Source organism: Nuphar pumila, chromosome 2 (assembly GCF_984573655.1).
Source record: "Nuphar pumila chromosome 2, dmNupPumi1.hap1.1, whole genome shotgun sequence".
Lineage (NCBI taxonomy): Eukaryota > Viridiplantae > Streptophyta > Magnoliopsida > Nymphaeales > Nymphaeaceae > Nuphar > Nuphar pumila.
Window position 1 is genome coordinate 74,268,237 of NC_143250.1, and position 144,179 is coordinate 74,412,415.

At 35.8% G+C, this 144,179-nt stretch overlaps 1 protein-coding gene across 1 annotated transcript; it reads left to right on the top strand.

The window, feature by feature from the left end:
- The first annotated feature begins 28,243 nt into the window (after window positions 1-28,243).
- LOC149845773 (Haloacid dehalogenase-like hydrolase (HAD) superfamily protein) lies at window positions 28,244-115,794 on the top strand. Its single transcript, XM_089995989.1, has 11 exons — window positions 28,244-28,501; window positions 28,609-28,734; window positions 29,083-29,151; window positions 29,239-29,343; window positions 43,115-43,169; window positions 87,391-87,464; window positions 87,914-87,997; window positions 88,100-88,240; window positions 88,335-88,400; window positions 114,898-115,007; window positions 115,172-115,794. The coding sequence occupies exons 1-11, from the start codon at window positions 28,403-28,405 to the stop codon at window positions 115,338-115,340; spliced, it is 1,098 nt and encodes a 365-aa protein (XP_089852115.1). The 5' UTR covers window positions 28,244-28,402; the 3' UTR covers window positions 115,341-115,794.
- Window positions 115,795-144,179: the final 28,385 nt, after the last annotated feature.

The following is a 144,179-nucleotide window of genomic DNA, read 5'->3' on the forward strand; positions in this document are numbered from 1 at the left end:
AGTATAGTAAATTTGTTGCGCTTGCGATGTTAATATGAATGGTTCATATGTTCCAAACCTTGATTTATGATTCACCTCCACAATGCTTGCGACTTTTTCGACTCTTGTTGTTGTGGGATCAAACCAATGACACTTGAATAAAGTTACCCTGTTATTTAAGCCAATGTAAGTCAACTCCATTATTTCTTCAATAACACCGTAGTAGTCAAGTTCATTTTCACCGTAACTGCTACCCTTGACACACATGCCACTATTCATCATTAACTTGTATACATTGTAGTCTTCTGTATGGAATCAATAACCATTTACGATGTATCAGTTGTAACATTGCACAACTTCGGTCAGACCATTTTATAAATCATATATTCCTTGGTCATTAACATTACCATGGTCGACCTACAAGCGTAAATAATGACTGTAAACATGACCAATTAAGTAATATATTATTGTTTACACGAAAAGAATATATGTCATCATTCTTACCAACTCTTTCAACCATGTCACAAACGTATTTTCACGTTCTTTTTGTAATTCTGAATTAGTGAGATAAGAAAGTTCTCTTCGCAATTCCAGATCAAATCATTTGCACTTAACAAATAATTATATTACCAAACCATGTACGTAGAAAACTTAGTGTAATATATTATGTATACTTACTCGATGTAAGGGTCGATCTCTGAGCAATTAAAAAGAATATAGATTTGTGTTACGTCTTGCTCTCGATCTTCCAAGAGTCTTGACCGGAACTGCCAAAGGCATTACCAAGTGGTTTAAATATTGATAGTTTGTCAGCCACAATAACTTGTTCTCCATCATCATTACAAGGTAGGCAAGTGTAACGTGTTGGAATGTGAGGCTTAAAGTACATAGATGAGAAAGTTGAAATCTCTTCTAAAGTGTACGTCTCACAAATTGAACCCTCCACTCTTGCTTTATTCCAAACCTTTTTTTGAGGTCAAACATGCATTTGTCAACAATATACATCTCGTAATATAATAAATTTTTAATAGCATTAGAGAGAAAAATATAAAAAAAAATTACCTTTCAAATGGGTACATCCACCGATATTGCTCAGGACCACCAACCCTAAGTTCATATGGCAAGTATATGGTCACATGTTCCATAACATCAAAAAATGTTGAAGGAAATATCTTCTCTAGCTGAAAAATGGTAGTGATGACAGAATCCTCTAGATTCTTTACCTCAGTTACTATAACTTCCCATGCACACAATGTTCTAAAAATTTGACTCAACTCGGATAATACCCCTCACATAGGTTTGTCTAACATATTATGGTATGCTAGTGGAATCAACCGTTGTATGATAACATGACAATCATGGCTCTTCAACCCATATAATTATCCCTCGTCTATCTTCACAGCCCGAGCATTGTTATAGACGTATCCATCTGGAAATCTCAATTGTCTCAACAACTGACATACCTACTTTACTTGATTTGGTCCAAGCACGTACCTTGCCTTTAGTTTCAGTAGTTTGCCATTATACTCTTTGAGTTTCAATTCTGGTCTTTTACATATTACTTTTAAATCCATACGGGCTTTTGGATTATTCTTTGTTTTCTCTTTGACATTCATTACCGTATTGAACACATTATCAAACACATTTTTCTCTACATACATCACATCCAAATTATGTTGTAGCAATAAGGTCGGCCAATATGGTAGTTCCCAAAATATAGATTTCTTTGTCCAATTGTGATCCTTCCCAAATCCAAGGAAGGGCCTCGCACTACGGGCATTTGTTAGTTTATATGAAAAGTATCGCAATCATCTTAAAATCATTATGCTAGACAACCGTGTAGATGGACCTTCTATTTCAGTTGTGTCTGCTTTGAACGGATTCTTTTATCGTCGGAACGGATGGTCGCTCGATAGAAATCGACGGTGACAATCAAACCAACACGACTTCTTTCCATGCGTCAATCTAAAAGATTTTATATCCTTTATGCAGTACAGACATCTCAACCTTCCATGTATACTCTAACCAGATAACATACCATATGCAGAGAAGTCACTAATTGTTCATAGAACAACAACCTTCATATTAAAGTTTTATTTTTTTGGGGCATCGTACGTGAGAACACCGTCATCCCACAGTATTTTCAGTTCATCAATTAATGACCTTAAATATACATCAAGATTTTGGCTTAAAGACGTCAGGTCAGGCATCAATAGAGACAAAAAAAGATTTTGACGCTTCATACACAAGCTTGGAGGAAGGTTGTATGAAGTGACAAATACTGGCCAACACGAGTATGGGGTTGATCTACCCCCAAATGGATTAAATCCATTTGTACATAAACCGAGCCTAACATTTCTCGCTTCCATTGCAAAGGTCTGATGAGTACAATCAAAGTACTTCCAAGCTTCCGCGTCAATAGGATGTGTGATCTTGTCTTCATCACGTCGAACTTTATTTGCATGTCATCTCATGTGTGTAGCTGTCTTCGAAGACATATACAATCGTTGCAATCTAGGGGTGAGAAGAAAGTAGCGGAGCGACTTGTATGCCACTTCTTTTGACCTCTTGTTCCATTGCCCATTGTCATTGGATTGAACCAAGGACGCCCACATGACGGACATGATCTGCTATTTCTTGATCTTTGAAATACAGCATGCAGTGATTTGGACTAGCATCTATCTTTTGATACCCTATACCTAAAGTGTTGACTATAACCTTCGCAAGATAGAAATTTTGTGGCAATTTCTCATCTTTGAAACATACTCTTCACAATAGAGCACAAACGGTTAAAACATGATTTGCTCAAATTATACTCAGACTTTAAAATCATTAGTTGAAGAACTGCAGACAAGATAGTGTGACTCTCGCAACTATTCCAAAGTGGCTCATCAACATCTATAAGTAAATCATAAAATCTACTAGCTACATCATTTGTTGCTTCTTCCTCTAACCCAATTGGTACATCACTAGGACCTATAGCAGAACCCAGTTCTGATCCTGCAACATCAAATATCAAATCCACATATGGATTATCGTGCACTATATCCACCCGTGCGTCAAAATTATTCAAAAAATTCTTCACCATGAAGCATCCAATTCTGATAATCACTCACAAAACCCTTCTTGTATAGGTGATGTCTAACGCCATGAGGTTCTGCAAATCGATTATTCTTAGGGGCACCTGATCTGACTTGTGGGATTCACTGTACTGACACTTGCCATTGCAAATTCAATAAAACTGTCAACATCATCCATATATTCAAGTGATACCTCATTATCAACTATCCTATGGTACATCCATTCATGATTTGTTGTCATTTTGTCCTATGAGGTTACGAATATTATCCTAACCAGTTAAAAGAGAATCATAAGAATGCTATGATGAAGAAAATATCTAATTTATCATGCATTCATGGTGGATGTAATAATTTGATATATATCACACACACACACACACACACACACACACACACACATATATATATATATATATATATATATGATGTCATTCAATCACAAGAACTATGATGCATGCATTAATAACTTAATATTTTTATGTGCAAAACCATTCATTTGAAGCACGTTTGAAGCATTGATAACTTATCATTCATTTTCATGTACAAACCCATTCATAACATGATACATTCATTTGAAGCATGTTTTCATGATACAATTTTACATGGAAGGGATAATCAAATTGAAAATAACTTCATAAAAGCATGGATACAGTCACATCAAACATTGCAATACATTCAAATCATTCATATCAAAACAATGTCAAATATGTTCCTGCAGCAAACACACTCCAATATCTCGCTAACTGTTACCATGACTATTATGAAATCTGAACTCTAAAAATAATAACACTTCTATTTTCATACATTAAAATCATGCTCAACATGATCTCCGAACTCCATCAAAGCAGTCCTAGATATCCACAACTAAGTTACTGTGTGAACAGAAAAGTGTTACATCCAAGAAATTAAATAACCTGTGATGCACTTGCATCACTTATTCACCACGGGTATTTACCGATTTGCATTGCTTTTGCCTTTGCATTTTTTTCTTATTTTTTTTACATTGCATTTTTAACTGTATGCAATGCTTAGCACTAAGCATCGCACAATTAGCTCAGCTACGTACCTGCAAAACACAAATATAAAAAAACAATATAATACAAAACAATATACTGGCGAGAGGGAGACCGTAAGACAAACAGACAGGGAGGGAGCTCGGCCCCTCTCTGCCGAAAAAGAATAGGGAGGGAGTTGAGCCCGTCCCTCACATCCCGTAAGATAGGGAGGGGGCTCGACCCCTCCCTGGCGAAAAAAGAACAGGGAGGGGGTCGAGCCCCTCCCTCGCATCTCATAAGACAGAGAGACAGGGAGGGGGCTCGGCCCCTCCTTGGCAAAAAAAGAACAGGGAGGGGGCCAAGACCCTCCCTCACATCCCCTAAGACAGAGAGACAGGGAGGGAGCTCGGCCCCTCCCTGGCAAAAATAGAACAGGGAGGGGGCCGAGCCCCTCCCTCGCATCTCGTAAGACAGAGAGACAGTGAGGGGGCTCAACCCCTCTCTGGCAAAAAAAGAACAGGGAGGGAGCCGAGCCCCTCTCTAGCATCCTGTAAGACCGAGAGACAGTGAGGGGGCTCAGCCCCTCTCTGGCAAAAAAGAAACAGTGGGAAAGAATGGGGCTCGTCGGTCAGCGAAAAAAGAAAGAAAGAGGGGAGTCAGGGGTTACTTGAAAGGAGCTGACGTTGTGTCGACAAATGAGAGAGACCGAAGTCAGGAGAGAGAGACAGGGTGAGGTCGAAAGGGGGTTGCCAGATGGAGCTCATCGGCCAGAAAATGATGAAAGCGAAAGAGAGGGGAGCAGAGGTGAGAGGGGGACTCAGTCGAAGGGGGAGGTTGACTGGCGGTGGGCGACGAACGACGGGTGATCAACGATGAGCCGCGGGCGACGGGCGAGGGATGAAACATAAAGAAAAAGAAAGGGGCTTATTAGGGTTTTACGAGAGAAATTAGTGACGAAAAAAATTCCATCGTGAATCCGTCGCCAAGTAGCGACAAAATTTTTTTGTTGCTGATCTGTTGCTAAGTTGCGACAAAGTTTGAGACAGAATTTTTTTGTTGTGAATCCATCGCTAATTAGCGACGAATTTACGATAAAAAAATTCCCATTGCTAATTTCACAAACAATTCATGTGTTAGCGACAAATAGTTTTCTCTAGCTAATCCATAACAAATTTACGATGAAAAAAATCTATCGCAAATTTTTGTAGCTAATTAGAGTTTTTCTTGTAGTGGGTCGAAGCCATGACCAAGTTAGGTTTGAGTTGTAAGACTCATCCTCATTCATATCAGATGTCTTGGCTTCAAAAGAGCATCGATGTTCATGTCGATCGACAATGCTTGGTCAAGTTTTCTATTGGAAATACCTACTTCGATCAAGTCTAGTGCGATGTGTTCCCTATGGATGCGAGCCATCTTATTCTGGGAAGACCTTGGCAATATGATCAAAATGTCATACATCATGGTAAATCCAATGTCTATTCCTTCACTTTTGAGAGTAGAAAGATCAAGTTGCTTCCTTCAAAAGATTTGCCTCATTTGTCTTCCACTTCATCATCTGTGGTCCAATCCACCATTTCTGTTATGGTTCCTCCATTTTCTTATGTCATCTTCATTTCTCCTCATGAGTCTCTTAAGATCGGTGCATCTCAAATCAAGGGACCCAGTGTGTTTATTGTCAATTATGAACCTCAAGATTTATTAAAATCTCATGCTGTCGCAAAGGATTCCCTAGCGGATCCTTCTCCCGAAGTCGGTAGTGATCCTATCATTGAAGTTATTGAGGAAATCATGAAAGAGTCCTCACCTGTATTTGAGGATATTCCTATTAGTGCAGTTATTTCTGATCCAATTTTTGAACAGATGAATGAAGAACCCATCCTTATTAGAGAGTCCAAAGAATTGTTCGACCTTTCTTCACTTTCTGACATAGAAGATCATGAAGAACGATCTCACATCATTTTTGACAACCCTTTATTCATGGAGAACCCCGAAGGTTGTCTAAGCTTGGTCGATGATAACTTCATCTTTGTAAATCCTTTCTTCGGAGAAGTTAGTGAAAGCATCAAAGATGAAGAGACACTTGCATGTGAAGATGTTGATGACTTCACGCATGTCAATTATACCCCTATTTTTTAAGCTGGTGTCGAAATTGAAAAGCTCAATCCAAGCCTTAGTGAGTCTGTGGACATCCTTGTCAATGAACCCAGCATTTTTGAAAACTCTCATAGAGAACCCATGGATGTTACAGTTTACTCCCGCGTTGCATCTGACATGATTGTCGACATTGTTCCTACTAGTCTCATTAGTATATCCATTATTGAGTCAACTATCAAAAAGGTAGATTTTAGTGATAAGAATCAGCAAGACATGTGTGTCAATGAGCGCTTAGATGTTGAAACTCCTTCTGTGATGTTGAATTTAGAGTCTCATTTTAGTCATGATGCAATAGGTCTAGTTAGCATTAAAGCCCCAAATCTTGTTTATGACCATCAGGGTTTAGTAGATAATGTTGATTTTGTCTCTTTATCAAATCCCGATAGTAAATTTGGTCTATTGTTATATTATATTTCTTGTGACTTATCTTGTAATTATCAAAATCTTAGTGTAAAATTTGACATTTTCAATTTCATGATAAATAGTCAATTGTTATCCATTGTTGACCCAAATTTTGTTATTATCTGCAGCGTGTTGATGCAAGGTAAGATGATTAAATATAATGTCTTAGATGCTTTTGAGATTCAATTCCATTGTTTTGCTTTGAATTTATCTGAATTGCATTTTATAGAGCATATTGCATTACATTACGTCATATATTCTTGTTATTCTTATATAAAATTTTATGCCTTGTTTAGTTCTCTTTTATTTGCCTTAAACAGATTCTGCGCTGATTACATTTTGAATGTGTGAAGGGATTATGGAGTGGCATTTGATCAGAAACAGGTTTCGAGGATGAAGTCTTTCGACCCAAGAGGGAATGATGTAGAACATCTTGAAGATCCAAGCTTTGAAGATGAATTGGATCCAAATCCAATTCTCAAGATCCAATCCAGGATGCGATCCAGGGCAGATCCAATCATGCAGAACTATCAGGGTCCAATTGGATCTCTGCCAACCCAGACCCATTTTGATTATCATGCTACAATATCTGAGATATTTTGCAGCTTTCTCAGAGATTGTATTTTTATTATTCGATTCCATTTTGGCATGTGAGGAATCACGTTAAAAAGATTTTTATTTTTTTTAAGAGCCGGATTCTACGAATTCAGATAGTTCTAGTACCCTGCAGAATTCTTTTGTGGTACTAGAGGGTGTATGAGGAACACATATAGTTTTTATTTTTTTCGCATTTTGCATTTTCCAATGAATTTTTGTGCAGGATCCAGTTTACTGCATATTTGGATCTAGATCAAGATCTGTTTCCAAGGGGAGCCCTAGTTGGCGCCATTTGGGAATGGACCATTTTAGTTCTTATTCAAATCACAACCTTGACTGGTCCAAGTCAAATATAGATGTTGATCATTTTAATGCCTATGGAAAAAAATAGCCCAAGTCAATATCTTTTTTTGGAGCATGGCTTGGGAAGGCCATTTGGCTCTTTAATGTGGGTCTTGCCCATGCTCCAGAGCATTTATAATGAGGGAGTCAACCAAAGGAGAGGGGCTGCTTCTCTTTGACAAAAAAATTTCTGGTTTGGTGTGGCTGGTTTTGAGGAAAAACTTCTTTGGTGATTGTGGAACCGAAAGTCATTTTTGGTGTGGAAGGTGATCTTTGAGAAAATCGACCTAGAGGTTGTTGTGTAAACATCGTGGTTCATGATTGTTGATCTTCAAAGAGGTTGTTTGATCTGATGTTCATAAAGCTCATGGTGGTGTCGGTTGCTTCCCAACGCCATCCATTGCTATTGTCATTCGCACCACAAATTCGTTGGTTCACTTGTTCCTTCATTCTCATTTACTTTTTTTTATATGTGTTTTCTTATTGAAATTTGCTTGTGAGTTGAAGTGATTGTTTTTTTGTGTTCGAATGAATGATTAGAAATAGTTTATGTTACGAATTGGTTTTGTTGCTCACAAGAAATTCCCTTTCGCCTTGTTTTTGTATAACTCGGTTTTCTGTCAAAACTTGGATTCCTGAATCCCGAGTTATAAAAAATGACTCCAATGAAACGATTGTATCGACCTCAATACTGGTTGGTTTCTAGCGTTCTTTAGCTTACCAAAAAACTAAAACAATTTTCTACAACTTTATAGTTGAGTCCATTTTGTGAATCAGACGTTTGAGTCTTTGAAAAGGACTGTCACAGTCTCAGACTGATAGGAATCCACTATCACCAGTTTGGTTCAGAACACTCCTAGTGGTGTTCAGAATTTTTTTGTTATCTGGTAATTCTCTGCATGAGAATTCATTTTGTTTGATTCTGTGAAAAGCTAGAACCTAGATCTAAAACTTTCATGTTCAGAGTTCTGGCTGAATCTTCGTTTAAGTGTTTCAAAAATATCAATCTTTGTTGCTCTTGTCGAATAGTGAAAATTTAGTTCATTCAACAATAACTCAAACCATTTCCAGAATTCAAAAAATTATAAAGCCTCATAAAAAACTTAGAAAAATTCAAATTTTAGTTTGTTGGAAAGGTCTCAATCTGACCTTCGATTTCAGTTGGGAGTTTTCACAAAGTCTACTGTTTGTAGGGTCAAAAACCTCCTCAAACAGACTGTCTGCAGAATCTGAAAGTCCGTCATAGCCTTGTTCATCCATTCTAGTCCTGAGTGTGTGGAACAAACCTCGCTGAGCCGAATCTAGTGATTTCAGATTTGTTGGAAAGTAGTGTGAGTTGCGCACAATTTTTATTCGAGCTGCATCTGTCGAAGCTGAGTGTTTGGGTCCCGAAATTCCATTTTCCCATAGTCCTATTCAGACTCATTGTCGTATAGGCTTTCAGGCGTGTTAAGATCTGTTTGGATCCTGGATCAGTGCATATCGAGTCCACATCGTGTTATTGCATCAATCACCCTTGTATTTTTCTATTTTATTTTTTTATTTATTTTTCTATGTGGCGGATTCTATGAATCCAAATAGTTCTAGTGTTCGTTAAGATTTATTTTGGGCAATAGAGGGTGTACGGGGTATTTGGATAGTTTTTATTTTTTTATTTCAGTTTTGGTTTTGGATCTTGGGCCATTCATTGATAAGATCCAATTTGGGTCTTGCAAGAGATCCAATACTTTAAGTATTGGATCCACATTGGCACCCTTGGGTTGAGCCAATGTGGACCCAATACTCCAACCATTTAACCCTTCAAGAAAATTTGTGTATGCCTCTTAATAACTTTTTTTATTGTTAGCAAGGTGAGTAAAAGCCAAGTTCAAATCTATTTCAAACCTTAAGCATTCGTTGGCCATGTTGGGAGGTGGCATTGGAACCTCACTCAGCCTTTGTTGACTCCTATAAGCCCCTTTGAGAAGTCATGCTTTTTATGAAAAAGAAAAATTGTGAAGTGAAAAATTGAGAGAACTACCTAGTCGTCCTCTTCCTGGTTGGATTTATGAAGGGCACCTCAGCTGAACGAGTTTGTTGGCTGCTGCAACTTCTGTGTTTTGTGAATATTTTGATCCTGTGAAGCTATATCTTGGTTGTGTGAACCATTTGTTGTTATGACAGAGTGTTGTTGTTTTGGTGTGATAGTGTGCCACTTTTTTTGCTGCCATTGGAACCATTGAGATTCAAGGCAAGTGTTGTTCGAGCTGCTGGCCTCCATTGCAGTTGTTGAAGAGGTGATTTGGCGGACTCAAAGCCGTGAGTTGCTGCTGCCATGAGCCACCATCCTTCCCCGATGTTGTGCCAGTTCGTGTTGCTCTTGTCCATTTCCTTTAGTCGATTTGAGTCAAATCCTGTCATTGTTGAACACGATGTTGAACATGATTTTTCTGTGTTATCATCAACCTCCAATCTATTGATGGAACTATCGTACTATTGTCTTTATTATCGGTTTGACTTGAACTTGCTTTAATAGATTCAAGTTTGCTGCATTTTTTGTTTGTTTGAAAGAAAATGATCTCTCAAAGTGATTTAAGAGATTACTTGTTTTGATAGATTGGCTTTTGTGATATTTACTTTGTTTATACTAACCAAAGTTGGGTTAAGGTGGATGCAAAATTTCATTGTAGAAGCTATCATTTGAAGTGGCTTTCTATGCAAGTTGAACTTTAAACACTAAAAACTAAAACTGGTCTAATGTAATTTTTGGTGTTTGAAAGATTGTATGAATGATTTGGTGAATTTTGGAACTCTATTAAAGAAAACTATTTATCAATATTTTAAGCATAACTCCCTCGTTTAAAGTTGAAAGTCTACGTGGTTTAGCTTTTTGGAAAGCTATTAAGCATGCCTACTAACTTTGTGTTTTGCTTGTATTATGATTCTGGCATTAACTCTGTCAAAAATACTCTAGAACAGAGAGGATAACCACTCAGGTGACTGTCCAGACCTATACGAGTCTGGCTTAGTGTTTGAGCCATATCTTAGTGGTTCGAACACCGATTTCTCTAATTTTTGTTTTATTGGAATGATAATAATTTATTCTAGAACTTTCATGTTTGTCTTTCAACAGAAACCATGATAATATCCTTCATTATGGACTATCGTAGGTGTGACAGTTTTCAAATCCAATCACCTATCCCCTTGTCTGAGAGCTATATCTCAACAACTTGTTAAAAAAATACAAATTTAGGTTTGTTGGTAAGACAAAAACATGATCTTTACTTTTTGTGCTTCCATAACTTATAGATTAGGCAAGTAGGTGAGTCTAAATGACTCCGAACTGAACCCTGCCAAAATTTAGACTATCGAATTAGTGCTTCCGTGTGTTGGATTCATTTGGATCTTGGATGGACCCGTAGTCAGTACCACATGATTGTTGGTATCAAAGCCCATTGGAAGACTCTGTTTCTATAGTCTAAAAACAAACAAACCCCAATAGTGAGCACTATATGTCATGAGACTATGTTTGTGTGTATCAGTTTGCCTTGATGTTTAAGTAATATCTCTACATCTTTGTGTTAGTTTTCAGTGTTCTTAGAGTTGTTGGAAAAGTATCGAAAATACCTCCAACTTTTGTGTTCTAACCGTTTGCAGATTTTGTTTATATAGTCTCTAAAAATGGACATGAACAAAGAGTCTGTCCAGAGTGTGATTGTGTCGCAAGTGTACCAGTTTGACTTGTTCATTAGATCTTATCTCTGTGCTTCGATATCAGAAAATTCTGGTTTGTGTTGCGCTGAAAAGATAATTTTATTGGCTATATTTTCTTAGTTTACCATTTTTATAAATTATGTGATTTACTAGACCGAATTCCAGTGTTATCATAGTTTGTCCTGTTTTTGCATTTTCATTTACTCGCTTCCGCAATAGAACTAATAGGACCAAAGTTTTGGCTGCAAATTGACTTGTAGTTAGTACATCAAATATTTAACTAACTGGAGTTAGGTTTAGTAGACACGATGTATAATTGAAGAACTGGGTTATCTGAAACATTTTGAAGTGCGTTGTTTTGCAAGTTGAACTCTAAAGCATAAATAGATAAAATCGGTTTGTTTTTTTAATTGATTGCAGATAACGGTGGGTCCTAAGTGTATGTTGTATGACTGTATGCCAATGGGGCATACACATTGAATGCTTTGGATGTGTGATAATACATATGCAAATATGACATACATATGTGATTGCTTGGTTATACACATGTGCCCAAGGTGTAGATCCCCATTGCACTCAAATTTTGAGGACAAACACTTGTTTCAGCTCATCCTCTTCACAAATAATGCTGTAGTGAGCCATGACACCTTTGCGCGTACACTCAGATGGGCCTTGTAGTGCTTAATTTGGTTGGTGCATCACCATGGATAAGACTTGTATCGTAAAAAAAAATTGAGTAAATGGGGGTATTCATGAGGTACATGTGTTTTTGGTGGTTTGCTTTTATTGATTATTGTTGTGATATGATACTTACGTATGTAGTTGTAGGATATGTATGGATGTTATTATATTATGATTCATACATGTGCATTTGAGGCATATATACAAATATTATTGTATTGCAATTCGTACATGTGCAATTGAGGCATACATACAAATGTTATTGTGTTGTGATTGTGTGTATGTAGATGATGAATACATACAAATGCTCATGTAAATTGATATATATATATATATATATATATATTTGCAACCGACATATGTATGAATGAATGTGATGTATGTCTATTATTATACACAAATTGTGGGATGATGTATGAAATAAGACAGAATATAAGAATGCATGCATTAGAAATTAATTACGTAGGGTTGTTTGCATGCACTAGAATATATTTGTTTAGAGTTTATCAAATAATTGTAGGTGGATGACATATCTCTAATGGTTTGACATGATTCATGATTGACATTTATGAATGTGGCAAATAATGGGTTGCAAAGGCGATGCATGTTCGAAAGTCATGTTTCGTATTTGGTATTGACTCCAATAATTGTATCATATACCAAAATTGTGTTTATACATCTAATCTTGCAAGTGTATTAAGCTCGATTTATGCACACAATGCGTCATCAAATAGTATGAATTTATGGATGTTGACTTAAGTTAATTCTTGATGTATTAAATTTCTATTATTCATGATTTAATCTACTTTCTAGTATATGTGATGCATGATATGTATGATTGAATAACGTGAAATTTATGGGAATTGACCTGATTGCAACTGTTGTCGGATAATTGCTTAGCATGTTCATTTACTTGTGAAGACATGCATTGAGAAAAAGTTCTTGAAAATTAAGAAAGTTGCACATATGTGTGTTACTCTGCAAGATTGTGTGACATTGACTCATACTATTAAGGTTGAGCAAGTGGGTCAAATATGAATCTATGTTTGCACCAACCCTGTGAGAATTATGGTCCCGTCAGACATGAACTATTGCAGTCTCATTGGGTGAAATGTGAACCCTACCCCTACCATGGTGGTTTCAGGGGACTGTGCTCTGATACACGTGACAAATTTTGAGATATAGCTATATGCCTATACTAGTGCGCCTATGATATTTCAGACCCAAAATTTTATCAAATTTTATGAAGAATATGGTTTTTCAGACACAATAAAATAGTATAATTGAAAACTGATGCATCTTTGGGCGAGTTACAATAACACAACTACACACACCATTAGATTTAGAAAACTTAATAAAAAAATTAATACAATCAATACACAATTAAATTCAGACTTTACATGTCTTAACAAAATCCAACTTAATTAAAAAATCCCCAAAAATAAGCTGAATTCTTAGGGAAAATAAAATATGATGATTTGTCCGACGTCGTTGAGCAACTCACCATCACATCAGCTCATGCATTATCTGAAAAATGTTAAAGTAAGGGGCATTAATCCACAACCTCAGTAGGATACACTAAAACACATAAATATAGATATAATCCAAATACAAGAGATAAGCATTGATATATTTTCAGATAAGCAACTAAATCATGCAACACAGTGTATAAGGATAAGCATAGTTTATACTTTTACAATCAATCATGTTTCTAGTTAAATTTCATAACAATTATTCCAACATAAAGTTAAAGTAAACAAAAAAAAACTCATCTTAAACTCAAGAATCATACACAGGTTGTAGTAATGCCAGTGATTTAATACTTAATATTTTGTTTCTCTTTTTTAGCTCTAAAGGGTACATACTAAGGGTTCCTAACTCTGATTTATTCAATCTAATAAGGTGTTTGTTATACTATATAATTTATTAGCTATATTGATTGGAAGAATTTACCAACTTTCTTCAGAGTTTCTCACTGGAGCAGTCCGTGATAGAGAAAACTTCTAGTAGTTCATACAAAATCAATTCCTACTCTGCAGAGATTTAGGACATACCACCTAGGCCACACGGTAATCCAGCCCCCTACGACTGACGACTGGAGACCAATGGATACACCTAACTCTCCAAAGCAATAATGGTCGACACATTGAATATAACACCACCTTCTCTAAGGTGGTCCTGGGTTTGAATGAGTCATCAGGTGTTATTTAAAATTAAACAGATAAATTAATTTCAAGTGCTCTTAGCACAAGGGCTCACCAATCCAAGATCTACTCGAGGAGTTTTCATAACACAAGGTTATTTTAACTCATTCAAATTGCTCATAATTCAAACCCCATCTCTGGGTGACCTTGAGCACGGCCTCTTTGAAGCTACTATATGATTATGTGCATGTATGCCTAGTCTTTTCATTCTTTGGTGCTCCATAAGAACCCGTGGGTCCCATCAAACACAGTCTTACTCACGAGTCATGTTCATACTCATACCACACATTAATTATCATCAAGCATACCCCATATCATATGCTCACATGCTTACATAAATGTTGCATACATAATTCAGTTATGTCTATGCTTCATTCACAAAATAACATGTGCATTCATTTTTTTTTCACTGATCATGATGCATAATGCACATTATCGTATGTGACATATAAATGTTTAACATTCATGATTCAATATGAAGAGCATTCAGTTAAAATGTATATCAAATCACAAATAAAGCTTTAAGAATCATTCATCATATTGAATAATTTAGGAAACAATTAGGCACCAACACATGTTAATTATGTAATTCAGATCCTTGTTTACCTGATTTTGAAAAAGCCATAAAAAATCACAGATACTAGTTTTAACACTCAAAATTTAAATGGGGTTGTCCCAACATGTTAGGTACATAACCCAAAAGATAGAACTTCAAAATCGATTAAAACAAATTTCTGTAACTGAACCTTGTTTTGAAAAACTATAAGATAGATTCTATCAACTACAGAAATTTGTCTAGACTTGAGGAATTTCTTAGGATTTACTGCGAACTCTTTTGACACAATTTTTTATTCAGGAACTTCTTATATATATTGGCTTCTATTCAAATTTTTCATAATTTGTTTTGAATAGTTTTGATTAGGTTTCTAAATATTTTAAATCATCAGGTCTAGACAGTTCTGCGAATAGGGTAAAAAACTTATGCTCAGTTACAAAGTGATCATTGATTATGCATGCCTCTGTAAAACACTATACATGCATGTTTCATGAGAACCGTTGTGTCAAAGTTGGTTATCCACCAGCAAGGGATGAAGCGCTTGTGAAGGTTGTAGATGCTAAGAGCGATGTTTGCATGCATATAGACAAAACATAAAAGTAGTGTTGAGAAACTCTGTTTTGATGTCACATAATATGATACACTGTCGTATTTGATTTTATATGATATGATAATATGTCCTCTTGAAAAATGTTATATTATGACTGAATATGTTTTGCCATAAATCTAACGAGTATTTGATGCAAGGATATCTCACCCAAAAAGGATGGAGACTTCTTGTTCAAGTACAACTAGTGCAATCATACTCCTTGAAGAAAAAGCTTGATGAGCCATGCATTCCTAAAGATCAACTGAAGAGATCAGCTACCTCAAGATGAAGACTTTTTTCTTCTTTAGAGTCATATGTAACAGAACCTTCAGGAACATGCATATTGCATATTACATACTCATTCATAAAAACTATATCATAAAAGTATACGATAGTTTCAAAAAGCTCCTTTTTGAAAACTAATAATTGTACCTTCTTACAACCCATTATGAAAAAGGTATTTTGACATGATTTCAAAATGTAATAATTGTACCTTACATCATATACAAGACAACATGAAAAGAAATGTAGGAAAAATACAAAACATGAAATCGGCTACATAAAGAAAAACAAATATAATATGTTTTTGAAAAGACTCTAGTTACGTTCTTTAAAGAAATGATTTCAAATATGGGTAAAAGACAAAACATGAAAATCGGCTACATAAAGAAAAACAAATATAATATGGTTTTGAAAAGACTCTAGTTACCTTTTTACAAACCCATAGAATGTCGACTTACTTGAAGTCATCATTCTCTTTGTATAGCATTAAATACCTCCTGTAAGAAATCCTTGTTAAAATATCCTTCTCAAGAATGTCGACTTTCTTGTAGTCCTCATTCTCTCTGAAGACTTTGAAAACCACAACATAAAGAAAACACTTGACATGACTATGTACAAATAAATATCTCAAAGCACTAATTGTACTTACACTCATTTAAAGTAAAGAAGTACTTATGTACCTCAAATCATTAATTAGAATAAAGACAAAACCACTATCCAACGTTCAATGTACTATTGTAAGAAATAGACTTTTTACATAAAATATGTATTACCTAAAATATTACAACGACTAGTGTACCCTATATTTTTCTTTTATGGAAAAAGACTTTTTCGAATTTCTCTAAAGATGTTTTTGAAATGACATATCATTTCACATCTCAAGAAAGCTATGATTTCAAAATGTAATGACTATTTTTTTGAAAGCTATACAAACACACTCAAATAAACTATTCACAATGGAATGGACATGTGAGCTTACAACGAGAAAAATTCCTATTCGATATTTGAAAAGAGAGCCTTGAAAAAGAAAGAGAAAAAGAAAAGAAAGAAAGAAAAAAGAAAAAGTCAAGTATAGCTCTTTGACAAAGAGTATCCTCTGAGTGACAAACAGAACATTCTGAGAATCCTTCATTCGTGCATTCATATCATTCTGAAGGTTCTATAGAAAGTATTGTAACTCTGTTATTCACTGTTTTCCTTCTTTGTTGAAAGAAGTAGACCTCTGTGAAAGAGGGTGTTGCCCTTCTCTGTTGAGAGAAGAAGACCTCTGTGGAAGAGGGTGTGCCCCTTCTCTATTGAGAGAAGAAGACCTCTGAGGAAGAGGGTGTTGTACTATTTATCCGGTGACTCGGATGTTATAGTGGAAAGCTCAAGTGGTTTGCTTGGGGACTGGATGTAGGTCTGGGTATTGACCGAACCAGTATAAATTCTGTGTTTTATGTGTTGTGCCTTATTGCCTGATTATTTTATTTTATCGATCTTTATCGAATTTCACTATTCACCCCCCCTCTAGTGGAATTTCATTTGGTATCAAAGCAGGTTTACTGGTTTCGACGTAACAAGTCTTCCAGCACAAATGACATCTACCTCCTATGCTCGTGATATTGAAGGTCAACACGCATCTCGTCTTCCTTTCTTCAACGGCTCCAACTATGAATACTGGAAGTGCAGAATAGCTATATTTCTCAAGTCTATAGATTTTGCTATATGGAAAATTGTTGAGCATCCATACACATCTCCATCCGCAGACTATAACTTATGGTCTGATGAAGAAAAGAAAATGACAAACCTAAATGCAAAGGCTATGAATGCCTTATATTGTGCCATTGATCAGAACAAATTTAATAGAATATCTATATGTGAATCTGCATATGATATTTGGCATTCTTTAGAGGTTATTCATGAAGGAACCAACAAAGTGAAAGAAGCCAAGATCTCATCTTTTGTCATAAAATATGAGTTGTTCAAAATAAACAAAGATGAACCCATCACAGAGATGTTTACCAGATTCACCAACATCACCAACGATCTGAAATCTCTGGGTGTAACATATTCCCAGACAGAAAAGGTGAAGAAAATCTTGAGATCTCTCACAACTGATTGGGAGAAAAAGACTACAGCCATTGAAGAAGCTCAAGATTTATCTAAGCTTACTCTGGACGACTTAATAGGCAATCTTATGGCCTATGAAGTCCACATGAAAGAAAGAAGGGAAGAAGAACAATCGATAAAGAAAACTCTAGCTTTCCCAGCTCTATCTGAGAATGAAGACTCAGATAAAGAATCCGAAATTGCGCTACTAACCAGAAAATTTCAGCGCTTCATGAGAAGGAACCGACTTCCAAACAAGCACAAGGAAAGAAAAGATCCTAAGGAAGATCCCATGTGCTATCAGTGTAATAAGCCAGGTCACTTGAGGCATGACTGTCCCCTTCTCAAAAGAAAGTCCAAGACCGAGGAACCAAAGAAGAGGTTCTTCAAGAAAAAGGCTCTGCATGCTCAATGGGATGACTCAGAACCATCCACCAGTGAAGAGTCAAGTGATGATGAAGCCGAAACTGCAAACATGTGTTTCATGGCAAACGAAAGCTCTGTAAGTGAAATTTCTGATTTTTCCTTTGAAGAACTTCTAGATGCTTTTCAAGAACTATTTGAAGAATCTAGAAAATTAAGCTTCAAAAATAAAACTTTAAAATCTGAAAATTTAGAGCTTTTCCAGAAAAATAAAAAACTCAACAGTGAAAACTCTGAGTTGAACAAGAAAAATCTTCTTATTACTTCTGAAATCTTATCTACTAGCTTCAAGACTAAAAATCTGCAAGTAGAAATTTCAGAATTAAAAAGTAAAACTGAAAACCTTATGAAAACGGTTTTCAAGTTTACTAAAGGAAAAGAGAACTTGGATAAACTCCTATCTTCTCAAAAAGTCTCTTTCTACAAGAATGGTATTGGCTACTCTCATTTTAACAAGCCTTCTTGTATGAATCAAAAGACCACTTTTGTGAAAAGTTCATCTGAACCAAATAAGGAGTATTATAATGTTAATTTTTTTAACTCCTCTATGGTTGTAGACAAACCCAAATCCAAATGGATATGGGTTTGAAGGTCTAACAAAAAGGGACCCGATTGGGTACCAAAAAGAATTTTTTCTTAATGATTTGCAGGCTCCAAAGAAGAAGAACAGATGGATACTAGATAGTGGATGTTCAAAGCACATGACAGGACATCCACACCTTTTTGCTGTTCTTCATCATAAAGAAGGAGGAACCGTCACCTTTGGAGATAACAACAAAGGTTTGATAATTGGTATTGGAAATATTGGTAACATAGACAAACCTCTTATCAAAGACGTTCTCCTGGTTAAAGGCTTAAAACATAACCTTCTAAGTATTAGTCAAATGTGTGATACAGGTTATAAAATTAGCTTTAATCATAATGCTTGTCTTATAGCAGACACCAACGAAAATATTATCTTAAAAGGTATAAGAAAAAATAATATATATGAACTATACCTAGAAAACATCACATAACATTGCCTCATAGCTAATAATGACTCTCAACATCTATGGCACATGAGAATGGGTCATGTCAATTCTAAATACATGTCTAAATTAGCTAAAGATAAGTTAGTACGTGGGTTACCCAAAATATCTTTTAAAAAGGATTATTTTTGTGATTCATGTCAATTAGGAAAACTGTCAAAATCTTCTTTCAAATCAAAAAATATCATTTCAAGCAAAAGACCTTTAGAGCTTCTCCACCAGGATCTTTTTGGTCCTTCTAGGGTAGCTAGTCATGATCACAATAAATACGTTTTTGTCATTGTAGATGACTACTCAAGATTTACTTGGGTAATATTTTTGAAAAACAAAAGTGATACGTTTTGCCAATTTGAAATTTTACAAAATGAAAAATCTTGTTCTATTGTTAAAATCCGTAGTGACCATAGAGGAGAATTTGAAAATGAACTTTTTGAAATTTTTTGTAACTTGCATGGTATTTCTCATAACTTTGCCTTTCCTAGAGCTGCACCTCAAAATGGTGTAGTAGAAAGAAAGAATAGAACCCTTCAGGAATCTGCTAGAACTATGCTCAAACACAATAATCTTGCTAAATCTTTTTGGGCAGAAGCTGTTAATACTGCATGCTACATAACAAATAGAGTTTTCATTAGACCCTTATTAATAAAACTCCATATGAACTATTCTATGACAGAACTCCAAGAATAGACTATTTCAAAGTCTTTGGTTGTAAATGCTTTATTCTAAACACAAAAGATAGCCTAGATAAATTTGATGCTAAATCTATTGAAGGCATATTTTTAAGATATTCAAGTCATAGTAAAGCATACAGGGTTTTCAATAAGTGTTCTAACTCTATTGAAGAATCTATGCATGTTAGTTTCTGTGAATCTATTGATCAATCTGTTCATAAGCAAACTAACGATGATGATGTTGAAAGTACAGATTTATTTTTAGATAACACAGCTAAGTCTAATGAAGATGATCATCAAAGAACATTTGTCGATATCAAAGATCATCCTCAAAAGCAGATTTTGGGAGAACTGACAAAGGGGGTTCAGACTAGAGCTCAGCTAGAACGGATTGCAAATATGGCATTCATTTCTCAACTTGAACCAAAGAAGATTGATGAAGCCATCATCGATGAGTTCTGGATGCTAGCTATGACTGAAGAACTGAATCAATTCCAAAGGAATGAAGTTTGGGATCTTGTACCAAGACCAAAGGATCATCCAATCATTGGGACAAGATGGATCTTCAGAAACAAGCTAGATGAAACATGTAATGTTATAAGAAACAAGGCAAGACTAGTAGCTCATGGATATAACCAGGAGGAAGGTACTGATTTTGATGAAACAATTGCTCCTGTTGCTAGACTTGAATCTATTAGAATGTTTTTAGCATATGCAAGCTATATGGATTTCAAATTATATCAAATGGATGTTAAAAGTGCTTTTCTAAATGGTTTTATAAATAAAGAAGTTTATGTAAAACAACCTCCAGGATTTGAAAATGAACAATATCCAGATCATGTTTTCAAACTCAAACGTGCTTTGTATGGTTTAAAACAAGCACCTCATGCTTGGTATGATAGACTTAAAACCTTTTTGTTAAAAACTGGTTTTCTGTAGGCAAAGCAGACTCTACATTATTTGTAAAAATAAAGAATAATCATACCCTAATTATTCAAATATATGTAGACGATATCATCTTTGGATCTTCTAACAGCACTCTTTGTGAAGAATTTTCTAAGTCCATGCAGAAAGAATTTGAAATGAGTATGATGGGAGAACTCACCTACCTTCTTGGACTGCATATTAAGCAAACCAAGGATGGAGTTTTCATCAATCAATCTAAGTATGCTCGTGAACTTCTGAAGAGGTTCAACATGAACTCAACTGCTTCAAAAACTACTCCTATGAGCACTACTACTGTTTTGGACAAAGATGAAGATGGTAAGTCTGTTGATACAAAGGTATACCGAGGTATGATAGGATCACTCCTCTATTTAACTGCTAGCCGTCCAGATATTATGTTCAGTGTTTGCTTGTGTGCTAGATTTCAGTCAAATCCAAAAGAATCACATCTTAAGGCTGTAAAAAGAATCATGAGATATTTAAAAGACACAGTTGATTTTGGATTATTCTATTCAAAATCCTCTACATTTGATTTAATCTCATACAGCGATGCTGACTTTGCTGGAAGTAAATCTGACAGAAAAAGCACAAGTGGAACATGTCATATGCTAGGGCACTCTCTTGTATCATGGTTCAGTAATAAACAAAATTGTGTATCCTTATCAACTACCGAGGCCGAATACATTGTTGCTAGCCTAGCCTGTACACAAGTTATCTGGATGAAACAAACCTTAAAAGATTTTGGTTTAAATTTTGAAAATACAACTATTTTCTGTGATAATACTAGTGCTATAAACTTATCTAAGAATCCTATTTTACACTCACGAACTAAACACATTCAAATAAGACACCACTTCTTAAGAGAACAAGTCTTAAACAATATAATTAAACTGGAATTCATACCCACTAATCAACAGTTAGCAGACATTTTCACTAAACCATTGAAACATGAAGACTTTACACGAATTAGAAGAGAACTAGGAATATGCAAACTAAGTGACTTATAAATTAATCACACTTATTATAATACTTCTTATAAGTTTTGTTAAAATCTTATTTTAAAAGTTTTTTCTTCTTATCGATTTTTGTTAGTCAAACTAGATTTCCCTGTTCACGTACACTTTAAAACTCTTATAAGACACATTCTTTATGTCTTTCAACTTGTCATCTTTTCAAGTACACATCCATTATGACTTCTTGTCCTATCTCCTTTCACTCATATCCATAAAAACTAATTATATTAAAAGTTATCATAACATTGTTCCCATCACTCATCTCATAACTCCTTTATTATTTTTGTCCTTGTGTGAAAACTTCTCTTACGATAAATTGATTCATCTTCTACATGATAAATATATTAGTTTAAGAGAACTCTTGCTTTTCAAATTATGAGTTAAAATCGAATGATTATTTTTTTTGGTTCTTTTACCTTTTTCAAAAAAAAATCTAGTTGCTATGTTCTCACATAAATTTTTACTATATCATTTGATATATCATAGATTACGTACACTCTATTATATCTCACGTAAAATTTTACTATATCATCTGTTATATCATAGCCTAAAGAACTATCTATCATCATCTCTTCATGCTTTACATCTTTTACAAAAAGTATTTGTACTCCACCCATTAGTACGTTTTGTATCACCTTTTTTTTTTTCTCTCTCTCTATATATATATTATACGAAGCTCCTTTTTCATCCATGACCATCACTCTCTCATACATTTTATATCTCTCTCCATTCTTGTCAAACCGAGTTTGTGACTCCTTTACTTGTTTAAAACTTAACTTTATTCTCTATGAACTTCCTCAAATCGAGTTTCTTTTAAAATATGTTTATCAAATAAACAATAATTCATATCAATCATAACTTTATGTCTTTTATCAATCATGATTTTTTATTACTTCTTATCCTACTCGAAAATTCATACATGTCATCTCACTTTTTCTCTATGACTACTCTCACTCCTTCCACGCATATCCATAAAAATATTTCTTATACAAGCAATTATTACTCTTCATTCATAAATATCTTTTTGTCTCATCACTATTCATAGTCAAAGTGTGTCCCTCTCATCTTTACGTATACTCATAAAACAATACAAATGTGAAGACACATTAATCATGACACATTTTTTTAAGGCATTCTTTTCCTTCAAAAATGTAATATCTTTCAAACCAAATATCCGTATCACCATTCTTTATGTCTAGTCATTCTTTTTCCACACATATCAAAATATATACTTATTAAATAACAAATTATTGCCTCTCACTCCCTTATCTTTATTTGTCTTATTCCAAAATCACTCTTCACGAATTTGGAATGCTTCCACATCAAGTAATATCATGTAGAAAAAGTTGTTTGTTTTATTAGGCCATTATTTTCTTCACTCTCTTCAATATGTCACTCCATACTCCATTCATATCATTTCTCACTACTCGATACACTCTCCCATAGTATATTTGTTCAAATCTATGTCCTTCTTAACTTACATACCAATATGATACACTATCTTCCACCATTGATTTGATTTGTCATTCACAAGCCCCTTAACTTACAACTCACAAATTTCCTTATTCAAACTACAATCCAAAAATCATTCACTTCTATTGTCATTCAATTATTGTCACAATTATTTTCTCTCTTCTATTTAATCGTTTGGTTCATTCCTCACCAATACCACTCGTAGCTCACTATCTTCATACATACCATTCCAATTTCCTTATTTTCTCAATCAACTTCCTTTTGCAATGGCTTCCTCTTCAACCTCTACAATCACTGCTGCAGATCTTAGGTATCTAAGTCTTTTTCATGACTACAACTTACTTTATTCTCGACCCATTCATGAAGGAAAATTAGTTCACTATGAAGACTTCATGCTATTTGACCTAGACAACTATCTCCCCGAACTCAAACATCTACTAGGATCTTCATCCCAAGCTGCCTACTATCCTGAACTAGTTCGACTATTCTATACAAACTTTTCTACTGATCATGAACAAACTACAATCACCAGTAAAGTGCGAGGAAAGCTGATGTTTTTCGATGCTTCCGACCTAGGTAGAATTCTAAACCTACCTTTCACCGCCATCGACCTCAACAACATAGTACCAATCGAACGATCGGTACTTCAAAAAATTCTTCTCTGCACCAACTGCTACCCACTTCCCTGGCACATGAGGAATCTCCAACCTCATGCTCAATTACTTGCCCAGATTCTTCTCCACAACATCTATCCCAAGCTTCCCCGCAAGGGATTAGTTCCACGAAAAATCTCTCTCCTTATCTACGCCATTTTCTCCTCTACTCCGATAAACTGGTCCTCCATTCTTTTCGACCTTTTTATTCGTTATCAAAAATTCAAGCCTCTTCTTTTCAGGTGTTTTATAACTCCCATTCTCAAATACTTCAAAGTACCCCTTCACAACGAAGTTATCCTCCATCCATCTCAGGTCCTCGATGCTACTACCTTCAATCTCAGGTCCCTGCACCTTCCCGGCTCTGATGAAGACGATCCAACATCCAACTTTGATTACTTCTCTGCAATGATGGATGTCCAACGCTCTCAGGATCATATCCTTCGCAATCAAGCCTTGTTGCAGCAGACTCGTCAAGCTCAACAACAGGATCTAGACGCCCCTACACATCAACCTACTCCACCTTCGGAATAAACTTATTTTTTTACTGTAATATTTATTATTGGTCTGTAATAACTCTCTTACTCTGATCCCTTCCTTTTTGTCTATGACAAAGGGGGCCTGATTATTTTATTTTATCGATCTTTATCGAATTTCACTATTCACCCCCCCTCTAGTGGAATTTCAAGTAGTCCTTATCCACACAAGAACCAATCCATGCTTCAGAAAATTGATTGAACTTGGGTTTATATTCTCTTCATTGCCTATGTGGCACTCGCCGTTTTAATAAGAAAGATTATGACATTGAACCCCTTCAAGACTTTATGCTTATCGAAGCAGATGATGATGGTACCACCTTGAGTGACATATCTATCTGAAACGACCTAGTGGGGTTCATCCCAACATGAAAATTGTTGACCCACTACGAATAGGGTCACTCATGCCTCTGGGCATACAAAAAAACATGACATAATAAACACCCAGACTGTTTTGTTTGACGCCAAAATTAAGTTCTCTCGCGTATCAGAGGTGAGCTGATAATTATCGAAACAATGCATCAGTTATAGGTACATCGATGCATGAATGTATGTTAGTGCTACTCATGCATCACCTTATGTAAGGTATTGATCTCGATACACTATTGGACCGATCAAACAAATGACTCAAATTGTATCTGCATGACTAAGCAAGGCTCGAGGAGCTTTTGCTTTGATTCACGGGATACTAATACACTAAGTCATGGAGACTTGAGCTATGATGTTTCCAACTGCAGCTCTGAAGTGACTTTTTATGTCTTCAAAGTATTATACTTGTTAGAATTAGAAAGCTTTTCTACTATACCAGAAATGGTTCTGACCCTGTTTTATGTAGAATACAAGTACTAAACCTACAATGTGATATGTGGAGTAGGGCGACATCAAGATCCAGAGTTTCTTCATACTGTGTTGAATATTTTGTTTACAAACCCAGTTTTATCTAGTACTATTTTACCAAGCAATATTGTTTATAATAAATAACTTATTTTGGTTTGCTTAAATAAAATATTTTGATGAACAATGAGTGATTGATCACATACCTGTGACTTGCCTGACATCTTCTAAAATCGATGGCTAACTATCGTTTATTTACGCTGCTAAAGTCTTCTCTAAATTTTGTTGCAAAGAAAAAAAAAGAAATCCATAAAATTTAGATAGTTTTTTTTTTTGAAAATTTGGGGCATTACAAGTGGACCAAGTAAAAAAAAAAAAGAGATTTGAAAAAGGTAGGCGCCTTTTTGAAATCCCAAGGAGCCTTGCTTCTTCCTAAAGATTTTTAAAAAAATGGGCTCTATAAAGCCTATCTTCATAAATAGACTTTTCCATTTTAGTGAAACTTGGAAAAGCTCTTTGGAATTTGGAAAAGGGGATGGAGGTTGACCCATCTCCACCCACAATCTCCCCTCATCCACTTTTCACCACCCCTTGCCTCCTTGAAATTCAAATTTTGGAGAGGGTCAAGCCCCCTCACCATTTTTTTGATTTTAGCTCTCCCTCTCCCTCCAAAACCGTTTTTCTTGAGAGGGTCATTAAAGCTCCTCAAGGTAGCAAAAGGCTCTAGTGTAGAGTGCAATACATCTTCTCATTCTTGTGTAGAGTGGGGTGCTTTTGAACTTCCCTCTACACTATTTTGAATGAGGTTCTCTATTCCTCAAGATGCTCATTTTGTATTTGTGTTCTTTTTCATTGGTGCAAGTTAGGGTCTAAACACTTTCCTCATAGGTTTTTATATGGTAAAATATTTTATGTTTGATATTTATGATTGAAATACCTTTGTGTGGTTCAAAAATGTTCTTGAGTAGGATTTGTACCAATGTTAATAGTTGAAACACATTTGTTTGGTTCAAAAATGTTTTTATGAATGAATCTGACCAATGTTTATGTTGAAATGCATTTATATGATTCGAAATGTTTTTATGATTGAAATGCATTTGTATGGTTCAAAAATGTTTTTATGAATGAATTTTACCAATGTTTATGGTTAAAATGCATTTGTATGGTTCAAAATATTTTCTATTTTTTGCTAAATTTTTGGGTTAATATTTTGGGGCAGTACAATTATTGCTTTTGAACATGAAATGAAGTAAGAGTGAAACAACAAGATTATCAAGTGAAGTTGATTGATTTGTAAGTGGAAGAGGTACCAAAGTTGAAGATATTAATTTATTGGGATCTAAATGTCTATTGGCATTAAATTATACTAATTATTACATGATTTCGCTACCTTATTGATTCATTTAATTATAATTTTTCTCTTCAATTCACATTGTGTACCATTTTGAGTTCAGCCCATTTGTTTTGTTCACAATCAACTCTAGATGACTATGTTTATTATTATCAAATTTTTTTATAAAACTATATGTCGTTGTGTTATTGTGGCATAAGATATTGATTATGAGGTTGCTCTCACATGATGCTGGTTTATATTGATTAGAATTCAAAATGAGTTGTTACATGTTGTAAGGTTGTGTTTTGTAACATTTGATGCAAGACTGTCTAACTATACCGATGGCTTTACTACATAGTATGTTGGCTATGAAATTACCTTGACAAGCTGTTGATTATGAAAATTTCATTATGTTATGCTTTGTTGATTTGTATTTATGGTATTGCAATCTATAGTTTTATGAAATTCTCAATATTGATGGCATAATTTTATCAAATACATGTTGACAAGGATACATACTATCTCATGAAGATTTTAAGCATTTTATGAATTTGGACTGCCCTTGTCAATTGTGTTCAACAAAATAAAACTCAGGACTATCTTTAGGTATCAAAGTAATGCCCAAACATATCACACCATTTTGTCGGCTGTTTTAATGAAACTAAATCAGATATTTTTTTGGCAACCAAATCAAGAGTTTTGGCCACTTTTTCTACACATTAAAATGACACCAATAGGTTTTTTTCTTTGAAAGGCAAGCTAGGGTTAGGCAGTCCCCACCAGTTATTATTCAATCGTACCATTGGGGTTTTGAACCTGCAACGTCCCACCACAGGGAGACGTGCACTGACACCAATAAGTTCTATAACATGGTTTGTGAATATATCACACTACAACAAACAGACTTTTTGAGTTGCAATATACATATTTCAAACATCTAAATACATAATTTCTCAATTTACCCTCTACCAAGGATAATTTGTTGTGGATGTGCTTGTCAAAACTATTTTGAAGCTAGGACTGGTTTGAAGCATGTTAATGATTTAGATCACTAAAGAGGTCGACGTGAGAATGCTAATTTCATGACAACCAAGTAAGCTATTCGAGAATCTTATCATGTACTAGCAAGGAAACACATTTATATCCACAAATTTGACTAGCCTTTGGGCGTCACATTCTAGTAGTATCTATAGATCTTGAATTCTATAATGTTTACACAGATTGACACAACTATATATATACAGTATTTTATACATCCCAGTTTGGCAAGACAACTTAAAAAACAAGTTTATCTGTTACAATTTGCATGCCATACAACATCGAATGCCAAGTGTTGTTCATATTGAAAAAGCTTGAAGTTTAAACTTTGCATCCCCATCTTGATATACACGACAATTTGTATCATGTATTCACTTGTTTCCAATTAAATTTTTAGATTAAACAAACGCCGACTTGGATAAGTCAACATAACCCATTGGGACTCAATTTGATAGTTCCAACCACAACTAGTTTCCAACATGATAGCACTATTAAGCATTTTCATTTGGTTTTTCACATGGGGCTATACTTGTTTGATAGGAGCTATTAGTGCAGGTCACTTTGTATTGGGACGTTGCAAGTTCAAAACCCAATGGTACCTTGTCAGGGGTCTTCCAGCTTGCCTATAAAAAAAAAAAACTTAGTTAAAAGCAGATCGGGGTCACAGATCACGACTGATCACGTCAACGACTCTCGTGGGGAAGGACTAAGGAGAGGGGAAGAGAAGGCTGGCTTCCCAACAGCAAACTAGTAACATAGACTGCATGATACAACATTCACCTCTCTCTCTCTCTCCTCGCTGTCTCGTCGATGGATTGCCCCCTCAGGTGTTCTTCGTTCCTCACCCTCAGACCGGCCCGGCTTCTCTGCCGGCTCTCACCGCCGCCCCCCACTGGATTGGTATTACCCGTGAGTTTTTCCCCCTCCTGAAATCACCCGTTCGTCCTTTTCTTCTGTTAGGTTCACTGCCCCTCTTCCCCAAAAGTAATCCCGGTTTACGGTGGTTGGTGCTGCAGAGATTGAAGAGAAGAACATTGGAGAGATGTGTGGTGGTGTGCAAGGCTTATGGTTTCGACGAACAAGATGGCGGCGGCAGCCGCGGATTCTCGAAGACGACGGCTCTCAAGGTCTTCATGGAGGAGGTGCCGCAATTTTCCTGATTCAGAAAAAAAAAATTTAAGGGTTCAATCAGGGTTATAAAACTTATTGTTTTTGGGCTATTAGGTGCTTTCATTGTGGTAATTAAGTTTAATTGTGTGCTTCATATCGAAATGGATGTTCAAAGTCTTATAAGCAAATGACAGTGTTTTCATTCTTTTCATCTTTTTGTTACCTTAAGAGGTGCTTGTAGCCTTCTGCGATATTCCACCTTATCCAACTCCCTACATATGTGCCAAATCACCTCATTACTGCATAAAGTGTACCTTGTGAGAATTTTGCACGTCCGGCATGAGAGCCTAGATAAAGATTTTATGTATGCGATGTTTCAGGCAATTGGTGCTGAATATGGAGAGGGTTTTGAGACATTTAGACCAGAGGGACCTCTAAAGGTTGATGTGGTAAGTGTTAATTGGCATGTAGGCACAATTCTTGTGGGGATGATTGCCTTTATTTTTTAATTGGCCTTTTTTCTTTTATTGTTTCAGGACTTCTTAAATGATAGGATGCAAGAAAGTGGTCTTCAAAGAATAAGATATGCTATGAAGCCTGACGAAGCTTTTGGTCTTATTTTTTCATGGGACAACGTTGTGGTAAATATTTTCTTCGACCATCTTTCTTCAAAGATGCGGTCTTCAAAGAAAGGATTCATATATATGTGCAAAACCACACACATATTCACATATGCGTATATATGTGCAAGAAACCACACGCATATCTTGCAAGTGTTGATTAATCTTTGCGCACCAAGGATTCTTAGTTTGTGTTGAAAAAGAGCAAAATCATTAAAGCTTAAAAAGATTTCACAGAAGTTTCAGTGTTTAACTTGAAATAATTGTTATCCTACTCACCATTTCCACAAATATCTCTTTTTTTTTTCCATGAAAATGAAAGTTGTTGTTTTGAATTTATCTTATTTGATGTCTTTTAGGTAATTTCCTATCCTTTAATGGTTTTTAGGAACCCCCTTTGCCTCCATTTATTTTTTTCCTTGTTCCTTTTCATGTTCACCATTTCCTTGTTTCTCATTATTTTTGCGTTTTCATGCAACTCCTTTAATTACATAGAGCTCAGCTGTAATCTTTATTTAAAATTTACTTTTATCTAAAATCTGAAAAGCCTAATCACCTTCCTTATTTGATATGGAACCTTCTGTTAGGAGGGAAAATTTCTTGGAGCGTGCATAAACACACACATATTGACCAAGCATCACGTGAGTCTATTCCTAGTCATATTCATTCTGAAAAACATATGATCAGTTAAAAAGTTGTCATACTTTGGGGAAAGCTTGCTATTATGATTAAGCAACATAAGAATTTGTATGCACTTCTTTTAGTCCCAGCTGCTCCACCCCATGCATGTTGTGCACTCACTCCCTATCACTTATGCTGACATGCACATAATGCATGAATTAAGGGAAGACTGATATCATGTTGAGGAGAACATTTCTTTGAGTGAAACATGAGGTTGAGAGGCTTTAGCTGGAGTTGGTTTAAAGATCTCATTTCTTCCTGTTTGCTCATGGTTGTTTTTAGGAAATTTTAACAACATACTTTATTGTGAACACCCTCCTGCATTGGATGCTAATCCAGTTGACAGAAATTGGTAGTGCGTATAATAATCAGGTACTTTATGTGTGGAAACTATTGCGGATAAAAAAGGCCGAATTTGTTGGGACAGAGAACCAAATCTCATATGTATTTTTTAGTGCAGATTATTGTGGGATCAACTTCATTTCTTCAGGGACAAGTTGTATACGGGAAGTGTTAGAACAACATTCTGTAATTTATGTACTTACGAGCAATCACTGTCATCTTAGATTTCCCGAAAGTCCATAAAAGAAAACTATTATTTTTAAAGAAATGGTGGTGACGTGGGGTTGACAAAGCATCACCCTCTAAAACATACAAGGGAGATGAAGGAAGAGAAAATATGGCATGTAACTTATTGAAAAATCTGTTCTCTAAGAAGAGTCAATCTAAGTTGTGTCCCGCGGCTACGATCTTTGGCCAATTGCATGGTTCCCATTGAATGGAATGATAAGAATAACGAAAAGATGGGTTTGTTTCTTAATGCAATCTTAGCACTAAGTTGTGAATAACCATAAAATCCATACGAAGCACCACTACTTACCCTTTGCACACATCTATGTGCCTAAAATAAGAAGCCTGCAGTTGGATACTCTTTCGCCAAGCCATGACTACTAGTTTATGAAAAAGGTGGAATGGGTGAACACTTGGGTAACCAATTTGGTACCCATTCATGAAAACATTCAACAACCAGTGAAATGCTACTGTCCTGGTTTCCGGATTGTCAATTTTAAGGGGATTGTGGTAGGGGTTTGGCCAAGATAGAATGTGGCCCACTATGGCCCTCCAATCTAGAGGTAATTCCTTTAGCATCAAGATCAAGCATGCATGAGGTGAGACAATTTTAGATCTCCTTAAGAGGTACTCCACATGCCTAGTAGTATGTTAGAAGTTATTATGCCTCCTTTCCTTGCATTCACCTTCATTGGTGCCAAGCGAGCAAGGTTCACCAGCCACATTTTCACATGCTAGATCCTTAAGCATGGTGTTCTTTCAAATATGAGGTGTCTTGATAGGCCATGTTCAGCCTTAAACAATGTGGTTTTCCGTGCCTTATTCTCTTACAGTAAACAATTCTTGTAACGCCCCGAAATTTTAACCCAAACTTTTTGATGATTTTTTTTTCTGTAACAGCGGAAACAATCATTTCATTGGGTTAAACATTCAAGCGCATTATAGGAGTGATCAAGCAACAACATTAAATTTATTCCAAATAGATTTATGACTTCAGAGTTTCAAATAACATGAATAATAATAAATTAAAATTTAATCTGAGATATCCCGAGAACACAATAAATCAAACATCTCGATCAACACCCCATCCCGCGGTCACTCATGATGTTTTATTCTTCACTTGAAAAATGATAAATTAATTGGAATTAGACTACAACTGTCTAAGTAGGTAAATACTGTGAATTTGACAAATATACCAAGTAACAAGTATGCAAAGGATTTGTTTAATTACAGGCAATAAAGCATGACACTAAGCGTAGCATGAGAATATGAACATGACTAAACTGATGCACATTGCCATATTAAGTTTCTAATTAGTATGTACGAATACTAACATGATCAATCAACAATCACAAGAATAAAGAATTTATTTCATGCAAAGTTAACTTATGACAGGTGAAAACGCAAGGTAAATAACATAAACTTAAGAATCTAACTAACATATGTGAACAATAACAGGCTCAAATCGAACTCACAGATATACTGAATTTATTTTATGCTAATTTAAACAATCACATGCTAAAAGTAACTATTAACATGTTAAAGTGCAAACCTGTCAACTCGCTGCTCAACTGATGTACACAAGATGTTTTTAGTTAGTATTTTTCTTTAATTATCCTGCGGGTACACGCGGGGTAAGGCAACCAATTCAGAAGAGAACATTCAGGGGTTCATTATTCATTGATGTTTTATTAACCCAAACATTTTAACTGAAACTGTAAATCCTAAGGGAGCGGTCAATGACCGAGAGAACCTCCCAAAAGCCCAAAACCAAAACAGGATACATCCCTAAGTTCTGCAGAAGAACAAAACGCTACCACCTAGGACACATTGGTAGTTCGGGTTCCCCACCTCCGAGGACTGGAGATCAACGAGCTATTGTCGCTCGAAACAATAAACACATGTCCCCGGAGTTTTGTACCACCTACCCTCTCCAAGGTAAGCCCGAAAACTAAGTGGGTTGATCTTTTCATTTATTTAAATTTCCTGAAGTACAAGGGCATTTCCCCAAAATTAATTTTCTACTACCATAGTAGTAGATCTCTAACCTTTATTATCTTACAAAGGTATACAATCCATTTTTTTTCTATTTGATTGCACAGACCCACTCAGAGTGCTCCGGTACCTTTAAACCAGTCAAACACGGATGCCCCGGTACCTTTAAACCAGTCAGACTCACAAATTTAAATCTAAGTTTCTTTCCAGTGTTATTGACATTGAGTGCAAGCTCATCAACCCAAGTACCCTCATCAGGTACTCGACTCATATTGCCCATTAGGCAAGATTTCCCAAACACCCCACTCAAAGTGCTCCGGTGCCTTTAAACCAGTCAAGCACGGATGCCCCGATACCTTTAAACCAGTCAGACAATAATTACTATACTTCAATTTACTTGTGTATTCTCTTTGTAAATTCGAGGGCCCCCGTGGAACCCTCTAATCCCTGGCTTGACAATTCTTGTGCCAACACCAAACCGACCTGCATTCTCGGATATGAGTTCTTTCTTTGAGAATTGTAGGTACGTTACCCTTCCAAGTTAATTACATAAAAGTAAGTGTAACGCTACATACCAACATTCATTTCATCAAGCATAATTCTATTTCCACTCGATCTTGAACTTAACACTTTATATGAGTAGGGCACAAACAATCACTCCTTTGTATTAAGGTGTTTATAAGAAGTTGAATAAATTCAGTGATCACTCTGTGCATAGTCTAGATATGCAGTTTCAGAATTTTTCATAACAAACCTATATTCAAAATACTTTTCCAAAGCAGATTGCACTATATAATGAAAACAAAGTATGAAACGTACATAAAGCAACAATGGAATTGGCTTGCATGTGGACTTGAATAAGCCAAGAATATGGCCAAGATAAACATGTTCACCTTTGTATATGTCTCACAAATGAAGTAGGAGCACAATTTCATAACAAAGATGATTTATGCAAATCATATGATATACTCGCAACTTTTCTATAGTAAGCAGTTAAATCTCAGACCAATTTCATCTTGTGCAATAACTCATTCCCGCAACTACCAACACCCTATCATTCATTTTGAATTCACAGTGGACAAAGGAAAGCAATTCACATAATTTGATTGCATGTAACAAACAATTTCAATAAATGACATTTCTTTAACATGTCTCACAGCTCTTCTACAAAAAACAGTCAAAACTCAGATAGTTTTCATTGCCAAAATACAAAGATAATGGTGCACATAATTTCAGATATAAACAAATTGCACATACGCTCATTTCTATATCAAGTTACAATTCATTCTATCACTAAAGCGTAAAACATAGTGTTTCACAAATATGTAGCATCACATATTTCCAACTCAGATAAAGTGTAAAACCCGTATTTCCAGACATAAAAAGGAAAGTACTATAACTAGATGCATGGATCACCGAACTATAAACATAGCCCTGCATTTTTTTTCTTTGCATATTAAGAATGCAGCTATATTAGAAATGCCACACCCGTTCAGGTGTACACTGAAAATGTCATGAATATGAGTATTTCCCTGCTGCCCATTGACATTGCAGAAATTGCAAGGCACTATCGTAAGGTTGTTAAAAATGCAAACATTCAAATTAGATGAACATCATAAGAAAGCTTGGCAAGGTGCATCTTGCCATTGTCTATCACTACACAAAAATTCATTCCGATGTACGTCAAAGGAGGATATGCACATAGGCATATTCAGACGTCTATTAATAATGCAGAAATTTTCATTCAGATGCATCTTCATCATAACACATGCAGTCACCTTTGGGGTAACATACAAAGCTAGATGTGCAGTTTTATAAGATACAAGCTCATTCATTGCTGTAACAAATTTCTAAAACAACTTAAGTAAGATGCATACCGAAACATGTCAAACCCACTAAAATCCCTATGCTGCGAATATTTCAATAACCCATGAGGTGAAGTTCCAGAACTTACATCCAATTTTTTTTTCAACACACATAATTCATTAGCTCTAGTTCTCACGCATGCTTTGTTAAACAAATAGTACCATATACGACTTTCTCAAGCATAAACTCTTTCCCATAAATACCTTTTCCTCAAAATCACCACATTCATATCATGATTAATGTGCTGAAATCCCAAAATTAATAATTTCAATCATAGTTTAACATATTTAATTTCCCAACATCACGTAATAGGACGTAAATTACACAACATGCTAGACATGAAACACTGAAAACTAAATTGTACAAATTAATCTCCACTGTAACTACCTAGTGGCTGATTGAAACCATTAACATAAGCCAAATAGCAAAAAGAATTTTAACATAAAGACAATACATGCCAAAAGACAATACATGCCAAAACCCATCCACAAGTGGTATCATGCTAAGCAAATATTTAAAACTACATATTCGGTCCACAGACCTCACACCCACGTACGCGACAATCTAGCATTTGGGAAACAAAAAAAAACTAACCCTAACGTTTGAATTGCATAGCATGCCAAGACAAATTTTCGCAGGTTACCAGATTTTCTTTTTTTTTTTTTTTCTTGTTTTCGATGAGTATCAAAAACTCAAAGTAACCCACCCCTGCCATTAAACCCATCGTAGGACAGAGATCCTACTATCAGGAATCCGAAATCCTCCAAATCGAAGATCTGGGATTTTTGGCAGACCTAACCCCAAATTTCCCTTTTTTTTTATATGGGACTCACGACAAGCCCACTGCATGCCCGAAATTTAGGGCTGTAGAAGGTTAGATGAGATGCGCAGAACCCTAAGTAGAGAGAGAGAGAGAGAGAGAGAGAGAGAGAGAGAGAGAGAGAGAGAGAGAGAGAGAGAGAGAGAGAGAGAGAGAGAGAGAGCTGCAAAATAAGAGAACTCGTTAAACATGATTAGGGCTAATCTCTATGTTAAATAAAGAGAGGCCAAAAAGAGAAATTACACATAAGTCCCTCATTAAACTAAAAATTCAAATAACCTCTAGTCTAGGAAAACTTAAACATAAAACCTCTTAATCTCAACACTCCCCCTCAAGCTGGAGCATAGATATCAATCATGCTCAGCTTGTCACAACATTTTGAGAAATTTGGTCTAGCAAAAGGTTTTGTAAACATATCTGCAACTTGGTCCTCCAACTTTAGATATTTGGTAGCGATATGACCAACTTAAACCATATCTCTTACATAGTGGCAATCAACCTCAATGTGCTTTGTTCTCTCATGAAAGACAGGATTGTTCGCTATATATGTCGCAGCCTTGTTATCACACATCATGGCCATAGGAGAGGAAACCTTCACTTGAAGATCATGAAGAACAGTACGAACCCACATCAATTCAGCAGTTGTTTGGGCCATAGCCCTATATTCTGATTCTGCACTTGATCTAGAGACCATATTTTGCTTCTTACTTCTCCATGAAATCAGGTTGTCTCCCAGAAACACACAGAATCCTGTGGTAGATTTTCTATCTACTACAGATCCTGCATAGTCAGTATCAGAATAGGCCACTATCTCCAGAGTTTCACCTTTCCTGAACAATAACCCTTTTCCAGGAGAAGATTTTAAATACCTGAGAATCATTATAGCTGCATTCCAGTGTACCTTAGTTGGTTTGTCCATAAACTGGCTAACTTTGCTTACTGCTAAAGCAATATCCGGCTTGGTCACATTTACATATAGTAGCTTTCCTACTAGTGAGCGATAGCTATTGCTATCAACCGGTTTTGACCCTTCTTCAAACAACTGAACTTTATGGTCCATGGGAATATTGGCTGGTTTAGCTCCCAACATTCCCGTTTCCTTTAATAAGTCAAGAACATACTTCCGTTGAGACAAAACCATCCCTTCACGGCTCCTGGCAACTTCTATACCCAGAAAATATCTAAGTGAACGAAGGTCTTTTGTAACAAAGTGTTTTTGAAGATGAGCCTTTGTGGCTTCAATATCTTTCACATCGTCTCCTGTAAGAATGATGTCATCCACATATACCACCATGACAACTATGCCTGAGTTAGTTTTCTTGATAAATAGTGTATGATCTGCCGCTGACCTGTTGAAGCCAAAGCGTGACATCACTTCAAACAACTTTTGAAACTATGCACGCAGACTTTGTTTCAAGCCATAAATCGCCTTTCTCAATCTACACACCTTCTGACACTCCCCCTCAACCTCGAATCCTGGAGGTTGTTGCATGTAAACTGTCTCAGATAGATCCCCATATAGAAATGCATTTTTCACATCTAATTGACATAAGCTCCAACCATGATGAACAACTATTGAGAGAACAAGATGAATGATGCCCATCCGTGCAACAGGAGAAAAGGTTTCAAAGAAATCAATACCATATGTCTGAGTATATCCTTTTGCTACTAATCTGGCCTTGTACCTTTCAATCGAACCATCTGATTTGTACTTTATTGTATATACCCATTTGCATCCAACAATGTCAGCATCTACTGGGGAATCAATGAGATCCCATGTATCCTGAGACACTAAAGCATTCATTTCTTCTTGCATAGCCAGCTTCCAGCGGTTATCTAGCTCTGCCTGTTGATAGTTTAGAGGAATCGTTTCAGCAGATAAGGCTGAAATAAAAGTTTTCATCTGATTTCCAATTCTAACATCGGAGACAAAATGAGATATGGGATATAAGGTACATTGTCGTGTCCCCTTGCGTAGAGCGATAGGCCTGTTATCATCATCATGAAGATCACTATTATCAGTAGTACTTACCTCAGGAGAAGAAGTGGATGGAGGCACTGGCGGAGGTGTAGGTGGAGCTCTACGCATATATACCAATGGAGGATTATTAAATCGTGAAGAGGATGAAGTTTGGTTCGGTAATGAGGGCACAAATTCCAAAGGAAAAGGAGATATAGGTAATGGAAAAGAGTCAGCTGGATCAACCTGCAGCGGGAAACTGATACTAGAGAAATATGAAGTGGATTTCAAGAAAGATACATCCGCACTGACATACTCTCGGCGAGAAATAAGATCATAACATCGATATCCCTTTTGATTTTTTGGATAACCTATAAATATGCATTTTGTAGCTTGAGCAAATAATTTATCACAGTCAGGGCCAAGTTTGTGTACAAAACAAACACATCCAAATATTTTTGGTGAGTAAGAGAAGAGTGGGGCATTAGGTTTTAGGATATGTAATGAAATTTGATCACCCACAGAAGATGAAGGCATGCGGTTGATCAGATACCAAGCAGTGGTAATCGCATCACTCCAGTATAACGCAGGAACATTGGATTGAATCATAATGGTCCGGGCAACATCAAGCAGGTGCCGATGTTTTCGCTCAGCCACCTCATTTTGTTGAGATGAATAGGCACAGGAAGTTTGGGGTTGAATGCCATGATCTTGGTAAAATTGTAACAAATTTTTTTATTTAAACTCAAGTGCATTATCAATGCGAACAATCTTGACAATAGATTCAAACTGAGTTTTTATTTCAAGAATTAAGGATTTGATAATACTTGGAACTTCAGATCGTTCTTTTATTAAAAACACCCATGACAACTTAGAGAAATCATCAACAATAACAAGATAATATCGACACTGAGTCCTAGTAGGAATCTTACTAGGACCCCATACATCTGCATGAAGAAGTTCAAAAACTTTATTACTAGTTTGACTCTGGCTCGAAGGGAACGAACTTCGATGATGCTTGCCCAACTGACATGCTTCACACTGAAATGATGTAGTGGAAGGAATTTGAGGAAAGACAGAACGAAGCTTTGACAATGAAGGATGACCAAGACGACGATGCCACTGAACAGGACTAGATGAGTGTTTCATTGCAACATAGACATTACCCACTGGATGATGTAGGTAGTAGACTCCATTTTCTTCATAGCCTCCACCAATCTTCTTCCCCGTCAGCAAATCCTGAAAATGGATCAAATATTACTCTACAGTTTTGTTCTTTTGTAAGGCAACTAACATAGAGTAAACTTTGAGGAAAGTTGGGAGCATGAAGAACATTTTTCAACTGTAATGAGGAGGATATAAAAATATTTCCCTGACCAACAACCGGGAAGAAACTCCCATCGACTAATGAGACTCCTCGATGAACATGAATATCCTTTAGATCTGAAAAAACAAGCGAATTTCCACACAAGTGTCTGGATGCACCAGAGTCAATAATCCACTTACTGTCAGTCGGATGAAGATGATTCCCTGTTGAGTAGGCAACACCTGCTACAGGAGGGGTGGAACTCAAAGGGCGAAGAGCTTTCAGCTTATCATATTCAGCACGACTGAAGGTGATACTGTCACTTGCAGAGATATTATCATGTACATTTGTTGCCTCGAGAGTAGTAACATTTGTTTTAGGAGTATATGACTTTGATGAAGAAGAGGTTGGCCGACCATGCTTATCCCAACAACGATCTTCTAAATGTCCAGATTTTCCACAAAATGTACATTGAAGCTTTCCTCTGCCTCCCATACCTCGTCCACGACCTCGTCTTTTGATATTCTGAATATTTTCACGCCCATAACTAGATGAGACTACAAGAGCAGACGACTGAGTCACAGGCTGAGATTGTGGCAGAGAGATCGCAAGTCTACTCAGACGATTGTAAGCATCAGCAAGAGTGGGAACATCTGATCCAATCAACATTTGAACTTTTGCAACAGAAAAATCTGAAGAAAGACCTGTAAGAAAACGAGCAACCATGGTTTGTTCTTGACGATCCTTTTGCTTCGAACAACAAAGAGGCCTGTGAGCATTGAGTCTTTCAAACGCAGCTTTGACAGATGCATAGTACTGGGCCAAGGTCTGATCTCCCTGCTGTAAATTATATATCTCCTGTTCGACTTGCAGGATACGACTCACATTAGTCTCTTGTGAGTACGTATCTCGAAGATTGTCCCACATCTGTTTGGCTGTATTATAGTAAATTAAACCATCTGCAATATGGGGTTCGACACTATTCATGATCCATGACATAACTATGTCATTATCTTCATCCTAAGTAACGTATTTTCCCACCTTTTCGTTGGGTTCGTCTTCCAACAAAATATGTTTTCTACGATGTCCAGATACCGACATCATAAAAGTTCTGGACCACCTGGCATAGTTAGTTTCATTCAACCTTACAGAAGAGCCGTACGAGAAGGGATTGGCAAAAGCCTTATACTTCCCAATATGTTCAATTTTGGAATCACATTTTGAAGTTTCACCCATACTGAATATTTAATTCTATTTCAGTTGCAAAAAAATCAGATTCACTCACTTGAAAAAAAAATTTTATAGTCACACGTCAGGCAAGTCCTCGACTACACAGTTTGCCACACCAAAAATAAAATCTTGACATGCTTCAAGCGACACAGAAAATAGCGTGTATTACAATCGCGCGTCAGCCAGAAACGACGACCAACAACTATACTCAACACAGAATCCCACGACAGTCATTAAAAACTTCCACACAAACAGGATATTTTTCAACACAGCAGAGAATCACGCCTGCTGCTTCCACGACAGAAACACAACTGATACTAACATGCTTCTTTCACCCCACGCATGTTAAAAAAAATCACGACACAAAAGGGAATCACGACTACTAATATCATATTCTGGAATAGAACAACCAAAATAAGATTTGAGAAGAACTTGACACTTAGATTCACGACCAACGATAATATGCAGACGCAGGACAATAAAAAATCACGACAGTTGCTGTAAATCACGACAACTGCTGCTCCCAGACATATAAAGCACGACAACCAACAAGAATTTCATTTCTTCAGGGCACGATAAAAAAAAACCAGTCATATCTCGATCACAAACAACAACACAGGAAATGAGATTGCCGTTGCTCCCAAACACAAAAATCACGACAGCTGTTTCCAGGAAAAATTCCACAACTCAAAGGCTCAAGGGTTACGACTGCCAGACCTGAAGACATACATCCACCGTGTCCCTTAGATCTGATGACAGATCTGGGTCATGACCTTAGTCAGACACCAGATCTGTTATCAGATCTTACGCAAAAAAAAATACACACCTGGTTCCAGCCTTTTTTTTTCCGTTGGTGTAGATCAATCACGGTCGATCACGCTCCCGAGATCAGTGGCTCTGATACCATGTAGAAGGTTAGATGAGATGTGCAGAACCCTAAGTAGAGAGAGAGAGAGAGAGAGAGAGAGAGAGAGAGAGAGAGAGACGGCTGCAAAATAAGAGAACTCGTCAAACATGATTAGGGCTAATCTCTATGTTAAATAGAGAGAGGCCAAAAAGAGAAATTACACATAAGTCCCTCATTAAACTAAAAATTCAAATAACCTCTAGTCTAGGAAAACTTAAACATAAAACCTCTTAATCTCAACAAGGGCATCCACTAAAATCACCGTGAAAACCCACATTGCATGCTTGAAACATAATACACTTGAAAAAATGCAGTAAAATCCTACCTTTCCTGGAGCTTTTCCCTCTCCGAGTTGCTGAACCTCTGCCGCCTCGTCTTCACACTGTGCGGGAGAACGAAGGGATGAGGGGAAGGAAGGGAGAGTGAGAAAGAGAGAGAACAGGGAGCATGGTAGGGTCGGCTGTTGTGCGAGGTCGCCGACGGCGTCGGCCGATATCGGGCGATCGTCGAGGTTGCCGCACGCAAGGAGCGAGAGAGGAGAGGAGGAGGCGCGGACGATGTGAGGGAGAGGGAGTGCGATCAAGAGAGGGAGGAAGAGAGGAACGAGAGGGCCTTTGTAGAAGAAGGGTGCCCGAAAAGGGAGGGCCGTTACCCTCACCTCCGGCGGCTGCACACACAACTCCCCCCCCCCCCCCCCCTTTTTCTTTCCCCTATCGGTTGCGTTAGGGTTCTCTCAGAACCCTAATGCCCCTTTTATCGGGTAGGGCCTCTTTTTTTTTGTTTATGTATTTGTCGCACCAGGGGGGTTCGGGCTCGGTTCGACCGGGTCCGTGACCCGCGATCCTTTCGTGGTTTGGGTCTGCGGTTTGGACCCATATGGATCCAACTGCGGATCCATATGTATTTATTTATAATTATCATTATTATTATATTTTTATTATTATTAATATATATATATATTTATTTATTTTATTTACACCCCAATTGAGGTTTGGCCACCACTGGGACCCGCGATCGAAATCTTTAATGAATCCACCCAATTGGGCAAATTGGATCCGTCTGAGGATTCAAATTATTACAAGCTCTAAAATACTATATTCTTAATACATTTGGGTTATTCTTCGATAGGATCTTGCGGGTCTTTCATAGGTTAACATGGATCCATTTACGTTATCCAAAAATTGACATAACTTATTATGGATCCAGGATCCATTGTGCTTCGTAAATCCCTTTAATAAATCCAGATCCAGGAATCTGAAGTTTTGATCATACTCTAATTTGGAACTATGGATCCAAATGAATTATTATGGATCCAACTAAATGTACATTGATCCTTACGGTTTCGATACAAGGATCCAGATTAATATTGAAGTTCCGATGTCGAAGATCTAAATGCAATATTGTGGATCCGAACATCGCCTAAGCTATACCAATTCCCACTAAAGTGTTGTAGGCCCAATATACAAATTTTCTCATTAAAAATTAGATTTAAACTTCGAGGATCCAATCTATTTGACTAAAATCTATTATTAAATATTCAATTTAAGGTTTGCAATCCGATATCTAAGATCTGAATGGAATATCGGAGTTCTGAACAAGATATTAGGGATCCAACATTGAAGATCCAAATAGGATATCCGAGATTCAATTACGAATAAACAATTAAAACAATAAAAATAACCTCGTACCAGCTTAACGACCTAAATTTCAAGTTTATTTATGATAAAATTCATGGGTATTACAATTCTACATCCAACTGATTACACTTATGATAGTCATGCAAAGCACACTTTCAATTACACTGTAAGGCCAATAGTCTAGGCCGTGAGCCTGCACATTAATGTTATAATGTGCTCCAAAGAACAAAACACTTACTTCCATTCAAGGTTTTGATTTTCCTGTAGTTTTAAAATTGAAATTTAACAGCCTTGTATATATAAAACAACATATAGACTGGCATGTTCTTCTTGGTTCTTGAATTTTGCTAGAGTAGTCAAGCTTAGCAAATAAATTTTATGCATGTCAGATGGGACGTAAAAGCAAGAGTTGGTAAAGTTTGCTTTTGCTACTGTTTTGCTCTTATGTTTTTACAATTTCTGACTTTCTAATTCTTTGCTGGCTTGTTGTCGAAATGGGTTCTGAAAGCAACTTTATTGACCAAATTGGATTTAATTAGTTGGTCTTTTCCTTCAAGTTTTTGAGGCTTTCCAACTGTTGATTCTTTTATGGTCAGTTAAACTCTGGATTTTGTCCCTTCCAAGTTTTTTAATCATTGGAATATACTTTTGTTATTTTTTGTTCCCAAGATTAATTTCTTAAGGAATGGGCTTAGGGCATGTTTGAGTTTTGATTCCTAACTAGTTTATATCCTTTAGTACTTTTTAACTGTTAGCAGCTTTACATTTCATTTCTTTGTTATTCCCTAATTGTTATGAGAATTTATTCTGTCCCCCTCAGGCTGATACTCGGTCTCTAAAGCTTGATGCATGGTACCAGTTAGCACTTGAAGAAGGTGTGGGTTATTGCATTATTATGGACCTCTCTTATTCTGATTTGGTGGAAGATTGTGTCTTTTGTCTCATTTTCAATGTCCTTTTCACGTGAGTCGATAATATTTGGATTTCATTTATAGCCAGTATTACATCCTTGTGTCTCATTTCAGCCTGTTATGTTTTCAATAAGTATTGTTTAGATGGAGGGATTTTCTTGGCTAACATCTACATCTTGAAGGTGCAGCGGCAGCCATGTAGGTTAGGTTATATGAAAAAGAAGAAGACATAAAGAAGAAACACAAAGAAGATGAGAGTAAAGTAGAGAGAATAGAAGAACCGGAATTTATTTAGTGTTACTGTTCATGCTACCCAAAATACAATATACTAATTGCAATAAGTAGCTTAAGTCCTTAAGAATAAAGTTGTTCTAGTAAAAAAATATAAAAACAACAATGTGCACTTGAATACAAGACACAAAAGTCCCTAGAAAATTACAAAAAATCCCAATATCAACAGTATATCAATTTTATTAACTCTCAATATTCTCCCTTATGTTGGGGAAAAGATTGTTAAAATATATGCATTTACGTATTCCTGTATGCTATTATATACATATATATTTTGATATACATATATATATATTGTATATAGTTGTATATTAACATAACCCTCAGGGATATTTTTGTCTTTTTATCATATGTACTTAGTATTAAGTGTCGTGTAATGCTGGACCAGTTTGGGTCTGATCCAGACCCAAACTGGGATTGCGTTATTGACGTGCTTACTGGGGCACGACTGTAATATTGTGTTTTGTTGTAGGGCAGTCATGTCCATAGCCGAATTATGTCGTAACCTAATACATAAATATAATGAATCAGGTCACGTACGTTTAAAAAAAAAGAAACAACGTGAACCTGTGCAGCAAAACTGACTCAGCGTCTCCTCTTTCTTTTACCTTTTTCTTCTCACTTTTTCTCCTTTTGCAAATTAGACATGGTGAAAACCCAAGTTCTAACATGGTATCAAAGCATGGTTGGATCTAGGGCTCAATATTGCTTCCAAAAGGTATAACCATAGAGTATCTATTTTCGGTCAGTAAAATATTCTTTTCCCTTCTGTGTTATCGTATTTACTCTCAAAGGTACGATCTCTTCTTCTCATCCAGATTCTTTCTTGAAACCCCTTTCTTGAAACTCGTGATTTTTTTTTCTTCCTCTAGAATCTGTTTTCTCATTCCTTTATCTGAAAATTGATCGTTGATTAATCGGAAAACACGATTAATCAACATCTCTTGGATCGCTGCTATATTTCAAGCAAAAAAAAAACTTGTGATTTCTTTTTCTTCTTTCTCTCGAATATGTTTTCTTATTCCTTTATCTAAATGTTGATCGTTGATTAATCTGAAAACACGATTAATCAATGTGATCTGACATCTGTTCACGTGATCTGATATCTGTTAAAAAAAAAGGACAATAGATCCGAATTTTGTTATAACCAGTTCCCTTTTGGACTGAATTTAAACAGTCATATTATCTTGAAGTTTAAGTAGTCATTCAATTGCTTCCTTCTTAGAGTGTTTTCCATTTTATATTCTCGTATCTCATAATCATGGATTCTTCTTCTTCAACCCAGTCCGGTTTGTCATCAAACTTCCTTAGCCAACTTGTCTCTGAAAAATTAAATAATTTCAATTTTCTGACTTGGAAGAGACATATAGTTCCTTTTATCAGGAACCAAGATCTCTTTGGTCATTTGGATGGATCAATTCCAGTCCCACCAGAGTTCATTGCAAAGGAGGAAACAGACGCTCATGGGACTGCATCTACCAAGCTTGTTCGCAACCCGGATTATGTCTCTTGGATGAGAAAAGATCATGCATTAATTGCCTACATCATGCCTACCTTATCTTAGGAAGTACTAGTTGCTATTCTCGACGACTGCACAACGATGGAAATGTGGGACAGGTTGACACAAACATACTCTCAAATATCTGAAGCCAAGGTTTTGTTCCTCAAGCGTGAATTCCAACTTCTCAGAAATGGCAGTCTATCTATCATGGATTATTTGAATAAGATGAAGACTATTACAGATCAACTAGCCATTATTGGATGTGAGGTGCCGGACAAGGATAAAGTGCAACAAACATTGAATGGTTTGGGCCCAGATTATCATGTATTGGTAACATCATTGTTATGTTTGCCCATGCTTTCCACATTTGAGGACCTTCGGGAAAAACTTCTACAATACAAAATGTCGTTGAAAGGCATTGCTGAAGATTCTGGTGCTCAATCTGATTCTCAAGATGTTCTAGCTACTGGGTTCTCATTCGGTCGTGGTCGTGGAGGAAATAGCTTCATAGGAGGAAGAGGTCGTGATAGATTTGCAGGTACAGGTTTGCTTCCCACACGCAATATGCCGTTCAACTCCAATGCGAAGAACCAAAATCTAAGAGCTGTCCCGACATGTTACTTGTGCAATAACAAGGGGTATATTAAGGAAAATTGCTGGTTTAATCCTCAAAATAAAGAAAAGTTGCAAAACACTGAGAGCAAGAAGGTAGATAATGTTACAAAACTGATGGGGAGGCGACACAACTTTTGCTGGCAGTATTGTTTGAGTTGCACTTGAAGCAGAATGATAAAGGATTATGGTATGTTGATTCAGAAGTAGCGACCCATGTTACGGGGATGTTGGTAAGCTCTCAAACTCGGTTCCTTACTTTGACAAAAATAGTATTGTTACTAGAGATGGATCTCACCATCATATTTTTCACATTGGTAATGCAATCATCCCTTTGTCAAAATCATCTCTCAATTTGTCAACTGTCATTCATGCTCCTAACATAAAAAATAACATTGTTTCTGTGTCCAAAACTTGTTGATGATACACATTCTTATGTTGAATTCACTCCCTCTTCTGTGTATATCAAGGATCTTCAAACGAGGGAGACATTCGCTGAAGGGGAGCGAAAAGAAAATATGTACATCTTCAAGGAAAATCCATTTGTGCATACTAGTTTCGTCTTGAAGCCCTTATTGAAGTCTAAGTCTTTTCAGTCCGAGTCATCTATGTCAGGTCCTGAGTCTTTTTTTAGTCTTTCTAAATGTAATAAGCTAAGTCTTTGGCATGATCGTCTTGGTCATTGCAGTTATTATTTTCTTGAGAAACTTGTATCAAGCAAATTAATTTCTAAATCAAGCTTGACTCTTGAGGAAAATAATAAAAAGTGCTCCAGTTGTCAAATGCGTAAGTGTCATGTACTTCCTTTTGATTCTATAAATAAAAGAGCTTCAAGACCTTTTGAAATTGTTTATTCAGATGTTTGGGCCTTGCGCCTGTTTGTTCTTCTTTTGGCAGCAGATATCACCTCATCTTTATTGATAGTTATTCTCGTTATACTTGGATATTCTTTATGAAACATAAGTCTAATACTTTTCACATATTTCGCAACTTTCATGCCTTTGTTCGAAACTATTTCTCTACCAATATTCTGCATTTTCATTGTGATGGAGGTGGTGAGTATACATCAAAGGATTTTACTGATATTCTCCAAAGTAATGGAATAAAGCATAGAGTGTCTTGTTCACATACGCCACAACAAAATGAGATTGCTGAGAAAAAGCATCGACATATTGTTGAAACGGTCATGAGCATGATGCATGATAGTAATCTTCCCATTAGTCTGTGGACAAAAGCATTCCATTCAGCGGTCTATATTATAAATCATCTGCCTATGACAGTTTTACAAAATAGTTCATCATACTTTTCTCTTTTCAGCATTCAACTTGATTATGATGCTCTGCGTGTGTTTGGATGCACTTGCTACGTTCATATTGATGATTCTCTCAGGAATAAGTTCCAACCAAAGGCTTCCAAGTGCAGATTTGTGGGATATGCTGATGATTACAAAGGTTATCGGTGTTATGACCCTATGACTAAACGTGCTAAAATTTTCAGGAATGTTGTGTTCGATGAGAATAATCTTGGAGATGTATCGTTTAATACTTGTCAAAGAATTCCCAGAGAAGAGGTTTATCATCCATGGATGAGTGCAAAATTATTTGCAGATGTTTATGGTGATTGCTCACCTCAGTGTACTCAGGAAACACAGTCGGCTGACGAAGATGACATTGACTCAGGGCAAACATGCTTACCTCAATCTGGTGATCAGATTGGAGGAGCTTCATATGCTGAAGAAGGGGCAGGCTCACAACGTCGATAAATTTAAAGGGTATGTGTATGTGCGAAGAGAAAAAGGCGCCCCTCCTGCTCCTCACATTGAACCAGATAATTATGTGCCTGTTGGAAACCTGAGGAGTTCAAATAGAATCAAACACCCTATTGATAGGTATGCAGACTAAAAAGAGCCATATATGGTTTGAAGCAGGCCTCACGCTCGTGGTTTGAAAGTTTCTCCCTAGAAATACAAAAACATGGGTTATGTCGATCTCTCTTGGACCACTCATTGTTTATATTCAAGGGTAAAGGCATTACCACCATGTTGTTGATACATGTTGATGATATTATTGTTACAGGAAACTCGATGAGCCACATTGAAGAAATAAAGAGACTCTTAAGTCAAAGGTTTAAGATGAAAGACTTGGGAGATTTGCGTTATTTCCTTGGAGTCGAGGTAGACAGGAAGGATGGTTACCTGATATTGATACAACATAAATACACACTAGATGTATTGAAGAAATTTGGTATACAAGATTGCAAGCCTTTGTCTACACCGATTGTCTTACATCAAAAGCTTAGTTCACAGGATGGAGATTTGTATCCTGATCCTACAAGATATCGAAGTGTAGTCAGTATGCTTCAATATCTTACCTTTACTCGTCCTGACATTGTTTATTTTGTCAATCAAGTGTCGCAGTTCATGCATGAGCCAAGAACATGACACATGGATACTGTCAAGAGAGTGTTGAGATATTTAAAATGTACCATCGGAGATGGATTGGTATATAAGAAAAGCTGGAAAGGAGGGGACATGCATGATGTCACGATCTACAGTGATGTGGACTGGGCAGGCGATCCTGATGAAAGGAGGCCGGTTTCTGGATATTGCATCTTTCTTGGGGAAAACCTAATATCCTGGAGCACTAGAAAACAAAAGGCAGTAGTTAGATCAAGTAATGAGGCTGAGTACCGATCAATGGCTGCTGCAACTGCTGAAGCTACTTGGACAAGGCATTTGTTGAATGAGTTGGAGGAACAGATCTCGAAATCTATCTTATTGTGTGATAATCAAAGTGCCATTAAAATATCTTTTAATCTTATTTTCCACAGTAAGACAAAACATATTGAGATAGATCAGCACTTCATTCGACAGAAGGTCGAAGACAAAGAGATTGAGCCTCATTTCATGCCTACGGAAGACCAGGTGGAAAATTTATTTACAAAGGGTTTGACGAAAAACAAATTTTCGTTCTTAAAGAACAAGTTGTCTATGGTTTAAGACCATGGTTTGGGTCTGTTCCAGACCCAAACTGGGATTGCGTTATTGACGTGCTTACTGGGGCATGATTGTAATATTGTAATAACCGTAATTTTGTTATTTGTTTGATTTTTTTTTATTATAATGCGTAAATTATTTGATTTGGGCCTGGGATCCAAGTTTCGGATCCAGGACCCATAAAAGAATCAATAGATAGAAATACATATAATATCATGTAAACCTATTAGAAAAGAAAGAAATATTTAAATAAATGATATATATATATATATAATATATAATAAACACTTGGATCCATTCAGATCCAACTTGTGGATCCTCATCGTATGGGTGAGGCGCGAACCCAACTATATATTGGTTTCTGGGTCTCGGGTCAGGACCCGGACCGCACCCTGCTTAAAAAATAATAAAAAATAAAAGAAGGTAGGTAAAGGTAATCCGATACGGGTTGCCCAATAAAAAGAGAGGGTTAGGGTTCATAGTGAACCCTAATCCCGCAAGAAAGAAATTGCAATGGGGAGGGGGGTCGGAGCTCAGCCGCCGGGAGGTAGGTCGTCTCCTCCCTTTCCGGGCTTTCTCCTTTCAAAAGGGGGATCCCGAGTTGGTTCTCCTCGCTCTACTCTCTTCCTCCCTCTCTCTCTCTCTCTCTGCCGACCTCGCCTCTTGCTGTCCCTCTATCTCTTGACTTCTCTCTCTCTTCCTCTCGGAATCCCCTTCACGGCGCCGGAGCAGTCGAGGCCGGTGGAAGCACTCTCCTTGCAACAGCCGCAGCCCCCAAGCGTTGGATTTTTGAGGTACGGGTTTTTCTTTTGGCTTGAATAGGAAAAAAAGAACCTAAATTTGATTTAGGTACTGTTTTAAGGAATCCCTAAAAAAAATCTGAATATTTGTTTCCTATGCTTGAGTTATGAGAAAACAATATCTTCTATAGTGTGGGTGTAGTGGGTTCTTCCTGTTGTTTTTCAGTTATAACTTTTTCTCTGAATTTGCGGGAAGGTTCGGTTTATTAATGCATGTGCATGCCGTGTCTTGATCGACGGTGGTATTGCTGTATGTTGGGGTGCCACATTTGTTGTTCACTGAATTTCATTTGTATGATCCTCAATTTCCCATAATGATCCCCTCTTCTGCTTGGATTTCAATTTTCTGTGCCTACCAAGAATGCGTGATGAGATTGGCAGAAGTTGGTGCGAGGGTTGTTCATTTTCTGATAAACATTAACATGCCCGGTGTGTCCCATTCGTTGCCAAGTCAGAGTTGGGTGCTGCGAACTTCCACATTCCCTTCTTTTTCTCTATTTGTACATGAGCTATCTGTTATTTTCTATTGTAATTTTTAGTTTTTGAATATTGTGTATGAATATTCCATGACATAAGGATGCCGGGGGGTAGTGTTCTGATTTGCACCCGTACAATGTGGTCTCGCCATCATCTTACCTTATCAATTATTAATTTGCATGTTGCTTTGGTCTCTTCCTTTGGATATTGGGTACACTATTTAATCAATACTAAAGTTTATCTAAATCTTGTTTTTCATGAATCACTAACACTAAGGTCCTCTTATTGAGGATTAGGTTATAGCAGTCTTAACCTTTGTTCCCATGGATTTGGTGATTAACTGTATCATGCACTTTCAACTCTGATTAAGTTACTGGAGTCCTAAACCATGGGTTTGATGGTTAACAATATCACACATTTTCACTTTTCCGGGGTATACAGATAAGAACTGTGAGATCCAGAAATACTTGTATGATTTGGTGTTATCTTGCACATAGAAATATTCCTTGGCAGATTATGCACTGGCATTAGTAATAAATTCTGGTGGCAGTTTTGATAACTAAATGAGGAAATTTTACAATATGCAACTGTAACCACAGTTTAAATTTCTCTGTGGTCCTATGAAACTAACCTTTCTAATTAATTACTTTTCTTCATCCTTTTTATGATATTGCAGTTATTCAGTAACTGTGTTTACTGCTACTTGCCTTAACAGGGGCCCCATATCTGAGTGTTCATGCTGATCAGCCTTTTGTTCCCTTTCCCACTTACACTGTTCTTCTAGAGTGTTTTGAAGGGATTGTAACCAAACTTCTAATAACTGCATTTTGAAACTGTTCTATGAGTAGAATCATGCATTTGCAATCCTTGAATCATCTAGTTATTGGTTTGCACTTCAAAGCCTCAAAGTTAATTCTTTCTGGTTAGAGTTGATTGAAAATGATAGCGGTGGACGTGGCTACTACATTTTTAAATCCCATCTGCAAGGTGCAAAATCAAACATTACTTAAAAGATGAAACTGTATAGAAGTCGGAGGAGACAAGCTAGAATGCATAAGAGTGAATAAATTGTAAGAGTAAGCTTTAATCACCACACGTGAAAAAAAAAACCATTCCAATATCGCAAAAACTAATCTAAGAGTTTGAGACACTCTCGTGTTGATAAATTAGATCATTCTACTAGGTTTTAGAAAATTATTCCATGTATTATTCCTACCTCTCTCATATATCAGAGAATTTACTGATAACTTCTAAGCTCAAGCTGATATTTGAAACACAATGATGATATGCTTGGTATGATACAAAAAAAAAAAATAGGACATGGGGACACAACTTTACGTGTGTGTGTGTGTGTAAAACATTAACTCTAAAGCACTATAGTTATGTACATCAAATAATAAAACTAAGTTGAAATCAAAACTTAATGTAATTGATGACAAATTAAAAAAAAATGAACTCAAGTGAATACAAAATGAGCAAATAAGATCATAAAGAAAATAGATAAAGTTGATGACATAATGTTGACTGGGTTATGTGTAAGTTTCTAAGCTTGTGAATGTTTATGTCCTAATTTTTGCAGTTTATTTTATCCCACTTGTAGATTGCGTGGATGGGAACTCATGCATGTGCATATGTGTAGTAATATTTCATGCATATTTTTAAATTTTTATACCTGAATGTGCATTGAAAAGCATGTGGAAAGAATGCATATTGGCATGTTATTCATGATTTTTGCAGACGGATGCATCAATGATCAAACGGATCATCCTGGGTTATATGAGCCTCGAGCATGCGTTGCTCTTTGTTTTAGTTGTTATATGCATTGCAGAAAAATCAAATGTGATATTATTGTCTTTATTGTACTATTTCATGATGTCACGGGCTGTGGTCCCGTGAAGAGCTTGGCATGCTGATTTGCAAGCTTGTGTTATTAATTTCGCATGTTGATTTGCAAATGTAAAAGAGATGAATGAATAACAAGATAAAAGAAATTGAATAACACTGTAAGTGATGTTTTCTTGATGTCCCTTCTTTAGTGTGGGAATCTTGGATATTGCGGTTTTGGGAAAACCATGAGGATACAAAAACTCCGTGTGCACTATTGTTACTCATGAACCCAATGTTGAGAATAGGTGGTTTCTAGTTTAAGTTCTTTCATATTAGAGGTTTTTTGAAATTTTGTTCTCATAAGGACTTAGATGTAATTTCTCCTTTTAGCCTCTCTCTATTTAATATAGAAAGAAGCCCTAATCAAAGAGTTAACGAGTTTTCTATTCTCCAGCCGTCTCTCTCTCTCTCTCTCTACACACACACAGGTGGCTGTGCATCACATCCTCTTCTACATGGTATCAAAGCCCTCGATCTCGGGAGTGTGATCAACATGGACTGATCTTCATCAACGAATACGACTTCTTAAAATCAGGTTTGGTCTTGTTTGATTGTGGAAGATCTGATAACAGATCTGGGATGTTACCCAGATCTGTCGTCAGATCTAAGGAGAAGATGTGGAGCCGTAACTCTTGAGCTTCTCATCTGGATCTCCAGCCGTGACCTGTTGTTGCCGAGTCCTGTTCCTGCCATGACGTGAGATCTTTCCTGTGTTCGTGAGTTGTCGAGTTGTGTTCCTGCTGTTTGGGAGCAGCAAAAATCTTCATTTCCTGTGTTGCCGTGATTGCTGAGTTCTTTCCTGTGCTGATTGCGTGTGATCAGAATTTTGCTGAGTTCTTTCCTGTGCTAATTACATGTGATCAGAATTCTGCCGTGATTACAGATTTCTTTTCTATGCTGATTGCTTGTGATCGAAATATAATTAATCAGTCTAACTGTGCCCTGAAGACTTATTGGAGATGTCGTGCCTTATATGCTTGGAGAACAGCAGGTGTAGTGAATATTTGTTTTGCGACTGCATACTATCATTGGTCGTGATGTGTTTGGGCTCAACAATGTTCGTGATTCCTGAACTTTAGTTGGTTGGTTTATTTCAGAATGTGGATTTCAACAGTCGTGACTCCCTGCTATGTCGAGTTTTTTTTTGGAAAGAAGCATGGTAGTTTAAGTTATTCTTCTGTCGTGGAAAACAACAGGTGTGATTTCCTGCTGAGTTGAAAATTCCTCTTGAACACTTGCTGTTCAAGTGAGGTAATCTGATTTTTATTTGAATCACATCTTCAGTATGGCTGAAACTTCGAAATGTGATTCCAAAATGGAACATATTGGGGAGTATAAGGCTTTTGCCAAACCCTTCTCGTATGGCTCTTCCGTAAGGTTGAATGAAACCAATTATGCCAGGTGGTCCAAAACTTTTATGATGTCGGTATCTGGACATCGTCGAAAACATATTTTGTTGGAAGGCGAACCCACTGAGAAATTGGGAAAATATGTTACTTGGGATGAAGATAATGACATAGTTATGTCATGGATCATGAATAGTGTCGAACCCCATATTGCAGATGGATTGATCTACTATAATACAGCCAAACTGATGTGGGACAATCTTCGTGATACATACTCACAAGAAACGAATGTGAGTCGTATCCTGCAAGTCGAACAGGAAATATATAATTTGCAACAGGGAGATCAGACCTTGGCCCAATACTATGCCTCTGTCAAAGCTGCATTTGAAAGACTTAATGCTCACATGCCTCTTTGTTGCTCGAAGCAAAAGGATCATCAAGAACAAACCATGGTTGCTCGTTTTCTTACAGGTCTTTCTTCAGATTTTTCTGTTGCAAAAGTTCAAATGTTGATTGGATCAGATGTTCCCACTCTTGCTGATGCTTACAATCGTCTGAGTAGACTTGCGATCTCTCTGCCACAATCTCAGCCTGTGACTCAGTCATCTGCTCTTGTAGTCTCATCTGGTTATGGCGTGGAAATATTCAAAATATCAGAGGACGAGGACATGGACGTGGTATGGGAGGCAGAGGAAAGCTTCAATGTACATTCTGTGGAAAATCTGGACATTTAGAAGATTGTTGCTGGGATAAGCATGGTCGGCCAACCTTTTCTTCATCAAAGTCATATACTCCTAAAGCAAATGTTACTACTATCGAGGCAACAAATGTACAAGAGAATATCTCTGCAAATGAAAGTAGTATCATCCTTAGTCGTGCGGAATATGATGAGCTGATAGCTCTTCGACCTTTGAGTTCCACTCTTCCTGTAGCTGGTGTTGCCTATTCAACCGAAAATCATCTTCATTCGACTGATAGTAAGTGGCTTATTGACTCTGGTGCATCCAGACATTTGTGTGGAAATTCACGTGTTTTTTCAGATCTAAAGGATATTAAGGCTCAGCTTGTAGTCTCATTAGCCGATGGGAGTTTCTCTCCGGTTGTTGGTCAGGGAAATATTTCTATATCCTCCTCATTACAGTTGAAAAATGTTTTTTATGCTCCCAACTTTCCTCAAAGTTTACTCTCTGTTAGTTGCCTTACAAAAGAACAAAATTGTAGAGTAATATTTGATCCGATGGGTTGTCATTTTCAGGATTTGCTGACGAGGAAGAAGATTGGTGGAGGCTATGAAGAAAATGGAGTCTACTACCTACATCATCCAGTGGGTAATGTCTATGCTGCAGTGGAACACTCATCTAGTCCTGTTCAGTGGCATCGTCGTCTTGGTCATCCTTCATTGTCAAAGCTTCGTTTTGTCTTTCCTCAAATTCCTTCCACTACATCATTTCAGTGTGAAGCATGTCAGTTGGGCAAGCATCATCGAAGTTCGTTCCCTTCGAGTCAGAGTCAGCCTAGTAATAAAGTTTTTGAACTTCTTCATGCAAATGTATGGGGTCCTAGTAAGATTCCTACTGGGACTCAGTGTCGTTATTATCTTGTTATTGTTGATGATTTCTCTAAGTTGTCATGGGTTTTTTTAATAAAAGAACGATCTGAAGTTCCAAGTATTATCAAATCCCTAATTCTTGAAATAAAAACTCAGTTTGAATCTATTGTCAAGATTGTTCGCACTGATAATGCTCTTGAGTTTAAATCAAAAGGTCTGTTACAATTTTACCAAGATCATGGCATCCAACCCCAAACTTCTTGTGCCTATTCATCTCAATAAAATGGGGTGGCTGAGCGAAAACATCGACACCTGCTTGATGTTGCCAGAATTATTATGATTCAATCCAATGTTCCTGCGTTATACTGGGGTGATGCGATTACCACTGCTTGCTATCTGATCAACCGCATGCCTTCGTCTTCTGTGGGTGATCAAATTCCATTACATATCCTAAAACCTAATGCCCCACTTTTTTCTTTCTCACCAAAAATATTTGGATGTGTTTGTTTTGTACACAAACTTGGCCCTGACCGTGATAAATTAGCTGCTCAAGCTACAAAATGCATATTTATAGGTTATCCAAAAAATCAAAAGGGCTATCGATGTTATGATCCTATTTCTCGCCGAGAGTATGTCAGTGCAGATGTATCTTTCTTGGAATCCTCTCCATATTACTCTATTTTCGGTTTCCCGCTGCAGGTTGATCCAGCTGAGTCTTTTCCATTACCTATACCTCCTTTTCCTTTGGAATCTGTGCCCTCATTATCGAACCAAACTTCATCCTCTTCCAGATTTAATAATCCTTCATTGGTATATGTGCGTAGAGCTCCACTTCCGCAAGAGCCTTCATCTTCTTCTTCTCCTGAGGTAAGTTCTACTGACAATAGTGATCTTCAGGATGATGATAACAGGCCTATTGCTCTACGAAAGGGGACACGACAATGTACCTTATATCCCATATCTCATTTTGTCTCCCATGCCAGAATTGGACATTAGATGAAGTCTTTTATTTCAGCCTTATCTGCTGAAACTATTCCTCTGAACTATCAACAGGCAGAACTTGATAATCGCTGGAAGCTGGCTATGCAAGAAGAAATGAATGCTTTAGTATCTCAGCATACCTGGGATTTATTTGATTTCCCAACAGATGCTGACATTGTTGGATGTAAATGAGTATATACAATAAAGTACAAATCTGATGGTTCTATTGAAAGGTACAAGGCCAAATTAGTAGCGAAAGGGTATACTCAGACATATGGTATTGACTTCTTTGAAACTTTTTCTCCTGTTGCACGGATGGGTACCATCCGTCTTGTTCTCTCAGTAGTTGTTCAACATGGTTGGAGCTTGTGCCAATTAGATATGAAAAATGCATTTCTATATGGGGATCTATCTGAGACCGTTTACATGCAACAACCTTCAGGATTCGAGGTTGAGGGGGAGTGTCAGAAGGTGTGTAGATTGAGAAAGACGATTTATGACTTGAAACAAAGTCCTCGTGCATGGTTTCAAAAGTTGTTTGAAGTGATGTCAAGCTTTGACTTTAATAGATCAGCAGCAGATCATACACTTTTTATAAAGAAAACTAGCTTTGGCATAGTTGTTATGGTGGTATATGTGGATGACATCATTATTACAGGAGATGATGTGAAAGCTATTGAAGCCACAAAGGCTCATATTCAAAAACACTTTGTTACAAAAGACCTTGGTTCACTCAGGTATTTCTGGGTATAGAAGTTGCTAGGAGCCTTGAAGGGATGGTTTTGTCTCAACGGAAGTATGTTCTTGACTTATTAAAGGAAACGGGCATGTTGGGAGCTAAACCAACAAATATTCCCATGGACCATAAAGTTCAGTTGTTTGAAGAAGGGTCAAAAGCTATCGCTCCCTAGTAGGGAAGTTATTATTTGTAACTGTGACCAGGCCGGATATTGCTTTAGCAGTAAGCAAAGTTAGCCAGTTTATGGACAAACCAACTGAGGTACACTGGAATGCAGCCATAATGATTCTCAAATATCTAAAATCCTCTCTTGGAAAAGGGTTATTGTTCAGGAAAGGTGGAACTCTGGAGATAGTAGCCTATTCTGATGCTGACTATGCTGGATCTGTAGTAGATAGAAAATCTACCACAGGATTCTGTGTGTTTTTAGGAGACAACTTGATTTCATGGAGAAGTAAGAAACAAAATGTGGTTTCCAGGTCGAGTGCTGAATCAGAATATCGGGCTATGGCCCAAACAACTGCTGAATTGATGTGGGTTCGCACTGTTCTTCATGATCTCCAGGTGAAGGTTTCCTCTCCAATGACCATGATGTGCGATAACAAAGCGGCAACATATATAGCAAACAATCCTGTCTTTTATGAGAGAACAAAGCACATTGAGGTTGATTGCCACTATGTAAGAGATATGATTCAAGCTGGTCATATCTCTACCAAATACCTAAAGTCAGAAGACCAAGTTGCAGATATGTTTACAAAGCCTCTTGCTAGGCCAAATTTCTCAAAATGTTGTGACAAGCTGAGCATGATTGATATCTATGCTCCAGCTTGAGGGGGAGTGTTGAGAATAGGTGGTTTTTAGTTTAAGTTCTTTCATATTAGAGGTTTTTTGAAATCTTGTTCTCATAAGGACTTAGATGTAATTTCTCCTTTTAGCCTCTCTCTATTTAATATAGAGAGAAGCCCTAATCAAAGAGTTAACGAGTTTTCTATTCTCCAGCCGTCTCTCTCTCTCCCTCTCTCTCTACACACACAGGTGGCTGTGCATCGCATCCTCTTCTACACCCAATATTGAGGTTCTTTCTCTTGTCCACGGTTTTAGGGAGAATCCAGCACTTTGCTTAGGGGTGGTGTGTAGGCACAACTGTTGTTTTGGTATACCAAGAAAGTGATACTTGTGGATGCTATTTTTTCTTGTGTCCCCGACATTAGATACTGATTTCTAATGTTCCGATGGATGGTGCTGTTTTTTGATATCAGTCAAGGGCTAAGTTTGGAACCCAGTAATAAAATACAAATTGTGTGATAAGTTACCATGAAAACCTAACTTGACCTCGGAGAATTTTTTCCGTTTGGTGTGTTCGCGGGCAACGGTAATTAAAAAGAGGAACTTAAATTGTGTGCATTTAATGGGGACATGCATGCGAAAAGAAAATTTTAATAAAAGGTAATAATTTACTCATGCATCACATTGAAATCATGTATATTCCTGCTATGCATTAGATCATGCATGTTTTACTTGTTTCTTTAATTGTGATATATTGATGAATGCATGATGTTGTTCTTTAATGCATGTTAAATGTCTTTAATGCCTAGATTGTAATCTCTGTTATATTTAAATGTTCGCTCATGCCTAATAATTGTTCCCTATTGAATGAATGATTAATTGAATTATGAACGTGTTATATTTATGTCCCTCTAAAATATTGCATGAATCTTATTTATGTTCTTTTTACGTATTTGATTCATTAGAGAGACCTGTACGCAAGATTCTTTGGATTCTAACACCCTACTTTTTGTATTTTTCGCAGCCTCAGATGCCTACTGGGGTGACTTGCTTCTGAAAAGGGTCACGAGGGGACTACACGACTGCAGGGCAGATTCTTTGGACGGCGTGGCTTTTTCCCTTTTGTCTTTCTTTTGCTTTACTTTCATTTAATTATGTCTCAGACTCTTTGCATTTTAATAAATAAAGTTTGGGTTGGTTTAGTATGAAAGATGAGTATAAGATCCCTTGTGGTGGTGGTTGTGTTTAACTGTAAGTCTCCGGGTTGCTGGGATTGTTTTCACACTTGTAAAAAAAAAAAATTCGCACTTTCAAGGGTATGAATCTGGGTCGTTACAAATATTGTGTTTTATTGTAGGACAGTCATGTCCATACCCGAATTATCGTGTAACCTAATACATAAATATAATGAATCAGGTCACGTATGTTTAAAAAAAAAAGAACGTGAACCTGTGCAGCAAAACCGACTCAACGTCTCCTCTTTCTTCTACCTTTTTCTTCTCACTTTTTTCTCCTTTTGCAGATCAGACTTGGTGAAAACCCAAGTTCTAACACTTAGCACAATCAATTAGGGATTTTTCTCCTTTTTATTTTTTTTACTTTTTCTATTTTTCACTTTTGACCATGTACCAAACTGTCCACCTTTTAGGACTGTTGGGACTCTCCCCAACAGTCACATTTGTGACGGTTGGGGAGCTCCCAACGGCTGTATTGAGCTCTTTGTGTATAAATAAGGGACCTTGTCCCCTCTTGTATCTATGGCTCTTTAGAGCTTTTTCTCAATAACTACACTATTTTTGTTATGTTCTTTTGTGCTCTCTTGTGCTATTATGCCTAGACACCTTGTGACTTTATGTATCTTGCCCATTAGTGTCTTGTTATTGCGTGTTTAGGGATATCCCTTGTGATCCCTCGTTTCATTAAAAAGATATCCATCATTATCAACCTGCAAATAATTTCCTTTAGTCTTGCTCTTTTATGTGGATGTGTGCAAGTTGAAGATGAGTGTACAGGTGAAAGACTAGAAATATTTTACTTTCAACCTTTCCCTTATAAAATGGCAATCAGTATCTATATACTTGGATCTTTTGTGATAGACAGGATCCAGTGTTATTTGAATGGCTGTCTTGAAATCATAATATAGGTCAACGAGAATCTTTACATATACTCCAAACTGTATAAGCACTAATTTAATACATAGACCTTCAGAGATTTCAAGTGCCATTGTTCTACATTTGGCCTCTGCACTTGATCTTGAAACCACTATTTGTTTTTTATTGTTCCATGATTGCTATGTTTCCTTCGACGAAGATACAATACCCTGATGTGGACCTTCTATCCTTTAATGAGTCAACAAAATTTTCATCGACACACATTACAATGTTAAAGTACCTATAGCATACAATGTACCTTTTCTTAGAGATTGTTTTATGTATCTTAAGATATCATATATAACTGACATGTTCAATGGTAGGTGCATGCATAAGCCGGTTCATCACACATTGTATATGCTATATTTAGCCTTGTAATGGTTAGGTAATGAGCTTATCAACCAATCTCTGATATCTTCCTGTCTTCACACCTCTCTCCATCACACAACCTCAACTTGTGATGTTACTCCACGTGGTATATAGATCCTACACTTTTACAACCTAAATACATACTTTCTTTGTGATAGGTAAATGCCTTGTTGAGACCTTGGTACTTTGATGCCCTGGAAACAACAAATTGGCCTTTGGTCTTTTACAACAGACCTTATAAAGATATGCCTTAAGCTTTGATATCTCCTCCTCTTATCTTCTATAATCAAGATATAATTATAGGTATATATCTGTGTGTGTCTATTTATTCCGGGTTCCATGGAGAACAACATTCTTGACATCTAGTTGATGAGGTATCCCCCATTTATATGCTAACAAACTATTAAGTGTTGTTATAGGATTCAACTTTGCATAGGAGCAAATGTCTCATGGTTTGCCATAAGTTTGATTGCAACCTTTAGCTGCTAAATTTTTTTTATACCTTCAATTTATCCATTTGGTCTGAACTTATAGGTGTTAATCCATTTGCATTCAAATGGCTTCCTTCCGTTAGGTAATGTTTTTCTTGAGTGCTTCCATCTGAGCCTCTTCCACATTCGTAGGTATAGGATTTGACTTCAGAATTAGCTATAAAGATATTGAACAGATCAAATGGCTTTGATAGGACATGAAATATCAGGCAAGGATAAAGGTCAACAAACTCTTAATGGTCTATGACCTAAATATCATGTCCTTTTCAGGACTTCACAATGCCTCCCAATGCTTCCTACATTTTAAGAATTAAGACCCAAATTATTACGATATGAAATAACACTCAATTACCCATGCAAAGTATTAGGTGATTCACACGCAGTATTAGTTGCCATCATAGCTCGTGATGAAGGTCTAGCTAACCCTTTTCGTGGAGGTAGAGGACGTGGATGAACTAGCTATAGTATTCTTCCACTTCCGATGTACAAACATTTGGAAATAATAATTCTGGATGTACCGCTCCAACTTGCTATATATGTAAAAAGAAAGGACATGTGAATGAAAAATGCTCGTATAAGGATTATCTGACATATAATCTTGAGGTTAACTTGGTCCAAAATAAGATTTTGGCTTCAAATCAAGGGCAAAATCTGCAAAACACAGCACAAACCAGTAGGAGTTCATTGACAGGAGATAAAAACTCGTGGCTAGCAGCATTAGCAGGTTGACTTTGTAGCAAAATGAGCAATGGTTTGGTATATTGATTTCAGAGAAACACTGGTGACGTAGGTAAAATCTCAAAGTTAATTCTTTATCATGATAGGATTAATGTAATTGTTGGAGATGAGACTCATCATTCCATCACTTATACTAGAAATGGTTTAATTCTTTTGTTGAATTCCATTTCTGCTCCATTGCTTAATGTATTTTGTATTCCTAATATCAAGAAAGATCTTGTTTTTATCTCTAAATTTGTGGATTGCAAATTCCTGCATTATATTCGTTCCCTCTTCTGTGCATGTGAAGGAACTTCACGCAAGTAACACATTCCTTGAAGGGGAGGAATGTGAAAATATGTACATCAAGAAAGATCCTACACTTAAGTTCTCATAGTCAAATTCAAAGCCAGTATTGGAGTCATCTACATCATCACCTTCATAAGTTCCAGTATATAAGCCTTAAATATGGCAAGGTCATCTTTCTGACTGCACTCAGTCGTTTATTGAAAGACTTATTTTAAGTGGTTTGATACCTGAGTCAAGTTTGAGTCATTTGTCTGAAACAATCATTTGTCCAAGTTGTCAAGTGTGTGAGTCATCTTTTGTCTTTTTCTTCATTAAATAAAAGAGCTTCGAGGCCATTTGAGATCATACATTCTGATGTTTGGGGTCCTACACCCAAGGATTCCTTTTCTGGTAGTAGATGCTATATTCTTTTGTTGATGATTATTCTCATTATTTATGGATATTTTTCATGAAACATAAATCAGAAGTGATTGATATATTCCAAAATTTTCATACTCACAAAAAATCAATGTTCTGTCTAAAATTTACAAAGTGATGGAGGCGGAGAGTATTTGTCAAAGGAATTAAAAAAAATTCTACAAGATAATGAAATTAACCAAAGGGTGCCTTTGCACACATTCACCTCAACAAAATGGGGTTGCTGAAAAAGAGCATCTCCATATTTTGGAGAGTGGATTAGCAACTTGTTCATGCTTGCGGTATTTCCATTAATCTCTAGATAGAAGCCTTTTATTCTGCAGTATATGTATAAATCAACTGTTCATGAGAATATTGGTTAATAAATCTTCATATTTAAATGAACTGTCCATGAGGATATTGGTTAATAAATCTTCATATTTTGTTTTATATCATGATTATAGCATGCTTAAGGCATATAGATATACTTGTTCCATGAGGAAAAGCTTTTGATGATTAGATTTGAAAATAAGGCTTATGTATGTAGATTTGTTGTTTATGATGATAAGCTATAAGGATTTTCAATGTTATGATCCAATAAGCAAATGCATCTGTGTTAAGGATTGTAGTCTTTGATGAATGCTTATTTAAAGATATCTCTTGAAATAGTTTGATGCATGCAATCCTTCAAATGATGTGGTGACTGAATTCCATCTGCTTTGGGTGAGTGCATAACTCTTCTCTATTGTTAGCAATGATGACTATCAGCAAAAGGAATCTATTGACAATCACAAACATGCAGAAAGTCTACAGCAAGGAGATGAGTTACAACTTACAACAGAAAAGAGAAATTATCATCTGGTTGGTGAAAATATGTAGGTCTAAGAAAATATAAGGTACAATGATGAATATGTTTACATTAGAAGAGGAAAAAATTTACCAGATTCAAATCAGCAAGTGGTTGGACAACCAGTTGAGAAGGTCAGGTAAGATTTCTCATCCTGTAGAAATATGTGAGTTATAAAATTTTTAATGTGGACCATTAGACTTTTCTCGCTTAGGAAGGTAGAAAAACAGGATGAACCTAAAACCTTTTCTCAAGCAATGTGTAAAATATCAATAGAGGCAATGAATGAGGAGATGAAAGCTTTGCATAAGTGTCAGACAAAGGATATAGTTAAAAGGCCTAAGGACAAGAATGTAGTTGGATCAAAGTGGGTTTTTTAAATAAGATATACCCGATGGTAGCATAAATCTGTCAAAACCAGATTATAGCATAGAAAGATACAAGGTCAGATTGGTTGTAGGAGACTTCATTCAAGGGTACATTCTTGATTATGACAAAACTCTCAGGTTACTAGCTAAAACAGCTTCCAACAGAATTATTTTATCCTTGACTATTGATTTAGAGGGGTCCTTAAATCAACTAGATGCAACAAATGTTTTTCTGCATGGGGACCCCAAATAAAAAGTTTATATGGAACAACCTTCGCAATACAATGAAATGTACTGAGCTCATATGTTTGTAAGCTAAAAATGATAATATATGGTTTGAAATAAACATCTAGATCTTTGGTTTGAGAATTTCTCTTTAGAGATTCATAAACATGATTTTTATCAATCTTCTCTTGACCACTCTCATTTTTTATACAAAGATAAGGCTCTAGCCTATGTTACATAGGTGCGGGTGCGGCGATGAGGCACTTTAAAAAAACTTGGGTGCGGGAGGGTATATATATATATATATTATTTTTAATACCACCCCTTTACCCCTTTTCGAGGCGCCCCATTCTCGAGGCGCCCCATTCTCGAGCCCCATCCCTCTTTACTCCTTGAGGTACTCATTCTTTTTTTAATGTGTGGAACTTGAGGTACCCCCTTATTTTTTTAATTAGAGTGGGGTGGGGGGCTCAAGGTACCCCTTTTTTTAATGGGGAGGGGGGAGGGCTCGAGGTACACCATTCTCGAGGCCTAACCCTTTTCTTAATAGACCAAAATGGACTGGTCAAAGTTGAATGAGTCTATTTTGGACAAAGATAACCTTGGGTATGGGTTAACTGCACTGGGTGATGTAAGGTTGTTCGTATCATGCCATATTGTACGATACATATCATTACTTTTGGGGTTTACGATATAATACACATTTGTATCGTGATACGAGTGTGTATTATACCTGTATCGGGTATATCGTACGATACACTCATGTATCTACCCATATCGTACGATACACCTCGTATCATACGATGCGGGTCAGGCACACTTAGAAAGACTCGAAAGTGATTTTTTTTTTTTTAAATTTTTGGTTTAAAAGGCCTCTTGAGGGCCGAATTCTCCATATGTCTAGAGGCTGCTAGAAGGGAACCCATGCACCCTAGAATCTGTGAGATCGATTTGGGGCCGATTCATGTGCAAGGGAGAGGATTTTTGCAATTTTCTCAAGAGTTCATTTTCACTCATTTTTTCACTCAAGCTAGTGGGTTAAGGTAAAAAATCTTTATTCTTTGCTTCTTATTGAGTATTTTTTGGGGAAGATGACATCGGGAGATCTAACATGGCAATGGTGCACTCAAGTAACGAGTGAAAATCTATTAAAAATCAAGTGAAACTATTGCCAAAATAGTTTTTCGGGTGGTATATCTTGGTTGAAGCATCATTTAGCCATGACACATCATAATATGCATGCATGCATGTCAAGGAAATTGTCGAATGTCGTAAAATGACAATGGCAACAATTACTTGACTATTCAGGAGGAAAAAGACAAGAAAAATAAATGAGGCAGAAATTGAGTATGCAAAGTCTTAGGAGGATGTGCATTACGAAGATGAGCTCCTTACTTCTGATTCTACAATCCACAACATAGGATCAAAAGTAGGAAGTTTTGCAGCAAAGAGAAAAGGTGTGGCTGGTGCCAGTAGTAATGTCGCGACTGTCGTCGTGAGCACAAAAAGAAGAGGAGGAGAAAGTTATTCGAGAGGAGGACTATGAGGTACCTGTATTCATCATTGGTTCGCGAAAGTAGTCGAAGATTGGTTTGTGAGTTTGTTTCTCTTTATATTGTGGATTTGAGAATATGTGCTCCAATTTCTTTCACAACAGGATGAACTAGTAGGCTGAGATAACAATTTTAATGCAAGACGTTGGAGAAGAGGTGTTTCTGATTCAAATGTTGACCAAAATGTGATAGGATCTATATTCTCATCCTCTCTCGCTAGTAATGCCTGTTCATATAATCTCGAAGATGCAAATTTTCCAAACTCTTGTGTGACTTGATTTAGAATATATGATTCTGGATAAAGTTTTGTCATACACATATTTGTATGCTTTGATAGCTCTGGGTCTAAATTTGGAGGTACACGACCAATACCACTTTCCTGCCACTTTTTTGTATAATATTTTGGATTAAGAGAATGTGCCATGCAATATAAAGAAGTGTTGCTCTTATCCATCTTCTGACTAAAATTGAATGAATATGATTAAAAAATTCTGAATCATCCAATACAGGATTTTTTCCTTCATGCTTGAAGACTACAAATTGTATTTTCTCAATCATATTATCTCACATTTCATAAACTTTGTGAAGCATATATTCATCCTTATCAACTTCTCTCAATATTTCTCAAATAGGTTGCTTAAATTGAAAGAAGTATACGACTCTATCCTAAAACTCATCATCAATAATGAATTTTTTAATTTTTTGAGCCTTGACAACATCATCAACATGATAGAATGTCCAATTCTCATCAGTGACCATGTTAACCAAAGCATTCTTCACTTTCTTAATTCTTTTCACCATCACAATGATAGATGTAAAACGTATTTCAGTGACCTTCAACAATTTCAAGTCAGAATGCCTATTAAATATAACATTAGCATGATGGTGGTTGACAACAAAATTCTTAATGCTTTTGACATTTTTTTATAATTTCTCAATCCATGAACATAGAGCATATGCTTGTGAATTTTATTCTTCTTTGGGGTTGCAGATGCTCTTGAGGGTCAGATTCAAGTTGTGTGCTACATAGAGAGTCCAAAAAATACGAGGATACTCACTCTCCAAACTCAATGTTGCACTTTTATAAACTGGAGTGTTGTCTGTGATGATTTGCACTACTTTCTGATCACCCATTTCTTTTATTACTTCTATAAACAACCTCTTCAAATCCTCAACATTTTTATATTGCCCAGATGTATCAACTGCTTTTAAGAATACTGAGCCACTAAGCGAAGAAGTAATAAAATTAATCAGTTAATGCCTTTGAATATCTGTTCACCCATTAGAAACAATGAAAACTTCATTTTGTTCCAATGAATATTTCTTAATATCTAGCAATCTCTCAACATTTGCCCTCTCTTCTGCCAGAAGTGTGGTTCATAGTTTTTTTGAGCTTTGAGGTACATAGCCACTTAAATTACAATTTGCTAGTGAAGTAACTAAATCGTTCCAATAAAGATTTCTAGTTGCATTAAATAGAAGTAAACTAAACTAAAAATACCTCCCTACTTTTTTATCCATCTCCTCCCTTCCATATGTATTAAATGATGCTTGTATCGTTCTTCTTCCTCTACCTCCTACATTGACTTTTCATTTTTTTGAGCATCTTCTTGGTGGCTTAAAAAGGGTACACTAATCGCACAAGAATCACTCATTGTCTTCCTCTTCTCATATTCATCTTGTATTTTCTTATATTGTCTTCGCATTGTCTCATCAACTTTTTTGCATCCTAAAATGCCATATCTTAGTATCTTCAACAAATGAGCCTTAACTCTTGTGTAAGACTTAACAAAATCTCTTTCACAAAGCTTGCATCGAAATCTTTTGCTTTCACTACCTCTTCTAGTTTTTGCAAGCTTATCCTAATGTGCCCATAGTGGCCCCCTTCATCACATGTTGCAGCTAACGAACTTTAATCAACACTCCCACTACAACTACCAGCAGAACTTACATGTGGGGATGAGGATGATGCAAGTCCTTTTCCTTTATCCATTATTTTTGTCCTGAAAACAAAAAAAATGTTATATTAAAATCAATTATGCACACAATCAAGATTGATAATATTGAGTGCAAGGTCAATAACATATACAATAAGTTCTAAAAAATATAGTAGTAGTACCTATAAATAAATACCGAAAGGTACAAGAAAAATATATAACAATAACATTAATGCAAAGTGGACACTCCTAAGCATGGGATTATAAAAAATATATATAAGTGTAGGCATATTTTTTCACTTAACTTGAACTGCAAATATATTCTTCATAGTCTATTTAGTGGAAAACATGCATTAAATTAGGTATCTTTTATGTTTAAATGGGTTTCTAAAGAGATCCAATTAAAATTAATAGTCTATATTACAACAAAACCATGTGATAAAAAATCAAATGTTTTGGTTGAATTAATTCGATATCAAAGCATATTTTCTAATAACAAGCCATGATAAACGCGTCTACATGCTTGTTCGGATTTAGGAAAAACATCAACAACTATGCTTTCTTTTTTAATTGGTGTGTGTGTGTCACAAATATCACCCACATTTTGAAAATATTGCGATAAATTAGTGATATTTTCAAATGACAATATTATAACAAAAAATATTATTTATTATTTTTAAAATATTATCTATTTTTAAATATCACATCTTTAACCTGGTATTAACACAATAAAAATATTTTTGCTTATTGTTTATACGATATGTTTATATATGTTAATATACTGATATTTTCTGAAATATTCATGAGAATGAGCCTGGGAGAGAGAGAGGTACATAGTAAGGGGAAAGAGATTGAGTTGAGAGAGAGGTACGCAGTAACAGAGGAAAAGAATTATAGAGCAACAGGTAAAGAATTGGCAAAAAATTTAGGGTCATTCTTTTAGACCCTGTGTGCTGCCCTTTTCATGGACCTTATGCTTGAAGACATCTGCAACATGGATGAGGTACATCATATAGTTTAATACTGCAAAAAATTTATTAAATTTATTTTAAATCATGTATAGGTTTTGAGCCTAATAAGAAAGTACACTGGTGGTGTTGAGTTGATTCGTATTGCAGTTACTAGATTTGCTATAAATTTTTTGATAGTGCAAAGTCTAGTAAAGAATAAAGTTGCACTAAAAAAATTATTTTCATCAGATAATTGGAATGCATATCTCGATGCACAAAAGTAAAGCTTAGAGAAATTGTAGATATTTTATTTAGAAGTGAATTATGGGATTCATGTATGAAGTTGTTGAGAATAACTATATCTTTGGTGAAGGTGGTTCAATTGGTTGACAGTAAAGACAGACCAACTATGGGTTATCTCTTTGAGGCCCTGAATAAGGCAAAAGAGGCCATTGAAGATAATTTGAAGGGGAAGAAAAAATTATACATACTTATATAAAACATCATTGATCATAGGTGGATTGAGCAACTTTCTCAATTTCTTCATGCTACAACATTATTTAAATCCTGCATTTAGATACTCTCTTATGTTTAAAATGGACAAAGAAGTCAAGGGACTTTTGGATTGCATCGAAAGGCTGAACCTTGATTATAACATTTAAGATCAAATTCATAAGTATATGAAAACTTATGAATGCATTGCATGCTATTGGGAGACTTACAACAATGCGAAACCATGCTACAATGCGTCCAAATAATTTATTGTCTATTTCAATTTTAATTTCAAATTGTTATTTAGTTATGATATTTTGTATGAGTATCTGTTAGTCTTATTGATTTTTTATTTTCTTGTTTCTTTTTCAGACATGTGGTGGGTCAGGTTTGAAAGTGATGTTCCAAATTTGAGAGCTTTTGTCATTCACATTCTTAGCTATACGTGTAGTGCATGTGGATGCGAGAGAAACTGAAGTGTCTTTGAGCAAATCTATACCAAAAAAAGAAATAAATTGGAGCATAAAAGACTCATTGACCTCGTGTACATTCGGTACAACTTATGATTGAGGCAAAGGTATATAAAGTTATAAAATTTATGTCATTTTCATTCAAAACTCAACTAATTTTAATTTTTTTATGCCATCTTTTTAGGCAAATCAAAAAGTTATCAGTAAGGAAGTATAAAATGCAATTTGATCACGTCAGTTTTAAACATTTTGATAAATTGGATGCATAGGTTGAAGAAAGAGCATGTACTCTTTTGAATAAAGAGGACATTCAGTTGATTAACATGGAAAGAGCATAAGAGGTAGATGATGAATACCCCACATATCTTGGAGACGATATGGATGTCGATGATAGAGGAGAAGAAAAAGATATTGATGATGAAGATGATTATGATTATTGATGTATCATGTTTTATTAAAAAATTTGTTCTTGTGAGATGTTTTTATTTATATGAAAGTATGAGTCTTGTAGTATGTTCTTAATTACAAGATATTTAATATTTTGCATTGTTTTTGTGAGATTTGCATGCAATATTATCTGTGATTCTATATTAGTTGATGTTTGATGATGTTTTATGCGGCTCATAGAGACATAGATACTTCATATGTGATTTTATGGTTGTATTTTGTGCAATTCATTATTATTCTATGTGATATGATTTTTTTAGATTTTTTATTATTTTTTTATTTTTTTTGGATTTTTTGTATTTTTTTATTAAAAAGTTACAATACATTTACGATACGATACAATGTTACTATTGGGCCGACGGATACGGGTAAACCAGACACTACTTACAACCTTGACTGTGAGAGCCATATTAAGGAGGTTGAAATACTCTTAAGAAATTTCATATAAAGGATTTAGGAAGGCTTATAAACTTTTCGGGAGTGGAGATAGATAGGAAGAATGATGAGCTTGTGCTAACTGAACTCAAATATATTATTGATTTGTTGACCAAAACTAGCATGAAAGTTTATAAGCCCTTGTTCACACTTGCCTCCCTATGCATCAAAGACTAAGCACAAATGATGGTGAATTATATAGTGTGTTAAAATGTACCCATCAATTGTTGTAATTAGACATATTTTATATATATAAAAGATGATACATATACATATATGGTATATATGTATATGTATCCTCCTATTTATATATATAAAATATATATTTTCCTTTTGTTTAGCCGTAGGGGTATTTTAGTCTTTTCCTCTGTTTTACGCACATTCACTTTATGAATGTGATTGTAATTTATTTTATTTTTCTTTTTCTTTTATTTTTTATTTCTTTTTTCTCAAGTACCAAAAGGTACCTTGGGGGGCCCACTCAAATAGACGTTGGGCCCCTTCCAACGGTCACATTTGTGACCGTTGGAGGGGCTCCAACGTCTATGAGTGGAGCCCCTCCAAGGCTCCTTTTTGTTGTTATAAATAGGGGCTCTCCCCTTTGTATTTCTTTCTACTTGAGGGAGCTTATGCTCCATTGTAATGGGGTTTTTACCCCTTCTCCATTATTCTTCAATGATATGCAACTTATGACTTTATGTCATATTTTTCCCTTTTTATGGGTTTTATGTGTTAGCACATTATGTGCTTATGTTGTTTCCCTTTAATGGGTATATTTGCACTTCACGTGGATAGATATGGGTTCATTATTGAACCCAATGTATTTCAAGTCACTTTCTTACATGGTATCAAAGCAAGGTCACGATGGGGTTGTCCTTTGGTGCAACGGAAAGCGTGTCGCTCAAGAAATGGTGAAGTATTCATTGCTCTTCCTAAAGTATTATGCTTTTCAAGTTATTCGGTATGTATCCCTTTTCTTAAAAGTATTATGCATTTGACAATATGTTTCTTGCATATAGTTTGTTCGTTTAATGGTCATGATAGTTGAATTATTTCTTTTCACATTTCGTGTGCTCATATATTTTGAAAATATCTCCTTTTAAATTTGGTGAAATCGTTTGTTGTCCAAATATAAAATTCGTGTTTATTTTTCGAACTACTCATCGCATATAATAGTAATTTATGTTTTTAAAAATTACCTTCAATTATGTGAGATTTATAGTTCTTAAATAAATATTTCATGATTGACCTATAAGTTAACTTTTAAAAATTATATATATGATTTCTTGCTAAAATAATGATCTTTGCTTAAAATTTCTTAACTCTCATATGAACCCTAATTTGATTCGAGTTCCCCTCTTGATTATGGATTTTAGTGCATTTTTGAAAAATTTGATATAATCATTATATGAGAATCTCTCACATCTAAAATCTTTGTTGAATCCTAAAGTAGTTCTTGTTAATGATGACTTATAAGAACTCCTAAAAAGTTTTTCAATGTTTCTTTTTTGAAAAATTATCTATGATAAACCATTAGGAAAGATTGTTTTAAAAGGAATTTCCCACATAGAGTGCATAGTTCATCTATTACATCCTTTTTGGTATAAATGATTTCATTTTTCATCCTTATAAACTTGTTGGTTTGTATTTTTCATAAGGTTTCGAAACCTCTTAATAATATCTTTAAAGATGCCTACATTGGCCATAATATGGTTTTCTTTGTCCTCAATTGCACTTATCAAGCATGTAATGACATAATTAAAATTTGAGAATTTCAAGCATTGCTCTTTTTATAAAGTGCATACTTGCTCACTTTTGTGTATTTTTGTATTTTGTGCACATTTGCTTCTCAAATATTTTGCGCTTGTATGCATTCCCTCTTTTTTATGATATACATGCCTTAGTGCATGTTTGTTTACACCTTGGTGTGTATTTGTTCAAGTATTGTATGAGTGCCTTCGTGCACATCTTTTATAAAGCCTTGTGTGCTTACATGTGTATTGTCTCTTCGTAGACATTTTTTGCATTATGGAGCCTTTATGCACATTTCTTTTGTGAAAAATATAATGAATTTAGATATTGAGTTCTTTTTAAATCATTGTAAGTGCTTATAGCACTTTGTATGTGTCCGCATATCTCATCACAATCAAAGAATATTTTAAAATTGTTGTATGGGATTTAATCCCAAATCTATAAATTTTCAAGTGTTTTTTTTGAATATTTTTTCCTTGAGTATTGTGTTAAAGCCTTCTTTGTGAACCATTACGGTTCTTATGATTTCTTTGATTAAAAGCTTGATTGTCTTGATGAATTCTTTATGTTGTTGTGTTTGTTGCTTAATAAGTCTTTTTTGGTGCAAGACTTCTTTTGAAGATTAAGCATAATTCGTGTTTATGCAAAATTGTTTTGATGGATTATATTGGACCTTTGATTCAATTTGTTAATCGGTCCTCTTGGTAAAAACTTTTATTTGGAAAATGATTCCTTATGTGGTTACTGCCCTTTTGTGGCACTTATATTTGTCCATCACATGTTATTTAATGCATCATTTATTTGGCCTTATTATTGTTATATTAGAGATGTTTGTCGAGGTGAGTTATGGGCACCTCGTGTTGTATCATTTTAGATTGTCCACCTTCCATATTATAGATGGTTGTTGAGGTGAGTTATGGGCACCTTGGGACTCTAAAATGATTTGTTATTTGATCTCTAATTATGAGTGTGACACTCATTTTTTCTCTTGTGGCCATTGATATTATGGATGCCTCTATGTAAATGTGATGGACATATGGTGTTTGGAACCTTAAATGTTTTAAGGTATATTTAAAATCAAGGTGTTTTGGGATTATAGCCCAACCTTTTATTTGTTTAAGAATCTTGTGAGTGCACTTGCACATTTGTGATTCCGTATGTTGTGCTTGTTGTGCACATGTGTTCTTGTGTTTTTTCACAAATGTTCTTGGTGTGTGTATGTTCACACATTTGTTCTCAAGAATATTTTTTTATCGATTGTAGTATCTTGTTGAAGATACTTTTTACATGCATTTATTCCAAAATGTTATTGTTATGAGTATTCTTTTTTTTAAAAGGAATATTGTTTCATTCGAGGTTTTATTTATATGTTGTCATTACAAGCTTTATTGTCTCAAAAGTCCTTTCCTTTTATGCCCATTATCTAAGTGTTATCATATGTAGACAAGAATTTTATTACACCTTCGTGTATTTTTAGCCCTTTGTTGGTTTTTGCTCTCTTGGTCTAGTAGCTGAACACACTTGTCTTGAGTAATCTTATATGTAGACAAGACACGTTGATTCACACCATCGTGTGTGATCTTAGTCCATGTTGGCGTTTGTGTTCTTGTTCTAGTCGCTTAGATGTATGCCCATGGTTGGCTTATTTCACTCATTTCAAGTGCCATCTTATGTAGACAAGAGATGTATTATGTTTTAGCCCATGGTTGGCTTATTACTCTTGTTCTAGTAGCTGAACATACTTGGTTTTAAGTGTATTTTTACGTAGACAAGAGATATTTTTTAGTCCATGTTGGCATGTATTCTCTTGCTCTTGTCGTAGATGCACTTATTTCAAGTATTATTATATGTAGACAAGAGGTTCGTTTACACACCTTTGTGTGTGTCTTTTGCCTTTAATGGCTTTATATTCTTGATCTAGTAGCTTATACACTTGATTTATGGGTTTTGGAGGACTAATGAGGAAGTTGTTTGTAATGAATAAACTATTATTGAAATTTGCAAAATTCCATTCATGACTTGTGTTTTTCAAGTAAATCTTCTTTTTGATATGCATATCAAGTTGATTTCTTAGCATTTAATCTATATATTAAGTGCTTATGGTTTTTGCCACCCTTATATGTAAAATGTTTTTTTTCCCTCTTTTCAATTAAGTGTGACTTTCATAAATGTTTTTAAAAAACCTTGTGAACTCTTGGGCTTATTTTGCCTAAAGTATGCTTGGAGACTTCGTTTCTCTTATTTGGAACTTCACTACATGTTTGAAGCATGTTTTAGTTCTTTGAGTATCTATTCATATAATGATTCGTATATGCATATGCTCTTTATGGCCTTTTTTGGGCTCTCATTCAATAAAGCATATGTATGTTATGCCTCTTCGTAGGCTTCTTGTGGTATCCCTTAGTGGATCATTTTGTTATTCCCCATTATGGGGTTATATTTGTCCAATGGTGGACCTTATAAATGCATTATGCATTCTTGCAATTTTCGCATAATTTGCTTCCGCTCATTTTGTTTTAACATAATGTATGATTTAGAAACTTTGGTTTTCTAAATTTTTTGTTTCATACTAAAGTAACTATAACTCCGCCTGGGTAGTTATACACTGCCGGTCCCAAGCCTGGATAAAGGAGGAGGGTTGCGGTAGGCCTGTGACAGCCAGCATAAAAACTTTGTCATATCCTATGAAAATGAACCAATATGAGAATTTCGTTGGGGCGTTCCCTACTGAGCGACGCGCTGTACTCTCTAGGCCCGGAGGCAGTGATAAATGTGCAAGGGTTGCTAGGTCGTCGCCCAGAAGCGACGCGTCACACCGGCGCCCGGGTGTGGTGTCAAATAGGCAAGGGTTCCCTCACTTTGTTGGACGGGTGGGGGTAAAGAAGTTAGTCCAAGACCATAAAATTAGGTTAGCCACTTGGAATATAGGGTCTTTAACTGGTAAGTTGGTAGAGTTAGTAGATGTTATGTGTAGGAGAAATATTGATATTTTATGTCTTCAAGAGACCAAATGGGTAGGTGAGAAAGCTAAAGTGATAGAACCTTGGGGATATAAGATTTGGTATACAGGAATAAATAGGAATAGGAATGGAGTAGGGATTGTTATGAGTCGTCAGTTTATAGATAATGTAGTTGAGGTCCGTAGGAAGGGTGATAGAATTTTACTTATTAAATTAGTATTAGGTACGGATATTATTAATATTATTAGTGTTTATGCACCTCAAGTAGGTTTAGATGATTCCATTAAGCATCAATTTTGGGAAGATTTAGATGGAGTAGTACAAGAGACATCTTATGGAGAAAAGCTTTTCATCGGCGGTGACCTTAATGGACATGTAGGCATTAGTAGGGATGGATTTGAGAATATCCATGGAGGCTATGGTATAGGAGAAAGAAATGAAAGTGGAGAAAGGATTTTAGATTTTTGTTTGGGAAGAGGGAGTCTCACCTAGTAACATTTAAAAGTGGGGTTAATACGAGTCAGATAGATTTTTTCCTACTTAGAAAGAGAGATAGGGGTTGTTGCATCGATTGTAAGGTTATACCAGGAGAAAGTGTAGCTACACAACATAGAGTCTTAATTTTAGATCTTAGAATTAGACAATGCCGCAAAAGGGATAGACATAGGATAGATCCTAGAATTAAGTGGTGGGCACTGAAAGGAGCTAAACAAGGAATGTTTGTAGAGCAGGTAGTTAAGGAAGTTGATTGGTGTCTCGAGGAGGATTCAGAATCAATGTGGAATAAGATAGCGGGTGGTATGAGAAAAGTAGCTAAGGAGGTATTGGGTGAGTCTAAAGGCGGTGCACCACTAGGTAAGGATACATCATGGTGGAACGAGGATGTCAAATTAGCTATTAAGGTTAAAAGAGAGTGTTATAGAAATCTAAGTAAGAGTCGTGATAATGAGAATTTGGAGAAGTATATGATAGCAAAGAAGGAAGCTAAAAAAGTTGTTCGAAACGCGAGGGCTAAGGTATATAAGGAGGTTTATGACAAGTTGGATACCAAAGAAGGCGAGAAGGATATTTATAGGCTTGCAAAGATGAGAGATAGGAAATCGAAGGATTTGGGTATGGTTAGATGTATCAAAGATGAAACGCAAAGGGTTTTAGTCAAAGATGAGGAGATTAAGGAGAGATGGAAAGATTATTTTGATAAGCTATTTAATGATAGTCATGCTCAAGATCTTGGAGACTTCTCCATTCCTTTTCATGAGATAAATCGTGACTTCATGCGCAAGATTCAAAAGAAAGAAATTGCAGAGGCTTTGAAGAAAATGAAGTCAAGAAGGGCAGTTGGCCCAGATGGTATACCTATCGAGGCTTGGAAATGCTTGGGAGAGAAAGGTTTAGAATGGTTGACAAATCTTTTTAACTTGATTTGGCGAACAAATAAGATGCCTAATGAGTGGAGGAAGAGTACTTTGGTGCCTTTATATAAGAATAAGGGTGATATACAAGATTGCACAAACTATCGTGGTATAAAACTCATGAGTCATACTATGAAACTTTGGGAGAGGGTGATTGAGTCTAGGTTGAGGAAGGTTGTCATGATATCGGAGAATCAATTTGGTTTTATGCTTGGAAGATCAACTATGGAAGCTATACATCTTCTTAGACAACTTATTGAAAGATATAGAGAGAGGAACAAAGATTTGCATATGGTTTTTATTGATTTAGAGAAGGCATACGATAGAGTACCTAGGGACGTTCTCTGGTGGACAATGATGAAGAAAGGTGTTTCTCTCAAGTACATTAGTATAATTAAAGATATGTATGAAGGAGTAGTAACCAATGTCCGCACTTGTGGAGGGGTGACAACCAATTTTCCGATAACGGTTGGGTTACATCAAGGATCTGCTTTAAGCCCTTTCCTATTTGCGATAGTGATGGATGAGCTTACGAGATCAATTCAAGAAAATGTACCGTGGTGTATGTTGTTTGCTGATGATATTGTTTTGATTGATGAGTCTAGAGCTGGGGTTAATGCTAGACATTGGAAGCTAGAGGTTTTAAGTTGAGTAAGAGTAAGACTGAATATATGGAATGTCGGTTTAGTAAGCAACGAAGTAGTGATGGGAGTGTAGTGAAGCTTGGTGAGCAAGATATACCGGTGAATGATTATTTCAAATATTTGGGATCTATCATTCAAAAGTATGGAGAAATTGATGGAGATGTAAATCATAGGATAAAGGTTGGGTGGATGAAATGGAAAAGTGCTACTGGAGTGCTGTGCGATCGTAGAATGCCATTGCGGTTGAAGGGAAAGTTTTATAGGACGACTATTAGACCCGCTTTACTATATGGTACGGAATGTTGGGCTGCCAAGAGACATCATATTCAAAAAATGAGTGTAGCTGAGATGCGGATGCTTAGATGGATGTGTGGAAATACAATAAAAGATAAGATTCGGAACGAAGAGATACGTAAGAAGGTAGGTGTTGCACCCATTGAGAATAAGATGCGAGAGAATCGTTTACGGTGGTTTGGACATATTCGGCGAAGGCCTAATGATGCTCCAGTTAGAAGGTTGGAGAAATGGGAAAATATATTAGTTAAAAGAGGTAGGGGTAGGCCTAGGAAGACTTGGATGGAGATGATAGGAAAGGATATGAATGCTTTGAACCTCACCGAGGACATGGCGTTGGATAGAAATGATTGGAGGAAAAGGATTCATGTGGAAGACCCAAAATGAATTTCTTTTTTGGTTCATATCGCTGACCCCAATTGTTTTGGGATGAAGGCGTAGTTGTTGTTGTTGTTGTTGTATACTAAAGTAACTATCATATTATGCATAAATTTTGCACCTTGTTAGGAATGTTCATTTTTGAGTAAAGTGCAAAGATATTGTTTACTTGTTCTTTGTTGTTTTCTTTTCTCAGGATCTTGGAGATAGGACAAAGGGAAGTACCCTGGATGGTTCGGGAAATGGGTTCATCATTTGAAGACAATTGGAGGAAGGCTATTTCAAGTTTCATTGCATCCTTGCCGAAGCCTCTTGGAGTCGCCGAAGCCTCGGGGAGTTTTGCCCTTTTTTCAATCTTTTCGTTTCCCTGCAAAGCTTGAGGGGGGGTGTTAAAATGTACCCATAAATTGTTGTAATTAGACATATTTTATATATATAAAAGATGATACATATACATATATGGTATATATGTATATGTATCCTCCTATTTATATATATAAAATATATATTTTCCTTTTGTTTAGCCATAGGGGTATTTTAGTCTTTTCCTCTGTTTTACGCACATTCACTTTATGAATGTGATTGTAATTTATTTTATTTTTCTTTTTCTTTTATTTTTTATTTCTTTTTTCTCAAGTACCAAAAGGTACCTTGGGGGGCCCACTCAAATAGACGTTGGGCCCCTTCCAACGGTCACATTTGTGACCGTTGGAGGGGCTCCAACGTCTATGAGTGGCGCCCCTCCAAGGCTCCTTTTTGTTGTTATAAATAGGGGCTCTCCCCTTTGTATTTCTTTCTACTTGAGGGAGCTTATGCTCCATTGTAATGGGGTTTTTACCCCTTCTCCATTATTCTTCAATGATATGCAACTTATGACTTTATGTCATATTTTTCCCTTTTTATGGGTTTTATGTGTTAGCACATTATGTGCTTATGTTGTTTCCCTTTAATGGGTATATTTGCACTTCACGTGGATAGATATGGGTTCATTATTGAACCCAATGTATTTCAAGTCACTTTCTTACATAGTGATAGTACAAAATATCGAAGCATGGTTGACATGCTCTAGTATCTTGCATTCACCAGGCCGGATATAGTTTTTGCTATAAATCACATATGTGAGTTTATGCATGACCTTATCGGGCTGGCCATATGAAAGCAACAAAGAGGATTTCAAGATACCTAAAAAGGATGAATGGGGATGGTTTAGTTTATAGAAAGAGGTCCCAAGGTCTAGGCATGTTAATTGTCATGAGCAATGTTGTAAGTATCGTACCGTATTGTATGATACGGTACAATACGTATCATTACTATAAAAAATAGCGATACGATACACTTGTATCGTGATACAAGTGTGTATCGTATGTTTCGTACGATATACCTTCGGTGCACTTAAAAAAGGGCCAAATCATAATTTTTTCTTTTGGCTTTAAAGACCTCTTGAAGGCCGACTTTGTCATTTGTGTAGAGGCCATTAGAAGGGTATCCACTCACCCTAGGAGTTGTGAGAGCGATTTGGGGCGAATTCGTTCACAAGAGAGGGCTTTTGCGATTTGCTCTAGTAAGAGTATATTTCTATAATTTTTTCACTCAAGGAAGTGGATTAAGATAAACAAATCTTTATTATGAGTAAAATTATAAAATTACCCTCCAAAAAATTTCTGCATCGAGGCATACTTTATATCAAGGTAGAAATCAAGCTTCATACTCCAACAAAAGTTGACATCAGATGATCCAGCATGACAATGGGGCACTCAAGTAATGAGTGAAAACCGATTGAAAATCGAGTGTAACTATTGTCATAATATTTTTATTTAGCATTGTTCTTGTGTGATAGTTGATGTTTGATGATGTTTTATGCTACTCATAGAAACATAAATGCTTCATATGTGATTTTATGGTTATATTTTGTGCTATGTAACACAGGCTCTTCTAATAGGGCACTCCACCTACGTTGTGTAATGAAATATGCAGAAATAAATACAATGTCCTATAATGGACATTCACAAGCAAGAACAAAGAACAAGTCCACAATGGACATACACAAAACCAATAATGACTAGCAAGAGAGAAAAATCTTATAAAGCAAGAATGGGCTTGTAAAAGCCACGGTTTTGCAAAGGGGTTTACCCCACTATTTATAAACTAAAGGAGTGAGAAAAGATGACAGTGAGAGGGCATTGGGAGGCCCAACAGGGAGTCGTTGGGCCCCCAACGGTCACATTTGTGACCGTTGGGGGTCCAACAACTCTTAGTTGGGACCCTCAATGTGACATGCATTAAATGCATGTTAAAAAAAGAACAAAAAATAAAGAGAAAAAATAAAAGATAAGAAAAAAAAGGAAAAAAAAAAACTAACATGCCCCTATTAAGCAGAATTATAGGAATACCCTCAATTGGGTACGATGGAGTATATATATATTTATATATATTTATATATATTTACATGATTACATGTATTTTAACATCCTCCCTCAAGCTTTACGGGGACATAACTGAAAGCTTGTTGAGAAGAAATATGAATCGAGGAACAACAAGAGCTTTGGTGAAGAAGTCCGCCAACTGGTACTCGGATGTAACGTACGGTAATGCTATGGTTCCTCTTAAATATTCATCATGAACATAGTGGCAGTCCATCTCAATGTGTTTAGTACGCTCATGGAAGGTGTGATTGCTCGCGATATAAATTGCGCTTTTATTATCACAACACATCTTCGAAGGTGTAGAGATGATGATACCCATATCATTAAGGAGACTCCTAAGCGATACATGCTCCATGGTTGTAGTAGCCAGTGTTTTAAAACTCGCCGAGTCAATTCGTTGACTCGGCTGACTCGGCTTGGCTTGCCCCTCCAGCGAGTCAACCCGGCAAGGCAAACTCGGTTTGCCAAAACTCGGGCTTGACTCGGCCTGACTCGGGCGAGTTTTGGGATGTTTGAAATTTGTTTTTTGAGTTTCAAATTACAGTTTCGAAATATATAAGTACATATATTTTAACAAGGGTTACCCCCAGATTTTGTATAAAAAAGAAAATAAAAATCATTTAAAGATAAATAGCATTTAAATCCATAGAATAAAATCGCCATGTTGTTCGAACTACTGTTCACCCTGTGTTATCAACTTATTCTAGCAAAATATTTTAAAGAAATGATTCTCACTATATATGGCGGGTCAACTGTGCCTATGGGAAGTCATATTTAGGTTTCATCATCCATTTGTTATGTGAACAAGCATTGTACATATTCAAATATTAGTAGTCTTTTTATAGTTGTGCCATTAATATATTTCCTGCATAGTTTTATACATGAGAGAAAATTGCTTATTTATGTTGATATTGGGCGTTCTGTAAACTTTCAATATGCACATATATCCCTGTTTTACATTTATGGATTTGTTAGAGAGGGAATTAAAACTTTTAAAACAAGCTAGCATATATGATTGGCCATTTTAGGAACCTTAGGTAGTAGCAGACTGAACTCATGGTGACCAAATCCTCTAATTCAAGTCATGAATTAGTCAAAGTGCTTGTATAAATATCAAATTCAATTATTTAAGCAAACCTCTATAGCTCTTTGCAGTTGTTTTTATATTCTTACAGACATTTGGAGACTATGTTTACTCAAAAACATGGTTTCAGACAAATTATATATTGTTTTTCTTTTAAAATCAAAAGTTAACAAAACCCAGTTCGAGTCACCGAGTTGACCCGCCGAGTCACGAGTCAATAAAGAACGAGTCGAGTTCCGAGTCACGGGTTTTAAAACCTTGGTAGTAGCCATTGCACGATATTCAGCTTCTGTTGAGGACAATGATACTTTGTGCTGCTTCTTGCATCTCCAGGAAATCATAGTCACTTAAAAATACATAAAAACCAGTAGTTGAGACTCTGTCATTGGGATTTCCTGCCCAATCAACATCAATATATGCAATTAAATCAAGTGATGAAGAAGAGGAAAGAAAACCTCCCTTAGTTATAGTATTTTTAATATATCTGATGATTCTTAAGACTGCACTCATGTGCACGGTTGTAGGTGCATGTTGAAATTTACTGATTGAGTGTATTGCATGAGCTATGTCTGGCCGAGTGATAGATAAGTACGTCAGAGACCCAACAAGTTGACAGTAGGGAGTGGGATCTTCGAGAGGAATTCCATATTCCAACCTTAACTTTGCATTAATAACTTCAGGGGTTTCTGTCTTCTTGTCATTTGTGATGTCAGACTTTAAACAAATGTTAGCTGCAAGTTTGATCTGAGAGAGAATGTACCCTCATAGAGAGTATGCTATTTCAATACCTAAAAAGTATCTTAAGAAACCAAGATCAGACATGTCAAATTTTTCTTTCAAAACTTTCTTAATATCATTGATTCCCTGCTCATCACTTCCGGTGATGATCATATCATCAACATAAAGCAGAAGGATAACTACTGGAGTCCCTGCACTTTTCACAAACAGAGCAGTGTTAGCATAGCAAGAACGAAAATTCAAACTTGTCATTACATTACTAAATTTATCATGCCAAACCTTTGGAGCTTGTTTTAATCCATATAATGCTTTGTTAAGTTTAAGAATTTTGATATTACCAATACATACTCTCGGTGGAAGATCCATATAGACTTCTTCATTTAGTTCATCATTTAAGAATGTATTCTTAACATCTAATTGATATATAGACCATTTTTTAACCGAAGCAACAACAATAAGAGTCCTAACACTGGTCATTCTAGCTACGGGAGCAAAAGTTTTCTCATAGTCAATATCGTATTCTTGAGCGTATCATTTTGCTACAAGTCGAGCTTTATAGCGTTCTAATGACCCATCACTCTTAGTTTTGACTTAATAGACCCATCTACATCCAATAAATTTCTTTTCAGTGGGCAGTGATGTTATTTCCCAAGTTTTTGCCTTTTCAAGGGCACTAAGTTCTAATTTCATGGCTTTAACCCACTGGGGGATATTTTTGGTTTCATTATAGTGAGATGGTTCATGAAAAGAGTGTAACGCAATTAGACATGACCTGTAGTTTGGTGATAGCGACTCATAGGAGACAAACCTATTTGGAGGGTTGGAGACTCGACCGGATCTTCTCAAATAGCTTTCTTCTATATTGGAACCTTGAGAATATTTTTCTAAAGCATTCATGGGAACTTGTTTACCACGTCGAACATATGTTTGAATTGGTCTATTATCATTGACATCATTTTCATTTTCATTTTCATTTTCAACATTGTTAAGAGGAATATCCTCTTGGTCATTTGACAAATTTTCATTGGAAATCTTCTCTTCTTGAGGAAGAAAATCAAACAAGAAAGCATATTTGCTTTCATCAATATCTTTAGTTTTCTCAAAACCATTTTCATTTTCCAAGAAGGTTGCATTCTTTAGAAACATACAATTTGTTGCTTTTAGGATCGAAGCATCTAAATCCTTTTTTATTTTCTCCATGTCCTAAGAATACACATTCAATAGCCTTAGAAGATAACTTATCTCTTTTATGTGAAAGAACAAAGCATTTGCATCCAAAAATTCTTAATCTATTAAAATCGGGTGTTCTTTTAAATAATTTTTCATATGGAGATGTATTTTCCAAGGATGATGAAAACATTCTATTTATTAAGTAGGTTGATGTTAGAGCAGCTTCGGCCTAATAGCTTTTTGAAATTTCTTTAGAAATAAGAAGTGTCCTAGTTGTTTCCATAATGTGCCTATGTTTTCTTTCGGCTAAACCATTTTGTTGAGGAGTTCTAGGACATGATTTTTTATGGCAAATTCCATTTGTTTCTAAATAGTTTTGAAATTCATTTGATAAGTACTCTCCACCCGAATCGGATCTAAGTATAGAGATATTACTTAAAAATTGATTTTTGACAATCATATGAAATTTCTTAAAAAAGGTGAAGACATCGGATTTTAAGCTAAGAAAATAAATCCACACATACCTAGTAAAGTTATCAATGAAGGTAACATAATAGGAGTATCCTCCTTTTGATATGACGGGAGAAGGGCCCCAAACATCCGAATGAACTAACTCAAAAGGTCTTTTAGACACAAAGGTTCTATTTGAAAAAGGGGTAGACTTCATCTTTCCAAAAATACAATTCTTGCAAACAAAATATTTCTCATTACAAAATTTCTTTCCAAAAGGAGAATAGTACATTTTTGAGAAACTTGGATGTCCAAGTTTCAATATTTTTTTTCTTGAATATAATTACAAAAAGAGTTTGTAGGGAGATTCAAGTTGCTCATGTAATAGAGATCTCCCCTCCTATGGCCTTGCCCAATCTGCTTTCCGGATCGGAGATCCTGTATAGAGCACCCATTAGTTGAGAAGGAGATTTCACATCCATGATCACATATTTGAGAAACAAAAAGAATGTTTAAATTAAGTTGAGATACTACCCTTACATTTGGTACATTTTTTTTTTTTTGAAAAACTTAAGGTTCCAAAACTTTTAACTTGGAAAGACGTGCCATCGGCAGTTGAAACATAAGAGGTTTTTGAGTTAGAACATAAGTCAGATAACCCATTCTCATAAGGTGTCATGTGAAATGAAGCTCCAGAATCAAGTATCCAAGAGGGCCTACCTGGAGTAGAAGAAGATGAGGAGGCAACCGCGACACCTGATGTTGATGAAGCTTTAAGAAGAAGTTGGAGTGCCTCAGATAGTTGAGCTAAAGAGAAGGAATCCTTTTCTTTTGTTGAATCTTCTCTCCTTGCAGTGATTTCTTCAATTGAAGCAACTCTTGGCTTGGGGGCTTCATTTATCTTTGGACAATTGGGCCTTATGTGTCCTGGTTCTTGACAATGATGTCATATGGCTTTCTTATAATTGCCATGGCCATTTTGCCTCCCAAAATGAGGAGGCTTATAAGTCTTAACATGATTTTCGAGCTTGGAAACAGCTAAGACTTCATCTCCGCCTTTTACCATACCAAGACGAGTTTCTTCTTGGCATATTTCGGCAACCGCATCTTCTAGGGGAAGAGACTTAGATCTATGGAGTAGAGAAGATCTAACTTGCTCATACTCGGGTCTAAGCCCATGAAAAAATTGGAAAAAGTGTTCTTTTTTCATTTGTTGTCTTCTAAGTTCAACGTCCTCACTATCTACCCATTTGGGTTCTAGGAGGGATAGCTCATCCCATAAGGGACTAAGAGGGCTAAAATAGTCACAGCCACTCATGTCTCCTTGTTTAATGGTGCAAATTTTTTCTTGAAGAAAAAATTGTCTAGAAAGGCCTTTTTGTGTGTACATACCTTTCATGAAGAACCATGCCTCATTAGCTTTACGAAATTTGGCAATGTTTCCATAAATTTTTAGCTCCACGTTGTTCATAAACCATGCAAGAATTTTTGCATGCTTACTCTTCCAATCTTCAATCAAGAATTGGTGATCTTCAATGGCTTTAATTCGAGCTCATCCTTCTGAAGCTTTTTCTTGGCCTCCCTCCATTTTGGTGAGTTGAAGTTGCAGTTCCGGAATGATGCCCATTACATAACCCCAAAGCTTTTTGCCTTTAAGGTTGTTCTTCATAGCGGACGCCCATCCCAAGTAATTGGTACCATTTAGTTTGAAGGAGAGGTCAATCTTTTGTTCACCTTTCATGCTGAGATAGGAATAGGAGAAACTAGACAAGAGAGCTAAGCTTCAAGAGGACACAAGTAAAAACCGAACTAAAGAACAAGAGCACAACCTTGCTCTGATACCATGTAATGAAATATGAGAAAATAAATACAATGTCCTATAATGGACATTCACAAGCAAGAACAAAGAACAAGTCCACAATGGACATACACAAAACCAATAATGGCTTGCAAGAGAGAAAAATCTTATAAAGTAAGAATGGGCTTATAAAAACCACGGTTTTACAAAGGAGTTTACCCCACTATTTATAAACTAAAGGAGTGTGAGAGGGAGTGAGAAAAGATGAGAGTGAGAGGGCATTGGGAGGCCGAACAGGGAGCCGTTGGCCCCCCAACGGTCACATTTGTGACCGTTGGGGGTCGAACGACTCTTAGTTGGGACCCCCAATGTCACATGCATTAAATGCATGTTAAAAAAAGAACAAAAAATAAAAAGAGAAAAAATAAAAGAAAAGAAAAAAATAAAAAAAATAAAAAGACTAACATGCCCCTATTAAGCATAATTATAGAAATACCCTCAATTGGGTATGATGGAGTATATATATATACATGATTACATGTATTTTAACACGTTGCACCTGCACCCGCACCTGCACCCATGCGGGTGCAACACTTGGACACAGTTTCCTTTGTGTCGGGTGAAGTCAACCTCACTGCGGTCCATTTCTGTCCAAAAGTAGATTCAGTTAACCTTAACCAAATCCAGTTTTATCTATATTATATATATAAATACATAAATGCGCACACATACTTGTAGTGGTAACTTAAAACTGTTTAAAATTATATATATATATATATATATATATATATATATATATATATATATATATATATATATATATATATATATACCCTCCCTGCATCCCCGCACCTAAGTTTTTTTAAAGTGCCACATCTGTATTCGTATCTGCACCAGCACCTATGTGACAGATTTTGTGCAATTCATCATTGTTTCATGTGTAATGATTTTTTTTAGAATTTTTGCTATTTTTTCCTTATTTTCATGCTTTTTTTTTGAAAAGTTTGGAATTTTTTTATTAAAAAATTATGATTTTTTACGATACGATACAATACATATCTTATTTTGTCCCCGACTGATACGATACTTACAACCTTGGTCATGATATTTTCTAATGTGGATTGAGTTGGAGACTGAGATGATAAAAGATACCATTCTCGGTATTGTGTACTCAACTATTCATTGGTAGAAAATTGTTATCTTGGAGTAGTCGAATGTATAAAGCTATGGTGCAATCTAGTACAAAGGTAGAATATTGGTCCACAACAGTGGTGGCTTCAGATTGACATGGATTAGACACTGATTGAATTGGGCGAGAAAATTCCAAATTTATATTGTTTTGTGATAACCAAAGTGCCATTTAATTGAGTCCAATACATCATGGCAAAACCAAACATATCAAAATTGATCAAGATTTTATTGGAAAAAGATCGAGGATCAGGAACTAGAAGCTAGGTTTGTGTGCACAGAAAATCAAGTGGCAGATTTGTTTAAGAAGGGTTTGATAAGACAGATTTTTGGTATTTGAAATACCAACTTGTCCATGTTGATGCTACTGCAACTCGAGGGGCACTATAAGAATATAACTTTGTTGTGCGTTCTATTGAATTTTATTTTCATGTTTTATTTCAGTTTTGGGTTGTACTTGATATGTATAACACAGGGAATATGTTTGTCATATGTTTATAAATAAAAGATGCTTATTCTCAGCACAATCCATATTGGGGATTCATGCAATATTACAGCCCTCACATCTCTTATTTCTTCATGATCTTGGATTGTCTTTGGTGGAAACTAAAAATATTCAATCAGAAAAGCCTTGAGGATTTTCATAATGAGATCATTCTTTGCAACCGATGACTGGCAATTGCTAGTTGATGTACAGTTGTCTTGGTGTGCTGGATGTATTCATTAATAGACAGATATCTTCTTAATCCTTTGTAGCTGCTGGCGAATTATACATGCTTGGGACTGTGAAACATATGATGCTTGTAAGGTGCCCCAGACCTCTTTGGATGAAGATAAACAAGCTACTTGGAAAACGATTGGCTTGGTCAGTGAGGAGATGAGCCAAGTCAAGATCTATTGGTCCTGTCGATGCCAGCACACATATGAGGGATTCATGGCTTCATCTTTCTGTCTTCATCTTGTGGCTCTACCATCAATATACCACATCAGATTATAGCTTTGCAGCAAGGGCAAGAGCTATGATTTCAGCAGTAAATAGTTCTTGTACATTTAGCTTCCCAAGGAGAAAATGTTGAGGATTCATTGGAGGTGGGAGGACAAGTTGGGATTGCACCAACATGACAGCAGCCATGCCAGTCTGATTTATGGGCATGGTTCCAGTTGAAGATGCCGTTATTTACCTCAAGATCAGAGGAGCTATGAGATCAATTGGATTGGTGATTAGCTACAAGAAGAAGGATACTTGATGAGAATCAATTCACATTTTCTTGGCTAGGCTGAGGTAATATTGATTCTTACATATAGATGTGATGTTACATAGGACAAGATTACAGAATCATGCATGAATAGGAAAGGTATAACATTTATAGAAAGTACACTTATTAGGAGTTCCTAAAACATTCTCTCTTTGGAAACCTTCCAGCTTGATTGCCTTGGTTGATTCTAAGTTTGAGATAATATATGATCTCCAGCAAAGACCAGTGGAGTGTTGATTAGATACAGGCGCAATGTGCTACTTACTCAGGCTATTGTTCTTTAACTGGATTCTTCATTGCTTTCAATCAACTTTTATTTAGCAGATCAGGCAATTTTTGCATAGTGTTCCTCATGTGAACCCTTGCTAGTTCAGCACTTTTGCTAGATACAAATTAATGAATCATTTAAAACTGTCCTTTTATGGTATTCTTCCATTGAATATTTGGGCATTGTTTTGTAGACATATTTTAAATTTATCTTAACTAATATGCATTCGGAAATTGGACTACTCTTCCAGGGAAGGACATTCCTGATGATAATAATGTTCGTCGATCAATGCTATATGCAGGTGCCGATCATGTCCTCACTAAGGTTTGGAAATCTTAAATTACTCAATTAACTTGGTCTATGGTTCTGTATGTGCACACACATGTTAAGTCTTTTGTTTATAAAACCTCCTTGTCCATGGTTTTAGTTTTCCAAGTCTTGTTTATGAAACCTGCTTCCTCAGTGACTGAGATACACAAATTCCCATGTATCATCCATGGCTGCATTGAAATTGGTGGTTATTTGCTCTTTGTGTGTATTTACACACTTTTCTTTTTTGTTTTTCCCTCTCCCTCTTTAACATCTCATTTCTTGCTTATGGTATCACGTGTTTTCTTTTCACTTATTATACGGTGAAACACGCTGGTCTTAGCCTGCCTTACCTATGGTCACTGTCTAGGCCTCATAAAACTCTGTGGGCGCCCCCTTGACCCCAGGGAGCCTTGTATCACATGGTTACATGTTGTCATGCACATTTATTTCTTGACATTCAGGTTTTGAATTGGGTGGATGGAAATAAGCAACTGGAAAGATTAAAGTTGCGGTTGTCACAGTTATACTATGAGAACCTCCATAATGTAAGTTTGTTTTTTGTGTGCATGTGCGTGTGAATTTTCTTTTTTGTTATCCAATTGTCATCTAGCATGGGCGGTATCACCTGGGTGCATGCTTTTACTCAGCTAAGAGCACCTATGGAAGGACTGAAGGAATGGTTAGATGCCCTCTATACACTCGGTATCCCTTGTGCTGTGACGTCATGTTTGGATCGTAGAAATTTGATTGCAGCTCTTCAAAGGATGGATCTCCAAAAATACTTCCAGGTCTGATGCCTTATGAAAAAATATGCCATTTTGGTTCATCAAAGATTTGAATATGTTGTTTTAGGATCAATGGGTTTCATTTCTGCATGTGCAGGCTATGGTGACAGAGGAGGATGGAATGGATTCTATGGCTCATAGATTTCTGTCAGCTGCTGTCAAGGTATGAAATGGAATTACCCTATGGTTATATTTAATGCCATGCTGCATAGAAATTTAACAATGTTCTGAGAAAGATGTGTGATTTAGGGGGAAACACCCTTTATGGCAACCATGGTTTCCAAATGCATTGAGAGATCATGAAATAAATAAATGAATATATATATATATATATATATATATATATAGAGAGAGAGAGAGAGAGAGAGAGAGAGAGAGAGAGAGCATTTCTTAGGACCCTGCAAAAGATCATAGTTGCAAAATGCAAACCTGTAGATGTGTTTGTCATTGCTTGTTTACTAAAAAAAGCAAAAACTTAGAATATTTTATCATAGTATGATATGAGCTATGGACTTTTTATCTCTCCACAAAAGAAATCTGAGCATGAAAAGTACCTAATCTAATACATGTTTTCTATTGAGTAAACTACGATAACCACATCTACAGTTTCAGATTAAGCAAAAAAACCAGCAATTTATGTTTTTTGCAGGCTCCTAACAAAAATGGATCCTACTAATTGTGTTCCTCTCTCTCTCTCTCAGGGTTTTGTTTTTATTTGCATTTTCCATGAAAATCAGTTTCTGTTTGCCCTCCTAACCTATATATATATATATATATATATATATATATATATATATATATATATATATATATATATATATATATATATATATATATATATATAACTTTTTGGTCAGGTGTGTATGTGTGTGTGCCTGTATAACTGTTCAGCTGGGTGTGTTTAGAATTATATCAGAGCCATTCTCATGATTCAATTTTCTTAAGATATACCAGGTCCAAGGTCTCTTTGTCTTGGGTTGTCTAATTTTCCTGTTTAGGCTACAAGGTGACCAGGGATTTTCTGTTCAGACTTCAGAGCATTTCAAACCATTTACAGGCCACTGGTATATATGGCTGGAAGAGCATTTCAAGGCATTTACTCATCAATCTGATGAGCAGCATGAAGATGATGGCTCTTGTATTAGATCCATGTTTGATAAAAATTTATCACCTGTGTTTTGAAAATGGAAAAAAAAGAAAAGCATCACAAAGTCCCCATAAAAGAAATTTTATAAGGAATACTTAAATTTCAAATTGATTATGCATTGATCAATTAAAAAAACTTTTGCCAATTTCAGCAACCCAAAACTAATTTCGTTGGGGCGTTCCCTACTGAGCGACGCGCTGTACTCTATAGGCCCGGAGGCAGTGATAAATGGGCAAGGGTTGCTAGGTCGTCGCCCGGAAGCGACGCGTCACACCGGCGCCCGGGTGTGGTGTCAAATAGGCAAGGGTTCCCTCACTTTGTTGGACGGGTGGGGGTAAAGAAGTTAGTCCATGACCATAAAATTAGGTTAGCCACTTGGAACATAGGGTCTTTAACTGGTAAGTTGGTAGAGTTAGTAGATGTTATGTATAGGAGAAAGATTGATATTTTATGTCTACAAGAGACCAAATGGGTAGGTGAGAAGGCAAAAGTGATAGAACCTTGGGGGTATAAGATTTGGTATACGGGAATAAATAGAAATAGGAATGAAGTAGAGATTGTTATGAGTCGTGAGTTTATAGATAATGTAGTTGAGGTCCGTAGGAAGGGTGATAGGATTTTACTTATTAAATTAGTATTAGGTATGAATATTATTAATATTATTAGTATTTATGCACCTCAAGTAGGTTTAGATGATTCCATTAAGCGTCAATTTTGGGAAGATTTAGATGGAGTAGTACAAGGGATATCTTATGGAGAAAAACTTTTTATCGTCGGTGATCTTAATGGACATGTAGGCATTAGTAGGGATGAATTTGAGAGTATCTATGGAGACTATGGTATAGGAGAAAGAAACGAAAGTGAAAAAAGAATTTTAGATTTTGGTTTGTCCTATGACATGATCTTAGCAAACACTTGGTTTAGGAAGAGGGAGTCTCACCTAGTAACATTTAAAAGTGGGGTTAATACGAGTCAGATAGATTTTTTCCTACTTAGAAAGAGAGATAGGGGTTGTTGTATCGATTGTAAGGTTATACCGGGAGAAAGTGTAGCTACACAACATAGAGTCTTAATTTTAGATCTTAGAATTAGACAATGCCGCAAAATGGATAAACATAGGATAAATCCTAGAATTAAGTGGTGGGCACTAAAAGGAGCTAAATAAGGAATGTTTGTAGAGCAGGTAATTAAGGAAGTTGATTGGTGTCTCGAGGAGGATTCAAAATCAATGTGGAATAAGATAGCGGGTGGCATGAGAAAGGTGGCTAAGGAGGTATTGGGTGAGTCTAAAGGTGGTGCATCGCTAGGTAAGGATACATCATGGTGGAACGAGGATGTCAAATTAGCTATTAAGGTTAAAAGAAAGTGTTATAGAAATCTAAGTAAGAGTCGTGATAATGAGAATTTGGAGAAGTATATGATAGCAAAGAAGGAAGCTAAAAAAGTAGTTTGAAACGCGAGGGATAAGGTATATAAGGAGGTTTATGACAAGTTCGATACCAAAGAGGGCGAGAAGGATATTTATAGGCTTGCAAAGATAAGAGATAGGAAATCGAGGGATCTGGGTATGGTTAGATGTATCAAAGATGAAACACAAAGGGTTTTAGTCAAGGTTGTTAAATGCGATGAGGCGAAGCGAGGCGTAAGCCTCGAGGTGTTGAAGCATAAGCTTCATGATCAAAATAATAAAATATATAATATTAATAAAATAGCACTGATAAATGGTTTTTTAATATAAATAAACATATATGAGTTTGTTGTATACATATATGAGTTTGTTTGATGGTTGATTTAGTAAATATAAGGTTTTTGAAGGACTTGAAAAATAAATAGCTCCCAATTTTTTTAAATTATAACCTTGAATTTATTTCCATCAAAAACGGCCTAAACAAAAAAAAAATCTTAGTGATGCATATAAATATTTTTTTCTTGGACATATCAAATGCATACATGCAATAGAACTATCATGAAACTATAGTTTTTCAGCAATGCACTTTTGCGCACGATCTCTTACTTATATACAAGTATATGTAAATTTAAGTTAGTTATACTAATGAAAGATTTTTAGTGGTTTACCACCATGCAATTAATCAGGAGCTATTAATGCTATTGAAACTTGCATCAAACATTTAGCTGAAATCATAGTGAGGGCAATCCAAACAGTGTTATATTTGAAATTATTTTAGATAATTATGTATTCAAAGCAATTCCAGAACGCTTCAGGTACTGAGGGTGCGCCTCAGTACCTTGAGCGTGCGCCTCGCCTGTGAGGCATACGCTTCAAGTACTGAGGCGTACGCCTCTCACAACACTGGTTTTAGTCAAAGATGAGGAGATTAAGGAGAGATGAAAATATTATTTTGATAAACTATTTAATGGAAGTCATGCTCAGGATCTTGGAGACTTGTCCATTCCTTTTCATGAGATGAATCGTTACTTCATGCGCAAGATTCAAAAGAAATAAATTGTAGAGGCTTTGAAGAAAATGAAATCAAGAAGGGCAGTTGGCCCAGATGGTATACCTATCGAGGCTTGGAAATGCTTGGGAGAGAAAGGTTTAGAATGATTGACAAATCTTTTTAACAAGATTTGGCGGACAAATAAGATGCCTAATGAGTGGAGGAAGAGTACTTTGGTGCCTCTATATAAGAATAAGGGTAATATACAAGATTGCACAAACTATCGTGGTATAAAACCCATGAGTCATACTATGAAACTTTGGGAGAGGGTGATTGAGTCTAGGTTGAGGAAGGTTGTCATGATATCGGAGAACCAATTTGGTTTTATGTTTGGAAGATCAACTATGGAAGCTATACATCTTCTTAGACAACTTATTGAGAGAAATAGAGAGAGGAACAAAGATTTGCATATGGTTTTTATTGATTTGGAGAAGACATACGATAGAGTACCTAGGGACGTTCTTTGGTGGACAATGATGAAGAAAGGTGTTTCTCTCAAGTACATTAGTATAATTAAGGATATGTATGAAGGAGTTGTAACCAATGTCCGCACGTGTGGAGGGGTGACAACCAATTTTCCTATAACGGTTGGGTTACATCAAGGATCTGCTTTAAGCCCTTTTCTTTTTGCTATAGTGATGGATGAGCTTACGAGATCAATTTAAGAAAATGTGCCGTGGTGTATGTTGTTTGCTGATGATATTGTTTTGATTGATGAGTCTAGAGCTGGGGTTAATGCTAAGTTAGAATTATGGAGACAAACATTGGAAGCAAGAGGTTTTAAGTTGAGTAAGAGTAAGACAGAATATATGAAATGTCGGTTTAGTAAGCAACGAAGTAGTGATGGGAGTGTAGTGAAGCTTGGTGAGCAAGAAATACTGGTGGATGATTGTTTCAAATATTTGAGATCTATCATTCAAAAGTATGGAGAAATTGATGGAGATGTAAATCATAGGATAAAGGTTGGGTGGATGAAATGAAAAAGTGCAACTAGAGTGTTGCGCGATCGTAGAATGCCATTGCGGTTGAAGGGAAAGTTTTATAGGACGACTATTAGGCCCGCTTTACTATATGGTACGGAATGTTGGGCTGCCAAGAGACATCATATTCAAAAAATGAGTGTAGCTGAGATGCGTATGCTTAGATGGATGTGTGGAAATATAATAAAAGATAAGATTCAGAACGAGGAGATACGTAAGAAGGTAGGCGTTGCATCCATTGAAAATAAGATGAGAGAGAATCGTTTACGGTGGTTTGGACATATTCGGCGAAGGCCTAATGATGCTTCGGTTATAAGGATGGAGAAATAAGAAAATATATTAGTTAAAAGAGGTCGGGGTAGGCCTAGGAAGACTTGGATGTGTTAAATATGTATATGTAAATGAATATATTTCTGTACTGTATTGTACTACTGTACTGTATTGTACTATATTGTACAACATACTATACTGTATTGTACTATTGTACTGTATTGTACTGTATTGTACAGCATACTGTACTGTATTGTACTATTATACTGTATTGTACCACTCGTACAACATATAAATATCAATGGAAAGGGGAGAAGACATCATTGCCGCCCAACATTTTTTTCTCTCTTCCCTCTTACCTCTCTCTCTATCTCTTGCTACGATAGTAAGGTGACTCCCACATCTGATTTCTCACATGGTATCAGAGCCAAGGGCGTGGTAATCACGATCATCTGGAAGGCCCCTAAGGACCTTGACGTGCGTTTTTGGGCGTTCTCAAGGAAAGTGTTTTTTTTTTTTCATCTTTTCTCTGTTGTTTCTCCGTTGAATCACTATATTTCGACGTCGTTTCTTCATTTCCTCATATCGTGCATCTTTTCCTTCTTACATATTCTGTTATCCCCAATTTTATCAACCCTAATTTCTGTTTTCCCCAAATTTGGGAACCCTCATTTCTCAAAAGTGTCTCTTTTCTCAAACTTCTTGTGATTTCTTATCTATTTCTTGCAATATAGTTGATAAATCGTACATTCTGCACGATTAACTAAAAAATCGTGATTTCCAAAACTCAAAAATTTCTGTCCGTACGGTTCTGTCCGTACAACCTACGAATTTCTGTCGTGCTGTTTGATTCATCTTTGATCTTCTTCCTTATGGATTCTAAAATCAGCCCCGGATTTCTTTCTCAACTTGTTTCTCACAAATTAACTCATGATAACTACTTACTTTGGAAACGCCAAATTCTGCCGTTTATCCGAAGTCATGGTCTTTCCGGGCATCTGGATGGGGGATCACCCGCCCCACCTATGACTATTACGCAAGAGGTAACTGGTAATGATGGGAAGGTGAGTTGCATTGCTATTCCAAATCCTGCGTATGATGTTTGGTTTCAGAAGGACCAATCTGTGGTTGCCTATTTGACTGCCACGTTATCTGATCGTATATTACAAACTATCTCTGACCATTTTACTGCTGCAGAACTATGGAGACATCTTGCTCACTCTTATTCACAGGTTTCTGAATCACGTGCACTTCAACTGAAATGGCAGTTCCAATCTATGCGAAAGGGAACTAAGACCATTACTGAATTTCTAGGGGATATCAAAATTATCATTGATCAGTTGGCCGCTATTGGATATCCTGTTTCTGACAGAGATGTTGTTCAGCAGGTATTGGGAAGCCTTGGGCCCCAATATCGTATGTTTTGCACTGCATTACAGGTTGCCTCTACACTTCCATGCTTTGAGGATTTACAGGCCAAACTCCTACAGTATGAAGTTAGTTTGACTCAAGATCATCTTATTGATGATCCTCATCCTGTCATGTTTACATCTGGGTCTACCTCATTTCGTCCACCTGCTGCTCATATGGGCCGTGGAGGACTCCTTCCTACTCCTACTGCTCCACCTGCCACTAGAGGTACCCGTGTCCCTACTTGCTTCCATTGCAACAAGCGTGGCCATGTGAAAGCAGATTGTTGGCACAACCCACAGAATCGCAATAAGGCAGGGAGGCCAGGACCAAGAGCTGGACAGATGAATGTTAGACAGTTTCAGGGGCAGCCGCAGGGAAATTTTCGAGCACATCAGGGTACTGATCAGGGACAGAGTGCAGGGTTGCCACATGATGTGCAACAAATTCTGATGACTGCATTTAACAACATGAATTTGCGTCAGAATGATGATGGAGTTTGGTATATTGATTCTGGAGCAGCCGCACATGTTACTTCTGATGCAGGTAAACTTTCCAACATGGTTCCTTATATTGGCACTGGCACTATTGTCACGGGAGATGGTTCCCACCACCCTATTTCTCATACTGGAAATGCATCTCTCTCTTTGTCACAATCTACACTACCATTGAAAAATGTCTTACTCACTCCTGCCATTGAGAAAACATTTTATCTGTTTCTAAATTGGTTGATGAAACAAATTCATCCATGGAATTTACTCCGTCTTCTGTTTGTCTTAAGGACCTTCGAACCAAGAAGATGCTCGCTAAGGGTGAACGACGCGGAAACATGTACGTCTTCGAAGCAGCCCCCGGGACTTTGAAGACGTCATCTACCGTGTCTCCATCTTTTCCTGCTTATTTGAGTTAGTCTTCTTCTGTTATGCAATGTAATAAGCCAGTTTCTTGGCATCGTCGGTTAGGTCATTGTAGTCAAGGGTTCCTTGACAAATTGTCTTCTCAGGGTTTTATTCCCAAAGTCAAATTAGATCATAAGTGTCCTAGTTGTAATGTCTGCAAGAGTCATGTACTTCCCTTTCAAAGTATCAATAAAAGAGCTTCCAAGCCATTTGAAATTATTCACTCTGATGTTTGGGGCCCAGCTCCTGTTTCATCTCTATCTGGCTCTCGTTATTATGTGTTATTTCTTGACTCTTTCACTCGTTACACTTGGATTTACTTTATGAAATCTAAATCTGAAGTGTTCAAACTTTTCAAACAATTCCATGCTCTTGTTCAGAACCTTTTCAATTCAAATATCACTTATTTCCAGTGTGATGGTGGTGGAGAATACATATCTCATGATTTTAGTGAATATTTAAAGGACCATGTCATCACACGTAACTCCTCTTGTCCTTACACTCCACAACAGAATGGAGTAGCAGAACGTAAGCATCGGCATATTGTTGAAACCGCGTTAAGTATGATGCACAATATTGATATTTCTTTCTCTCTTTGGACTGAGGCCTTTCACACTGCAGTGCATATCATTAACAGGTTGCCTATGGAATTATTAGGAGATCAGTCTCCTTATTATTTGCTTCACGGTTCTCACCCTTCTTATGATGATTTGCATGCTTTCGGATGCATTTGTTATGTCCATGTGGATCATTCTTTACGTAACAAGTTTCAGGACAGAGCAGTTCAGTGCAGATTTCTGGGATATGCCGATGGGTATAAAGGATATAGATGTTATGATCCTATTTTGGGTAAGATTAAGGTGTCTAGAAATGTCGTTTTTGATGATGACCATTTCAGCACTTGTGATACTTCTCAGGTATATGAGCAAACTACTTATGATCCATGGCTTTGTGATACTTTGCTATATGACTCTATCAGAGATCCTGTTGTTGATGAACCAATTCAGTTTGAAGCAGACAACTCCATCATCCAGGATGCACCTTCACGGTTTTCAGGTTTGGTTTATGCCCGTCGAGGAGCCCCTTCAACTCCATCTCACGAGGCTCCCCCTCTTCGACGATCCACACGTGAAAGGCATCCTATCCATCGTTGGGTTAGTTACAACAAATTTTCTCTTGACTTTCAGTTGTTTCTAACCAATGTGGCCAAAGAGAAAGAGCCGTCTACTTTCCATCAGGCAGCCCATTCTCGAGCTTGGGTTGAAGCTATGAACGAAGAAATGGCAGCACTTCATGAATGTCATACATGGGATATTGTTCCTCGACCTGTTGATAGAAATGTTGTTGGTTCCAAATGGGTTTACAAGATCAAGCGTAAACCAGATGGTAGCATTGAAAGATATAAAGCTCGCCTTGTTGCACGCGGATTCACACAACAATATGGGCAAGATTATGAGGAAACTTTTAGCCCTGTTGTCAAAATTGGCACCATTCGTGTGATCCTCACTTTGGCACTTCAGCATGGTTGGTCTCTTAGCCAGTTGGATGTCAAGAATGCGTTCCTACATGGGGACTTGAAGGAAGAGGTGTATATGGAGCAACCTCCTGGATATAGTGAACATGATGCGGCTACATGGGTTTGTAAATTGAGGTCTCTTTATGGTTTAAAACAGGCATCTCGGTCTTGGTTTGAGAGTTTCTCCATGGAAATTCAGCAGCATGGCTTTTCTAAGAGTATACTTGATCATTCTTTATTTATGTATAAGAATGATCATGTTACTACTTGGGTTCTTATATATGTTGATGACATCATTATCACTGGGAGTGATGATGCACATATTGCCTTGGTCAAGTCTTTACTCATGGCCAAATTCAAGATGGACTTAGGCCCATTGCGATACTTCTTGGGAGTTGAAGTCGATAGACAAGATGATCGACTCACTCTAAGTCAACACAAGTATACTCTTGACATTCTTCACACCACTGGTATGATTAATTGTAAACCTCTCAGCACCCCATCTGTCTTAAATCATAAGTTTAGTGCAAAAGAAGGCCAATTATATCATGATTCCACTTTATATCGCCGCATTGTTGGTATGTTGCAATATCTTACATTTACAAGACCTGACATTGCTTATGCTGTAAATCAAGCATCTCAGTTTATGCATGCTCCCATTGATTGTCATATGGAATGTATTAAGCGTATTCTCAGATATCTGAAAGGGACTATTGGAGATGGATTGTTCTATCACAAAGATGAAAGCTTCACTACAGGACACTGTTTACTTACATATTGTGATGCAGATTGGGGTGGGGACCCTGATGAGCGTAGGTCGGTTTCAGGATATTGTGTTTTTATTGGCCCAAATATTGTCACTTGGAGTAGTAAGAAACAAAAGGCCATTGCTAAATCCAGCACTGAGGCAGAGTACAGGGCAATGGCAGCAGGGACAACTGATGTCACTTGGGTACGACATCTTCTTCAAGAGTTGAATGAACCTATCTCTTCCTCTCTGCTTTTATGTGATAATCAAAGTGCCATTAATATTTCTTTTAACCCTATTCATCATTGTCGCACGAAGCACATTGAGATTGATCAGCATTTTGTTAGACAAAAGATTGAAACAGAAGAAATTGAGGCTTCGTATGTCAGATCAGAAGACCAAGTAGCAGACATCTTCACCAAAGGATTGGTTAGTCATCAATTTTGGTTACTTAAGGGCAAGTTGAGCATGATTGAAGATCATCCTCAACTTGAGGGAGGCTGTTAAATATGTATATGTAAATGAATATATTTTTGTACTGTATTGTACTACTGTACTGTATTGTACTATATTGTACAGCATACTGTACTGTATTGTACTATTATACTGTATTGTACTGTATTGTACAACATACTGTACTGTATTGTACTATTGTACTGTATTGTACCACTCGTACAACATATAAATATCAATGGAAAGGGGAGAAGACATCATTGCCGCCCAACATTTTTTTCTCTTTTCCCTCTTACCTCTCTCTCTATCTCTTGCTACGATAGTAAGGTGACTCCCACATCTGATTTCTCACAGGATGAAGATGATAGGAAAGGATATGAATGCTTTGAACCTCACCGAGGACATGGTATTGGATAAAAATGATTGGAGGAGAAGGATTCATGTGGAAGACCCAGAATGATTTTCTTTGTTGGTTCATATCGCCGACCACAATTGTTTTGGGATGAAGGCGTAGTTGTTGTTGTTGTAAAATCATTAACCTTAGAGGCTGAAATACAATATTTATTCAGTCTGAAAGACTGTAGAAACATCAAATATGGAACTCTTTACGAGGACTTGACGAAGACAGTAAGTGAAGCTTTCTCAAATTACTTGGTGTCCTTGCAAGGCCCTCGCATGTGTATAGTCTTAAGTCAATTCCTCCCAAAGTTTGGATAACTCATTATAATATTTCCTAATAGTTTTGTCCTTTTGAGTCATCGTTCAGACTTTGTCTTGCAAATTGCACACATATGCAATATCTTTAGGGGAATACATATTCTTAAGATATTCCCAAGCTTTATCGGCATGCTCAAATTTAGCAAGGCTAAAGTATTTCTTAATGTCTACGCTATTAATTAGCCATGACATAATTTTGGTGTGCCTTATCCTCCACAATTTCTATTTTTTTTCATAAGTCATGAAGGCCTTATTCTTCTCTCATTCTGTGAGAGATACTTCTTTGTCATTTTCAACTTTTGTGATGATTAGTTTTGGTTCCGAATCGGAACCATTCACTATACCCCACAACCTTTTTTCCCAAATGTGGTGCTTTCATAAAACCCCCATCACATAGCTGGTGTCATTTAATTTCATGGGTATTATGATGATCTTATCATTGTCATCCATCTTTTACATGGGTGAAAAAGAAAGAATAAATAAGAGAAGAAAAATGAGAGAAAGAGAAAGATAAGAGAAGAATGAGCACAAACACAAATTTTCGTAGCCAAGCTTCCTTCAAATGCTTTCCTTTTTCAAAAAAAGGTCACTTGAGTCACAAACAAGATGATGAATCACCATTTGCAAAGGAGGCACAGAAAATGAGGTGAAAATTCTTCAAGATCTAAAAGTCTTCAAGGCTTTGATACCATGTAATGAAATGATGGTTTTCCACAAAAGCACGAGAAACTCTCAAAGAGTAGACATTGGAGACACCTCAAACACAACCCATAAAAGGGTAAAAATGGAAGAACATAAAAAAATAATATATCTTTATTTCTCACAAGAAATGCTTAAAAAGCATTGAACAACAATGGAGGGGGATCACCCCTATTTATACAAGAGGGAGAGGAGTGAAGGAGAGCTCTTTTAGAGCTCTTCTTGAGAGTCTTTGGACCTAGTCCAACGACTATATTCTAGTCAAGTCCTAGTTGGGACTTGACTAGATTATAGTATCTAGTTCTAAATGAACTAGATAACAAATAAAATAAAAAGGAAAAGAAAAAGAAAAAGAAAATAAAAAATCTAATAAAAAATATATAATATAATAATATTATTATATATGTTTCATTTTACATTTTAACCGTTCCTCCTCCAGTTCCATTTCTCATCATCTTTCTGTCCTTTCTTTTCCCGAGGTCAATGTCAAGATAACTTCAACTCTATATTTGGATGGGAGTTCTTATATATGATGCTTGTGCTTACTTGATCACGTTGAAAAAGATTGCTTCTTCACAATATTTATCATGAAGGAAAAATGGAAAAAAGTTCTTTTAACAACTGTTATTTTACATATACACCAAGCCTGAGATTCAACAAGGCGAACTTGAATTTAAATTTATGTATTAGCCGCAAAACCTATAGAGAAATTACAATTTACTACCTGCCTTCCAAGATTTTTAGATGTGTGTTTAACTTTTCCAAAACATGCTCAGATTGGCGCTTAAGTTACTCTCTGCCTAAAGCGTAAACGGAAACCGTTAATTCATAGAGAAGTTTCCTGTTAGTTTAAGCTACTTATTGCCCTTTCCTGTGGGTTCTATTTTCTGTAATGAATCTTCAAGGATTCAAAAAATACAATGCATGCAAAGGGAAAGTGCACAAACACAAACCCACATTTAGGTCACTCACAAGAGCACACTCAAAATAAAAATAATTAATTTTATAACTCATAAAATTCATAAAATATGCATGTTACAAAAGGGACCAAAAGTCCCATATATATACAAGACAGAGGGAAGGGAGAGAGACCAAATAGCTGTTGGGAGGCCCCAATGGCTAGCTGGCCAAAATGACCATAATGCCCTTGGTCAAAAAAATAAAATACAAGAAAAAAAATCCTAAATACAATCTAATAATATATATATATATATATACTAAATACAAAATACATATATATGTATTCATACACATTTATATATATTTATGCATATATACACACATAAAACTGTGAAAATATCTCAAAAGAGATAATATGCAAAATGAGCACCACCTCCACAAAGGCACAAGAACACTTAGAACAAATTGTACACAAGGTACAAATAGAAAGCACAAGTGCTAAAATATAAAGATTTTTATTGAACAATGGAGAACATTGCTCCAAGCATTGAATACATTTAAGAGGGGGGTTCACCCCTATTTATAAGAAAGAGGAGACCTTGGAGGGGCTCCCACTAGACGTTGGAGGGGTCCAACGTCTAGTGTTGGACCCCCTCCAAGATGTTGACTAAGTCAACAAAAGGAAAAAGAAAAGAAAGAAGAAAGAAAAAAGGAAAAAAGAAAAAAGAAAAAGAAGGAAGAAAAAGATTTACAAACATATTCACTAATGTGAATATGCATAAAAAGTAAAAAAGATAGAAATACCCCTGGGGGTTACATAACGAGAATATATATATATATATATATATATATATATATATATATATATATATATATATATATATATATATATATATATATATATATAACGATAGATACATATTGTATATGTATCTCTTTATATATATAAATATATGTCAAAGTTTTAAAACCCGTGACTCGGAACTCGACTCGTTCTTTATTGACTCGTGACTCGGCGGGTCAACTCGGTGACTCGGACCGGGTTTTGTTAACTTTTGATTTTAAAAGAAAAACTATATATAATTTGTCTCACCGAGTCAGGCCGAGTAAGACCGAGTCAGGCCAAGTCAAGGCCGAGTCAAGGCAAGCCGAGTTTACCCTACTGGGTTGACTCACTGGAGGGTCGAGCCGAGCCGAGTCATCGAGTTGACTCGGCGAGTTTTAAAACCTTGATATATGTATGCAAAAGAGAGATATAATTTAACACCCTCCCTCAAACTTAGGGCGCAATAACCGAGAGTTTGCCGAGAAGAAAGTTGAATCTAGGAGAGTAGAGCGCCTTGGTGAAGAAATCTGCCAATTGATATTCTGATGTCATGTAAGAAAGATCTATAACTTTTTGCAAATATGCTTCTCTAACGTAGTGGTCCATATCAATATGCTTTGTGCGTTCATCAAACACATGCTTTTTAGCAATGTAGATTGCACTATTATTATCACAACATAACTTTGTGGGTCCTTGAACCTAAATCCCCATGTCTTGTAGCAGTTGATGAATCCACACAATTTTCATGGTTGTGGAAGCCATGACTCGATATTCTGCTTCTGTGGATGATAGAGACACCTTCTGTTGTTTCTTGCATCTCCATGAGATTAAGGATTCACCTAAAAAAATGCAAAAGCCTGTAGTAGAGTGACATTATTTGGGTCACCTCCCCAATCAGAGTCAGTATATGCAATTAAATTTAACTCAGAAGATGAGGAAAGAAAAACTCCCTTGTTTAAAGTTTTCCTTATGTATCTGACAACTCGAAGAACGACGCCCATATGGATGGATATAGGGGCATGCTGAAATTGGCTTGCAGTATGCACGACATGTGAGATGTCTGACCTTGTGATGCTAAGATACATTAGAGACCCCACAAGTTGCCGGTAGGGGGTGGGGTCCTCCAAAGGTATTCCATCATCGATCTTCATTTTTTATCCCACAAATTCAGGGGTCTCACAGATTTTATCGTCAGTAATACCTGATCTGTCAAGAATCTCACATGCAAGTTTAGTTTGAGACAAAAAATAGCCTCTATGAGATTAGGCTACCTCGATACCAAGAAAGTAATTCAGATACCCCAAGTCTGACATTTCAAACCTTTCTTTTAAAGTGGTTTTAATGCCTTTATGTCACTATCTGTTATCAACATACAACAGTAAAATCATAATTCTTGCATCAGTCTTTTTGACAAATAAAGCAGTGTCACTGTAGCATGAAGTAAAACCATTTTGAACCATTACTTCATTAAATCGATCATACCAAGCTTTAGGGGCTTGTTTTAAACCATAAAGCGCTTTTTGCAAACGAAGGACTTTTCTCTTTGGTACGTCCATGCCAGGAAGAGTATCCATGTAAACTTCTTCATTAAGGTCCCTATTTAAAAAAACATTTTTAACATCCATTTGATAAATGTTTCATTTTTTAAATGCATTGGTGATCAAACATCTTACAATGACCATTCGTGCAACAGGGGTAAAGGTTTCTTCGTAATCGATGCCGTATTCTTGACTATATCTTTTTGCAACAAAACGAGCTTTATATCTTTCAAGAGTTTGACTTTAAAAACCCATCTACATCCTATTGATTTCTTTCATTTTGAAAGATATTGAAAGGCCCAAGTTTTGGCTTTGTTGAGGGCTCTAAGTTCGTTATCCATGGCGTTTCTCCACTCTATCCTTTTCTTAGCTTCTTCAAAATTCCTAGGTTCTTGATATGAGTGAATGACACTAAGACATGCCCTATGTTTTGGAGAAAAGAACTCATCGGATATAAATCTAGAAGGATTTTTCCTAGATCTTTCGGTTCTTCGAGAATGGTTGGAAGGTTCAATAGGGTCACTATACTTTTCTATTGCATTTTTAAAGGTACTTTTATCTCTCTGTGTATAGGTAATTGGTTCAACTATCATTTCTTCTTCAAGTTGGATTGGTGGTGTTATACTTTCACTTATATCTCCATCCTCATTACATTTATCATCGCTAAAAAAATCTTCATTTCTAGATAATAATTCAAACAAAAAAGAGTAATCGACATTATCTTCATGAGTTTTGCGTTCTTCAAAACCACTCATATTTTCTAAAAATGTTACGTTTCTTGAAACATATAATTTGTCATTTTTAATATCATAACACCTAAATCCTTTTTGTGTTTTCGAATATCCCAAAAGCGCACAAGGAACAACTTTGGGAGATAGTTTATCATTCTTGTCGGTGAGGATAAAGCATTTACAACAAAAAATTCTTAGTCTATTGTAATCGGGTTCTTTTTTATACAAGGTTTCAAAGGGGGATATTTGATTCAAATTTTTGGATACAAGTCGATTTATGAGGTAAACCGATGCAAGAGCTGCTTCGACCCAAAATCGTTTTGGAATTTTTTGAGAAATGAGTAAGGTCCTTGTAGTTTCTATTATATGTTTATATTTTTGTTCGGCTAATCCATTTTGTTGAGGTGTTTTGGGGCAAGACTTTTGATGAATAATCCCATTATTTTCAAATCATTTGAAAGATATTCTCCCCTGGAATCGGTTCTAAGAGTTTATAATTTACTATTGAATTGATTTTGTATCATTATATGAAAAACCTTAAAGGTAGAGAAAACCTCATGTTTATGTTTGAGGAAGAATATCCAACTATATCTTGAGAAATCATCAACATAAATAACATAATACAAAAACCTTCCCTTAGACACTACGGGTGTTGGTTCTCATACATCCGAATGCACAATTTCATTAGGCTTAGTTGAAAACATAGTTCTTTGTCAAAAAGGTAAGCTTCTTATTTTACCAAGAATACAATCATTACAATTGAAGTTGTCTTTAGCAAAATGTAAATAAGAAAGCTTGACAATATTTGGATGCCCAAGGCGTTTATGCAAAACATTTATATCTTTATGTTGGGCAACATTACAAAAAGAGTTTTGGAATTTGAAGAAATTCCATAAAGTATAGATCTTCCTTCTTAGAGCCTTCCCCAATTAACTTTTCGGACCGGCGATCCTGTATCCAACATTTATTTGATAAGAATTTGATATCACAACCATGATCCAATAGTTAAGAGACGAAAAACAAGTTTAAATTTAGTTTTGGGATAAATCTAACTTTAGGAATAAAAAAACCGTGTCTTTCAAAATCTCGAATTTCTTTTATTTCAAGAGAAGCCCCATCCGCAGTAGAGACAAAAGAGGGTGACAAATTTTTGAGTATTTAGAAAGTGCAAAAACATTTGGAGTCATATGAAAGGATGCACCCGAGTCTAAGAGTCAAAGAGTCTTACCAGGAGGAGAGAAGGTGGTCATGGCGGTTCCAGAAACAGATCCCATGAGGAGAGGTTGAAAAGCTTCCATGTTTTGATTTAGAGACAAAGTAACATTGTTGGAAGTTGATGATCCTTCCTCCTTGTTTGGTTGAAAAGTTATACATGTAACGCCCCAAAATCTTAACACAAATTTTGAGGATTTTTTTTTAATACAGCGGAAACCAGTCATACCGTAGGGCTAAGCATTCCAAAACATTACAGATGGAGCAAGACCAAAACATTCTTTTCATTTCAATATCAATGAAAATTAAGATCAGAGTTCTCACACTATCCTTGAAACAGTAAATTCAAAAATCCCGATCGAAGCCTCATCCCGCAGCCGCTCCTAACTCCAATTCTTCACCTGAAAATTTATAGGAATTAGACTACAACTGTCTAAGTAGGAAATCTGTAACTTTTAATGCGGTATATCATGAACCCAGTATGTGATATGGGTGTCAAATATGATTTTCCGTATATACCAAAAATAAACAAAGGTCTATGCTACGACAATCAACAATTTATCAGAGAAATGCAATTATGACTATTCACGATTTAGGTACGCATTCATACCACAAGGTACATCCATTATGCATAAAGAAACATTAAATCATACCATGATGCACAATTTTAGTACAACAAGACATTTAATATACATTGAAAGTTAAACATCACGCATCCATCAAACATATAACAATTAAGGAAACAGATAACATATGCATGTTCTAATGCATAGCAGAAAAATGCATGACTTATGTGTAATGCATGAATCCTCTTATTATCTTTCCTTAAGTTTTTCTTCCATATGCATGCTTTATTAAATGCATACAATTTAAGTTCCTCTTTTTAATTACCGTTGCCCGCGGATACACCAAACGGGTATAATCCCCGAGGTCAAGTAGGTTCCCAGAGTAGCTTAACACACAATTTGTATTTTATTACTGGGTTCCAACTTAGCCATCGACCGAATCACCTTCGGAACATTAGACCTCCACATCTAATGTCGGGGACACAAGAGACACCCCACGCCCACAAGTGTCACTTCCTTGGTACCAAACAAACTCACAGCTGTGACCAACACACCACTCTCGGGTAAAGCGACAGACTCTCCCTAAAACCGTGGCTAGGAGAAAGAACCTCAATATCGGGTTCAAGGGACAAATTTTCAGCACACGGAGTTTTTGTATCCTCACAGTCTCCCCAAGACCGGATCTCTAAGATTTCATACTCCAGATGAAATATCCTAGAATGTATATTACACTGTTCTTATTTATTATCTTTTTATTAAGAGTCAATTATTGAGTTTTGCAGTTTCACATGCAAAAACAAGGCAAAAGCTCGCATCAACCCCTGCGAGAACCATCACGAGACTCCAGCCCGTGGAAACACATCGAATAGTGCATTATAGAACAATAATATAAAGTATGATTTTTGCGATGCATTTAGACAATTAAAGAAAAAGTAAACCCAAGCTTAAGGCTCTTCAGGCCTGTGATGATTCATTTAAACCATCGATGCATCGTATGCAAAAATCATAACAACTTGCAATGTATGCAATAATACCAACATGATTCCAAATGCATATTCATTCATACCATTTTAACAATGTGCATGAGCTTCCACAGTCATATGCATGTGTTCACCATCCATGTGTAAGTGCTTTCATGTAATCACTTAACACACATGCATTCATCCATCATCCATAAGCACATAAGGACATTTATACCTGATTTTACATGCTAAACACACATCGATGTCGTGTATGCACATATACTCAAAACAAATCCATAAATGCACGATAAATAAACATGTCCCATCAATATAGGCACAGGAAACCTTTTCATGTGTTAACATCCACACACATGAACATAACCCAGATTCAGCAATTGAAACTTCAGGGCTGCACACATTCATATCATGTATGCGCCTATATCAAAACAACTTTGCCATGACATATTATTAGACATCAAATACCTCACATGTTACAAACTATAAAGCATGCTAACATGTGCCAAATGCATGTGCACTCATGCAACCTTAACGCAATCATAAGCATGTCATACCTCAATCATATGCATCTTCACTATGTGTGTCACCTACATCACATACGGGTATTAACCAATGTATATCTCTTTTGAGTGTGGGAGTGTACATGTAAAATTTCACATACACATCAAGCATACATGTTCAAAGAAAAATGTTAATAACTGAACCATGATCACCCTCATGATTGCACGATCAGAATATTGAAAGGCTAAAATAACATTTTTCATATACACCGGCAGAAAGAGTTTCTGCATATGCTAGGGAAGGTGATCGGGCTTACCAATCCCGGACCCCCATCCTTCTGTCTAAACTATCCAACTCAGTCCAAAAAGTCCAGGATTCTAGACACATACATAAGCGCATGTAGGTTCATAATAGTCAACATGTCATACGCACAATCTGTTCAATCTACATAATATTAGACTCGTTCGATGTCACATGGGAGAGAATAGAAGCCCCAAATCTGGGGTTATCCATCTCAAGAACTCGAAAACCCCACGGCTGGGGCCATCCACTACCTCAGCCGAGCCCCCACAGACCGATGCTATGAAATTTATACTCATACTCGGCCCAGTAGTGGCTTTTCTCACTTGTTACAAAATTAATAATTGATAAGTACCACTCACAATATGGTGCATTTCGAACTGTACTCTTACAGTATCACTGTTATCAAAATCTGATCCGAAAGTTCTGTTTGTCACTGACCAAATTCTGCAGACATGAGTATTTTAAAAAGTGAGCTTACAGAAAAATATCATATGTTGAAACCATTCCAATGTGACTGGTTTTTAACATACAATGGAGTTATCTCTCTAAACTCATGAATCTATATAGAGACTTGTACATGTAATTTATGTTCAAGGAATACATTTCACAGTATACTTACTAATGCAATATGTATACATTTTGAGGGAATGGCTGAGAGAAATACAAAGTCTATTTTCATCATTTTGAACCACCTATTTAACACATATTATGATATCAACTAAAGCAAGACATACAAGAGGTTGTATCTCAAGTATTCAGAATTAGGGAAGATAAACAAACTGAGCAACTCGTGGCTTGGTTTAGTTCAGTTTGGAATGGCTCACAACAGTCCATATGAATCAATTTCGAACCCTATGTGGCTGTAAACAATCTGAGCTCGAACGACCCTTGTTTGGTTCGTTCATCTTGTTTACCAGCCATCTTTACGAAAATAATATGAAGTTCCAGATCACTAATCTTGCATTATAGAAGCATGAGATAGAACAAGGATAAATAAAACAAATAGCCACTGAACCCGTTTCCCCCCAAATCTGGGGTTTCTTTGTTCAATACCAAAAATCTCCAAATTAGAGGATCGATCCGAGGGTTTCTTGGACATCCAACACAACCTGCCGACCCAAGACCCACCGATCAAGAAATACTTCGGTGGTTCTTATTCGTTGGATGTTGCAGTTACCGAAACCCCTCAATTCGTCGACTGGTTTTCCGGAAGCCAAGACTTAATCGAACCCTCGGTTCCCTTTCTTTGACAAACCCTAATCGCACATCGACTTCATTCAAGACCTACAGAAAAAGGTACAGGATCCTACCTTTTCCGGCGACTGGAGGAGGTGGTTGCCGCGGTTGGGAGGTCACCGGCATCGATTGCTCCACTGTGAGGGAGCCGGTGTCGATGTCGCCACTGTCGAGCTCGGGCCGAGAGAGAAATATTGAGAGACCGAGCGTGAGGAAGAGAGGAGAGTGACAGAGACGAAGAGGAGAGACCCCTTTCCAGCCCCCCTTTAACGCGCTGAACTCCACCCCCTTCTCTCCGAGAAGGGTGGGGTTGGTTACCTTCTGTAACCCCCCCCCCCTTCTTTGGCTCTCTTGCAAGAATCGTGCCCTAGGCATGATTCTTGTAATCGGCCCCTATTTAAAAAAAATCGCGTCGGGTCCGAACTCCGTGACCCGCTATGCCTGATCTACCATTATGTGGATCCGGATTATCTCTCCGCTAGATCCACGATGAATGGGGATCCGTAACGGATTCTGGATCTACAGGTTGGATCCATTTGGGTCCAACCACGGATCCAACCCCAAGTCATTCATTTTTATACTAATAGTATTCTCTTAAAAATAATTTTATTTATTTATTTATTAAATATTGTTATTATACATATATATTTTAACACTCCTATATAGATATATTCCCTTTTTGGATCCGGGTAACGGATCCCGGTCCAATAGGAATAAAAATACCCATCGTAAATTTTTACGGGTATTACAGTAGACATAGCCACCATCTTTTTTCATTTAGGACAAACCGGTTTAATATGTTCCGGTTCTTTGCAAAAGTGGCATATGATTTTACTATAATCTCTTCTTCCATATTGCCCACCATTTCTCTCTTCCTCCTTGATTTTTGTTGAAGTGAGGGGGTTCATATGTTTTGACATTATTCCCCGGTCTTGAGACAACATAAGTACCCTCATCCTTATCCTTAGAGGGAACGACCAACACACTTAGATTGGTTTTATTCATCCCCAATCTAGTTTCTTCTCCACTTAGTTTGGTAAGCACATCTTCCAATAGAGGAGAAGAGAAAGAAGACAAAAGAGAGGACCTAGTTTGTTCGAACTCGGGTCTAAGCCCATTTAAAAAGTTGAAGAAATGATCTTCTTCTAATTGTTTGACCCTCAATTCAATTGCCTCTCCACTCCATTAAGTTTTTGGAGAGCAAGTTCATCCCAAATAGTGGATAGCTCGACAAAATATTCTCTAACGGACATTTCCCCTTGTTGAAGATTTAATGCCTTCTTTTGGAGATAATATTTATGGAACAAATCTCTTGAAGTATACATTCTTTCAAGATACTCCCAAACTTGAAAGGCTTTTTTGAACTTCAATATATTTGCATTTATTTTCGTTTCAATGGAAGAGAAAAACCATGAAAGAATTTTGTAGTTTTTCATCTCTCATTCTTCATGCCTTTTGTTGTATTCTTCAAAAGCTTTTTCTCTCTCTTCACCATCAAGAACCTTTATTTCACCCTTCTCAATAATGGTGATCTTAGGTTCGGGTCCAGGAATGATTCATTTGACATATCCTCAAAGACCTTTTCCTTTAATGTGAGCCTCCATATTTTCGGCCCAAACATGATAGTTGGAGCCATTTAATTTAAAATCGAGAAGGCTCTTTTTCACCCATTAGAGAAGGAAGAATGAAGAATTTAAACGTACCACAAAAAGACTTTTAAGTCTTGTTGTAAAATCCTTTCAAAATATTGAGGAAAGAGAAGTCCCCACTCCAATCACCAAGAAGCCAAAGGCACACTTTTCAAAGCACTTGCAAATACAAAGAATCACACAATCTTCAAACTTCAATCTTGCTCTGATACCATGTGAAAATATCTCAAAAGAGATAATGTGCAAAATAAGCACCACCTCCACAAAGGGATATGTACACAAAGGCACAAGAACACTTAGAACAAATTGTACATAAGGTACAAATAGAAAGCACAAATGCTAAAATATAAAGAATTTTATTGAACAATGGAGAACAATGCTCCAAGCATTGAATACATTTAAGAGGGGGGTTCACCCCTATTTATAAGAAAGAGGAGACCTTGGAGGGGCTCCCACTAGACGTTGGAGCCCCTCCAACGGTTAGAAATCTAACCGTTGGAGGGGTCCAACGTCTAGTATTGGACCCCCTCCAAGATGTTGACTAAGTCAACAAAAGGAAAAAGAAAAAGAAAGAAAAAAGGAAAAAGGAAGAGAGAAAAGAAAAAAAAAAGAAAGAAAAGAAAAGAAGGAAAAGATTTACAAACATATTCACTAATGTGAATATGCGTAAAAAGTAGAAAAGATAGAAATACCCTTGGGGGTTACATAACGAGAAAATAAGATATATTTATATATATAACGATAAATATATTACATATATATCATACATATATGAATATGTATCTCTCTTTATATATATATAAATATATGTATACAAAAGAGAGATACAATTTAACAAAAACATACATATCTTAACACTCCCCCTCAAACTTAAAGTAAGATTACTGAAAGTTTGTCAAGGGGAAAATAGATTCTAGGAGAAGGTAACATCTTGGAGAAGAAATCCACCAATTGAAATTCAAAAGTTACATATGGCAATGATACAGTCTTCTTCAAGTACTCTTAAACATAGTGGCAATCCATTTCAATGATACTGGTCAGGTCACTCACTTGTCAATCGCTAGACCAGATATAGCTCATGCAATTCACTTTGTCAATCAGTTTCAACATGCTCTGACAACTATGCACATGAGTGTTGTCTTAAGAATTATCAGATATATTAAGAATATTATAACAAAGGGAGTTTTCTTATCTTTATCTTCTTCCTTAGATTTGCTTGCTTATACTGATGCTGATTGGGGAGTAAATCTCAATGATATAATCTCAACTATAGGTTTTTGTGTTTTTTTAAGAGATTCTTTAATTTCGTGGAGATGCAAGAAGCAACAAAAAGTTTTCTTATCTTCAACTTAAGTTGAACATCGTGCAATGACTGCCACAACAATGGAGCTTGTGTGGCTAAAAAGTCTTCTTAGAGATATGAGAGTAATTATCTCAAAACCTTTGAATATGTGTTGCCACAATAAGAGTGCAATCTACATTGCGAGCAACTACACATTCCATGAGCGAACCAAACACATTGAGATGGATTGTCATTATGTACATGATTAGTATCTGATAGGAACTATTATGTTTTCGTATGTCACATCGAAGTACCAGCTTGCAAATTTTTTCACCAAAGCTCTTCCTGCACCTCAATTTATTTTTCTCCTTGACAAACTTTCGGTCACTTCACTGTAAGTTTGAGGAGGGGTGTTAAAATGTGTGTGTGTGTGTATATATATATATATATATATATATATATATATATATATATATATATATATATTCAGTTTTATAATAGTTAATGCCTTATAAGGGCATTTTGATATTTTCACATGTAATAATAATTGTTTATTGAAACAATTATTTTCGTTTTATTAATTTTTATTTTTCCTTTTTCGTAATTACCTTGGCCATTGGGGCCTCTATGGTCTTTTGACTATAGAGTCGTTGGGGCCCCCCAACTCCCAACTACTCTATGTGAGAGCTCTCAATGGCCTCCCTCCTTGTAAATGTATATAAATAGGGGTGATGTCTCCCCCTATTCTTTAATGCTTCGAGCTCAAGCATATGTTCAATAAAACTTATATTTTTTATCTTTTTGTGTTGCCATTATTGGCTCTTGTATTGCCCCATCGTCGTCTTGTGCTTGTGCACTTTGTGATTGTGTTCTTGTGAGCCCTTAGAGGCCTTTGTTTATATTTTTCTCATATTTCATTACAGTTTGATGTGCCCTGGTTCTCTATAAAAGTGACAAATAATCCTTTTATCCTCATCACCATCTTATTGAAATTTGTTAAAAGTGTTGAGGCTTTAATATTGGAATCGAGCCTAGATACATTCAACATGGTTTCCTTGGGTTCTTTTGGCTCCATAGATGACTTGAGTCTCGTTTCTTCTATACAAACTTCTGCCAAAACTTTATGAAGTGAGAGAGTCTCGCAATGATGTATGATGGCTATATGCACTTATTCATATTTGGGTATCCATCTTCATAAATTGAAAGAATTGTTCCTCTCATCACTCTTCTTCCATTGCTTTGAATCATTAGGCGTATCTCATATAGGATCATATCTAGCCATCTCATCCCACAATCTTTTTAGTTTTCCATAATACTCTCTTACGGTTTGATTTGTATTAAATTTCCTTTAGAAATGTCAATTCTTCATCGGTCCTTTCAAAGCTCAAAATGTTGGCACATGGTTCTTGATCCATGCTATTCATGAATCATGAAGGAACCTGAGTATGACCTACTTCTCATTCTTTCAAGGCTTACCAATATTTGGACATAGCCTTTTTCTTTTCACCATCCTTTAACACTTCTTCAACTCCACCTTAATAAAAACAAGTTGAGGTTCCAAAGTGGAACCATCAACCAAATACCATAGTTCTTTCCCTACTAAGAAGCGCCTCATTGTTGTGGCCAACATGGAGCAATTGTTCCCATCAAAATTGATAGGAACGATGGTGACAACCTCCTTTTTGGCCATGGAATGAGTGGGAGAAAGAGTGAAAGAGAGAAGGAGAAAGTGGAGGAAGGATGCACGAAGAAAAGGAGTCACCATGAACACTTGGGCACCGTGAACACTTGAGGAGGAGGATACCACGAATGCTACTCACGACCACAAGCAAGAAGGATCAAGAGCCAAAGACTCTAATACCATGTAATGAATCCTGAAGGATTCAGAAAATACAATGCCTACAAAGGCTAAGTGCACAAACACAAAACCCACAATGGGTCACTCACAAGTGCACACACTCAAAATAAAAATAATTAATTTTATTGACTCATAAAATGCACAGAATATGCATGTTACAAAAGGACCAAAAGTCCCATATATATACAAGATAGAGAGAAGGGAGAGAGACCAAACAGCCGTTGGGAGGCCCCAACAGCTAGCTGGTCAAAATGACCAGAATGCCCTTGGTCAAAGAAATAAAACACAAGAATAAAAAAATCTTAAATATATATATATATATATATATATATATATATATAGAGAGAGAGAGAGAGAGAGAGAGAGAGAGAGACTAGAATATGAAATATGGGTATTTCCAACACTTTTTTTGCAAATCCAACCATGTGGATGTGCTTGGCATGGTGAATTTACTAGGAATCAGCCATTGGATTGTGTATTTTCGATGAAAAAATGTGGTTTTTAAATTCTTGAATATTTATGATGATTATGAGCCATTGATTTTAAAGCCTTAAAAATTCTCGTTTATTCCTCAAAATCGGATGATTCAAGAGCGGGTTCTTGTAAAACCAAGCATATAGACCACATCGGTACGGTTAGATTCAAGAGAAAAGAACAAAGAATCTATGAAAATCATGGTTCACACATTAGTTCTCATATTCCCAAAAATCTATTGATTCCATCATTGTTATTCTTTTGTATATTGATCAAGTTGTTTCGCACAATTCATGTATGATTCTTCTGTTTTTCTTTGAAGGGTATTGTTCTGTTGCATTATATTTGTGGAAATTAATGATGGTCTTTGTTGGTTGATTTTAGACCTTAGAATGGTCACCTTCACTCATCTTTTGCCTGCCTTTTAAGGTGGTGCCCAGCATTTCTGTGGTGCGTTCTTTTTGGCTTCAGTTTAACTATTTGCTTGGAGAATTGATCTTGATTTTTTATTTGAAATGCTTCTTCGGTAGATGTTGCAGGTGGAGAATCTGTAGGCACATTCATGGAACCACCACCTACACAAGCATAATTCAGCATCCAATAAACAAAACCCATTCTCATATTTTTAACTGCAATAATCAGCTGATTAACAATGCTAAGGGTCTAAAGACTCTAAACGTGAGGCTGGGTGTGGACGTTACTAGCAAGTAGAAAAGTTCAAACAAACGGTCTTTTTTGGAGAATCTAATAATTTAAAGAAAGATAAAGGACAAAAATGTCATTTTCCTGTACTTAACCAGGAAAACTTAAAGAGTTAATAATTGGATTGAGACTGACAGAAGCGGCTACCTATTTCAAAAATCAGAAAAGGCAGGTGATTAAATGTAATTTCTCTATAGGTTAGGTTGCTATATGTAAATTTCACTTTTTATTTAGTAGACTTGTTAGTGTTATCAATTTCAAAGATGTACTTGGCCTCTGGCTGTGACCCCTGTTTTGAGTTCATATGTCACGTATATATCTTCGTCCTACTCTTGGCTCATTGACTAGCCTACTTATTCGTTGAGAACTCGTCAACTCTCACGTTGATTCATCCAGGTGACTGGATCATGACTCCCCCTGAATTTGATACAAGTCTCGACTGATCTAATAATGTTAGATTTGTGACTGAATCATTTGCACTTTCATCTTATTGTGCACCCTGTCCAAGATATCTTTGTTCTGCAATTTTATCCAATCTTAGATACGGTTAGCTACTTGTTGGATTTCACTGTTTTTCTTTTTCTTCTTTTCTGGACCTTTGCAGTTGGACCGGAAACCATCAAAGTGCGTTGTGTTTGAAGATGATCCCAGAGGGATAACTGCTGCTCATAATTGTACAATGATGGCAGTTGCATTAATTGGTGCTCATCCTGCGTAAGTATACACTTTTGCTGCCTATTCATTTCTTTGTTCGAATTGCTTATTTTTTTTTTTATGAATGCATGCTCAAGCATTGGAAGTAAAATTTGGTCGGTTGTGTTAGATTGCAAGATTTGAGGCAATCAAGTTAAGCTGGTTGAGTGATGATTTTGGTACAGATACGAGTTGGTGCAATCAGATCTCGCCGTTGCAAGTTTTAGTGAGCTTTCAGTAATAAACCTTCGGAGGTTATTTGCTCACAAGGGGTCGGAATTCATGGACTTGCAGAAGCAGGTTGGAGAGGTTGCCCCACCTAAAAGGAAACTTACAATTGACACCGTTTTCTGACCACCTCTCTCTCTCTCTCTCTCTCTCTCTCTCTCTCTCTCTCGTGCTTGTGCATATGCAATCGTCATCCAACCATAGTTTTTACTGGCATATATGGCAGCGGGTCAAATTTTTTGCTCAGCTTGCCCATTGTCATTGGTATGTACGTGCCTTGACAATTACTGTGCTAGGTGGGTGAAAAAAAAGACTTGATACATTTGTATAATTGGGTGTTCAACCTTTTTTTTTGTTACTGTTTACGTATGAAGCATTACCGCTATCGTTGGCTTTTTATACGGCTTCACAGTGAGAACATAACCGCACCATTGAAGCGGACCTTGCTAGCAGGTTTCAACAGGTGGAGAGGCCATCAAATGAATGGAATTCAAGTATGCTTCTGTGCAACTTGGAGCACTGTGGCCCTTTATTGAACATACTCTTTTCATCTAAATAAGAACTATTTTTTATTTAAAAATTTATGGTATGACAAATATGACAGTGTTTTCTCAAATGCCTTAATTTTTTTTGAAATCCGCTTGCCTTCCAAAATCGCAAATAGAAAAAATTTTATGACTTTTTTTTACCGTTCACTCAAGTGAACCTCACAAAGTTTGTGTGATATATCCTTCTGCCTGACAGCTAAGGTAATACTTCACTTAAACGTATATTCACACTTTTTTATGGTCTTCAAGAGGTGTCCGAAAAATTATGTTATTTATGCCATCTTTTTTGTTAATCGTAAAATCATATATTTCATATCAAAGTAGCAAAAAATCGTGTGATTTTTTTTTAATTGTTACTTAAATATATGTTCACAATTATTTTTTTACGATCTCCACAAAACGTGCAAAAACAAGTTGACCTTTTTATGATTGTAATTTCGTAAATATCTTAATAAAATCATATATTTTATATCAAAGTCATAAAATGTTCAGACATTTTTTTCTCCTTTAATTGTCACTTAAATGTATGTTTGCATCTATTTTTTTACTGTCTTCATGAAGCATGAAAAAACAAGTTGTGTGAACTTATTATCGTAACTTGGTAAATATCTTAGTAAAATTATACATTTTATACCAAAGTCATACTATGCAAACTTTCTTTTTCTTTTTTTTAATCGTCACTTAAATATATGTTCACACCTAATTTTTTGTGGTTTTCATGAAGCGCAAAAAAATAAGTTTTTTGAACTTGTGATCGTTAACTTTGTGAATACCTTAGTAAACTCATATATTTTATACCAAAAATGTTGTATACCGTACAAACCTCTTTTTTATAACCCTAACCTAAATGTATATTTGCACATTAATTTTTGTGGTTCTCATGAAGCGTATAAATATAACTTATTCTAGCCTTCTTTAATTGTAACTTCATAAATAATAGAGTACAATCTTATATTTTATAAGAAGATCCTATATATAATTGTGCGGAGAGACAAAAATATGTTACTAACTATGCAAATACCATGTGATGTTATTTCATGTTTGTAATTTTTCTATTAGAATAAATGTGACTCTTTGAGGGTATAAAAAGTGATTATTCGTATCCTATGACTATTTTCTCATGTTCTAGGATTTCTTTATGGTCTCAACTTTCTTTATCTTTTTTTTTTTACTTGGAGAAACTGCCCCAATCGCAGAGAGCTAGCCACACTGGCTCAACCTATCATACTTACGATTGTTGTCCTGTTAGCATAGAACTCTGAGAGTTTACCCCTCAACCCCAGGGAGTCACCAAGCATCGACTACGTAGCAGGGTGATGCCCAAGGGATTTGAACCTAGGTTGCCCGTCGAATAGCCTAGGCCCCATCCCACTACACCAAACCCCTTGGGTATAAAAAATTTGATGACTTTTTCAATCACTTTTTTTGGTGATTCATCTATGGTACTTTATTGTTGAGTTTTCTAGATTCATCCACAACAATTTTTTTGGTAAACACATTCTTAACGTTGAGTTTTTTCGGTAAGCACAATATTTCAGACGAGTTTTTCTGGTAAGCATATTCTTAACAATGAGTTTTTTTGGTAAGCACAATATTTTTGACGAGTTTTTTGGTAACCACTTTTCTCAATGTTTATAAAATATCGAGAACACTGAGCTTATGTATTTCAACTTTTTTCTGTATTATTGCATCACCTCTCTTTTACCTTTCTTTATACTTTATACAAAAACTATGTCTACAATCAATACGTTGAAAAATGTAAGAAACTATAACAATATTAGTTTACCTTCCTAAACATTAATTGAATAGTGGTTTAACTGCTTGGTTTAATGACTTGAGACTCTTGATTCTATAGTGAGACAATGAGTTAACCACATGGTGATAGCTGTGGGCACTTTCATCTTCTAATAATTAGAGACATTGTAAATTTTCTTTTTCTTATTTGATTCAATTAAACATTGCTTGATGCTTTTTAGTTAACTTTTTTTGGAATACTTAATTTTTTTTAAGTTGTTTTGTATGTAGTGGTGTTGTTCCTTATTGATGAATAAATTTTATACTTTTTAATGTTGTGTATACTTTAATGTTATAGGTAGTATTTTTATATATGTTGCAATATATCTTTTTGAAACTTCTTAAGGTCTATCTATTATGGGAAAAGTTTTATGAGTTACTTGGCTTCTGTTATAGGTAGAGTTTGACACAATATAACGACTGAGAAGTCTGTGTCCTAGAGGCTCACATCCACATTGTCTTCTATTGTTAGAGTATTGCAAGAACTTCCAAAGAAGAAAAACTATGTACTAGGTCATTTTATGTACTATGATATACATAAGAAGCTTGACACATGGATAAAGAGGGCACCTACTCTATAGCCAAAATATTGGTTGCTTGATATTTATCACAAAAAATGCAAGCTCAGTTATCAGTCACTCACAAAGGAGCAACAAAAAATACCTAAAATATTTGCCAAATTATAGTTAACAATTGCCTGACACAAAACTAAATAGAATGTGCAAAAAAGGATGAAGAGTTTATTGCCATAATCATGTCTCTCATACCGGAAGCATCTAAGGAAGGAGAGGTAGAGGGGGACTCAACGAATAAGAAGTTTGACCTACACGCTCACTCTGAGGTTGTTGCTAACCTCAGTGACCAGATAGATGAAGCTGGAGATAGGATCACGCAGAATATAGATGATAGAGGGGTGGAGGAGGCATCTCAGCAATGAGATGATGCATAGAAGAAAGTACAAGCTTTGAGGAAGAGATCAAAGCAGTAAATAAGGTCTGATGCTTCTGGATAGTTACTTTGGTCAATTTTTGTTTTGTATATACATATTTATAATATTTGTAATCATTTTTTATTTTACATTCAATCATTTATTAAATTATCATCTATATACTTAGGAGCTACAAGGCGAGAAGAGTGATCCAACAAGCCACATGCATCGATTCTATTGATTCCAAGTACACCAATGGTTTCTATCTTTATAGGAGAATGTGAATGACATATTTGATTATATGCAATTATGAAAATTCTGGAAGACCACACCATGAAACATAAGTCACTCCTTCTTAGACGCCATTGTACAATTTTGAAATATGTTAACCAACACATTCCAGCTCAGAAATATTGAGATGACCATCATATTAGAGGATGTGACACAAATCATTGAATTTAAGTATCATAGAGAACCAGTGAATGGACATCGATGAGGAGGTTTTAAGCATATGTGTAATATTTATTTGGGAGCAAAGGATGATGCGTTCCTAAGAAAAAAATTGAGGAATCACTTTGACTCCAGCATGATGAGGAAAATGAAGGAGAAACTACCGTGTGTTGGAGGAAAGTTTGATAATATCTAGGATAAAAAACTTGGAGCATTTTTGCTCTACTTCTTAGGCATACGTGTATTCATCGACAGTGGTGAGAAGTTGATCTGTGGTGCGTATATTGAACTAGTGGGAGACTTGGATCGTGTTGACTAATATGCATTAGGAGAAGGTAGTTATTTCTTTATTTTTACATAAACTATTGATTTAAAATAAAATATTATTATAACATTGATGATGTAATATACTATGTATTAATATATGTTAATCTTTGTATGAATCTCTGAAGGTTTGGATATTGTAGCACATATCTATTAGAAGGTCCTTGAAAGGACATATTTTTCCTAAATTTTCATGTGTTGGAATGTGGAGCTGGTCAAGCAACGAAGAGAGGACTAATCGAAGAGCGTCTGGTAATCACATTCTCCACAATACCCATTACTTAAAATTGCGAAGGCTGACTTGGTAAATGCAAGTATTTTTTATAATATTTCTTACTTGTTTATAAGTAATACAATATAAGACTAACCATGAACGAAACTTTATTATGTAGGTAAAGTAGTGCCCCTATAAAGATGCAAAGGAGGAGAAGAATCAAGATATGTTTATGCAAGCAAAGACCATTACATGGATGAATATTTGGTTGCACAAAATGAATGAAATTGAGCGTCAAATAGCCAGACGAGTGATTAAATAATTTGGCTATGTTCAACAACCAACCAGTCATCCTAGCATAGTTACTAAAACTATTTCGCTGATAATAAAGGATAGGACAAAGGATTACCACATCCTATTCTTCTCCAAACTTGAAGACTAGTGTGACGACAACAAAGACAACAACTTGTCCTCCATGGTACTTGCTAGTGATGATGAGGATATTATTGCTCAATCCTAGTATTTTGCAGGCAGTCTCTCTGGAATGAGAGCCATTGAGGAAGAGAATGAAGAACATGGGCTGATGAGTCAAAACCACAGAAGAATTGCAAGTGAAGAAGATACATAGTTGACTCTTGCATAGGGTGAAATTCACGTGATGAAGAATATGCTTGCTGCAAAGGAGCCATTATATGAAATCAAGCTGAGTTTATCGGTAACTATGCTATGGTCAATGAGGAGCTACAAGCGTGCCTGAGTCATCTAAAAAAATAAACATTGTTTTGTGATTATAAATCATTGTAATTAAGTAAACAATATTTTGTAAATGCAATTATAATTGATTTTTTATTTCACAATTTAACTTTGAATACCTATAACAGTTTAAATATATACAGAGAATAAATGTGTATAGTTTTGAATGTTTCATGTGAATTATATATAGTTTTAAAATATTTTATAAATTTCTATTGAATTATAACAGGAAATGTCCATTGAATTGTAAAAGTCTATTGAATTATAATAAAAAATATTTGATGAATTATAAAATGCATGCTGAATTATAATAGGTGAATTATAACAAAAAATAAATGGATTTATGATTTTAGGAAACTTCACAAATAATTGTTGCAAACAATAACCAAGCATTGTGATTTTTTAGAAATTTCGCAATAAATAATAAGAAAATATGTAATCTTATAAAATATGCGATTTTGCTCCGTAGTTAGTAATATATTTTAACGTATTTGTATATCTCCGCACAATTATATATATGATCTTATAAAATATGTGATTTTACTCTATTATTTGCAAAGTTACGATTAAAGGAGGTTCACATAAGTTATATTTGCACGCTTCATGAGGAATATAAAAAATAAGGTACAAATATACATTTAAGTGAGGGTTACAGAAAGGAGGTTCACATGGTATACATCGATTTTGGTATAAAATATGTGATTTTACTAAGGTATCTGGGAAGTTACAATTATACGAATGTTCACAAAACTATTTTTTGCGCATTTCATGAAGACCAAAAAAAAAGTGCGAACATACATTTAATTGATGGTTAAAGAAAGGAGAAAGGAGGTTAACACGGTATATGATGATTTTGGTATAAAATATATGATTTTACTAAGGTATTTGCGAAGTTATGATCATAAGGAGGTTCACAAAACTTGTTTTTGCATGCTTTATGAAAACTGCAAAAAAACAGGTGCAAACACATTTAAGTGACAGTTAAAGAAAGAAGAAATGATGTTTGCACGATTTACGATAACTTTGGTATAAAATATGCAATTTTACTAAGGTATTTGCAATTTTACGATTAACAAAAAAGACTACATAAATAACATAATTTTTTGCATGCTTCTTGAGAACCACGAAAAGATATGTGCAAATATACATTTAAGTGAAGTTTTGCATTAGTCGATGGGTGGAATGATATATTGTGCGAACTTCATGAGGTTCATTTGTGCAAAGGATAAAAAGGTCCTAAAAAGTTTTCTATTTGCGATTTTGGACAATGACGAAAATTTTAAAAAATTGGGCATTTGAGAAAACACATCATATTTGTTGTACAATACGATCATTTTCATTTTTTATTCACCTCAACAATGAGGGTGATATACCATGAGTCCTTCGTGGTTTACCATGAAATGCTTCTGGCAAACCAATGAAATCCAAGAATGGAATTGAGATTAGAAGGCTCCAATAAGGCACCATTATGGATCATATTACCAGATCTGTTTGCTAAATTTGGGACAATAGATTTTTTTCAAAGATGAACGAGATCACATCTTCCTGTAATAGGTGATTCTATAGTCAGTTCTATTTTATTAAACCTAAAACTATGGTCATTTCTATTTTAACGATTCTTGAACTGTAGTCAGTTCTGTTTCATTAAACCTGAAAGAATAATCATTTATGTTTTAATGATTCTGGAACTATAGTCAGTTTCATTAAACCTGTCACTATAGTCATTTCTGTTTTAATGATTCTGAAACTATAGTCATTCTATTTTATTTTTTATTTTAATGAACCTTAAACTATAATCGTTTTTGTTTAATGAATCTAGAACTATAGTCACTTCTGATTTATTAAACCTGAAGCTAGTCATTTCTATTTAATGAATCTGAAACTATAGTCATTTCTGATTTATTAAACCTGAAACTATAGTCATTTTGTTTAATGAATTAGAAACTATAGTCCATTTTTATTTATTTAAACATGAAACTATAGTTAATTCTATTTAATAAATCTCGATCTATAGTGAGTTCTAATTTATTAAATCTAAAACTATAGTCATTTCTATTTTAATGATTCTAGAACTATAGTCAGTTTTGTTTCATTAAACCTGAAACTATAATCATTTCTATTTTAATGATTCTAGAATTATAATCATTCTGTTTTACTTTTTGTTTTAATGAATCTGAAACTATAGTCATTTTTGTTTGATAAATCTGAAACTATAGTCAATTCTAATTTAATAAACTTGAAACTATAATCATTTATGTTTAATGAATCTGGAACTACAGTCAGTTCTGATTTATTAAACTTGAAACTATAGTCATTGTATTTAATGAATTTGAAATTATAGTCAGTTATGGTTTATTTAAACCTAAAACTATAGTCATTTTTGTTTAATGAGTCTGGAATTATAGTTAGTTCTGATTTATTGAACCTGAAACTATAGTCATTTTTATTTTAATGATTCTAAAATTATAGTCATTGTATTTTATTTTATGTTTTAGTAAACCTATAACTATATTTAGTTTGAATATGTAACTATGATTATTTCTGCTTTATCTCATCTGAAACTATAGTAATTTATGTTTAATGAATCCAGAATTATAGTCAGCTCTGATTTATTAAACATGAAACTGTAGTCATTTCTGTTTAATGAATTTGGAACTATAATCAGTTCTCATTTAATAAACCTGAAACTATAGTTATTCTGTTTAATGAATTTGGAACTATAGTCAATTCGACTAAAACTCTTAAAAGTTAGGGTTTTCTAGAAAACAAATGAGAGGGCTTTAGAAAACAGATGAAAATAAGATAAAAATTGAAGTTAGGTTCAGAGTCCTGATTCGACTAGGACTCCGAGAAAGAGTTCTAATTCGACTAGAACTCTGAGAATTTTTGAACAAACAAGAAGCAAGTGACGAGTTTTTTAAAAAAGAACTTTTGAAAATAGGTAAAAATGAAATAAAAATGATATCAGGATATAGTTCTAATTCTATTAGGACTCTGGGGTAGAATTCTAATTTGACTGAAACTCTACAATTTTGGCCAGAATGAAAGGTTTTGAAAGGTTTTCTCGAAAAGGGATAAAAATAGAAGTGAAAAGTAGAGTTCTGATCCAACAAAAACTCTAAAAAAGAGTCCTAATCCGACTAAAACTCTAAGATTTTGGCCAAAATGACATGAATGGACAAGGGATAAGACTACCTCTGATTTAAAACCAAAAATAGAATTTTGAAAAATGTTTAAAAAGTAAAAAGATAGAGTCTTGACCCGACTAGGACTTTGAAAATTTAAGAAATTTGAAGAATGAAGGAATCCAGAAGCGACACCACCTAGATGTGTCTCATCTGAGAACTGAGATCAGTTAAAAATTGATTTTAAAATGAATCTAGATTATTTTATAAAGAAAATATTTTGAAATAAAAGAATATAAGATCTTGGGGGTTAACAAATGACAAAATATCGATTTAAAACCCAGGTATTTGGAATTGATTTTGAAAGAAAGGTTTTAAAAATCGAATCTGGATTAGATGTTTAGAAAAATCAGAGTGTTGGATCTCGAAAATGCCATGCAATGGCATGTAATGCCATGCAATGTAATGAAATGACATGAAATGACATGAAATGATGTGAGATGATTACAAAATGAAATGAGATGCAAAAGGTAAACCCTGGATAAGGGATTTGAAATCCCATACCCCTGGCAGAAACAAAGAATTGAACATTTTTGTTCAAAGACAAAGATTCATGATTGAAATTGGGCCAAAATAGAGTAAATTTTAAAATATTTGAATTTTGAGCAAAATTCGAGCTCTGAATAGCTCTGGCTCAGATGTCAACCAACTGGTTTCCTGAAGGATTTAGAGAGTGGGACCCAGTGGCAAGAGGAAAGGGTTTGTGAGCGAAGGTGGAAAATTTGGGGTGTTTACAGATGCCCTTATTTGTTATTAAGTCGATTGAAAGCCGAGCTTAGTGGCAAAGAAAAATACACCAAATTTGAGCTATAAAAATGCCCCAATTAGAAGAATCTGACTAGGTGTGAAAGAATTTTCTTTGGTGATGATGGTAGATATTACATGGAGAATAGAGAAGAAAATTCACCTCATCGGAATAAGTCTTAGGCTCAGTCTTAGCCCTTAACCTGGATGAGATGAAAAATACCTCATGGAAGAACGAGGTTCAGGTTTGACCCTTAACCTGAAGAGGACACAGAATTCTCGAAAGGAGAAACCATGATGGAGCCTTCGAATTTTGCACAATAAATCCGAGAGGGGTTTGCAAAAGAAAAAAAGGAGGAGCAAAGCGATTCTTTCCACAACGCAAAAGATGAATAAGGCGATGTGAGACAATTCTTTTGACAACGTGAAAGATGAATAAGGCAACCCGGAGGAGCGAGGCAATTCTTTCGACAACACGAAAGATGAATAAAGTTATCCTTTCGAAGGAGTGAGGCGAATCTTTCGACAACACAAAAGACGACTAAGGCTATCCTTTCAAAGAAAAGTGAGCTGAATCTTTCAACAACGCGATAGACGATTAAGGTTATCCTTTCAGAGAAAAAGGTGAGGCAAATCTTTCAACAATGCGAAAGACGACAAAGGCTATCCTTTCAGAGAAAAGGTGGGGCAAATATTTCAACAATGCGAAAGACGACAAAGGCTATCCTTTCAGAGAAAAGGTGAGGTGAATCCTTCAACAACGCGAAAGACAACAAAGCCTATCCTTTTGAAGAAAAGGTGAGGCAAATCTTTTAACAACACAAAAAACGAAAAAGGCTATCCTTTCGGAGAAAGGTGAGGTGAATCTTTCAACAACGTAAAAGACGACAAAGGCTATCCTTTCAGAGAAAAGGTGATGATAGAATGTGTCAAAATGGACATCACGCTCTTGCTTTATATCAGGATAACTAAAAAATATTGCCAAAATGATAAAATTTGTAGTTGATTCAAAGTAATTGAAATATAAGTACATTTGTTTGAAAGATATTCTCTCTTCTACTTAGAGTATGACCTTCAACCGGGTTCACTCTGTAGAATCCAGAATCAAAATCAAATTTATTGCTGTTGAGTTTCTTCAAGGAAGTTATCCATTTCCTTGATATGAAAAGAAAGAAAACTTGTTCTTAGTTTCATAAAAGCAATTGATGGAAAGATATTGATAAAAGAATTTCACATAAATAAAGATAATTCTTGGTAGTTTTGGTAGTTTGATATCTGAAGTTTAATCCATGATAATCTTTTTTTTTCACTCTTTTGAGACATAGGGATTGAACTTTCTTGGGGTTTGACAAAAATTTCATCACATCAGTCTTCATCTTGACGATATTCTGATTTTTTCTGAAAGGACACATCACATACTCCTTCAACTTGTAGATGATCTGAGTCTCCTTTGGTCCAAGGAATTATATTGAGGTTGTCTTTTTGATTGAGGTCTCTTGATGATCTTTCACGCTCTTTTGAGACATGAAAAGTAAGCACTCTTGAGATTTGACGAGAATTTCATCATATCAACCTTCATCTTGGCGATGTTCTGATTTTCCTTGAAAGGGCACATCACATACTCCTCTAACTTGGAGATGATTCACATCTTCTTTAGTCCCAAGAATTATATTGATAGAATTGTCTCATTGGATTGAAAATCTCTTTATGATAACAGTGATCAAATATCTTTTAGGGATTGACGAGAGGTTCATTGCATCAACCTTCAACTTGGTGATGATTTGAACTTTCTCTAGAAGGACACATCACATACTCCTTCAACTTGGAGATGTTTCGAGTCTCCTTTGGCCTCGGGGGTCGAACTCATCCACCAGTCTTCAACTTAACAATGATTAAGAAATCCCTTTTGCAAATAGTTGATTGTAGCTTAATTGATTGAAGAGATATTGAAATTGAGATTGAGTGAATTCTTTTTTTTATCGCTCAGGATACTTCCACTGCCTCATTACCAGAAGAATGATCTTTAAAAATGTACCACAGTTATGATCAATATCAGTTCACTTATGGCTTTTCAACATCATTGAATTTTTCCTTTGTCGGTCATATCGAGGATTTTTTTTCGTCCTTTTGGTTGATCAACAAAAAAACTTGAATTTTATTCTTTCTTCATAAAAGCTTTGTCCTTTTAGGGTGTTTACAGAGTCCTAAAATTTTGAAACTCTACAACGAAGTCCTAAAATTTTGAAATTCGATTGTTTGAAAGATAAATAAAGAAGTTTTTGAAATATTTTCTCAAAAAAACGAAGTTAGGGTTAGAGTCCTAATCCAACTGAAACTCTGGAACAGAGTCCTGATTTGACTAAAACTCTAAAATTTTGACTTCTTTTAAAGAATTTGGAAAGATTTTCTCGAAAACATATGAAAATAGAGATGAAAGATAGAGTCCTAATCTGACTGAAACTCTGTGATAGAGTCCTAGTCTGACTAAAACTCTAAAAAATTTGTCTTTTAAAAGTCAGATGAGAAGGTTTTTGAAAACAAGTAAAAATAGGAATAAAGGCCGAAATCGAGATAGAGTCCTAATCTGACTAAAACTCTAGGACAGAGTCCTAGTCTGACTAAAACTCTAAAATTTTGAACCAAAATGAAAGATTTTCTTGGAAATAGGTAAAAATATCAGTGAGAGATAGAGTCTTAATCCAATTGAAACTCTGAGATAGAGTCCTAGTCCGACTGAAACTCTGAGATTTTGGCCAAAATGAAAGAAATTGACAAGCGATAGGACTACCTATGACTTAAAACCAAAATAGAATTTTGAAAAAGGTTTAAAGAGATAAAAAGATAGAGTCATAAATCAACTAAAACTCTAAAATTTGAGAAATAAAGGAATCCAAAAGTGACACCACTTAGATGGGTCTCATCTGAGAATTAAGATCAATTAAAAATTGAGTTTAAAATGAATTTAGATCACTTTTCTAAGGCAAATATTTTGAAATAAATAAATATAAGATCCTGAGGGTGACAAATGGCAAATAGCGATCCAAAAACCCAGGTTTTTTGAATTTGATTTCGAAATAGGGTTTTAAAATCAAATTTGGATTTGAAGCTTTTGAAAAACCAGAGTGTCGGATCTCAAAAATGACATGCAATGTGATGTGATAACATGAAATGACACGAAATGATGACATGAGATGATATACAAAAGGAAAACCATGGATGCGGGATTTGAAGTCCCGGACCCCTGGTAGAGACAAAGAATTGAACATTTCTGTTCGAAGACAAAAATTGATGATTGAAATTGAGATTAAATTTTAAAGTATTTGAATTTTGGGGCAAAATTTGGGCTCTGGATGACCCTGGATCAGATGTCGACCAACTGGCTCCCTGAAGGATTTAAAGAGCGGGTCCCAGTGGCAAGAAGAAAGGGTTTGTGAGCGAAGGTGGAAATTTGGGGTGTTTACAGGGACCATGCAGAAAATCCTTTTTCTTTTCTTTGGAAGAACTAACCTAAGAAATCAACTTTCCATCAACGCATGGTGTATGCAACATGCTGACTTAGAACTAGATTTCCATGGTCACCCTACAGTCTCTCTCTCATGCTATATTTTTTTTTTCAACACAACTGAAAGAAATAATGGGGCAGATCGAGTGCCTAAATCTCTGCACTTATATACTCGATCTTGCTCTGCCACACATCCATCAACAAGTTATGTGGTGGCATCCATGACCGACTTACATAATTTTTATTTTTCTAATGTCTCGACATGCACTGAACGCACGTTACATGTCATTAGGTGCAGAAATAAAAATATCATACCGGATTATTCTAAACGGTTGTATGTTCTTACATAAAATTGAATGGTGCTGCAACATACTTGTGCTACAGGGTGCTGAACTCATACACGTAGATAACATGCCCCTTACCTCGATTTGAAGAAATGTGTCCTGAAAACGGTATTGCTTGTCTTCATTTTTGGCTGGAGCTTTCTCTTAGTGTGAGAGTGCTAATGGTGGCTCTTGAAAGTTTAGGAGAGGGTTTAGGGAGGAGAAAGAAGAGAGAGAGAGAGAGAGAGAGAGAGAGAGAGAGATCAAAATCGCATGTCATGATTTTGGTGTAGTGCCCCCCCTATTTTATCTCCCTTTTGTTAGGCCTTCAAAAATTTTTGAAAGAGAAAAAAGTGGAAACCGTTCAACCCATCACACGATTTCCCTTTTCTAAACTCTAACTCAAATTTCCTATGTTGCCCTTCTCTCTTCATGAGCATTTGATTTCTCAACCATTTTTTTTTCTTTTGTGATACCCTTTCTAATCTTGTGGTGCAAGACTCCACTAAAATTGTTGAGAGTGGGGGAGAGATCTTAGCTTCTTAAAAACTTTTAGCAAGTGGTAACTCCTCACGTTACTACTTACTTGTTGATATAGTAAGAGCGTAGGAGTTTAGTCTCACATTTTTTTTTTAAAAGGTTTAAAATGCCAAAGTGCAATAAGTCGTGTGCACTAAGAGTTTCGAACCAGGGTCGATCTCCAAAGGAGCAACGAACCCTACCACTGCACCAAGTTTCATTTCGTTGCAAATGGTGCATCATATAGTCCCTTTAAGCCTATCCAGTCTCAATTTGTTTTGTCAAAAAAGAAAAACACGTTTCTCAACAACCTGCGTGTGCGCATGGTGGGTTTTGATCCTGCATCAAACCCCAAGAGGTAACAAGCCTCTCCACTGCATCACATTCTAATTCGTTGCATGCTTCATCTAAATTAATTTAGATAAGCTCTTGTTCAGTGTTTCCCCATGACGGGCTTCACCGTTTCCCAATGAATTCTCCCAACTCCTCTTACACACCTACAAAATTTCATTAATTGCTTTTTGGGTCTCAAATAGGGACCACAAGATATTTGAATCCATCGAGATCCAATTGCAATCGGGTTAGAATTTGGTTCTCCCTGAAAATCTGAAATCCATGCCGAATTTGAATCTACTTACTGGATCCATGTGATCCAGTCCGGATCCAGCATTGATTCATCAAATAATCCCAACGACATGGTATTATCACATTTCTTTTGCAAAAATCTTCACCTTTATTTATCTAAAAAATTCTCAAAATTTCTAGATTTTACAGTTTAGCTTTCTCTCTTCTCTCTAGTTTTGTTCGCTCTCTCTCTAGAAAATGACTCTCTCTAGAAAAGATCCCTCTCTCTAGATTTTTACTCTCTCTAGAAACACTCTTTCTCTAGAAACAAGATCTCTCTAGAAGTGCTCTCTCTAGAAAGAGCTCTCTCTAGATTTTTCCATGTTTCTTTACACTGACGAGTTCTACACTTGACGCTATTGGTTGTGACCATACTGGATGTAAGGATGTGCCAACCACAACTTAAGAGTGCCTCTATGCTTGCGCTAAGCTACCTCTATCAGATTTTTGGTAGGTTTGCACATTGTTCCCTATTTTAAGTTATATTTGTTGAAATAACTATCATGTACGATATAATTTTTCTTACTGTAAACCTCTCTAAAATGACATTGGGTCCTAGTCCTCGGTTCACGCTCTCTAGGCCACCACAAGCTTACTTTGGTGTTTACGCATGTATCCTTGTGACTACTTCTCGATATTTATGGTGAATTATGTATCATAGGGTCTTAGTCCTTGGTTCATGCCCTCTAGACCACCATAAACTTACTTTGGTGTTTACGTGCGTATCCTTGTGACTACTTTCCTATGTATATATACATTCTTTTACGTAAGTTACTTACCCTAAAGCATTGTTTTATTCATCGGGCCTTACTTTACGCACTTTACTTTGCCGTCACATTATAATGTGCACAGACTCCTACTTTATGCTATTTACTTTGTCATTGCGATATTATGTGCACAAGCTCTTGCTTTTAATAAATATAATTGCACTGTATTAAATGTATAAATTGTGATTGATCCCTATCGCTTAAAGCGATTCAAAAGCCATGTCACGTTCAAAACATTGTTTGGCGAAAAAACTCTTATTGAAAAGGTTTTAGATTTACGCAAAACCTCATTTATGCAAACATCTAAGTCACTAGTGTAAGGCCTAACTAAGGTCTAGATTTTCAATAAACCATGTGAGATGCAATGTATGCACAATGGTGTGTATCTATCCAAAAACAAAAGTATCATTTTTCTCATTAAATAGGAGAGATGCTGCCAAAATTTCTGATAAGGTGCTCTCCAAGCTAAAAAGGAACATAGCATTTTTCCTGTTAAATAGAAGAGATGTTGCTAAAAAATCTGGCAAAATACTCACTTAAGCTGATATGGATGGCATAATGATGTCCCCATTGTTGTAACCTTGCTAGGATGGCTCATTTCATTTATGTCTTTAAGGGCATCATACTCATAAGGGCTATTGCGCCATAGTAGCTATTGCACCTTGTTAGGCCGATAGTCGTTGTAGCTAAATATGCCCAAGCAGTCAATCAAAAGTAATCCTTGATTATGCATGCCTCTGTAAACTAAGGTCACAAGAATAGTACTTGTAAATGCCATTGTGCTAGAGTTGATTATCCACCCACAATGGGGTGAAGCGTACATGAGGCAAAAATCGGTTGCCAACAAGAAAAAGATGGGTGAATCCTCATCCGACCAAAGAGAGAAGTGTACAAAGAAAGTGGATGAAGCCTCTGAGTGTCTAGATGAACCAAGGTAACGAGGACATCGATCTAAAACCTATAGAGATCCTGTAACTCATCCATTGTAATTCGATGCAAGATATTTTTTAGGAAAAAAGTTTAAGAAAAGATACAAAGACAAAGGACTCTAAACAGTAAGAGAATTAATTTTGACTTCATGGATGATTTCGCTATTCCTCTTCGAGAAAAATTTCATGTCATGGGATAGATTGAGCTATTATCAATCAAAGAGACAACTTATTCTATATTGACCAAGCATTTCTATGCAAACATGAAAGATTCAAGCGATGAATTCTCCACGTTCATGATAGGAAAAAAGTTTTTGGTGAATAAAGAAATTTTGAGTACCATTCTTCACATTCCCAACAGGGGAACTAATAATATGGAGAATTTATATCAAAATATAGGAGAAATTGTGTGGTTCATCACTGAAAACCCAAAGGCTACATGAGATGAAACACTCGTGGCAAAAAAGTTTAAATTGGAATATTGTCTAGTCCACTACATCATTGACACTATTCTCCTTTCTATTTGTGGCAAGTTAGGAGGTGTTTCAAGCATTCAATTGATTTTTATGTATTGCATTCTCAAAGGCCATCTGGTAAATCTTTTTGAATTCATCATCCAACATATGAAGAATGCGTTCAGGCATAAAAGAAAGCAGGCATGTGCTGTGGAGGAGGATGCTTCCTCAGAGCTAGAGGAAGTTTCCTCTGCTCCTGCATTAGGGTCTGGACTGTCATCATCATATCAGTCATAACCTTAGGAGGCGCATAGTCAGATTCTTTAGCTGATCCTTGAGGAGATGCAATCTATTAGGACATACTATGCAAATATGAGGCAGCTATTGGTTGAGCAGTGTGACCATCTTTTTTATGTGGAGGGCAAGATTGATGCATTAGAGCGACGTTTCCCACCCTCTTAGTCTGATCATGAATGTCATCATAGACATAAGATTATATTTTGTCTGGATATAGTGTAAACTAACATTTTGGTTGACTCACTCTATGTACATTCTGAGATATATACATTTTGTTGACTAATCAAATGACATCATTTTGTCTTTCAAATGTATTTCTCATATGAAATTTTTATGTTATTGTGCTTATTATGCTTATCTTTATGGGTGTGCTTATTTGATATACTTTATGATGATGTCAAAAAAGGGGAGAAATGAATGATTTGTGTTTATAATAATTTTTTATAATGTTGTTATGAATAGTAAAATATATGCCCAAATGATTTGTGTTTATAATATTTTTTATAATGTTGTTATGAATGCTAAGATACAATGCCTTTTGTATGATTATATGAATCAAATGAAGAAAGCATGTATTGAAAAGAGAAAGGGGGAGAAATGATAAAACTTGATTGTATATGAATGTGTTAAATACAATCATTTTTGACATATTGAAATATGTAATATGCTTTTGATTAATATAGTGAAAGATAATATCTTTATGATCAAATGAATGATTAATGATTGATATGTGTTTAATGAATATCAAATTGAATCAAATGAAATAAATGATTAAAAATCATATATGCTCATTTGAAAACAAAAAATGTGATAAGGAGCAAATCAAATGTACATTTCTTGATGAATTGTGAGTATACTTCATTTGATAAAATCTACATTTGAAACTTAAGAATCATTTGCGCAAATTCTTCAAATGTATGAGTACAAATGATGATGTATGAAAATCTAATTATGAAAAATGTGAACTCACCCTATGCAATATAAAAATAAAGTGTGCATTAAAAATAATTTTTGTATCAATCACTTGATGAAATATATGTTGATAAAATTGAATCAATTGAATCAATACATATTGAATTGAAATGAATATAAAATTTTTTGAAAAAAAAAAGAACTTCTTTCACAATCAAATGCATGCTAAAAAGATTGAATCTAATTCAATGATTATGATCAAACTTAAAGCAAACATGTATATGAAAAAATACGAATTTCTCTTCACATCAAGTGCTTATAACTGAGTTTATCTATGCTTACAAGTGCATATTTTTTTTATTCTTAAAGTCATAATAAAGAGTTTTGTCATCATCAAAAGGGGAAGATTGTTGAGCTCCGAAATATGATTTTGATGAATGCAAAACTATCCATGGAGTAATGTTTAAATCTCAAGTATGTAAGCATTTTAGACTCATCTTTGTACCTTGAGAGACTGAATTTAATTGAAGAAATTTCTTCCAAGAAGTGCCAAAAGGATTGCCAAAAACAATGAGAAAGTTTCATAGAAATTCAAGAATTAAAATGAAAAACAGTTGACTCCTAAGAAGCTAGTGTCAACATCTGAAGAATTTCAAATTGTTCTTCAAGTTCAAGTAAAGAAGAAAAGTGAGTGTCAACTCCTGAGGAAAGTACAAAAGAGTAGACTCCTAAAAAGGCAATGTTGACTCATGGAAAAACTGAATGCAGCTTAAATCTTTGAGACACAAAGTGTCGACTCTTGAATGTAAAAGTCTTGAAGTTGTTCTCACCAAGACACATAGGTGTCGACACTCGAGATTCAGGTGTCGACTCTTGCGGTAGCTGAAAGTTTTCAACGGACTTCTAGCCATTGCCAACGGTCATATTTTAAAATCTAACGGCTCTCCAACGTCTATTTTCAAAGAAGAACTATAAGAAGAAGGTGAAAAACAACTTAGATGATTGATGAACAAGAGCATACAAAAAGATTTATTAAGAAAAGCTTCAAAGACAATAGCATTCAAACGTTCAAGACTTTCAAGGATCTCCAACAAGTAACTTTATTTGTTTTACTCATTCTTGTTGAACTATTTGTGTTATTCTTGCTTTGGGTCATTGGATTTCACTCTTAGGAATTGCTTTCAACAAAACTTATATAGAAAAGAGTGAATATTTTTATTGTTAACTTATTTGTAAAAGCTCTAAGGTTGAGTTTTCGTGAACCAAGGAGGTTCACATTGTGAGTTTCACAAGGGCTGTGAAACAAGTGGTTGCTAGCATCGTGAAGCTAGTGGTTTAGTTACTAGTACTGTGAAGTAAGTTTTATTGGTTGTTGGCACCGTGAAACTAGTGGTTTGTTACTAGCACCGTTAAGGTAGTGGATTCGACGGGAAGCCAAGAGGACATAGGCCGGGTTGGGTCAAACCTCTATAAATTTTTGTGTATTATTCATTGCTTTTTCTTTCTTCTCTAACATTGTGGTTGTGCATCACAAAAAGTTTTAAACACCAAATTCAACCCCCTCTTAGGTGTTTTGCCATTTAGAGACTCAACATAAGCCAAATGACTTATCCCCACAATCGATGCAGTGGATGGCAAAGGAGATGTATCATTCCCACAGTGGGTGACATTCCCTTTTGCCATCCCTAATAGTTGGTGGCAATACAAGATGTCGTCCTATTGAACGACATTATGAGATGTCGTCCATTGTACGAACAACAAAAAGGTTTCACCATTCCAATGACAGACGACAAATCACCTTTGCCATTTCAGCGAAGCCAGTTCTTGTTCCTTACTTTGCACCTTCTTTTTTTAAAACCTGAAAACACTTTCCAAAATATGTCAGCATTTGGATATCATAAAAATTTTGGTGTCTACACATAATGCATTGGTTCATGTTGTATGTATGCAATTGGTTTATGTATCATGTATGCATAGGTGCATATATTAAATAAGGTGACATGCATATTTGAATTGATATGCATGAGTTTCTGTATCATGTGAGACTGCTATCATACTAGAATTGTTATGCTTTGGTTCATGCATCGTATATGCATTGATTTTGTATCATGTAATATTTCAAGTATGATTGATTTGATGTTGCAAGCATATCTGAATTGTTACATATGCTTTAATGTTTTCTAAATTATATGGTTGGTTGATTTATGTTTTATCCTTTACTGTTGGATAATGTGAGAATGTGAACGGAGAACTGTAAGTTCTCACACGTATTTATGTTTTTTCGATGGTGAGGCTTAGGCTTAACTGAGTAGTGTGATGGTGGAACTGATTTGTTGGGAGTGGCAAGATTTATGAATTGGTAGTTGAATTCTAAATGTTTGGGATGGATTTGGATTTAAATTTGTGAACTTAAAGTTAAAGTTTAATCATAGTTTGAATCATTTTATTTTAAATTATGGTTTGAAATAGTTGGTTAGTGTGTTGTCAAGTAAATTTGTGATGGACCTTAGATCTGTGGGATGTTTTCTGCATTCAAAAATAAAAATTTGTATTTTATTTTTGTTTTGACAAAGGGATCTTGTCTTGGGAGTCTCATTTTCGAACTGAGTTCTAGTAGGCTATTAAATGCTAGCGTTTGCACACAAGCTGACTCCCTAGAGCTTAGTCCGGTTGAAGCATGACCATAGATTAGTCTTGGAGTCAATTCACTTTCTTTAATTTTTTTTTTTTTGAATTTTTGGGAGGTGAATTTAGGGTCGTTACAACAACAGTTCATGAACATAATCAGGGTCATATTTAAACATCAATGGATTTCATTAAAAGTTATGCAAGGCTATTCAAAATATTCAACAATTACCAACTAGGCTTGGGTGAAGGGTTTTAAGTAGAAAATGAAAGAAAATTTGAAGGTAGGTAGGGAAATTGGCGAAGATGATAGTGAAACTAAGCGACCAGCTAGGTTAGAGTGATGAATATAAAGGGTTCTCTCTATCTCTTAGTGGATCCTAGGATTTAGAGTCTCTCTAACACAATTTAGATTCAATCCTATAGTAGGGTAGAGTAAGCCATAAGATCTCCAAATGGAGCACTGTAAAAGTATTTTTAATCTAAAGATATTAAATGAATACAAATGCTCTTATTTATGGATTCATGCTTCTCCTCTTAGAAGACATATGATTTGATATTATGAGATATGAGTTCTCATGAGATTCAAAAAGTGAATCTCATTGGAACATTACCCCAAAAGCAACCAAACATAAGATTTTTTGGCATAAAACCCCATATGCAAGGTTCATAAAAAGTGAGTTGACATGTAACCCTAAAAGTGAGATTTAGAAAGTAAATCTCATTTGTGTGAGATTAACTTGAGGTCTCATAAGATACGAGATTTTGAAAGTGAATCTCTTTTGAACAATATTTTCACTTTTCAAAAACACAACCAAAGGTACCCTTGACATTCATGATAAATTTGTTCAAACTTTCCTTAGAAGCTACCAAGAGTATAAAGACCAAGTTGCTCCCCAAAGTACATGAAACGGGTCTTGGACCTAAGTACAAGCAATATCAAATCCCATGAACCCGATACAAGGGAGCCAATCCCAAATCAAGGTATGGTAACAATTGTGAAATGCATGATCTATTCTTAGATCGTGTACAATCTTTTTTTTTCTCGAGTTCACAAGTCTAAGCAACCAACATGCTATACGCACCATGAAAGTCTCTTGCACCGGGGTGGGGTTGCTTATGTATTCCTTGTTGTAGCAACGACTACCTTTCCCTTCCCTTAAACTACAATCCCAATCAAAGCTTAACGGATGATATGATAAGACCATAGAGATAGAGGATAGGGTCAACATAATCACCACTGCTTGGAACTACATCAGCACTAAAATAAACAAAAAAACCAGCCATTTCCCCATCAGTGGCTAGCAGGAAATTGTTAAGTGAAACAAAAAAACAAATATTTTTCAGTCGGCCACTGGCTAAGAAATGGTCAGGTTGTTGTCTCTCTGAACGGGAGGGTACCATATAGGCTACTTTCTGGCCGATGGCTGGCCAGATAATAGCTGGAAAAATGAAAAAAGCCAAAAAAATGTGAGAAAATAAACAAAAAAAGAAACCATTTATTTTTCCGGCTAGCCACTGGCTGAGCTACTCCCTCTCACCATAGGTGGTACTAGCCCAGACATTTCCTGGCTGGTGGCTGGTGAAAAACAGGCTGGAGTTATAAAAAAAATAAAGAAAGAACAAAAAAAAATCACAGACTGAAAAATGGCTGTGCTGGTGTTGCCTTGTTTTGTGGCATCAGCCGAACATTTTTTAAGCGGTGGTAGGCCGAGAAATGGTTAGATAACTATTAAAAAGAGAAAAAGAAACTTGAGATTTTTAGCTTTTTTTTTGTCAATAATCGGCTAGAAAATGGTCAGCTACTACCGCCTTCGCCGGTCCGTACTAGGCCGGTCACTGGCTGGCCTAATTTGAGGTAAGAAGGGTGCAAACTGCAAAGGGAATGAGGGTGTCGTGGGGTTGGTGGAGAAGGCCAACCCGAAAAACCGGGCTTCACATGTTTGAAAAAACAAGTGACCCTGGTTTTTCAAAACATGGTTTAAACCAAGTTTTGTCCAACCTGGTTTTCATGAAAACTGGGTTTCGTATCATCCAAACATGCATCAAACTTGGTTTTCATGTGAACCAAGTTTACACTCAAAATCGGGTGTCATCCAAATAAGGCCTAAGAAATCACACGTTGAAAATAAAGCATGTTTTGAAGAGCTGGGGGACAATAAGCTCCAAGTTGTAACAAAGTTTGGGCTTGGGTTTTTTGTAATTGATGTTGAATCATAAGTTAAGTGGATTAAGTTGTAAGATCCGGATCCATAATACTAGAGTACCATCAATAAGAGTCTTTTCCTTTATAATTAGATAATCTTAAGTGTCGATAAAAATTCACACCCTGGAAGCAAAGTGAAGTAATTTCTCCTACTTTCCATTCATCTCTCTTATCCCACTTTTTGTTTTTCCATGCATGTAGATGGGAAAACCTTAGGGAGTCACTGTTTCTGTTTATGCAAAGGGGATAACGCCTGTTGGAGGAATCGAGCCCTGACTACTCGTCTGGCAGTCGAGACCTATTCCAACTAAGCTAACCTCTCGGGTCTCTTATCCCACTTTTGTTGCGATCAAGGATCATAGCACCACGTAACCCATCAACATGTTCAAAGAAAACGTTACTCAATAATACATGGATATACTTATTCTTTTATAAAATTGGATAGTACATTGCTTCCTATATTCTTAACATGTGCATGTATCTTCTTATGCCTATACAATTATAATAAGGGATGATCTGTTTTTTTATTTCCCCTATATAAAATGAAGCAAGCCGTAAGGTTGCTGCCTTTAAAAGAATAAAGCTTGAGGCTCAATATTTAAGTTTTCATTAATGCAAGCTTAATAAAAACAAAATATAGTTCAGAAGGCATCACTATCGTACGAGACAAAATGCCACAAGTTCAAAACTCATGGGAAGCATCCTTTAGGTCGTAGCTTTTGGTGGGCAGAAGAGACGTCAAGGGTTGTAGCAATTGAACGCTAGCACAAGTTCGAAACCTAAGGGTGACATCCTTTGCCGCAAGGTTGAAGTTGGGTCTACTCTCTGGTGGGTAGGAAGACCTTAAGGGAGGGTGTTGCGTGTTCTCCCCCGAAGACGAAGGGTTTGCTATAGTGCGTGTTTGGGGGTCCGAATGAGCACCACATATATAAGCACATGGGGCTCGTATCCCCGTGTGTGTCGGCATCACTTAGCATCATAGTCTAGTGCGGTTGCAAAGACTTAAGTATCCTTTCCCACTATTCTCACCATGAAACGACGGTTTGAGAAAAGGACAAAAATGTACTCCATCCAGAAAAGGGAGGATGATCTTAACTCTTCAAAAAGTCTGAACGTTTCATTTTCACCCTAAGCAGAAAACTCTTATGCTGACAGCAGATCACTCTTTAACGATGCACCATCTGCTGTAACAGGAGCTCCCTTTGACGACACACCCTTTACCATCATCTGTTGTCGTCGGAGCAGCCTTTGCTGTCGTCTCGAGTCCAGGTTCTCGCCTTAGTTTTTAGCTTGTGTTATAATACATTGTCGCCTTCTCGTTCTTGCCTTGTGTTACAAAACATTCCCGGGTTCTTTCCTACCTCATGGAGATAACTATAAATTGATCGACTGGTTCAATCATTGGCAGGCGTCGTAGGGGCATTTGTCAGCCATCTCTTTTTACAATCTTCTTTTTTTTTTTTTTTAGGCAGTATGGAAAAAGGCAATGACGCACAAACATTTCAACAAGTGCCATTAAGGCGTCATGAGTGCCTTTCATGTCATCATGCTATTGTTGAAGAATGTATGTCATCGTGAGTGCTATTAAGGCATTATTTTGTTATTGCAGGTGGATCTTGTCTTTTCAACAGTTTAAAAATTAAGGTTATTTATAAGACATTGAGATCTGTTGACAAGAATGCTTGTTTACAGAGGCAAGGAAGTGAATCTACCCCAGCCGGTATCGTCCATTCACTCAGTATATGCAATGTATCGCAAATTGCAGTTATAGTAACATACTACCGATTTGTAAGATATTGTTTTGTTTGTTAATATCGATTTATAAGCTATTATGATAAATTTCTGTATCGATTTGTAATATATTTTGTGATATGTATATCGATTTATAAGATATTATGTGTTTTGTAGTGTCGATTTGTAAGCTATTATGCTGAATTGTCGTATCGATTTGTAATATATTATGTGATATGTATATCAATTTGTAAGATATTATGTGTTTTCTAGTATCAATTTGTAAGATATTTATTGAAAGAATTTTAAAACATGTGTGTGCAAAAATACATTTTTGCGCGTTTGTGGTGGCAATTTTCATATTCAAATCAATGCTCATTTAGCGATTTTTATTAAAATTGCTTCACAGCATCATAGATATAATTAAATCGTTGTCACGTGAATCGCTATCATCAACATACATATACGAAAAATCATTTCTTTTATTGGTATGGTAAATAACAACTCGATGCATAGTTTAAGCAAATAACAAATCATTGTTGCTTTTATACTGTTATATGCATCTTGAATAAATCGTAGTAAACGTATGCACTGGCTAACACAAATTGATATCTTGCTTATGACAGTGGTGAGCTTATCATCTAGTTACAGTGAAGATGATCTATCTCAATCATTGGAAAGTTATGGAGAAGTGAACATCTATACTAATGACGCACCTGAAGAACTGAACATGTGCACTAATGATGCACATGATAAGAAGGGTGCAGGCATTTGATTCACTCTTGACTTGAATGTTCCAACAGAAGAAATGTAATTCGATAATGAGATAGACGATCATGACAATACACTTGATCAAGGTGCAAGCACCGGGAATGTACATGATAGTACACTTGACTCTGTTCCTGTAGAAGGAATGCAATTTAATAATGAGAAAGCTGCATATAAATTTTATAATGATTATGCCTTAAATCTTGGCTTCAGTGTTAGAATGCATTCTTGGTTAAAAAATGCACAATGTGTCATGGTGAGAAAGACATATGTTTGTTCTAAGGAAGGTTGAAAGAAGTCAAGTGAAAATCTAACAAGGAGTAAGTTAGATTCAAGATGTGGATGTCCAGCGAGAATGGTGTTAAGAAAACTTTCGAATGGGAAATATGTAGTTTATACTTTAATCAGTAATTATAACCATGATTTAGTAGCTTCATTTATGACTCCTATGTTAAGGTCATATCATAAAGTGACTGAAGCGCATGCTGCAATTGCTGAAATAGCTGATAGCGCCGACATTACACCAAGGAAGACATACAATTTATGTGCGCACATAGATGGTGGTTGCGAGAATGTGTCATTCACACCTATGGATCTAAGAAACCACTTTAGAAGGAAGAGAACAAATAACATGAAGAATGAAGAAATATGTTATTTGGTTGATTACTTAAAGAAGAAATCAAGCATTGACTCTGGTTTCTTTAGTGCAATGCAACTAGATGAAGATGGATATGCTGTGAATATGTTTTGGGCAAATTCAAAGTCAAGAGTAGATTATGAATGCTTCAATGATGTGCTTATTTTTTATACGACAGTGAAGATTAATACTGAATAGTGGCCATTTGCGTAATTTGTCAGATTGAACCATCACTCACAGAGTTGTATAATAGGTGACCCTTGTTTGTATGACCAGACCAAGGAAAGCTTTGAGTGGTTGTTAAGAGTATTTACACAGACAATGAATGTGAAGCAACCTGAAGTTGTACTTACAGATGGTGATCACGCAATTGTGGCTGCAGTGTCTCATGTATGGCCAGACGCACATCATCGCCTATGTTTGTGGCATATCTTTCAAAATGCAGCAAAGAACATAGGACACATATTTAATTAGAAGACAAGGTTTGATAAAAAGTTTACAAGGTATGTACTTGAGAGCGTAGATGAGGTCACCTTGATGTCTGATTGGGAGGAAATGATTCAGATGTATAACCTTGAAGACCGTGTATAGTTACAAAATTTATATATAGAAAAAGAGAAGTGGGCATTGGCATATGGAAGACAATACTTTTGTGCAGGTATGATAAGCACATAAAGAGTTGAATCTATATATGCCACACTGAAGAAAACATTGTATTCATGTTTAACAATGTTTCGCTTCATGGAACAATATGAATTATTTATAGACGGTCTTAGACGGAATGAGCTTGAACAAGATGTAAAATGCTTCAATACACGGCCTATAACTTTGGGTATGAAAATATTAATGTTACCTGTCGATCTGTATACACTAACTGTATTTGAATGGATTAAGAAGGAGGTTATATATGTCATAAATTGCAACATAGAAGGATGCGTACAAACTGAGAATATGCACAAATACCATATTGTATAAAAGGGCAAAGTGCATCCAAAAAGGCAAGAAACACATGTTACGTACAATGTTGATAACAGAACAATTGAATGTATGTGCAAAATGTATGAATTTAAAGGTATTTTATGTCGTCATGCATTAAAGGCACTTAATCAAGAGAAAATACAAGAAATACCTGAGTCATATTTAATGCGAAGATGGACGAGACAAGCAAATATTGAACTACTAGATACAGATAATGTCAGTCAATTTGGTGTTGATGAGAAGTGCCACATAGCTTCTTGTTACCAACAACTATATAGGTCACTTATGCATGTTGCAGATTTGGCATCAAAAAGTAAAGAAGCCTATGTATGCATGAGAAAAGTGTCAAGGGAGTTACTTGAAAACGTGCAATTAATTTACCATCAGTCTGTTGCAGCTCATGAAGACCAGTCCAAGAAAATGAGAGTGAACAACAGAGGTAAAAATCATACTTCCCTTGACCCGTATGAGAAGTTGCGTCGAAGTGTTAACATCATCTTCAACAAGTCAGGAGTCAATGTTGTAGATTATGATAGAAAAATTTACCTATCGAAGGATATCAAAAAGAAACTTGTCTCTGATCATAGTCGTCAAAGAACAAAGGGTGCACTAGAATTGGTTGTCAAGAAAATGTATAAGAAACAACCAACCTCTACCAAGCCCTTTGCATGAACAGGTATGCAATACATTATATTGCTTCTCATGTAAATTGCATTATGGACAGCTTATCAATATCTAACTTGTGTAATTAACAAAAAAAAAGCAATACCCTACAAACGTGCACTACAACGTTGTAACCTTCAATCCTTTTGACCAGTTTTTTCGGAATGATAGCTTCAGTTTTCTAAATCTTTTGGTATGTAATCAATGTTGGGAGGATGTTTGCATTTCTTGTGAAACTTAATGTAGTGTCTTAAATTATTTTGTTTCATGACATGCTCAGATCAATTCAAAAGTGAGATATGGAACACAGGAATCGCATGTGAATTATGTATCCTTCACATGTATAAATCATTGTAATATGTGTATCCTTCACATATATAAATTATTATCTCATCTAGCCTACATAGCTACAATTTTGATACCATAGGTAAATCGTCGTTGTTCAGTGCTTATATCATTAGTGAAAATCATTGTCTCATCTAGCCTTCATATATACAAATCGTTATACATATACTGTGGTTGAATCATTGCGCAAAAAGTTGTTCTCTAAATAAACTGTCTTAAAAGTAAAAAGTTATTACATTTACTACCTGTGCATGATCGTTGTTAAATCGCTATAGCTTAATTTTTACACCATTAGTAAATTGTCTCTACGATGATTTATTTAGTTTATAAATTGTTATACCATGTAGTGTCCTATCACCATTTATACAATGATGTCTATGTCAGCCACAACTGGATGAAAATCGCACTGTGCATGAGTACAAATCATGGTAAAAGTGCATGGACAAATCATTGTCTTATCTAGCCTTCACATATACACATCATTGTACATATATTGTATTTGAATCATTGTGTAAAAAGTTGTTTTATAAATAAACACTATTAAAAGTACCAAATAAATTTAATTATATATATATATATATATCATAACCAACCCAATCCAATCACTCCCCCACCTAAACCCATAAATACAAATCGACGTGAAATTCAACGATAAAAATTGAGGTAAATTCAATGATATATATCGATTTACAGTATATACAGAAATAATATTTTAGTAACTGCGACAACTATATGTCTTTGTTTGTCTCTGTGAAAACAACTTTTATTTATTTAAGAAGATCCAATTGAAATTTAGATAGAACCAAAACTTAGAACCTAAACCCCAAACCCTAAATCCTAAACCCCTAAACACCGAAACCTACAACACGCAAAAGCCAAAAACCTAAACCCTAAACCTAAACCCGTAAAAGCCAAAAACATAAACCCTAAACCTAAACCCATAAAAGCCAAAAACATAAACCCTAAGGTAGTACTTTCCTCTATGAAAAATAATTTGCGATCTGTTATAGAAAGAATTATATAATCATAGAATGTTACGTTACATAATAAATTATAATTTGTTGCAAGCCAATCGATGTCAAGCAAATCACGATAACATGTAGCCATCATATATACAAATTGTTTCAACTTTTAATCAATCATTGTGCAAATCGCTTACGCAGAATATAACGACCATAATCATGTTGTTTTGCCTCAATCATTGTGCAAATCACTTACATAAAAAAGGAAACTAACAGCTGAAATTGTCAAAATATGCTGTAAAAAAAACTTGCAATCGTTGTCATCATTATTTATGAAGTTACCTCGATTTGTATCATTGAAGTTACATCGATTAAAATTTAACTAAGTCTAAACATCATGTCGATTTGTTTATTGTTTTTCCTTTCCACCTTTTATGAATTAGTCATTGTGTAAATCGCTATAGGACATATCGTTCACATAGAGTTTGTAAAAGCAAATGGCTATAGGACATAGCGTTCACAATGACGAAATCGAACACGTCATTTATAAAGGAAATGTTAGTTCATCAGTTACTTACTGACGAAGCAAAGTGAAGTGACATCCTTCTGAACTTGTGTGACATGTCATTTATTTATGAATCAAAATTATGTAAATCGTGATAGCACATATTATTCACATAGACAACTCATAAAAGCAAATCACGATAGGATAAATATGGTTATACTATGAAACTTAAAGACTTATGGATGTAAGTCGGTTTATACTTTACTAAGTCTAAACA

Coding starts and splice junctions, on each gene's coding strand:
- LOC149845773 (XM_089995989.1), top strand. CDS start 28,403: ATGGATTGCCCCCTCAGGTGTTCTTCGTTCCTCACCCTCAGACCGGCC. Junction 29,344..43,114: donor TTTCATGGGACAACGTTGTG/GTAAATATTTTC, acceptor TGTCCCCCTCAG/GCTGATACTCGGTCTCTAAA. Junction 88,241..88,334: donor ATCTCCAAAAATACTTCCAG/GTCTGATGCCTT, acceptor CTGCATGTGCAG/GCTATGGTGACAGAGGAGGA.